At 44.9% G+C, this 144179-nt stretch overlaps 1 protein-coding gene and 2 pseudogenes across 1 annotated transcript; 2 read left to right on the plus strand and 1 right to left on the minus strand.

Moving 5' to 3' along the window:
* Positions 1-32979: 32979 nt before the first annotated feature.
* SELPLG (selectin P ligand) lies at positions 32980-52681 on the plus strand. The gene is made up of 2 exons (XM_063913530.1): positions 32980-33117; positions 50815-52681. The coding sequence occupies exon 2, from the start codon at positions 50820-50822 to the stop codon at positions 51885-51887; it is 1068 nt and encodes a 355-aa protein (XP_063769600.1). The 5' UTR covers positions 32980-33117; positions 50815-50819; the 3' UTR covers positions 51888-52681.
* Positions 52682-59780: 7099 nt separating this feature from the next.
* Positions 59781-59899, minus strand: LOC134937286 (5S ribosomal RNA; annotated as a pseudogene).
* An 8001-nt stretch (positions 59900-67900) lies between these two features.
* Positions 67901-68019, plus strand: LOC134945362 (5S ribosomal RNA; annotated as a pseudogene).
* Positions 68020-144179: the final 76160 nt, after the last annotated feature.

Below are 144179 nucleotides of genomic sequence, written 5' to 3' on the forward strand. Positions count from 1 at the left end.
ATTTGTCTAACAGATACAGCTGGAAGGGCCTCGCATGAAACCTTCCATACTGAAGTGCCTCATAAGAGGCCACCATTTTCCCCAGAAGGTGAATGCATAGATGTGTACCGATATCCGGGTTGGCCTCAGGACATCCCGAACCATCGACTGGATTACCAATGCCTTTTCCAACAGAAGAAAAACTTTCTGCAACACTGTGTCCAGTATCATTCCCAGAAATGGGAGCCTTCGAGTTGGCTCTAAATGAGATTTCAGGAGATTTAGAATCCACCCGTGATCCAGGAGTAGTTTGGTTGTGAGACCAATGCTGCTCAACAACCTTTCCCTGGACGGAGCCTTTATCAGAAGATTGTCTAGGTAGGGAATTATGTTCACTCCCTGCTTGCGAAGAAGAAACATCATCTCTGCCATCACCTTGGTGAACACCCTCGGTGCCGTGGAGAGGCTAAATGGCAGGGCCTGGAACTGGTAGTGACAGTCCTGTAGTGCAAAGCGTAGATAAGCCTGGTGAGGCAGCCAGATCGGAATGTGAAGGTACACATCCTTGATATCCAGAGACACTAGGAATTCCCCCTCCACCAGACCTGAGATCACCGATCTCAGAGACTCCATCTTGAAACTGAACACTCGTAAGTACGGGTTCAACGATTTAGATTCAAAATCGGTCTCACCGAACCGTCCGGGTTCGGTACTACAAAAAAGTTGGAATAGTGCCCTTGTTTTGCAGATGAGGTGGAACTGGAACAATGACCTGAGTCTGTACCAGTTTCTGAATGGCATCCTGTAAGGTTATACTTGCCTCTTGTGAAGCTGGTACGCCTGATTTGAAGAATCTGTGAGGTGGGACTGGACCTCCAGTCTGTAGCCTTGGGAAATAAGATCTATGACCAGGCCCGGCGCTACTCGTTCAGCAAAGGGATGCAAAGCAGTGTCATCTTCAGTCCAACGTCTGTGTGTGTGTCCAGCCCAAAAAAGGGGTGGGGCTACACGGGACCATGGCTATGCTGCAGAGGAAGACAGAGATGGTGAGTTGAGGGAGAATGAGTGAGTGAGTGAGTGAGAAAGTGTGAGTGTGTGTGTCTACAGAATGTGTGTATTTGTACTGTATGTGTAATGTGTGTACAGTATGTGTGTGTGTATGTATAGTGTATATGGTGTGTGTGTGACTGTGCATTACTTGTGCAAGCATCACTGGTACAGGGGGCATTACGTGTGTAAGCGGCACTGGTACAGGGGGCGTTACGTGTGTAAGCATCACTGCTACAGGGGGCGTTACGTGTGTAAGCGTCACTGTTGCAGGGGGTGTTACATGTGTAAGCGTCACTACTACGGGGGGCGTTACGTGTGTAAGCATCACCGGTACAGGGGGCGTTACGTGTGTAAGCGTCACTAGTACAGGGGGCGTTACGTGTGTAAGCAGCACTGGTACAGGGGGCGTTACGTGTAAGTGGCACTGGTACAGGGCGTTACATGTGTAAGCGGCACTGGTACAGGGGGCATTATGTGTGTAGGCGGCACTGGTACAGGGGGCGTTACGTGTGTAAGCGGCACTGGTACAGGGGGCGTTACGTGTGTAAACGGCACTGGTACAGGGGGCGTTACGTGTGTAAGTGGCAATGGTACAGGGGGTGTTACGTGTGTAAGTGTCACTACTACGGGGGGCGTTACGTGTGTAAGCGGCACTAGTACAGGGGGCGTTACGTGTGTAAGCGGCACTGGTACAGGGGGCGTTACATGTAAGCGTCACTGGTACAGAGGGCGTTACATGTGTAAGCATCACTACTACGGGGGGCATTACGTGTGTAAGCGGCACTAGTACAGGGGGCGTTACGTGTGTAAGCAGGAAACTGGTACAGGGGGCATTACATGCAAGCGGCACCGGTACAGGGGGTATTACGTGTGTAAGCGTCACTAGTACAGGGGGCGTTACGTGTGTAAGCGGCACTGGTACAGGGGGCGTTACATGTGTAAGCGGCACTGGTACAGGGGGCGTTACATGTAAGCGTCACTGGTACAGGGGGCGTTACATGTGTAAGCAGTGCCGTAAATAGGAATTTTAGCGCTGTGTGCAAGAAACGACAGTGGCGTCCCCCCATGTAAGACAGGGGCAGTGCGCGCCGTAGGCACGTGAAAAATTTAGAGGGGCGTGGCTTCATGGGGAAGGGGCGTGGCCACAAAATAATAGCAATTCATACTACGGTGCACAGTAGTCTACATTATTCAAATTACGCTGCACAGTAGCGCCACTACACCAGGTAGAGCCCCTTTTATACATTACAGCAGACAGCGTCCCCCTTTTGACACATTACAGCAGACAGTCCCCCTTTTTACACATTACAGCAGACAGCGTCCCCGTTTATACACATTACGGCAGACGGTGTCCCCCTTTATACACATTGCGGCAGCCAGGCCCCCTTTTTACACATTACGGGAGCCAGTCCCCCTTTTTACACATTGCGGCAGCCAGGCCCCCTTTTTACACATTGCGGCAGCCAGTCCCCCTTTTTACACATTGCAGCAGCCAGTCCCCCTTTTTACACATTGCGGCAGACAGTCCCCCTTTTTACACAATGCGGCAGCCAGTCCCCCTTTTTACACATTGCGGCAGACAGTCCCCCTTTTTACACAATGCGGCAGCCAGTCCCCCTTTTTACACATTGCGGCAGCCAGTCCCCCTTTTTACACAATGCGGCAGCCAGGACCCCTTTTTACACAATGCGGCAGCCAGGACCCCTTTTTACACATTGCGGCGGCCAGGACCCCTTTTTACACAATGCGGCAGCCAGGACTCCTTTTTACACATTATGGCAGACGGTGTCCCCCTAAAAGAGAGAGAGAGAGAGAGAGATACTTACCTGACAGGCTCCTCGTGCTGGCAGCTCCCTCGGTGCAGGCAGTGAGATGAGAAGGAAGAGGAGGGAGGGGGAGCAGGGAGCCGCAGCAGCGCTATTTGATTGGTAGTAAGCGCCGCTGCAGCCAGAGCCGGATTAAGACCATGGGGGGCCCGGGGCACTTAAGAGAGTGGGGCCCCTAATAGAGAAGGCAGAATATATATATATATATATATATATATATATATATATATACACACACATATACACACACACACACACCCAGGGCCTCGCAGGGACTAGTGGGGTACAACACAAGCCTAGAGCCGGCTGTATACCATGCCCCTTGTCAGCCTCACATACCCACTCCCCTGTGCCTCCTGTACCTGACACCCCTTTGGTCCCCGTCCCTCCACTGTATATCCCAGAGGAGGTCCCTTCCCAGGTGCGGGTGCGTGGGTTAGGAGGGAGTTTATGGGGTGTGAATGTGGGAGACAGTGGGAGTAGGATGTGTGGTGGGGTTAGAGAATTTGGGTGTATGTGGGGTGAACACGGGGACTAGGCTGTGGGGTGTAGAGGATTATGGGGTGTATGTGGGGGAATAGGGTGTGTGGCAGGGGTAGAGGGTTATGGGGTGTATTGTATGGGCAGTGGCAAACGCAGGATTTCCATGGGGGGGTTTCCGTACATGTATGTATTCATGTGTTTGTATACGTATATGTGTGGGTGGGTATACATGTACTGTGTATGAATATACTGTATATAATCCCAGTAAAAAAGGCAGGTGCACTCAGATTTTACCAAAAACTGTAATGATGCAAAGTCACAGCATATCAACATGTCAGGGCTACGGGCCCCCGAAACGTGGATATATGCTGTGACTTTGCATCATTACAGTTTTTTGGTAAAATCTGAGTGCACCTGACTTTTTTATCGGGATTTATAATTATTTACAGAGGGCACTCGAGTATTATTTTGAATGTCAGAGGAGTGCCGGACCACCGTACATACACACACACACACACACACACACACACACACACACACACAGTATACATGGACACAGCATACATGCATGCGCGCGCACACACAATACAGCACACATATATACACACATAGTATACATGCACACAGCATACATACATACAAACACACACACACGCACACACACACACACAGACTATACATGCACGCAGCATACATACACACTGTATACACACATACGCAGTATACATACGCATAGCATACATACACAGTATACATGCATTCATAGTATATACACACACACTATAGATGCATATAGCATGCTTTGCATACACACACACTACACATGCCATACTACACACACCATTATAAGTAACTACAGCCTTCCCTCACCATTCCTCCCCCCCGCCGCCCGCCCGCCAGCCCGCCCGCCAGCCAGCCAGCCTATTTCATTACACACCACCGGCCTCTCCTTCAATCCCTACATACAGTATCTAACACCCACCTGGATTCCATGAGTGTATTGGACACATCCACTGCCTACTCAGTACCCTCACCAGCCTTTTTCTCTTTCACCTCACAAGCAACTCACAAACACGTACAGTACCTCCTGAGAGCTGCGCTGTCACTGCAGCTCCCTCTACAGGCACCAAGCAGCAAGCGTCTCTGTGTAAGGATGGAGCTGCTGCAGCCTTTCAGTTCCTCACGCTATAAACACAAAAAAAACAAAAAACGATCAGCAGCGCAGATGGATCAGCGGCCAGGGGGGGTTTCTAGGTACTCGGAAACCCCCCCTGCGTGCGCGTATGATGGGGGGACTGGAGTAGGGTATGTTGGGAGGTAGAGCGCTATGGGATGTATGTGCCCTGCACTCCCGTCCCCCCTGCCACACCGCAGATCGGATCTCTCTTCCGATCCGATCTGCGGTGCTGTGCTCCCCGGCTCCCGTCCTCACTGCAGCAGCAGCTGCGCACAGACAGGACAGCTGAGCGGAGCGACGGCTCAGCTGTCCAATAACGTATGAATGAAGCAGCCTGCCGCTTAGTCATTGGCTGGGCACGCAGGCTGTTTCATTGCTACATTATTGGACAGCTGAGCCGTCGCTCTGCTCAGCTGTCCTGTCTGTGCGCAGCTGCTGCAGTGAGGACGGGAGCCGGGGAGCACAGCACCGCAGATCGGATCGGAAGAGAGATCCGATCTGCGGTGTGGCAGGGGGCCCCTTTGGAAAGGGGGGCCCGGGGTACGTATCCCCCGGGCCCCCCCCTTAATCCGGCTCTGGCTGCAGCATCCCCCTCTTCTTCTGTATTGGCTGCCTGGCGCTGCTGTGGATGCTGGGATGAAGGAACCGCATCCCAGCATCCATAGCAGCACCGGGCAGCCAATACAGAAGGAGAGGGGGATGCTGCAGCGGCGCTTACTACCAATCAAATAGCGCTGCTGCGGCTCCCTGCTCCCCCTCCCTCCTCCTCCTTCTCTCCGCTGCTCGGCGCTTCTGTCTTCCCCTCCACAGCGCGGCGGCGGCGCACACAGCAGAGGCGGCATGTAATGAGTCAATTTGACTCATTACATGCCGCTGGCCGTTGCGCCCTCAGGGCAACTGCGCTGTGTGCCAAGCCCCCTTGGCACACACGTAGTTACGGCCCTGTGTGTAAGCGACACTGGTACAGGGGTCGTTACGTGTGTAAGCGGCACTGGTACAGGGGGCGTTACGTGTGTAAGCGGCACTGGTACAGGGGGCGTTACATGTAAACGTCACTGGTACAAGGGGTGTTACGTGTGTAAGCGGCACTGGTACAGGGGTCGGTACGTGTGTAAGCAGCACTGGTACAGGGGGCATTACATGTGTAAGCGGCACTGGTACAAGGGGCGTTACATGTAAGCGTCACTGGTACAGGGGGCGTTATGTGTGTAAGCATCACCGGTACAGGGGGCGTTACGTGTGTAAGCGTCACTAGTACAGGGGGCGTTACGTGTGTAAGCGGCACTGGTACAGGGGGCGTTACGTGTGTAAGCGGCACTGGTACAGGGGGCATTACGTGTAAGTGGCACTGGTACAGGGCGTTACATGTGTAAGCGGCACTGGTACAGGGGGCGTTACGTGTGTAGGCGGCACTGATACAGGGGGCGTTACGTGTGTAAGCGGCACTGGTACAGGGGGCGTTACGTGTGTAAACGGCACTGGTACAGGGGGCGTTACGTGTGTAAGTGGCACTGGTACAGGGGGTGTTACGTGTGTAAGCGTCACTACTACGGGGGGCGTTACGTGTGTAAGCGGCACTAGTACAGGGGGCGTTACGTGTGTAAGCGGCACTGGTACAGGGGGCGTTACATGTAAGCGTCACTGGTACAGGGGGCGTTACATGTGTAAGCATCACTACTACGGGGGGGCATTACGTGTGTAAGCGGCACTAGTACAGGGGGCGTTACGTGTGTAAGCAGGAAACTGGTACAGGGGGCATTACATGTAAGCGTCACTGGTACAGGGGGCGTGACATGTGTAAGCATCACTACTACGGGGGGGCATTACGTGTGTAAGCGGCACTAGTACAGGGGGCGTTACGTGTGTAAGCAGGAAACTGGTACAGGGGGCATTACATGTAAGCGGCACCGGTACAGGGGGTATTACGTGTGTAAGCGTCACTAGTACAGGGGGCGTTACGTGTGTAAGCGGCACTGGTACAGGGGGCGTTACATGTGTAAGCGGCACTGGTACAGGGGGCGTTACATGTAAGCATCACCGGTACAGGGGGCGTTACGTGTGTAAGCGACACTGGTACAGGGGGCGTTACATGTAAACGTCACTGGTACAAGGGGTGTTACGTGTGTAAGCGGCACTGGTACAGGGGTCGGTACGTGTGTAAGCAGCACTGGTACAGGGGGCATTACATGTGTAAGCGGCACTGGTACAAGGGGCGTTACATGTAAGCGTCACTGGTACAGGGGGCGTTATGTGTGTAAGCATCACCGGTACAGGGGGCGTTACGTGTGTAAGCGTCACTAGTACAGGGGGCGTTACGTGTGTAAGCGGCACTGGTACAGGGGGCGTTACGTGTGTAAGCGGCACTGGTACAGGGCGTTACATGTGTAAGCGGCACTGGTACAGGGGGCGTTACGTGTGTAGGCGGCACTGGTACAGGGGCGTTACGTGTGTAAGCGGCACTGGTACAGGGGGCGTTACGTGTGTAAACGGCACTGGTACAGGGGGCGTTACGTGTGTAAGTGGCACTGGTACAGGGGGTGTTACGTGTGTAAGCGTCACTACTACGGGGGGCGTTACGTGTGTAAGCGGCACTAGTACAGGGGGCGTTACGTGTGTAAGCGGCACTGGTACAGGGGGCGTTACATGTAAGCGTCACTGGTACAGGGGGCGTTACATGTGTAAGCATCACTACTACGGGGGGGCATTACGTGTGTAAGCGGCACTAGTACAGGGGGCGTTACGTGTGTAAGCAGGAAACTGGTACAGGGGGCATTACATGTAAGCGGCACCGGTACAGGGGGTATTACGTGTGTAAGCGTCACTAGTACAGGGGGCGTTACGTGTGTAAGCGGCACTGGTACAGGGGGCGTTACATGTGTAAGCGGCACTGGTACAGGGGGCGTTACATGTAAGCATCACCGGTACAGGGGGCGTTATGTGTGTAAGCGACACTGGTACAGGGGTCGTTACGTGTGAAAGCGGCACTGGTACAGGGGGCGTTACGTGTGTAAGCGGCACTGGTACAGGGGGCGTTACGTGTGTAAGCAGCACTGGTACAGGGGGCGTTACATGTAAACGTCACTGGTACAAGGGGCGTTACGTGTGTAAGCAGCACTGGTACAGGGGGCATTACATGTGTAAGCGGCACTGGTACAAGGGGCGTTACATATAAGCGTCACTGGTACAGGGGGCGTTATGTGTGTAAGCGGCACTGGTACAGGGGTCGTTACGTGTGTAAGCTTCCCTGGTACAGGGGGCGTTGCGTGTGTAAGCAGCACTGCTGCAGGGGGCGTTACGTGTGTAAGCGTCACTGTTGCAGGGGGTGTTACGCGTGTAAGCCTCACTGCTGCAGGGGGAGTTACATGTGTAAGTGTCACCACTACAGGGTGCGTTGTGTATAAGTGGAACTACCACAGGGGGCGTTATGTGTGTAAGCGGCACTACTACAGGGAGCATTATGTGTAAAAGCATTATGTGCGCTGTCCCTTTGTAAAGTATGGGAGGGCGCAAATTTATAGTTTGCAGGGGGGTGCCGAACACCCTAGCACCAGCCCTGTCTATGACCCAGGGATCCTGGCATGATGCTGTCCAGATGTGACTGAAATTTCTTAGTCGGGCTCCCACTTGCCAGTCTTCCAAGCCACGAGGTCCACCGTCATGCAGAAGGCTTTGTGAAAGCAGAGCTGGAGCTCTGTTCCTGAGAACCAGCAGTTGCTGGTTTGCATGATTTACCTCTAGAATATCTGTTGGCAGTAGAAGATCCTCTGACTTTGCCCTTAAACTTGGCAGTCCGAAAGGTCAGTAGGGTAAGTTCTGAATAGGTCTTACTGGTTGGGGGAGCTGCATAAAGAAGATATGTGGACTTACCCGCAGTAGTTTTGGAGATCCATTTGTCCAGTTCATCTCCAAATAAGGGCCTCTCCTGTGAAGGGTAGGCCTTCCACGCCTTTCCTGGAGTCCGCGTCCGCAGTCCCCTGGCGTAACCATAAGCCCCTGCTTGCTGATACTGCCATAGCAGTAGTGCGTGCATTAAGCAAACCTACTTCTTTTATGGCTTCCACCATAAAGTTCGCAGAATCCTGTATATGTTGCAGGAGCAACACCATCTCCCCCCTAGATAATGAATCCAACCCTTCAATAAGGTTACCCGACCATTTAGCAATGGCTTTAGTAATCCACACACATGCTATAGTGGGTCTCTGAGCCACCCCAGCAGCTGTGTACAAGGATTTGAGTGTAGTCTCAATCTTACGATCAGCTGTGTCTTTCAGGCAGGCTGTACCAGGGACGGGTAACACAATCTTATGTGACAACCTGGATACGGATGTATCCACTATCGGTGGACTTTCCCATTTTTTCCTATCCTCAGGAGGAAAATGAAAAAGATGAGAGTAACCTTTTAGGGATTTGAAATTTCTTATCAGGATTAACCCATGGTTCTTCAAACAGGGTATTTAATTCCTTTGACACAGGAAAAGTGACTGAGGACTTCTTTTCTACATTGAAATAAGATTCCTCACACTCCTCTGTCACCTTATCAGGAATTTGTAGCACATCTCTGATAGCTTATATAAGAGCCTGTATTCCCTGTGACAGAGCAGCATCCCCCCCTTCTGAATCCACCTCCCCCTCCTCCATGTCTGACCCCTCAGAGTTAGACTGCGGGATATGGGCCAGAGTTCGTTTTTGTGGACAAATGACAAGGGACTAAGACGCTTGTTTGGGGTCTGAGTCTCTGTTCATGATCTCATCCACAGACTGTCTTAAGTATTGCATCTCTTTCTCATTGCGGGACAATTTATTAGAGATATTAGAAATCATTCCTTTGAGGGAATCCAGCCACACTGGTCCAGTCCCGCTAGCCTGAGAAGTTGCACTACACTGAGTACATAGTAGTGAGCTCCCTGGGGAAGAGGAACACTCTGCTGTACATGAAACACACTCTTTGCCTGACATATTGTAAATGTGACAGCACACACACACACACACACACACACACACACACACACACACACACACACACACACAGGAAAGGTTAAAAACACAACCCACAAAGAGCCCTTCCAGGGAGACACAGAGGTATTTGGAGCCAGCACACCACGCCCTTATCGCTAATGCTAAGTTTAGCCGGGTCGCAGACTAAGTACACAGATTGCGGACTTAGTAACCACTGAGATAATCTGGAGTCACACCGGAGGAGCTGCGCGTCCCTGTCAGTCAGCGTCTGTGTCCACTGCAGAGGGAAAATGGCACTGGTGAGCTGCTGGATACTCTCATAGTGAAGCCCGCCCCTTCCATGGCGTGCGGTCTTCCCGTTATTTTTAGACTGGCTGAGGTAATTTGTGTTTAAAATGGAGACAGAACCATTTTAAGGCTTTGTTTGCCACTGTGGGTACTGTGTACAGTGTACTGAGACGCAGTTGTGTACTGAGTCTGGAGACACAATCCGCCCCGGTTAGAAGCCGTGCGTCTCCGTACTCTCAGGCCGCCATAATGGCCGGTGACCCGCTAACCGGCACGCCAGCTTAGTACTCACCACTCTTCTTTCTTCTGGCTCTGTTAGGGGTGGCGGCGTGCTGCGGGAATGTACGCTGGCCGTGGTGGGGCTCGCGAATAGTTCCCTCAGGAGCTCAGTGTCCTGTCAGCGGGGAATGGGACCATTAGCCCTTCAAGAGGGTGGGCCATTCCCCCACCCCCTAAGTCCAACGAAGCAGGCAGGCTGGTGCTATCCAGTCCTGCATGAAAATAACAAACACAAAAATAAATGCAGAAAACTCTTCAGGAGCTTCCTTAAGCGTGACCGGCTCCTCCGGCACATTTTCTAAACTGAGTCTGGTAGGAGGGGCATAGAGGGAGGAGCCAGCCCACACTATCAAATTCTTAAAGTGCCCATGGCTCCTAGTGGACCCGTCTATACCCCATGGTACTAAATTAATCACCAGTATCCCCTAGGATGTAAGATAAATTATATATATTTTGTTATGTATATATATATATATATTTATATATATAGAAAATCTCCAAGTTCAGGCACTCACTGGCAATGACAATGTACTGTATCCGGTGCCTTTTTCACCATTAGCCCACGGGCTATGTGTTATATATCCTCCAATGGCAGCACTTGGGATAGAATAAAGAAAGACTCTGACAACATCTTGTAGGCAACGTTTCAGCATTTCCCAGCGCTTTTATCAAGCCAATTATATGCAATACAACAATACAGAGCTTTATATACCCTCCACCCCAATTAGCACAATAGATTACACCCCCATTTCCTGTTCCAACAAACGACCAGAAAGGAAGTGCTCATGGTAACCATAGTAACAACATACGCAAACATTAAAAACAAAGTAATGACAAACACTACATAACTTTAAAAACAATCTAAAATACAGCTTGTTATTGGACATTCTGTTATATATCGTAGCTCCCTTATAACTTTATACGGACCTACATTCTCAATCAAGAACTTATTATAATAATAAGTAAAGAGCCATTAGACTCCAACATTTTGTAAATTTCTACTTACAATTAACTATAAAAGTGAAGGTACGCTGACATCCTCCTCTCCTATATGCAAAAATCTTATCATAGGAATGCATGTATCCCAATCAGCACCTCTCCTAAAAGAGAGAGCTCTCATTGAAGGAATGCATGCATCCCAATATTCTCATTTAGCCCTCTAGGGGTCAGAGAGTCAAGGCGTAGAATAAATATATATATATATATATATATATATATATATATATATACACACATGTACACATACATGGTCAAGTAACATTATTCTGGTAAGTTAGTGTCAAAGTCAGAAAAATGTCTCAATGCACGTTGCCATATTTGCACCGCACACTGGTCCGCGCTGCGCGTGCATGCGCTCTCCCGTGGATTCGCATACCCGCAATAACGTGCACTCGCAGGCGCGGTATGCGTATTTACGGTAGAGTTTATGTAGTCGTAGCGTGCGACTCATTCGTTACAAATGTTCACAATTAATGTAGTTTATAGATCATGGTCCCTTTGATAGATTCTGAAAGTTTGGTTAAAATACAATGTCCCAGAGCTGAGGAATCCCTCTTTGTATCGTACAAAGGGTCTAACAGGAATCATACAGCAGTGTTTGGTACCCATCGGAAGAGTATTTAATTAGCAATATTCCGGTGTTGGTTTGGAGCGTATTAATCGCTCGTGCGAATAGTTATGGACATAAGAAGTTTATGTCCATTTCTATTATTTACACATACTCAGGTATGCGGCGGGAAACCCAGTTTCCCACCCACCTGAGCTGTTGGAAATCGTCACAGCCCACCTGTATGAATCACCCTATGACCTTTTGTTATGATGCAGGGCCGAATTCCTTCGGCCAATGGACAATGGGATTGTAGGACCAGGAGATTGCATTGTGTGTGGGGCATAAATAGGCAGGCCGACCACATCCAGCTCACTCTCTCATCAACGGTTATCTGCTGATAGCCGGGAGCTGGATATCGAGGCGCAGGCGATCATACCCTTTGTGCGTAAGTTTCTCTCCGTTATCATTGTCTTTCTGTGAGCCAATTTCTCTCATCTCATATCTCTCTCTCTCTCTCTCTCTCTATCTCTCTCTGTTCTGTTCTCTCATATCTCCCCTAGACTAGGCTAGTATTGTATTGTATTAGATAGTATTGTATTGTATTGCATTTAGGTCAGTGTAGTATTGTCTTTTTTGTATTTATTGTTTAGTTCTGTGGTTAGGAAGTCTCTGTTATATTGTAGTGTATCATTTGTACTGTTATCCCCTTTTTACAAGTATATTAGATATAATACAGTTAATAGGCTTTGGAACCTAAACCAGCATCTGTGTATTTCCTATAGTGTTAAGTGTTCACTTGAGCGTCGGTGACGCTCAAGCAGCTTTGTAGTTAGTCAGGTTACACATGGTTGCATTTACACCCTGTACTCACATTAAGGTATTCAGTGTATTTCATTGGTATAAGGTTTTAACATAAAGGTATAGTGTTATGAGCGTCTGCATCGCTGGTGACCTCCTCGTGGTCTCGAGCGTAAGCTACGCCATAGCGAATCATTACCCTAGACATAACCAATAACGTGTCCTGTGATCGCTGGGCCGTGAGTGAACGTGACGCTTGAGCGTCTCGCCTACGGCTGAGCGATCGTTACGCAACTAGCGTACCATTACGGTACTTCTTAAGTAAACAGCGTACAGTGTTCTTAGCTTCATAAAGGGTTGTTATAAGGCAAAGGAATTTAGCATTGTCAATTGCGGGCTCGTCCTATACTTCTCACATCTGCACTAGGTAGATCAGCAGACATTATCCCTCCAGCAAAGGGTGGGAGGTTGTCTCACAGTGCTGACGGGATAAGCGTCTGCTTCGCTTAGATAAAGAGTGCTGAAGGAACCCGGTAACCGGAAGTAAGAACAAAACGCTTGTGTCTTTTTAAAACTTTTATTTCTCTTCTGTCTTGCGTATACACGCACGCATACATATATCTGCATTTCTGTTTCATTTTTCGTATATCACTATTCCTGTTTGCCAATTTTATAGTTGATAGAAAGTGCTAAAAAGAGATTTGCTGTTATTTAATAGTAGAGGTGATAGTTAAAGTATAGAACAAACACACGGTTTGTCTGAGATACAAGGCAGTCAGTGTGGATTGCGGTAGATGATCAGGGATCATTTACATTGATAAAAATATATTGTGTTACGGTGGATCCTTTGCATTGCGTACACGTGTCGCTAACAAAGACTAGCGTACGCAATCCAAAGGCAGACGCACGCAGCGTTCATTACGCAACGTAGCGTCCGGTTACGCCCACGTAGCTCAAGTTGTGATAAAGTGAAGTAACGCAAAGGCGATAATTAACGCACAGCGGTAGATAACGCGAAGCGGTAAATAACGCAAATCTATTTTTGGAAAATCTGAAATTTAGTTTAACAGATCCTGCTCCTAATTGGTAACACTTTTGGCCTAAAGACAATTTCTGCGCAGAAATAGATATAGAAACAAAAGTGTACATGTGTTGAGTGAGTGTGTTTTGTATACAAAAGTTTATATAACTTTAAGGTGGAACCAAAAGGAAAGCCGGGTACTCGTCAAGGGACATACGTGTAAGTGACATATACGGTGGCTAGGGAGGCATCCCTGGTTAAATAATATTTGAGCATTAGAGTATAGCGGACCATAAGGTAACAAGACCAGGAGGTCATAAGGTAACAAGACCAGGAGGTCATAAGGTAACAAGACCAGGAGGTCATAAGGTAACAAGACCAGGAGGTCATAAGGTAACAAGACCAGGAGGTCGTAAGGTAAAAGGTCCGCTATAAAAGTCCAGTGGCACAACGCCTGGGGTGTTGGTGCAGAACCCATATAGGCCATACAAGCTCTGGCTGAAGGAATCGCAGCCGGAAACATAGATTCCATTGATCTTTCAGTACATGACAAGTAGTGCTCGTATACTGAACGATTGGACCGCACGTTATTGTGTGCAGTAGTTAGTAATCTGACCTAATACCATTAGAGTAAAGTGGTCACAAACGCTATCTGTACATTCTGACGTGATTTGTGTAATTTTTTATTTTTGGAAGGGAAGTTCGCTGGTCACTCAGGAACTATCTAACAACCCCAACTTTACTGGAAAGAGTAAGTGTCCTGCGGGTAACCCTCATATGTTCCAGTAAACTAAAGGTTCACAGGGGCCCTAGGTTGGGTACAGCAGCTCTGGCTACAGTGATTGCAGCACAGGCCAACGTGGGCGAGAAGTAAGTGGGGTACTTGATAAACCACCACCGCCGGCCTGCCCAAGGACATCTTGGTTTGTTTGTAAGGGTTCGCTGAAAGCCTTGATATTCAAGGAGGAATAAGCAACGCCTGCAGATTATGGGGGCCATTTGTTCAGGTAGGGGGCGATCAACCCTGGTTCAGGTTGATTCTGTGAACCGACCAGTTGGGTCGGCACGATATGTAATGTGTGAAAAATATGGAATTCACACCGAATCTTTATGTGATGAATGGGAGAGAATGACTGTACAAGACAGGGACAAATTCCCAAGAATAGGTAGCTTTAGTCCAGAAGTGTTACAAAATTTAAGGAGGAGGATATGTCTCGTAAAATCAACAAAGAGACGAATTCAACATCATGATTGTTTACAGTTATGGCACCAGGAAGGTGAGATACAGAGAGGTTTGGCTCTGGCGGCGGGATCTGGGGCAGTCAGGAAGTTGATTGCCACAGCTCCTCCTCCACCATACATTGCAGGAGAGAAGTTGATTGCGGAGAGAAACGCACTGGGTTGTAAAACACAAACTCTTAGTAACCCTGTAAATGTTAATGATGTTAACCAAATAACTCATGCAAGTATTAACCCGTGCAAGATGTACCCTGTTTTGAACCTTCCTCAGGAGTGTGATCAAGAAGACGATTCAGCAACAATTTCAGCTCTCTCTCTTGCAGCCACCATAGCAGAGACCACAGTAGGCACAGCGACACCCACGAGATTAGTGAAAGCCCCTAGCGGAGGGATAGGTGAGGTCGTGTCAACGGGTAAGTACGGCACCATGCACTACACTGAAACAATTGTACCACAACAAGCAGTAGAATCTACACAGGAAGAGGCTGTTAGAATTGCTCCTGTAAGGGTAATAGCAGTTCCCAATGGAAAAACAGATGTGTCTGGAGCCACTCCCATAAGGAACATTGCCATGTACACTCCATTTTCCAGAATGGAATTAAGAACAATAGTGTCCGAATTTCCTGACCCCAGGAAGGATTTAGTTGCTAGCCAAAAATACATCAGGGATCTAGGTAACACTGTAGAACCCAACAACAAGGATTGGCAGATACTGCTAAGAGCTTGTTTACCTTCCAATGTTGATGCAACTCAGTTTTTAGCTGATTGTGCATTGGATAAAGATGTACCGCTTACAGACGTATACAACAAGGATAATGTAAAAAGGATAAATTTACAGCTAAAGGAGTATTTCCCAGCCGTTGTTAAATGGAATAAAATATTTTCCATTAAGCAAAAGGAGTCCGAAACGGCAACAGAATATTTTCACCGGGCACTATTAGAAATGGCAAAGTACACTGGTATAGAAGACATTAAGACCAACCCAAACCATCGAGAAGTAGCAGTATCTGTACTGATGGATGGTTTAAAGGAAACATTAAAGACTAGGGTACAGACCACGCAACCATGCTGGCGAGGTCTGTCAGTGTCCGGCTTGAGAGAGGCTGCTATTGATCACGACAGAAACATCACTAGGCACAGAGAGTCGCAAGGTGATAAGTTGATGTCCGTAAGTATACAGGCGCTGACCACAAGGCAGCCTGCGTATGTACCACCGAATCCTGTGGGTAAGGCAAGTGTAATAACATGTTTTTCTTGTAACAGACCGGGACACTTTGCACGAGAATGTAGAACAAAGAATGTACAAAGATCTTTTCAACCCCCTAGACAACAACACAACACACGACATTGGGAGCAGGGTCCACAGAGGCGGAGTTTTGAGCCACATACAGGGGAAACAAAAAGATATCCCCCGAACAGAGATTGGCATGCCTCTGGTAGTTCCCAGCTAACTCCCTCACAAGTAGTTGCTGCCAGCGGGATTCAGGGAGGTCAGCATACCCAATAGGGGTGTGGCCATACCTGTAATCTGCACCCAGTTAAGTTGATTGCTAGTCTTGGAAACGAACCAGAAATTGCAATCAATGTAGCTGGTAAAACTTTAAACTTTCTTGTAGACACAGGGGCGGCCAAGTCAGTGATAAATTCGACAGTGGGCATGAGAACCACTGGTAGGACAATTCCAGCCATGGGAGTAACAGGAGTAGTCCAGCACTACCCTGTTAGCAAACCAGCCGAGATTACAATAGGGCCTTTGCATACCAAGCATTCCTTTTTGCTGGCTGCATCAGCACCAACTAATCTCCTGGGAAGAGACTTACTATGTAAAATGGGTTGCGTCATTTATTGTACTCCTGAAGGTGTATTCTTGGACATTCCTGAGAATCACGCTCAGGAAGTACGAGACATGTTAGACTCCCCATCAAAATTAATGTCACATTCCATCATGACAAATAGGAATCCATCCCAAGTAGAAGAGATGATATCTCAGATACCAGAGTCACTTTGGACAAAAGATGGACAGGACACTGGATTAATGGCAAACGTAGCTCCAGTAGTTGTGCAAGTAAAAGATGGTAGGATAGCTCCAAAAATCCCACAGTATCCTCTGAAGCCAGAGGTGGAGCTAGGAGTTTTTCCCGTAATAGAGCGCTTGCTACAACAGGGCATTCTAGTAAGAACGTCCAGCACCGCAAATAGTCCCATCTTCCCTGTTAAAAAGAGTGGGGGGAGGGGTTACAGGCTAGTGCAGGATCTAAGGGGGATTAACAAAATAGTTGAGAGTCAGTTCCCCGTAGTGCCTAATCCAGCTGTCATCCTAATGCAAATTCCTCCCACTGCCAAATTTTTCACTGTTATTGACCTCTGCTCCGCTTTCTTTTCGGTACCTCTGCACCCTGACAGCCAATATTTGTTTGCATTCACATACAGAGGAGTCCAATACACGTGGACTCGGTTACCCCAAGGTTTCATAGATAGTCCAAGTATATTTTCTCAGGCTTTGCATGATTGTTTACAGTCTTTCCAACCAGACAGTGGATCAGTATTGATACAGTATGTGGACGATTTATTACTGTGTTCAGATTCACTGGAAGCATCTCTGAAGGATACGAAACAGCTCCTGTTTCATCTTTCAGACACAGGTCACAAGGTTTCCAAAGACAAGTTACAATTATGCCAAACTAAGGTAAAATATTTGGGACACTGTCTAACACAAGGACTGAGACACCTGACCGCTGATAGAATCCAAGCCATTAGAGACATGACACTGCCACAAACCCAGCAACAGATCAGGACGTTTTTAGGAATGTGTGGGTATTGCCGTAATTGGATCCCAGGGTTTTCCATATTGGCGCTACCTTTGCAGGAAATGGTCTCTTCAAACAAACCTGATCGGATTTCGCATACAGACGAATCTGAAACAGCATTTGAGAGACTCAAACAGTGCTTAACGCAGGCACCAGCACTAGGTATGCCAGACTATGGGAAACCCTTTGAACTATACGGAACAGAAAGTGCTGGGTGCGCAGCAGGTGTACTAACACAAAAACACGGTGATGCCAGCAGGCCAATTGCATACTACAGCGCCCAGCTAGATACGGTAGCGCGATCCCTCCCCACATGCTTGCGTAGCGTTGCGGCGATAGCATTGCTAGTGACAAAAAGCGAAGATGTCGTGCTAGGCCACAACCTCACAATCCATACACCGCATGCGGTATCTGCCTTATTGAATTCTGCCCAAACCAGACACGTCTCATCTGCAAGGTTTACAAGATGGGAATTGGCATTAATGGCCCCCGTAAACATCACCATAAGGAGATGCAGCGCATTAAATCCTGCAACATTTCTCCCAGGTGTGCCTGGTCAGACACAAAGGGTGGAAGGTGAGAGTGATGGGGAAGGAGGATTTAATGCAAAGGAAGATACACATGATTGTATGGAATATTTGACCCAAAATTTTACCGCAAGGCCTGACATCAGTGACAATCCACTGGAAGATGCAGAACTCACGTTCTACACGGATGGTAGTTGTCACAGACAGTCAGACTCGGGAGACTTGTGTACTGGATACGCAGTCGTAGATGACCAAGACACCATAGAAGCGGAACCGCTAGGCCCACCTCACTCAGCCCAGGTTGCTGAACTGGTCGCCCTAACCAGAGCATGTGAATTGGCTAAGGGTAAGTCAGCCAATATCTACACCGATTCCAGATACGCCTTCGGGGTAGTACATGATTTCGGAGCCCTATGGCGGCTCAGAAATTTCATGACGGCGGCTGGTACACCGATAGCGCATGCAGCTCACATAAAAAGGCTTCTAACAGCAATACAGGAACCCGACAGAGTGGCTGTTATCAAATGTAAAGCACATACATATAGCCAAGACCCAGTATCCCTTGGTAACAGCCGAGCAGACGAAGCCGCAAAGCTTGCAGCTGCTACCCCCACACGGACAGACACCACACAGTTGATGGTATTTAATACCATCAACACACAGAAGTTGTGTGAGATGCAGAATCTGTGTTCCACACAGGAAAGAGCAGTCTGGAAGGCAAAGGGATATGGCCAGGAGTCCTCAGGGCTCTGGACGGATGGACATGGTAAACCAGTGGCCCCCAGGGCATACCTTCCATGTCTGGCTGAAGCAGCTCACGGGCTGACTCATCTAGGCAAGGAGGGGATGTGCAAATTGGTAAGAGCATACTGGTGCGCCCCAGGATTCTCCTCTCATGCGAGTAAAAGAGCAATGTCATGCCTTACCTGTCTGAGAAAGAATATTGGAAAAGCAATACCTACAGAACCATCCCATATCCCACCTGCCGGCGGCCCTTTCCAGGTAATACAAATTGACTTCATTCAATTACCCCCATGTCGAAATTTGAAATATGTACTTGTCTGTATAGATGTTTTCTCGAATTGGGTCGAAGCTTTTCCAGCAGCTACAAATACCGCTATGTTTACAGCTAAGAAAATTGTGCAGGAATTTGTATGTAGATATGGTATCCCTAGAATCATTGAAAGTGATAGGGGTACCCATTTTACAGGTGATGTCTTTCAAGGAATGTGTAAATTGATGGGTATTGATAGCAAGCTGCACACTCCGTACCGTCCACAGGCGAGTGCGAAGGTCGAAAGAGTGAACAGCACTATTAAAAATAAATTGAGTAAAGTAATGGCAGAGACAGGATTGACGTGGCCAGAAGCTTTACCCATTGTTTTGTATAGCATCAGAACCACTCCCAGGTCCCCTCTTAATCTGTCTCCTTTTGAAATCTTGTTTGGTCGACAACCGCATGTCATGATTAACCCTCAGGATGATTTGAAATGTAACAATGAAGTAACTGTAAAGTACTTGATTAACATGAGTAAACAGTTGAGGAATCAAAATGATAATCTGAAGTTGGTGATTCCTGATTTACCAGATAGTAATTGTCATGACATTGAACCTGGGGATTATGTAATGATACGAAATTTTCTACGCTCAGGTTGTCTTATTGATAGATGGGAAGGACCATACCAGGTCTTATTGACTAGCACCACAGCATTGAAGGTTGCTGAGAGAGAGACTTGGGTCCATTCATCCCACTGCAAAAAGGTTGCTGATCCAGAGAAGTCCCGCGATAAGGAACAGACGGTAGAGGTTGTATCACTGGAGTGTCTGTTCCAGGAGGATTGAGGCGGCACCTGAGCCTTGAAGACCGAAAGCAGTTGTCGACTCCCTTCTCCCTTTTATTGTTTTTCTCCACTTCCCATCCCCTCTTCCTTGAAATTTCTTTTTTCCCCTTCTCATTCTTCTCTATTTCCTCCTCAAAGATGGACTTGCCCCAAGAGACTGTGATCCAGATTTTGATGTTAACCATGATGTTGACCAGAGCAGTCTGTTCCGGCGAGAGTACCATAGAGGTCGAGAGAGGTTCTGGAATGGGTTCCGATTATGATGATGGAGGCGTAGTTTTCCAAGATCAACCAAACCAACAAGCAAAGGCGAGTATCAGAAAACGATCCGATAGAAGAAATTGTGATGGATTGTTAGCTGAAGAAAATTGTATCTGTAGGCTCTGTGATAATCTGGTTGAAGATGGATGCATAAAGAAATGCCAATCTAGTTTTAATATCCATATAGACCGGCATCCATTGAGTGACTATCACTCTTTAGTGGGTAATGTGTTAAACCAAACAGATTGTTGGGTATGCTCTCAAGTACCTCAGGGTCACAGCAAATCAGGGCTAGTACCATTTCCTTTAACGTTAGGGGAGGTACTTGAGCTAAATGGTGGGAGACCGGTGGACCGGAGGTTTAATATCTCCAGCCCTCCTAGTTTGAAGCTCCACCAATACCATGTGGATAGGTCCCTCTTATGTTTCAATATCTCCAATCCCAGAAAACCGGGAAATTGGGAAGTGTCATGGAGCAACCTTACCATGACCTTTTCACACAGAGCAGATAGAATGCCTACAGATACAGAGCTGGTACGCCACATAGCCAGTAGAGGAAAATCTTTTCGGTATCGATATACCTTAGGAAATAGGATTACTAGAGTTGGAGAGGTATCACCAGGATACTGTGCACATGTCATACAAACTGATACGTGCATTAAGCAGTTGGAAGAATTAGGGTCAGGAGATTTCACCTGGAAGGTTTGTAACATGGTCATGTCCTTCTCCGTCCCTTATGTTCTCCCCGATGATGCATATTTCATATGCGGGAGAAAGGCGTACAAGTGGCTAGCCCCAAACTCTGAAGGATTGTGTTATATTGGAAAAGTATTGCCTGAAGTGATGACTGTTACACATGACAAAATGAAGGACATACACCGTGGTGCCCAAGCTCCTTATACTCACACTCACTACGAGCACCGGGTTAAAAGACAACTGTCAGAAAGGTTAGAGCATCCGGCCTCTGATCTTATCCATGAATCCACCGGGATTCAGGTTCTGGTAGCGTTAGATTTCACTCGCACCGCTCGAGGTGTGATGAATTATAAATACATTTCCGCACTCGCCAATTTGTTAGATAATATCACTGAAATGTATGATGACACGTTTAGATACACTGGAAGAGAACTTCAAGCTTACAAAACAGAACTAGTTCAGCATAGGATGGTTCTTAATTATCTTACAGCAGTAACAGGCGGATATTGTGTTACATTGGCAACGCAGTACGGCATAAAGTGTTGCACGTATATCACAAATAGCACCGAGGATCCGGTAGAGGTCATAGACCAAAAGATGGACGATATTCTCCAATTGAAGTGGGAATTTCGTCGAAAACACAATCTCACCCTTGCTGCTGTAGGTAATGAGCTGACTGGTTGGGTGTCATGGTTGAACCCGCGAAATTGGTTCTCCGGTTTAGGAGACTGGGCTCAAGGAGTCATAATGGATGTTGGAAAGTTTCTACTATGTATCTTGGGTGTCGTTATATCGATTGGATTGATATTTAGATGCGGGCAGGCTTTAATGAGGTGCAAACAAAGTACAAAAGTGATGAGCTTGAGGAGTGAGGAAACTGTAATTAACCTGGATTTGATTTATGACCCAATGATAGAAACCAGAATGTGATGAAAATGCGATTATACGGTCCGTTTCTTTCACCTGTTTTTCTGCTTTTCTCCAAGATACAAAGACCCCCTTGGACGAGGAAGCTGACGAGACGAGATGTATACAGACAACGGATTGACCAAAGAAGAAGATTTGACAACTTTAAATATGGACACTTGATGAACTTTGCCATGGATCCCCAGTTTCCCTAGTATTTTTAAACTCACGCTAGCCCAACATTTTTGTAAATCTGATGGCACTGACAAAGCTTGTTGCTCATGCCTAAGGAGCAAAACAGCGCAAAGAAGACGACTCTCAACAGATACCGAACACAACTTCGACGACAGATGTACATTTCCCTGACATAGAATATCATTGCATTTTTCGTAAGTGTTCTTTATCTTCATCTCTACAACCCTCAGGTAACGACACACATAGACGATAGGGAATTCAGGCACAGATATCAGCAACCACATACCTCCCCCATTCATGTATCATCAACTAAAATGTGCATCCCCATTTTGTTACAACCACAGCCGAAATGAGCTCGGTAAAGTTTGACAGCCCATCCACAGACCTGTACCACAGGATAAGAAGGAATTCAAATGTATACTTCGCAATACCTCGAAGCTTGATTTACCACACGTACGGCACGATGATACATGACCCTCCAAACATGGACTCATACACACATGCTTCTGCTTTCTCACTAGGTCATACCCTCTTCACACCTTCTCCTCTCTCCTCCCCTACCCAACCATGGAAATCAATTAACCCCTGACTTACATTTTTCTCCTTAAATGTTTTGTGGCAGTTGTTATTGACTGCCAAAGGGTGGACTGTCAAAGTCAGAAAAATGTCTCAATGCACGTTGCCATATTTGCACCGCACACTGGTCCGCGCTGCGCGTGCATGCGCTCTCCCGTGGATTCGCATACCCGCAATAACGTGCACTCGCAGGCGCGGTATGCGTATTTACGGTAGAGTTTATGTAGTCGTAGCGTGCGACTCATTCGTTACAAATGTTCACAATTAATGTAGTTTATAGATCATGGTCCCTTTGATAGATTCTGAAAGTTTGGTTAAAATACAATGTCCCAGAGCTGAGGAATCCCTCTTTGTATCGTACAAAGGGTCTAACAGGAATCATACAGCAGTGTTTGGTACCCATCGGAAGAGTATTTAATTAGCAATATTCCGGTGTTGGTTTGGAGCGTATTAATCGCTCGTGCGAATAGTTATGGACATAAGAAGTTTATGTCCATTTCTATTATTTACACATACTCAGGTATGCGGCGGGAAACCCAGTTTCCCACCCACCTGAGCTGTTGGAAATCGTCACAGCCCACCTGTATGAATCACCCTATGACCTTTTGTTATGATGCAGGGCCGAATTCCTTCGGCCAATGGACAATGGGATTGTAGGACCAGGAGATTGCATTGTGTGTGGGGCATAAATAGGCAGGCCGACCACATCCAGCTCACTCTCTCATCAACGGTTATCTGCTGATAGCCGGGAGCTGGATATCGAGGCGCAGGCGATCATACCCTTTGTGCGTAAGTTTCTCTCCGTTATCATTGTCTTTCTGTGAGCCAATTTCTCTCATCTCATATCTCTCTCTCTCTCTCTCTCTATCTCTCTCTGTTCTGTTCTCTCATATCTCCCCTAGACTAGGCTAGTATTGTATTGTATTAGATAGTATTGTATTGTATTGCATTTAGGTCAGTGTAGTATTGTCTTTTTTGTATTTATTGTTTAGTTCTGTGGTTAGGAAGTCTCTGTTATATTGTAGTGTATCATTTGTACTGTTATCCCCTTTTTACAAGTATATTAGATATAATACAGTTAATAGGCTTTGGAACCTAAACCAGCATCTGTGTATTTCCTATAGTGTTAAGTGTTCACTTGAGCGTCGGTGACGCTCAAGCAGCTTTGTAGTTAGTCAGGTTACACATGGTTGCATTTACACCCTGTACTCACATTAAGGTATTCAGTGTATTTCATTGGTATAAGGTTTTAACATAAAGGTATAGTGTTATGAGCGTCTGCATCGCTGGTGACCTCCTCGTGGTCTCGAGCGTAAGCTACGCCATAGCGAATCATTACCCTAGACATAACCAATAACGTGTCCTGTGATCGCTGGGCCGTGAGTGAACGTGACGCTTGAGCGTCTCGCCTACGGCTGAGCGATCGTTACGCAACTAGCGTACCATTACGGTACTTCTTAAGTAAACAGCGTACAGTGTTCTTAGCTTCATAAAGGGTTGTTATAAGGCAAAGGAATTTAGCATTGTCATTAGCACAGGTACATTTTGATGGTGAGCTGCTCCATGGTCGGCCCTCACGCACCTTCGTAGCTGATGTTCACCTCTCACATTAATGGCACGTGGTGCTCCACATCAATTATTTGCAATGGTGCCATTTGTCCTGTCACGATACACCTTCACCACAGCAGCACGCGAACACTTCACAAACTGCGCTGTGTCGGAAATATGGCCACCCTTGGCCCAAAAGCCGATAATCATCCTTTTTTGCAATTCTGATATTGTTAGCGATATCGTTCAGTGTGTATGACGGTCAAAATCCAGATGGTTCCTGGTAACCCTAACCCACCCCTTTCAAAGCCTAACCCTAACCATCCCCTCCCGCAATCTAACACTAACTGCCACCTTCTCCCCCGCAGCCTAACCCTACCCCCCACCCCCACCCCCCATAGCCTAATACTAAGACTACCCCTAGTGCCCAACACTAATCCTCCTGTACTTACCTCCGGGATCCCGCTGTTGGTATATTAACTGTCAGGAGCCTGATCACATCTCGTATTGTATCTCTCATGTACAATTCTACACATTCCAGACTGAATGCCATGGCGTATACAGACTACACAAGTGGGTGGTACGGCAGCAGGAGAGTGACTTTATATTGTCCATAGTAAGTGACTTTATATTGGAGTTTTCAATATTTTCTTTAATACTTGAATATTCTAGTTGTGCATAACTAAATACTTTTATCAACTATGCTAAATTATTTCATTTATCAGTAATAAAGAAACAAAAGCATTTAACATATAGGGGTCTGTTTATAAACAAATAAAAAACATGTATTGTTACTTATCACTATACATCCCATCACTTATATGGGATGTATAGTTTTGCTAAGTAGCTATTCATGTATACTCACCAATCCGGTGATGTGGTAGCCAGGTCTACAGCGGTGCTGTCTTCTCCGGCGGCCCCCTTCTCCAGTGTTGGAGTCAGACGGCGGATCCCTCTGCTCAAGTGCCGAGTGTCTATTCACCTGGAGAGAGGGACAGGGGCTCACAAAGCGCTCGGCATGCACCACACAGCGGCAAACCCGTGAGGATATGCCTGTGTCCCTCCTCACAGCTTTAGAAAGATGGGAGGTATGCAATGTATTCAATTATCGCATTGCGGATTGCAGCAGGTTTATTACATCCCATTCGCATCTGAGATGTGGATTGTGATAAATCAGGGGTCAGGGAACTTTTTTACCTTTTACCCAAAAATATATTTAGATACACAACGTTACCCCAGTATGAGCCAAAACTCATGTGACGCCACACAGTATGAGCCAAAAATAAGATTTTACTTACCAGTAAATCTACTTCTCGTAGTCCGTAGTGGATGCTGGGGACTCCGTAAGGACCATGGGGAATAGACAGGCTCCGCAGGAGACAGGGCACTTTAAGAAAGAATTAGGAATACTGGTGTGCACTGGCTCCTCCATCTATGTCCCTCCTCCAGACCTCAGTTAAGGAAACTGTGCCCGGAAGAGCTGACAGTACAAGGAAAGGATTTTGGAATCCAGGGTAAGACTCATACCAGCCACACCAATCACACCGTATAACTCGTGATAAACTTACCCAGTTAACAGTATGAAAAACAACAGAGCATCAGATAACCCTGATGCAACCATAACATAACCCTTATTCAAGCAATAACTATGTACAAGTATTGCAGAAGAAGTCCGCACTTGGGACGGGCGCCCAGCATCCACTACGGACTACGAGAAATAGATTTACCGGTAAGAAAAATCTTATTTTCTCTAACGTCCTAGTGGATGCTGGGGACTCCTTAAGGCCCATGGGGATTATACCAAAGCTCCCAAACGGGCGGGAAAGTGCGGATGACTCTGCAGCACCGAATGAGCAAACACAAGGTCCTCCTCAGCCAGGGTATCAAACTTGTAGAACTTTGCAAAAGTGTTTGAACCTGACCAAGTAGCCGCTCGGCAAAGCTGTAATGCCGAGACCCTTCTGGCAGCCGCCCAAGAAGAGCCCACCTTCCTTGTGGAGTGGGCTTTTACTGATTTTGGAAGCGGCAATCCAGCCGCAGAATGAGCCTGCTGAATCGTGTTACAGATCCAGCGAGCAATAGTTTGCTTTGAAGCAGGAGCACCCAGCTTGTTGGATGCATACAGGATAAACAGCGACTCAGTTTTCCTGACTCTAGCCGTTCTGGCTACATAAACCTTCAAAGCCCTGACTACATCCAGTAACTCGGAATCCTCCAAGTCACGAGTAGCCACAGGCACCACAATAGGTTGGTTCATATGAAAAGATGACACCACATTTGGCAGAATCTGCCCTGTCCATATGGAAAACCAGATCGGGGCTTTTATGTGACAAAGCCGCTAATTCTGACACACGCCTAGCCGAAGCCAAGGCTAATATCATGACAACCGTCCACGTGAGATATTTTAACTCCACGGTTTTAAGTGGCTCAAACCAGTGTGATTTCAGGAAACTCAACACCACGTAAAGATCCCAAGGTGCCACTGGAGGCACAAACGGGGGCTGAATATGCAGCCCTCCCTTTACAGACGTCTGAACTTCAAGAAGAGAAGCTAGATCTTTTTGAAAGAAAATGGATAGGGCCGAAATCTGGACCTTAATGGACCCCAATTTTAGGCCCAAAGTCACTCCCGACTGTAGGAAGTGAAGGAAACGGCCCAGCTGGAATTCCTCTGTAGGGGCATTCCTGGCCTCAGACCAAGCAACATATTTTTGCCGTATACGGTGATAATGTTTAGCCGTCACATCCTTCCTAGCCTTTATTAGCGTAGGAATAACCTCATCCGGAATCCCTTTTTCTACTAGGATCTGGCGTTCAACCGCCATGCCGCCAAACGCAGCCACGGTAAGTCTTGGAACAGACAAGGTCCCTGCTGCAACAGATCCTGCCTTAGAGGCAGAGGCCATGGGTCCTCTGTGAGCATTTCTTGCAGCTCTGGATACCAAGTCCTTCTTGGCCAATCCGGAACAATGAGTATTGTTCTCACTCCTCTTTTTCTTATGATTCTCAGCACCTTGGGTATGAGAGGAAGAGGAGGAAACACATAAACCGACTGGAACATCCACGGTGTCACCAGTGCGTCTACAGCTATCGCCTGAGGGTCTCTTGACCTGGCGCAATACCTCTGTAGCTTTTTGTTGAGTCGGGATGCCATCATATCCACCTGTGGCAGTTCCCACCGACCTACAATCTGCGCGAACACTTCTTGATGAAGTCCCCACTCTCCCGGGTGGAGGTCGTGCCTGCTGAGGAAGTCTGCTTCCCAGTTGTCCACTCCCGGAATGAACACTGTTGACAGTGCTCGTACGTGATTCTCCGCCCATCGAAGAATTCTGGTGGCTTCCGCCATCGCCACCCTGCTCCTTGTGCCGCCTTGCGGTTTACATGAGCCACTGCGGTGATGTTGTCTGATTGAATCAGCACCGATTGGTTGCGAAGCAGGGTCTCCGCTTGACTTAGGGCGTTGTATATGGCCCTTAGTTCCAGGATATTGATGTGAAGGCAAGTCTCCTGACTTGACCACAGCCCTTGGAAACTTCTTCCCTGAGTAACTGCCCCCCACCCTCGGAGGCTTGCATCCGTGGTCACCAGGACCCAGTCTTGAATGCCGAACCTGCGGCCCTCGAGATGGTGAGTACTCTGCAGCCACCACAGAAGAGACACCCTGGCCCTGGGGGATAGGGTGATCAGCCGATGCATCTGTAGATGCGATCCGGACCACTTGTCCAACAGATCCCATTGAAAAGGTCCTCGCATGGAACCTGCCGAAGGGAATGGCCTCATATGACGCCACCATCTTCTCCAGGACTCTCGTGCAGTGATGCACCGACACCTGTTTTGGTTTTAAGAGGTCACTGACCAGTGTCATGAGTTCCTGAGCCTTCTCCGTTGGGAGAAAAACCTTCTTCTGGTCTGCGTCCAGAATCATGCCCAGGAAGGGCAGACGCGTCGTAGGAATCAGCTGCGACTTTGGAATATTCAGAATCCAGCCATGCTGTTGTAACACTTCCCGAGAGCGTGCTACACTAATCAGCAACTGCTCTCTGGACCTCGCCTTTATGAGGAGATCGTCCAAGTATGGGATAATTGTGACTCCTTGCTTTCGCAGGAGCACCATCATTACTGCCATTACCTTGGTAAATACTCTTGGTGCCGTGGACAGACCAAACGGCAACGTCTGGAATTGGTAATGACAATCCTGTACCACAAATCTGAGGTACTCCTGATGAGGTGGATAAACGGGTACATGAAGGTAAGCATCCTTTATGTCCAGAGACACCATAAAATCCCCCTCCCTTGCGATGACCGCTCTGAGCGATTCCATCTTGAACTTAAACTTTTCAAGTATATGTTCAGGGATTTTAAATTCAATATGGGTCTGACTGAACCATCTGGTTTCGGGACTACAACATGGTCGAATAATAACCCCCTCCTTGTTGAAGGAGGGGAACCTTGACCACCACCTGTTGAAGATACAATTTGTGAATTGCAGTTAACCCTGTTTCCCTCTCGGGGGGGGGGGGGGGGGGGGGAAGCCGGCAGGGCCGTCAGTGAGGAGCCATCTTCTCAAAGTCCAGCTTGTATCCCTGAGAAACAATATCTATTGCCCAGGGATCTAACAGGGAGTGAACCCACTTATGGCTGAACTTACGAAAGCGTGCCCCCACCGGGCCTAGCTCCGCCTGTGGAGACCCAGCGACATGCGGTGGATTTTCGTAGAGGCCGGGGAGGACTTCTGTTCCTGGAAACTAGCTGTGTTGTGCAACTGGTTTCCTCTGCCCCCGCCTCTGGCAAGAAAGGACGCACCTCGGACTTTCTTGTTTCTTTGTTCGAAAGGCTGCATTTGATAATGACGTGCTTTCCTAGGCTGTGCAGGAATACAAGGCAAAATATCAGAATTACCAGCTATAGCTGTGGAGACCAGGTCCGAGAACCTTTCTCCACACAATCCTCAGCCTTCCATATGCCACTTAAGTTGGCATCATCTGTCCATTTCATATTCTACAGGATACGTCAAGCAGAAATCGACATAGCTTTGCCTCTGGGACCCTGTATACTCATGTTTCTTTGGGCATGTTTTATGATATATATCTCTTAAGACAGCATCTTTAATATATATATATATATATCTCTATATATACATATATATATATATATTGTTCTAGTGGTAAATCAGTTGCGCCTTCAGTGTTCATAAATAATACGTTGCAAATCCTTAGGTGATAATTAAAATATGCGTACCAGACATACGTAGAACAGTCGCCTTGTTTAAGGTGTCTTTGCATCGGGATGTTCCTTACTCGTACTGACTCTCCATTCCCATCCGTCCGGGTGTTGGTGTGGAGTTTGTACGTATATGCAAGACAATGTATCAATACACTGCTCTTAAAAAGTGACTAGGTGCTGCTTTGTGCAAAATTTGCAATAAAGTGAATATGTGCAGAAGAAGTGCTGTAAGTGCTTGTTAAAAATATATATATATAATATGAATAAAAGTACGAATATATTACTGGCAGTGTGCTGACTCGGCACTCCGCTCCTATCTGAGGAAATAACAGATAAGCTTATATGCATTTTTAAATTGTACGAGTCCATCTATATGTTTTTTGTCGCTTCATGTATTATTAAAATGTTTTTTTAAATAATACTACACTATCAGAGGCTTTTCCTTCCCGCATGGGACTTTTCTAAGGTACTTAAGTCTGATGACGGAATGACGGCAGCATCATTTAACTTAGTGCAACTTTAGATGTAAGTGCCTCATATAAATATACCTCTTTTTTAGATCTCCTCTGAATTACTGAGCTATATGGTGTTGCACCCTTAATAAATGGTATCTAAGCACATTACCTGGAAAAAAAAGGGAGTCAGCACACTGCCAGTAATATATTCGTACTTTTATTCATATTATATATATATATTTTGCATATACATACAAACTCCACACCAACACCCGGACGGATGGGAATGGAGAGTCAGTACGAGTAAGGAACATCCCGATGCAAAGACACCTTAAACAAGGCGACTGTTCTACGTATGTCTGGTACGCATATTTTAATTATCACCTAAGGATTTGCAACGTATTATTTATGAACACTGAAGGCGCAACTGATTTACCACTAGAACAATTTTGAAAACTAAGTTCCCCTGGGAATTGGACTTTTTTGAAATCTGGTTGCGACACCATTTGTCTTGGGAGTGTTTTTTAATTAATTTATTAATTTGCTAATTTTTGCACCATTTCACGTGTAATTCAAGATCTCCCATCTCAGGGATATCTGGTTATAGAATATTCAGGTTGTAGCGCTATCTGCACCTTTTTGTACACATATATATATATATATATATACATACTAGGGTCTCAATTTCTGCTGATAAGGTACCTGTCCACACCGCCACAGCGCTATAAACCCATGCCGACACAATCGCCGGTCTGAATAGTGTACCAAAATGTGCACGCTATCTGCAGGATCCCTGAGAATAGCTAGGGCTACCTTTTGGGCAAACGTGACACCCTAGGGGAAGATTCCCATCACATCCTGGCCCTAGTGGGGAAAGGATACTGCCTGAGAATTCTTTGTGGGAAGCTGTAGTCTCTTGTCTGGAGATTCCCGCTCTTTTTCCTCATGAGAGGAGGGAAATTTACCTCAGCTTTCTTCCCCTTAAAATGTGTACCCTTGTGTCAGGGACAGATGAGTCATCAGTGATATGCAAATCATCTTTATTACAATAATCATATATTGAATACTTTTCTGCCATTTTGGCTGTAACTTTGCATTATCGTAGTCGACACTGGAGTCAAACTCCGTGTCGATATCAGTGTCTATTATTTTGGATAGTGAGCATTGTAAGACTCTGAAGGTCTCTGCGCCCTAGGGACAGACATGGGTAGATTTCCTGTCTGTTCTCTAATCTTTTGTGCAATAAATTCACCTTAGCACTTACACATATCCAAACAGGTGTCGGCGTTGTCGACGGAGACACCCTCTCACACACATATTAGCTCCATCTCCTCCTTAGGGGAGCCTTTTACCTCAGACATGTCGACACACACGTACCGACACACCACACACACACAGGGGATGCTCTATTTGAAGACAGTTCCCCCACAAGGCCCTTTGGAGAGACAGAGAGAGAGTATGCCAGCACACACCCCAGCGCTATATGACCCAGGAATCACACAGTAACGTAGTGTTAACCCAGTAGCTGCTGTATATATTGTTTTTACGCCAAATTTATGTGCCCCCCCCCCCTCTCTTTTCACCCTCTTCTATCGTGTTTCTGCAGGGGAGAGCCTGGGGAGCTTCCTCTCAGTGGAGCTGTGGAGAGAAAATGGCGCTGGTGAGTGCTGAGGAAGAAGCCCCGCCCCCTCAGCGGCGGGCTTCTGTCCCGCGATTTTGTGCAAAATAATGGCGGGGGCTCATGCATATATACAGTGCCCAACTGTATATATACCCACTTTGCCAAGAGGTCTCTAATTGCTGCCCAGGGCGCCCCCCCCCTTGCGCCCTGCACCCTACAGTGACCGGAGTGTGTGGGTGTAATGTGGGAGCAATGGCGCACAGCTGCAGTGCTGTGCGCTACCTCATATGAAGGCTGGAGTCTTCTGCCGACGCTTTTGAAGTCTTCTTGCTTCTCACGCCGGCTTCTGGCTTCTGGCTCTGCGAGGGGGATGGCGGCGCGGCTCTGGGATCGGACGACCAAGGGTGCGTTCCTGTGTTCGATCCCTCTGGAGCTAATGGTGGCCAGTAGCCTAAGAAGCACGACCTATCCGCAGTTAGTAGGGCTGCTTCTCTCCCCTCAGTCCCATATAGCAGAGAGTCTGTTGCCTGCAGATCTCTCTGAAAATAAAAAATCCTAACAAAATACTTTCTATCTAGCAAGCTCAGGAGAGGGTAGATGCTAGAATCAAGTGGGCTAAGGGACCTTTTCCGTCTGGGGGAGGAGTCACAACACAAGGGGGAGGAGCAAGGCCAGCGGGATAGTTCCTCTACTATCCACGCCACCAACTATTACCTTTAGTAACGAGCCCGCGAGGGTACTTTTCGGGTACCCTGTTCGCCCGTAGCTCCTCCCCCTGGTGACGTGTCTCCTTCCCTAGATACGTCAGAAGGTCCCTTCTCCCACTCCGAAATAGAATCAACCAGTGTGACATCATCACGTCATCAGGTGATGTCAGTCCCACCAGCAAGTAAAGTACAGTCACTCAGCAATGTCTCCGTATATTATCAGTGGGCGCTGGGCGCAGCGGTGAGCGGGGGAGGCACAGGAAGTATCTGCAGGCTCTGCACGCCTATGGTCGCGCTGCCGAGACACAGCGGGTCATGCATATAGATTCCCCGACCACTGTGATAAATATACCCCTAAGAGAGAAAGGAGATCAAATATTACTTTTGGACACAGGACACACTGCATTAAAGCTCTAAATAAATCTCAACTGGACTATTTTTGTATTCTAAAAATAATTGTGTGTACTTGAAAATAATCTGAATGTAGATTTAGTAGCAAATATAATTTGCAAACCTATCATTTTATGAAATAAGCTTTCCTTCTATTGGTTAGCTTCAGTTTACCCATTCTGAATAGTGTTGTAATGATTAGTTTAAGATTAGCGTTTCACTTAGAAACAAAAGGAGTCTTTAGGGTTAAGCAGACTTTGCCTGTAAGCAGTAACTTGTTGCATGTAATATCATGTCTGCATAGTTGTGTGCCCATAGTCAGTCATATTTCCAACTATCAACCCTGCTTGTACTAATTATGGGTCACATAGCAAGGGTGATAACACAATTTCATTTTGTACTTACCAAAAAGTTTGCTTCTGCCTTGTCTATCTATCTACTGTATCTATCTTTGCAACGCCTCTCTTTTTTGAAACTGCTATCTTTCTGTCTCTCTGACACAGTCTATCTTTCTCTCCCCCGCCTCTCTAGAAACCACAGCCTGCGGTACTGTCCTTCCTTATTTATTAAAGACTCCACACCCTCCTCTAGGTTTCCTGTCTTGCTCAGGTACATTGTTTAAAGACTGCAGCTTTGAAATGCATCTGGATGAGACAGGACCGGATCATACTCAAAATTAAATAGTCCACTTGGCAGCGAGCAAGATTAATTTTATGGTAAGGAGCGAGTGTGCCACTCAATTCACATTTAATGTTGCAGAGAAAAAGAATCTGTAATACAAAAAAAGGCTAAAACATCAATGCTAAGGAAGGTAGTTTCCACACATTATGGCAAAGCATTTTTTAGGTGTTTAGCTCCATGCTTTTTAATCTGGCTTCATTTGTAGAAAATACCTTCCGACATTCACTTCCAGGGATTTTTAAGAATCATTAAATGTTATTCTTTGTTTTTTTATGCATTGTATACTGAAAATGCAATATGGAATGTGATAATTGTAATTGCTATGCTGTATATGTATTGATCAGGGCTTAATTTGTGTTGGAAGTTGGAACGCAGTTCTAGCATTTACAGTATATTAGCATTGTAGTCACTAATGTTTAAAGATAACTTTAATCTTCCTGCTAATGTTTAAAGATAACTTTTAAATATCTCATCAGTTTTGAGTTCCACTTTTTAGCAGCGTTTCTGTTCTTTTTTTTATTAGCAAAAATTAAGCACTGCTTTTGTTATTATAAACTTTTTCCATGATATTTATATTCAAGTCTGATTTGGAACAATTGGTATGTTTTTTATTACTGTTGCTTCGGTAACCAAAGGTGCTGAGTAACTTCTCATTATGCATTTCAGCTGCAATGTTTTTTTTGTGTTAGACCAGTTTCATAAGCAACAGTAGCAACAATTTCAAAAGTAACAGGCATCATTTCCTGAAAGAGTGTAGGGCAAGAGGTGCAATGAGATTGCTCAATAATGGGGGTGTCAGTGCTCACTGACTGGCTTTTATTGCAATGAACTCCAATTTGACTGTGAACATTCAAGCTAATGCACTGAGGTGACTTTTAAATAAAAGCACATTCTGTAATAATTGATATAGCTCTGCTCCTGGGCTTCCCTCTCAGGTCACAGCATTCATAGTTTAAGAGGGAAGTCCAGGAGCAGAGCATTTTGGGTCATGTTGGAAGGTGTGTGTATATATATATATATATATATATATATATATATATATATATATATACACACAGTTGTGCTCATAAGTTTACATACCCTAGCAGAATTTGTGATTTTCTGGCCATTTGTCAGAGAATATGAATGGTAACTCACAAACTTTTCTTTCACTCATGGTTAGTGGTTGGGTGAAGCCATTTATTGTCAAACAACTGTGTTTACTCTTTTTAAATCATAATGACAACAGAACCTACCCAAATGACCCTGATCAAAAGTTTACATACCCTGGAGATTTTGGCCTGATAACATGCACACAAGTTGACACAAACGGGTTTGAATGGCTACTAAAGGTAACCATCCTCACCTGTGATCTGTATATATATATATATATATATATATATATACTAAATAGGTTCAATTAAGAAGCAACGATATGTAATGATAGTAATTATACAATAGGAAACGGATATCAGAAATCACTAAGAGCATATAAGAAGCAACGGGATGCAGGCAATTTACCTACAATCAAAATCCTAATGGACAAAATACCAACAATCATTGGCCGATGGTCAAAATACCGACAAGGTCAAAATACCGACATGGTCAAAATGCAGACATTAAAAATGTAGACACTGTCAAAATACAGACAGTTAAAATGTCGACAGATCAAAAAATCGACATACGTTTTTCATGATTTTTTCATTGAAACCGACTTGTTCATATTTTACCATCCCAGTGGACGTAGAGAGGGGAAATATAATAGTGTGCTGAGCGCAGCAAGGCACTGCGGGGGTTATTCCGACCCATTCGCACGCAGCGGTTCTTCACTGCGGTGCGAACGGGTCAGAAATGCGCATGCACGGCAGACGCATTGCGCGCACGCGTCATTGCCTGGTGACGATCGACTCGTCAAGGCATGGTGAGTCCAACGCAGGTGTGTCGAGGCGTTTGGAAGGCGAATGTCTGACGTCAGGACCGGGACCTTCATCGCTGGATCTGTCGCACTCGGAATGACCCCCTGTGCCCGAAGCAAGGAGACGCAGTACACTTATACCGTTCCATGTCGACATACACCCCCCAAAAAATGAAAACCGTGTGTCTATTTTTTGACCCGTCGACATTTTGAATGTTGGCATTTTTGACCGTGTCGACATTTTAAATGTCCGTATTTTGACCTTATCGGTATTTTGACCATCGGTCAATTGTTGTCAGTATTTTGACCATCGGGATTTTGATTGTAGGTAAATCATACCATTACCGCAGCAACATGAATCCAGGGCTTAAATAAGGTTATTTAAACCAAGAAACTCATTAAGACCTTTAGGCACAATTGTATTGAGACAATGTATCCAGGTAGTCTCACATTACTCTACGTCCACTAACACCTCCACAAATACTGACAGAAACATGATCTATTATTTTATAACTGAGAGATGATAATCACAGTGCACGGTTCTTTATGTAACGACTTTGTATCATACACTTTATCCTGATGGAAATGCCTTATTAAAATTGGCATTGAAACGTTGATCTTTAACACTGCCTGCTAGTGCCTTTTGTTATGCTTTGAGTGCCGCGCCAAATGGATTATGGATATGGGGTAAATGTAATAGGGTCCGAGTTGCCAGAAGTCTGGGAGTTTGTTTGAGAATGGACGTCTATCTATCTATCTATCTATCTATCTATCTATCTATCTATCTATCTATCTATCTATCTATCTATCTAGACACGCTACAGTGCAGCAGCTCACCGTCAAAATGAACCTGGAAGCTACCAGACTGGTGTCTAAAGCGGGTGTACTGTTTTACCGACGCTTGGTATCCCGGTGCCCAGCATACCGGCGCTGGGATCCCGAGCGCCGGCATGCCGGCAGCGGGGTGAGCGCAAAAGAGCCCCCTGCGGGCACAGTGGCGTACACTATTTATTCTCCCTCCAGGGGTGTGGTGGACACCCCAAGAGGGATAATAGTTGTCAGTATGCCGGCTGTCAGGATCCCGGCGTCGGTATGCTGAGCGCCGGGATCCGACAGCCGGCATATCGAATGCCTCCCGTCTAAAACGACAGTTCAGCAAACACTTCTGCGTATATATATATATGTCTGATTGGAACAGCACTGTTCACAAGTGTGTACAGCTTGCTTGAGTGCCCTCTGTGCAGACTGAAGGAAGTAAGCGGCACTCCAAGGCTTGTATAAGTAGTTTATAAGTAACATCAACAGCATGCTAAAAACACAGACGTGAAGTTAGGCTCTGAAATGCTAGTGTATTTAGCATGCTGTTGATTTATCTGTAATCCAAATACAAGACTCGGAGTGCCACTGACTTCCTCTCTCTCGCTCTCTCTCTCTATATACAGTATATATATATTAGCTGAATAACCGTGCTTCGCTACGGAATTTAAAGAATAATGCCAATCTTTGTCAGCCCGCTCCTATGGGCTTCCCCGGATTGATGCAGTCAAAATGCTGGTGCTGAGGAGAATAATCCGCCTCCTTCTCTGCCCCGTCCTGATTCTGATGCTGCCCTGCTCAGTGCTGTAAATGCTGGGATTACAGGCCAAGCTACACCTTCTGTATGGTAAATATGTTAGGTTTGCAGGTTGACTCTATGTCAAAGGGAAAAGAGAGGGGTGAAATCCTTAATGGCTTCTAGTGAAACGATTGCTGCCTTCTAGATCCAACGGTGGACTTATCCCAGATAGTCCAAAAAATGAAACAGAAGGAGTAGTGGTGGTGTGGACTAGATGGCGCTATCGCTCAAGCAGTGATGGTAAATGTGAGAGTGCCAAAACAAATACTTAGCTGTACTGTCTCCCGGCGAAGAGTCAGGTATAATCTATGTCCAATTTATGATGCCAATAGGAGCGGTAGTCCGCCGCAGAGAAGCCCCCTCAAATCCAACGCGTTTCGAGTCAAAGGACTAGTTTTCAAGGCAATTGAAACGCGTTGGCTTTGAGGGGGCTTCTCTGCGGCGGACCTGTCTTTTTGGACTCTGAGGGAAGATATGATCGAGTATTCCATCATTGGATATTCAACCACCATGGTAACCCCTTTGGAATGATGTCGTTGAAAGAAACCGTTATATGAGGATATCTACTGTCCCTCACGTGAGTGTTAGGTACGCCCTCTTCAACCACCAATTGATAAAGAGCACATCACATCTTTAAAAGATACCTTTATGGGCCTGTCACCACCTGTCTTTGTGTAAGTCAGCTGTGTTCATATGAGGATACTGTTTCTATATGTTTGGATTGAAAAGATCACCTATTCTCTGACCATTCACATTGCCTAGAGAAGCCTACCAGCTCCTATTGGCAAAAAAATCCTAGACGCTATATCTCTATATTTATTTAGTTTCAAGCAACATTACTACACATTTTATTTTTGTTTTGTTTTTTCAATATGGCTGAGCTCTCCATCATAAATTCGACATAGATTATACCTGACTCTTCGCCGGGAGACAGTACAGCTAAGTATTTGTTTTAGCACTCTCACATTTACCATCACTGCTTGAGCGATAGCGCCATCTAGTCCACACCACCACTACTCCCTCTATGTCAAAGGGCCCTAGGTCTCCTTGCTTAGCTTCGACACTAAAGTATGCTTCTGCCCCCACCCATGTGTGCCTCTGCCCCTACCCGTGTGTGCATTTGCCCTTACCCATAGGTTCCTCTGCTCCTACCCATAAGCCCAGGCTTGGACTGGCCCACAGGGGTACATGGGAAACCACCGGTGGGCCCCACTGCCTGGGGGCCCTCCTCCTGTTCTAAGGATCAGGATCCAGACTGTGTACTTTAATTATACATTATACATATATTACCTTATACTGGACTATAGTGTGTTTTCTAGAGTGCATTGCTAATAAGTAATCTGGTACATTACCATGCATGCGGCAGCTGAATTTACTGTATATATTTATGAAAGGGCCCAGGCGTTGCACTCTCTAATCGTTGGTCAAACCAATGAGGTAGCAGGCCACACCCCTCTGCAGAATGGCCACACCCCTAACATGGGCCCCTACCACTGCATTCCCCCAGTGGGCCCTGCATGCCCCAGTCCAACACTGCATAAGCCTATGCCCCTACCCGTGTGTGCCTCTGCCCCTACCTGTGTGTGCCACTATCCTTACCTGTGGGTACCTCTGCCCCTACCTGTGGGTGCCTCTGCCCCTACCTGTGGGTGCCTCTGCCCCTACCCGTATGTGCTTCTGCCCCTACCTGTGGGTGCCTCTGCCCCTACCCGTGTGTGCCTTTATCCTTGCCTGTGGGTGCCTCTGCCCCTACCCTCTGCCCCTACCCGTGTGTGCCTCTGCCCTTACACGTGGGTGCCTGTGCCCCTACCCATGTGCGCCTCTGTGTAAATTGCTCCAGCCATTCCAGAGTTATGCTGAAAACTATAGATTTTTACATGTCACCCCCTTCACACCCCCACCCCTAGGGGTGCTAGGTGTGTCTTACCCCCACAGTATTTTTTTCCAGATTGTAAGTCATACATATGTGTCCCGAGTTTGGTGTAAATTGCTCCAGGCATTCCAGAGTTGTGCCTGAAAACTATGCATTTTTACAAGTCACCCTCTTCCCACCCTCACCCCTAGGTGTGCTAGGGGTATCTTACCCCCACAGTATTTCTTTCCAGATTGTAAGGGATATGTGAACCAAGTTCAGTGTAAATTGCTCCAGGCATTCCAGAGTTATGCTGGAACATATATACATACATACATACATACATACATACATACGTTTTTATTTATATAGGTAGATGAAATGTAACATAGGTATTCTGCAGGTGGGAAATAGAAAAACTACATAATCAGAATTTTAATAAACCTCCCCTAAGGGGATGAAAAGATGGTAAACATAATGGCGTCATTATCGATGCGTGGCTTGTGTTGCATGAACGATAATGCCCAAATGGACAAACGGATCAAAATTTGGATTGCACCTCCAGTGTGTAGAATTTAATAAACTACAAAAATGGTCTTGTAACTTTTTACCGTGTCTTTTTACGGGTGCTCCACGGGTAACGGTAAGAACCATGGATTAATATTTACTTACATTAAGATGTTTAAAATTTACATCTCTATAGATTTACCAAATTTTTAACACTCATTTATATTTACAACCGTGAAAATCAGAAACTCCCATGTGAAGAACGGATAGAACAGCTAGAGGAGGAAACAGTATTGAATCAATAATCAATAGATTCTATGGGCCAAGGCATAGGGGAAACTATCTCCACTAGGTGCCAGAAATAATTATCCTGGCATGGTTAAGGCAAATGGTAATTTAATGAAATAAGCTAGGCCAGAGGTTCCCAAACAGAGTCCTCAAGTCACGGTACAGGTTTACACTTTAAACTTTAAACTATATCCATGGCTCAGCTCAGATGGTTAAATCAAACTGATTGAGGTAGTAATTAAGACACCTGTGGCCAAGCTTGGATATACTTAAAACTTGGACCATTAGGGTGCCTTGATGACCGCGTTGGGATCCACTGATTTAGGCAAGAAAAGGTCCTCTTTCTGGTGGAAGCACTGGTCATTGTTGGCTAAAGGACTTTTTGCCCTTTCCTGAACATACACCATAGGCGTTATCACAAAAGTTCTTGCGTAGCTTTAAAAAACCCAAAACTTTATGTAAATTTTGAAATATAGAAACATAAACAGTAGTAGACAATGAAAACATATATAAAAACAGCAATCAGCCTAAGTACAACATATCACGGAAAGAGTAACAGAGAATGTTAAACAGTGTAACATGTATAGAGAGTCTGAAATTCTAACAGATATAAAAAAAAATGCATCAGTTATAATAAATGAAGGAAGCAACATAATTATAGGGCAAGGGTGGGAGGAAGGAAGAAAAAGGTGGGCGTATGGAGGCTAATCCTGAGTACCCCATAAAAGCCACAAAGGAAAAATAAAAGCATAGACTCAGTCAAAGAGCAAAAGCCTGAAAGGACAACATTTCAGGCGTAGGGTAGAGAAACCATGGGTGACAAATGATGACATTTATATGGGAGATGGGTGCACTGATGTCAAAGGGGTTTATGATTGTTTCACCGGTGGTAGGGATACCGGAGGTCAGCATACCGACCCCGGGTTCCCGGCTGCCAGAATGCCGGTGGGGAGACTAGCGCAACGGAGCTCCTAGCGGGCTCACTGCGCTCGCCCATGCAGCGGGATCGGTTCTGTTACCACTCTATGGGTGTCGTGGACAGTCCCTGTCTGTCAGCATGCCGACTGTCAGCATTGCCAGCAATTGCATTGTCAGCGATCGGGATCCCGGCGTCGGAATCATGTGACCGCATCCCGTCAAAGGCATATACTTTTCTCATAAAATCTGGAGCCTTTGACTGTTTCAATCAAAATGTAAACCTCCTGCCCAGTAATAATCAAGAGCTACAGTTAAAAACATTTTCATGGCAATAATAACTCGCTGTTCATCACTGGTAGTTCTGCAGTTTGGAAGGTGTGTATCAATGTCACTTTTGAAGGAAATGTTTTTTATGAATGAATGAAAATGATGTGATCACCTGGCAAAACCAAATGCACTTCAGAAAAATCATGGAGTCAAATGATGGGTCCCCTTAGTACTTATTGATCACCTATAATTACTGGACAATAATGTGTGTATGGAGGGAGAGAACTATATGATGACACCGGCAACTTTGTGGGCACCTAGATTTAAAAGAGGGGAGTTCTCTTTCAAATTATGTGGGCCACTAGTACTTTTTATTGGGTGATCACCAAACAATATTACCCTGCACTCTGGTAAATAGACATTTTCAGTATATGTGTGGAAGCAGAGGCAGAACTCTGGGAGGCAACGGAGTCAGCTGCCGCCGGGCTCCTGCTTTGAGCCGGGTGTTCAGCAACATTAATCAATTAAGTTAATTGACAGCAGCCGGTACCTCTTCCGTAGCAGACTTCCCCACTAGTCACTGCACCTTACAAATCATACCCTCTTTATTATAGATATACTGGAAGCAGATACCTTACTGATGAAGCTATTTGCTCCTATAAAGGAAGCATGACAATTCTAACTATATGAAGTTATTTCTCTGACAATTACACGTAATTTTATATAGTTAGAATTCTCATACTTCCTATACAAGAGCAGATATCTCCATCAGTAAGATGCATGCTACCAGTGTAAAAGGTTGTGGGTTCTAATCCTGGATATGACACTTGCAAATTAATTGTCAGAGAAATAATCAGCATTGTGAGTGACTGAGCAGATCTATGTAGTGTGTGGTTGGACCACTACATAGATCTGCCTAGTTGGAATGGTTTTGTAGTAGCTTCATATAGTTAGAATTAGAGATGAGCGGGTTCGGTTTTACTCGGTTTTACTCGGATCTCAAAATGGCATCTTATTGGCTCACGGATTATATATAGGGGGGGGGCACCAATATTTTTCTTGCCTCCGGGCAACTGGGATAAACTTACGCCACTGTGTGGAAGGGCATTACATGTTACTCCCATAATTATTTTTGGAAATGTGGGGTCACTCCCACAAGAAAGAGGGGAGTCCCCTCTTTCAAATTATGTAGCACCAGCAGCAGCTCAACTACACCTGTGATAATATATCACATAATTCTACGGGGGAAAAAAGTTTTCCAGAGATGGGAAGAGCACATTGGGGGAGATTCAAATGTTTGAAAAGTCGGTTGGGTGTCTGTTTTTTCCTGTCTATTAGATAGGAAAAAAACAGACACCCAACTGACTTTTCAAACAATTGAATCTCCCCAGATTGTGTCCAATCTCTCCCATACTACTCCACACACAAATGGCGGCACCCTGTCTTGAAAGAGGGGAGTCTCCTCTTTCAAACAATGTATCCCCTTAGTATTTATTTTATGGTAATCATCAGACAGTAACCGAAACAATACACACAAAAATAAAATTCCACAGTTTGGGTGGATCTAATGCCCTTATCTACCCATCGTGTGCCAAATAAAAAAAGTAATCCCTCAATTAATGCATTAGGTAAGTTATAAAATGTTGGCCTAATATATTCTTCCTACACATAGCAAACATTTAAAATGCATTTTCATTTCAAGTGCAGTTTTTTATTTGTCACATAGAATCCTGTTTTTTACTATTTTGGAAAGGTGGATTATTGGTGAAACAAGAACCACAAAGCGTTTATTTCAAAAAAACTTTTTTTTTTGGGTAATTTAGGTTAAAAAAACTGACGTGTTTGAATAAGTAAAAACATGGCATATGCTAAAAATACAAAGACTTCTGAAACAATCAAGATATAATTTATGTGGATACTGCCTACAAAACTCAGGGCCTAATTCATACCTGATCGCAGCAGCAAATTTGTTAGCAGTTGGGCAAAACCACGTGCACTGCAGGGGGGGGGGGGGGGGGGGCAGATATAACATGTGCAGAGAGAGTAGATTTGGGTGGAATGTTTTCAAACTGAAATCTAAATTGCAGTGTAAAAATAAAGCAGCCAGTATTTACCCTGCACAGAAATAAAATAACCCACCCAAATCTAACTCTCTCTGCACATGTTATATCTGCCCCACCTGCAGTGCACATGGTTTTGCCCAAATTTGCTGCTGCTGAGATCTGAATTAGGCCCTCAGTGTTATTGCTATTGGAATGTGATGAGCAATGATGTCGGAAAATGGCCTCAGCACAAGGATAAAAAAAAAAACTCTCAGCAGTGAAGAGGTTAAAATACAAACAATATATCTAAGAAAGTTATTTATTAATTATATTAAACAGGCATTATTAATAAATTGTTAATTAGCATAAAAAATGTAAACTGTTCTATACTTGCCTACCCTCCCGAAACGTCCAGGAGGCTCCCAAAAATCGTGTGGTGCTCCCAGACCCCAAGAAAGATGATCAAGTCTCCCGCGTATCCCGCCAGCTCATTGCACCCCCCTACCCCCTCATCTGCACACAAAAAAGCACAAGTGGGCGGTCTGAGGGGGCCCGATGATGCAATTGTCCCTGACTTGCATCATCGTAGTCCCACCACCCACTATACATACCTGTTTTCTTTGCACTGTATAGCAAAGAGCATGGCCATGATGACACGATCATGCCACCACGCCCCCCTTAAACAGCCCACCTTCACACCGGCCATGCCTCCTATGCTCCAACCAGACAGCCCCCTCTCGGAGGAGGGGGCAGCACAGTAAGTAAAGGCCCATACACACTGGGCGATTATGAGCTGAAAGCAGATCACTTTTGGTATTTTGAGCTATTTCAGCTCAAAACCGCCCAGTATGTATGCCCCGGTGATGAGCGATGATCGCTGATGCGCGCCCCCGCTTCATCGCCGGCAGCTGCCGTTCATCTGCTGGTATTACCAGCAGATGAACAGCGGGGCGGACGGCTTTCCATTAGAGATGAGCGGGTTCGGTTCCTCGGAATCCGAACCCCCCCGAACTTCAGCCTTTTTACACGGGTCCGAGGCAGACTCGGATCTTCCCGCCTTGCTCGGTTAACCCGAGCACGCCCGAACGTCATCATCCCGCTGTCGGATTCTCGCGAGGCTCGTATTCTATCGCGAGACTCGGATTCTATATAAGGAGCCGCGCGTCGCCGCCATTTTCACACGTGCATTGAGATTGATAGGGAGAGGACGTGGCTGGCGTCCTCTCCGTTTAGATAGAGAGTGAGACACTTGATTTACTAGTAATTTAATTTTAGTAATTTTGGGGAGCATTAGGACTGGAGTACTCAGAGAGTGCAGAGTTTTGCTGATAGTTATACTAGTGACCACCAGTTTTATTTATTATTTAAAATCCGTTCTCTGCCTGAAAAAAAACGATACACAGTCACATACCATATCTGTGCTCAGCCTCAGTGTGCTGCATGATTGATAATATCATCTATGTATATCTGACTGTGCTGAGTGCTCACTGCTCACACAGCTAAATTGTGGGGGAGACTGGGGAGCAGTTATAGCAGGAGTACATAACAGTGCACACTTTTGCTGCCAGTGTGACTGACCAGTGACCACCAGTATATTGTCTGCCTGAAAAAGTTAAACACTCGTGTGGTGTTTTTTTTTTTTATTCTATAAACGCATTCTGCTGACAGACAGTGTCCAGCAGGTCCGTCATTCATTATATTTTAATATATACCTGCAGTAGTGATATATATATATTTTTTATATCATTATCATCCAGTCTATACTAGCAGACGCAGTACGGTAGTCCACGGCTGTAGCTACCTCTGTGTCGGCAGTGCTCGTCCATAATTGTATACCTACCTGTGGTGGTTTTTTTTTTTTCTATCTTCTTCATACTAGTAGTTTAGGAGTCTGCTGACAGTGTCCAGCAGGTCCGTCATTATATAATATATACCTGTCCTGCAGTAGTGATATAAATATATTTTTTATATCATTATCATCCAGTCTATACTAGCAGACGCAGTACGGTAGTCCACTGCTGTAGCTACCTCTGTGTCAGCAGTGCTCGTCCATAATTGTATACCTACCTGTGGTGGTTTTTTTTTTTCTATCTTCTTCATACTAGTAGTTTAGGAGTCTGCTGACAGTGTCCAGCAGGTCCGTCATTATATAATATATACCTGTCCTGCAGTAGTGATATATATATATTTTTTATATCATTATCATCCAGTCTATACTAGCAGACGCAGTACGGTAGTCCACGGCTGTAGCTACCTCTGTGTCGGCAGTCGCTCGTCCATAATTGTATACCTACCTGTGGTGGTTTTTTTTTTCTATCTTCTTCATACTAGTAGTTTAGGAGTCTGCTGACAGTGTCCAGCAGGTCCGTCATTATATAATATATATCTGTCCTGCAGTAGTGATATATATATATATATATATATTTTATATCATTATCATCCAGTCTATACTAGCAGACGCAGTACGGTAGTCCACGGCTGTAGCTACCTCTGTGTCGGCAGTGCTCGTCCATAATTGTATACCTACCTGTGGTGGTTTTTTTTTTCTATCTTCTTCATACTAGTAGTTTAGGAGTCTGCTGACAGTGTCCAGCAGGTCCGTCATTATATAATATATACCTGTCCTGCAGTAGTGATATATATATATATTTTATATCATTATCATCCAGTCTATACTAGCAGACGCAGTACGGTAGTCCACGGCTGTAGCTACCTCTGTGTCGGCAGTCGCTCGTCCATAATTGTATACCTACCTGTGGTGGGTTTTTTTTTCTATCTTCTTCATACTAGTAGTTTAGGAGTCTGCTGACAGTGTCCAGCAGGTCCGTCATTATATAATATATACCTGTCCTGCAGTAGTGATATATATATATTTTTTATATCATTATCATCCAGTCTATACTAGCAGACGCAGTACGGTAGTCCATGGCTGTAGCTACCTCTGTGTCAGCAGTGCTCGTCCATAATTGTATACCTACCTGTGGTGGTTTTTTTTTTTCTATCTTCTTCATACTAGTAGTTTAGGAGTCTGCTGACAGTGTCCAGCAGGTCCGTCATTATATAATATATACCTGTCCTGCAGTAGTGATATATATATATATATATATATTTTTTATATCATTATCATCCAGTCTATACTAGCAGACGCAGTATGGTAGTCCACGGCTGTAGCTACCTCTGTGTCGGCAGTCACTCGTCATCCATAAGTATACTAGTATCCATCCATCTCCATTGTTTACCTGAGGTGCATTTTAGTTGTGCCTATTAAAATATGGAGAACAAAAATGTTGAGGTTCCAAAAATAGGGAAAGATCAAGATCGACTTCCACCTCGTGCTGAAGCTGAATCTAAAATAAAATCATCGGAGGAGAAGCGTAAACTTGCCAATATGCCATTTACCACACGGAGTGGCAAGGAACGGCTGAGGCCCTGGCCTATGTTCATGGCTAGTGGTTGAGCTTCACATGAGGATGGAAGCACTCAGCCTCTCGCTAGAAAAATGAAAAGACTTAAGCTGGCAAAAGCACAGCAAAGAACTGTGCGTTCTTCGAAATCACAAATCCACAAGGAGAGTCCAATTGTGTCGGTTGCGATGCCTGACCTTCCCAACACTGGACGTGAAGAGCATGCGCCTTCCACCATTTACACGCCCCCTGCAAGTGCTGGAAGGAGCACCCGCAGTCCAGTTCCTGATAGTCAGATTGAAGATGTCAGTGTTGAAGTACACCAGGATGAGGAGGATATGGGTGTTGCTGGCGCTGGGGAGGAAATTGACCAGGAGGATTCTGATGGTGAGGTGGTTTGTTTAAGTCAGGCACCCGGGGAGACACCTGTTGTCCGTGGGAGGAATATGGCCATTGACATGCCTGGTGAAAATACCAAAAAAATCAGCTCTTCGGTGTGGAAGTATTTTACCAGAAATGCGGACAACATTTGTCAAGCCGTGTGTTGCCTTTGTCAAGCTGTAATAAGTAGGGGTAAGGACGTTAACCACCTCGGAACATCCTCCCTTATACGTCACCTGCAGCGCATTCATCATAAGTCAGTGACAAGTTCAAAAACTTTGGGCGACAGCGGAAGCAGTCCACTGACCAGTAAATCCCTTCCTCTTGTAACCAAGCTCACGCAAACCACCCCACCAACTCCCTCAGTGTCAATTTCCTCCTTCCCCAGGAATGCCAATAGTCCTGCAGGCCATGTCACTGGCAATTCTGACGAGTCCTCTCCTGCCTGGGATTCCTCCGATGCATCCTTGCGTGTAACGCCTACTGCTGCTGGCGCTGCTGTTGTTGCTGCTGGGAGTCGATGGTCATCCCAGAGGGGAAGTCGTAAGACCACTTTTACTACTTCCACCAAGCAATTGACTGTCCAACAGTCCTTTGCGAGGAAGATGAAATATCACAGCAGTCATCCTGCTGCAAAGCGGATAACTGAGGCCTTGGCATCCTGGGCGGTGAGAAACGTGGTTCTGGTATCCATTATTACTGCAGAGCCAACTATAGACTTGCTTGAGGTACTGTGTCCCCGGTACCAAATACCATCTAGGTTCCATTTCTCTAGGCAGGCGATACCGAAAATGTACACAGACCTCAGAAAAAGACTCACCAGTGTCCTAAAAAATGCAGTTGTACCCAATGTCCACTTAACCACGGACATGTGGACAAGTGGAGCAGGGCAGACTCAGGACTATATGACTGTGACAGCCCACTGGGTAGATGTATGGACTCCCGCCGCAAGAACAGCAGCGGCGGCACCAGTAGCAGCATCTCGCAAACGCCAACTCTTTCCTAGGCAGGCTACGCTTTGTATCACCGGTTTCCAGAATACGCACACAGCTAAAAACCTCTTACGGCAACTGAGGAAGATCATCGCAGAATGGCTTACCCCAATTGGACTCTCCTGTGGATTTGTGGCATCGGACAACGCCAGCAATATTGTGTGTGCATTAAATATTGGCAAATTCCAGCACGTCCCATGTTTTGCACATACCTTGAATTTGGTGGTGCAGAATTATTTAAAAAACGAGAGGGGCGTGCAAGAGATGCTGTCGGTGGCCAGAAGAATTGCGGCACACTTTCGGCGTACAGGCACCACGTACAGAAGACTGGAGCACCACCAAAAACGCCTGAACCTGCCCTGCCATCATCTGAAGCAAGAAGTGGTAACGAGGTGGAATTCAACCCTCTATATGCTTCAGAGGTTGGAGGAGCAGCAAAAGGCCATTCAAGCCTATACAACTGAGCACGATATAGTAGGTGGAATGCACCTGTCTCAAGCGCAGTGGAGAATGATTTCAACGTTGTGCAAGGTTCTGCAACCTTTTGAACTTGCCACACGTGAAGTCAGTTCAGACACTGCCAGCCTGAGTCAGGTCATTCCCCTCATCAGGCTTTTGCAGAAGAAGCTGGAGACATTGAAGGAGGAGCTAACACAGAGCGATCCCGCTAGGCATGTGGGACTTGTGGATGGAGCCCTTAATTCGCTTAACAAGGATTCACGGGTGGTCAATCTGTTGAAATCAGAGCACTACATTTTGGCCACCGTGCTCGATCCTAGATTTAAAACCTACCTTGGATCTCTCTTTCCGGCAGACACAAGTCTGCAGGGGTTCAAAGAACTGCTGGTGAGAAAATTGTCAAGTCAAGCGGAATGCGACCTGTCAACATCTCCTCCTTCACATTCTACCGCAACTGGGGGTGCGAGGAAAAGGCTCAGAATTCCGAGCCCACCCGCTGGCGGTGATGCAGGGCAGTCTGGAGCGACTGCTGATGCTGACATCTGGTCCGGACTGAAGGACCTGCCAACGATTACGGACATGTCGTCTACTGTCACTGCATATGATTCTCTCCCCATTGAAAGAATGGTGGAGGATTATATGAGTGACCGCATCCAAGTAGGCACGTCAGACAGTCCGTACTTATACTGGCAGGAAAAAGAGGCAATTTGGAGGCCCTTGCACAAACTGGCTTTATTCTACCTAAGTTGCCCTCCCACAAGTGTGTACTCCGAAAGAGTGTTTAGTGCCGCCGCTCACCTTGTCAGCAATCGGCGTACGAGGTTACATCCAGAAAATGTGGAGAAGATGATGTTCATTAAAATGAATTATAATCAATTCCTCCGTGGAGACATTCACCAGCAGCAATTGCCTCCACAAAGTACACAGGGAGCTGAGATGGTGGATTCCAGTGGGGACGAATTGATAATCTGTGAGGAGGGGGATGTACACGGTGATATATCGGAGGATGATGATGAGGTGGACATCTTGCCTCTGTAGAGCCAGTTTGTGCAAGGAGAGATTAATTGCTTCTTTTTTGGTGGGGGTCCAAACCAACCCGTCATTTCAGTCACAGTCGTGTGGCAGACCCTGTCACTGAAATGATGGGTTGGTTAAAGTGTGCACGTCCTGTTTATACAACATAAGGGTGGGTGGGAGGGCCCAAGGACAATTCCATCTTGCACCTCTTTTTTCTTTCATTTTTCTTTGCGTCATGTGCTTTTTGGGGAGTGTTTTTTGGAAGGGCCAGCCTGCGTGACACTGCAGTGCCACTCCTAGATGGGCCAGGTGTTTGTGTCGGCCACTAGGGTCGCTTAGCTTACTCACACAGCTACCTCATTGCGCCTCTTTTTTTCTTTGCGTCATGTGCTGTTTGGGGAGTATTTTTTGGAAGGGCCATCCTGCCTGACACTGCAGTGCCACTCCTAGATGGGCCAGGTGTTTGTGTCGGCCACTTGGGTCGCTGAGCTTAGTCACACAGCTACCTCATTGCGCCTCTTTTTTTCTTTGTGTCATGTGCTGTTTGGGGAGTGTTTTTTGGAAGGGCCATCCTGCGTGACACTGCAGTGCCACTCCTAGATGGGCCAGGTGTTTGTGTCGGCCACTAGGGTCGCTTAGCTTACTCACACAGCTACCTCATTGCGCCTCTTTTTTTTCTTCTTTGCGTCATGTGCTGTTTGGGGAGTATTTTTTGGAAGGGCCATCCTGCCTGACACTGCAGTGCCACTCCTAGATGGGCCAGGTGTTTGTGTCGGCCACTTGGGTCGCTGAGCTTAGTCACACAGCTACCTCATTGCGCCTCTTTTTTTCTTTGCGTCATGTGCTGTTTGGGGAGTGTTTTTTGGAAGGGCCATCCTGCGTGACACTGCAGTGCCACTCCTAGATGGGCCAGGTGTTTGTGTCGGCCACTTGGGTCGCTGAGCTTAGTCATCCAGCGACCTCGGTGCAAATTTTAGGACTAAAAATAATAGTGTGAGGTGTTCAGAATAAACTGAAAATGAGTGGAAATTATGGTTATTGAGGTTAATAATACTTTGGGATCAAAATGACCCCCAAATTCTATGATTTAAGCTGTTTTTTAGGGTTTTTTGAAAAAAACACCCGAATCCAAAACACACCCGAATCCGACAAAGAAAATTCGGTGAGGTTTTGCCAAAACGCGTTCGAACCCAAAACACGGCCGCGGAACCGAACCCAAAACCAAAACACAAAACCCGAAAAATTTCCGGTGCACATCTCTACTTTCCATAGCGTCCTGCTATGGAAAGCCGTTCACCCCCACTGACATTGCTGGGCAGGGGGGAAAAGTGCTCAGTGTGTATGCACCTTTAGTATGCACTGTTCCCCTTGGTTTCATACACAAATAGCACCTACAGTAACACACATTTGTTTTTGTTTTTTAACCACATTAGGTGAATCACCACATATTTTTTGGCTTTTGGCAGTCTCTAAGCTTCTATTTTCACTTCCGTTCCAATTCATGTTTTTTAGTTCACTTAAGTTAGATTTTGTATAGTACAGCATGTCACATTTCATTAAGAGTACTTACTATAATTGGTAATTTATCTTTAAATGTAAAACTAACATAAAAGTTAATCCAGGGTTTAAAAAGCACCTTGTTACATTCCAAATGATAAAATAAACAACAAATAGGCATTTAATTGTATTTGTACATTTTATAAATTCTTGCAAATAACATATTTATTTTTGTACTGCTAACTTTATTATTAGTTCTAGTAATTTCCTTTACCAGATTTTTTAGAACAGGAAGTAAGCGCACAGGAATGTTGTTTCTCAATACCAAATACATCACATTTTGTATATATTGAGTTAAAATAATTATTTCATATAGTATTACAGTTTTTTACGTATATCTTCTCTTTAACTTATATTACTATGTTACTATTACTACTATATTAGTTATATTAATAGTAGTAATAAAAATAATAATAGTAGTAGTATTAGTAGTAGAAGAAGAAGTAGTAGTAGTAGTAGTAATAATAATAATAATAATAATAAAAAAAAAATAAACTATACTATTTTGTACTAACTTATTTTTAAAATCTATGTTACAGGCAGGATGTCTCCTCCATCAACAAAACTTCTACTGATTTATACATCATTCTTAGCTGCAACTGCTTACAAGCTCCCACTTATGGATGAATCCCCTTTGGCTGATCATATGGATAAATTACTAAAGAGATCAAACAGTTCTCCCCTTGGCATAAACTACCAGCTGAACTGGGCAACATCGGACATATTGGATGATGCATCCCCCATTTTTTTCCGCATGAAAAGAGAAATGAATGATGCCACATCAACTATCAGCTCTGAAAGTACCTCAGAATCACCACTGCAAGAATTCTCTGATAGCACCGCACATATTCTGGAGGCAGTTAGTACACTTCTTGATGAAACTCAGACCATGGCTCTCCTTAGTAGAGATGACACCACCCCTTTTATGGATATTGAGCAGACAACGAAAGAAGCTGGAGAGAAGCTTGGGGAAGTAGAGACAACACGCCTAGATAAATTAGTAACAGAAGTAAGAAAACCATCAACCACTGACTCTACGCTAATTCCCACCACATCTGAAGAATTATCAATTTTCACAAGTAGTAAACCTAATAAAGGCACTACAGTTATCCAAATCCACTCAACAGATATGCAACACACAAGCAGCATACAGACTAGCACCAGTCAGAAACTGTCGGAGGATACGCCATTTACACCAGTTATGCACTTAAATGATATAACAACAGAACATAATAGTACCATTGGATGGATTCCAGTTTCCTCTGGCTCCTCACAGGCGATAGTAACACAACCACGCATGACTACATCTTCAGAAGACAAAATACATACCCAATCTCTAATGAAACAATGCATGATAACTATTCTCATTCTTGCTGTTGTGTGCACTGTCTTCATTGTCACTACGATCGCACTTGCTGCCAAAATTTCTTCTCTGAAGCAAAAACAGAAGCGTTACACAGCCAGCTACACAGAAATGAGGTGTATCTCTTCTCTGCTGCCAGACAGTGACCAGCAGGGAAAAGCAAAGCCTAAAAAACTGAAGACATTTGGTGCCAATATAGAGGAGAACGATGATGATAACACCACCCTTAATAGCTTTCTTCCCGAATAGTGGAGTAACAAGATGTTAGCTAAAAGACATGTTTCTTTACATCTTCTAGGATGAGTACTAGATCATAACTAGTGCACAACAGATATGCTTAATATGTATTAACATCTTGTCTGCCTGAGTGGGGGAGTTAAAACTCTCCCCTCCGGCAGTCCCTGCTAGAATACACAGGACATCAGCCTAGTGCTGATGTACTGTGTCTCACTCTCAACCCCGGCTGGCTCCACTGAGCATGTGCGAGATCTTGCTACTATCGCAAGATCTCCTGTGCAGTCAAGAGCCAGCAGCTGCCACAGACAGGGACAGAATTATTCCTGCTATAGAGATAGGGCAACATCACCTGCAGCTGTCGAAATCAACTGACCGTTCATACATTGCCCTGCATATACGTCTGCTATCTTTTAGTTCGATACGGTAATACATGGGGGAGAAGTGCGTTGATACCTCTTCCCCCCCATATCGACCCTTCTTACATCTACCCCAGGGTTCATTATACTAACCTAAATAAATTTATCATGGTCTGTTTAAATTCTGTTAGGGTGGAGGTGTCACAGGGGGTCATTCCGAGTTGATCGTAGCTGTGCTAAATTTAGCACAGCTACGATCTTCTTCCCTGACATGTGGGGGGACGCCCAGCACAGGGATAGCCCGCCCCGCATGTCAGTCCGGCCCCCCGTCGCATAAGTGCAAAGTCATCGCACAGCGGCGATGCCTTTGCACTTCGAGAGTAGCTCTCGGCCAGTGCAGCTTTAGCGTGCTGGCCGGGAGCTACTCATCGCTCTCCGGCCCGCAGCGGCTGCGGGTGACGTCACGCAGCCGCTGCGGGCCGCCCCCCGTTCAGTCCGGCCAAGCCTGCGTTGGCCAGACCAAACCCACGCCGTTCCGCCCCCTCCCACCCAGCGATCGCCTCTGCCTGTCAATCAGGCAGAGGCGTTTGTATCCCTGCTACGGCCTTCGGACTTCTAGCATGCGCCGGCACCCTACGGCGCAGTAGGGACCCGTTCGCTCTGCTGCGTTAAAATGCAGCGAGTGAACGGGTCAGAATGACACCCACTGTACGGTGACTGGATTGCATAAGTATGCACTACAGGTGCCGTATATGTAACATATGCAGAGAGAGTTAGATTTGGGTGGGTTATATTGTTTCTGTGCAGGGTAAATACTGGCTGCTTTATTTTTTATACTGTAATTTAGATTTCAGTTTGAACACACCCCACCCAAATCTACCTCTCTCTGCACATGTTACATCTGCCCCACCTGCAGTGCAACATGGTTTTGCCCATTAGTGTGCTTTTTTGGTTTGCTAACAACCATGAATAAGGCCCATAGTATAAAATGTAAGAAGGACCACACAACACAACTACATGATATGTTGGCCTCTGCAGTGTGTGCACGAGTAACAATTCATTGGATACAATCCCTGGACACAATATGTTGTGTCATCGTTCCAAAGATTTCATAGTGTGTATGCTAGATATCGTGTTATGAGATTGTATGATTGTAAGTGAACTTGGAACAACCATTGTATCATTTGTTAGACTGTTCAAGCTTATTACCAAACCAGATGATGGCACAGGAAAAGTTATAAGATTTATTTTGATAGCAAAGAAATTACTTGGTTTAATTTTAATAAGAAAACCCTATATAATACAATGAGTATGCACTTCTCATGTACTATTGAAGGTCGCAAATAAATATTTGTAAAATACACCCACAAAATGATGTAACATAAGCATGAGCAATGGAGCATACATAAAGCAGCTGAACAGAGGCGGTAATACCAAGAGGCCCATTTATCAACAAGTGATCAAACTCATTGTGAATAATAAAACTCATTGCGTGTGATAAATGGTGCACCAGCCAATCAGCTCCCAACTATCATTTTTCTAACACATGACAGGTAGGAGCTGATTGGCTGGAACACCAGTTATCATACACAAGTTTTATCATTCACAGCGAGTTTTATCACTTGTTGATAAATGAGCCCCCAGATCTGCATATGGTTGCAGGCCTATGAGTCCTGTTGGGGAAAGAGCGCTATATAAATAAAATTATTATTATTATTATTATTATTATTATTATTATACTTTGTTTTGTTGGCATAAATGTGTGTATTATACTAAGCAAACTGGCGTACACCCAATTTAGCATGACTCCCTTGGTATGCAGAAATGTTGTCTGGTTGGACCATCGATTTCACATAGATCAGACTGGAGAAGACACACTATAGTCTGTGCTTGCTCGCATTAGTATGTATGTACTAAGGGCCTAATTCAGACCTGATCAATCCTCTGCAAATTTGCAGAGGTCTGAGATCAGATAGCCGCCGCCCATAGAGAGTGAAAACCCACCCCATGTAAGTGTGCAATTGCATGCGTACACCGTGCAAAAACTTCGCCAGACAGTGGACATCTGCAAATCCGTTCGCAACTCACTCACCATCTAATTATTTTTCCAGGCTGTGCGTAGCCCAGGACTTACTCCTACAGTGCAATAGAATCAGGCTGTTGGGGGCCAGAGCTGACGTCACACACCCTCACAGAAAACATTTGGGAATACCTGCATTTTTCCTGACACTCCCAGAAAACGTCCAGTTACCACCGACAAACGTCCTCTTCATATCAATCACCTTGCTTACCCCTAGTGATCGAAATTTTCACACCATTTGTAGCTGTTTCGCGTCGCACCTGGGCATTGCAGTGCGTACGCATGCGCAGTCGTTCAATAAGGCCACTGTGCAATTTCGCACAACAGCGATCAGGTCTGAATCGGGCCATAAGTTTGTAATTAACTATTCTATATTGCAGAGGTTCTTAAACGTGGTCCTCAAGGCACCCCATTGGTCCAGCTTTTAGGAGTATCCATAGCTTAGCACAGATGGTTAGGTCAAATTGACTGAAGTGTTAATTAAGTCATCTGTGGTCAAGCATGAATAAACTTAAAGCCTGGGCCATTGGGGTGCCTGTGAGGTGTTGGGTATGCGTTACTGGCGGTCAGGAGACCGCCAGTCAGCATACCGTATCCACATAACTGTATCCCGCCTTGAGGACTGCTTTTGAGAATCTCTGCTATATAGTGCAAAATTAATCAGGGCCAGATTAACGATGGGGTGGGTGGGACCACAGCTCCAGGCCTCCATATACAAATAGGCCAATCATCATGATAGTATGTGATGACAAGCCACCCAAATGACCATCATGGTTAGCCAAAATAAAACATTATATTTGTATTTCTGTTTGAGTTCTGGTGCACATGGTAAATGCTGGTCTATTGTTCATTAGGTTTACCTGATTACTTACACCGAAATGGATTTCTGCTTACAATTTTATTTTGTTTGTATGTATGGTGTTTTTTACGTGTGCCAGGTACGTGCAGTCAGGGGAGGCAGTGCCTCCCCTGTCATTAATGATTGAAAGAATACAAAGAAGATACTTATGACACATATTTTGTGTCAGGAGTAACTTCTTCATATTATTCTAATCATTTAATACATTAAAATGAGTTTGGGAGGCGCTGATAGCAGTGCCTCCCATTGACAATGGTAACGGATAAATTAGGGGGGCGGGGCTAAGCTCTGGGCAGTAAAAGCCCATTAAATAAACTGGAAAAAGCGTGTGAATGCTGATTATTTAACAGGACAGAAAGCTATACCTTAATACACTTTAATTCGAGCTGCTGCGGCCGCTGTATGTAATCCTTATCCTACGTACTTTTTACACAGTTAGCGTACAAAGGCCCGTACCCTGTACGCACTTTGCGTACTCACGCCGTGATGGACGTACAAAGGGGGTAATTCTGAGTTGATCGCAGCAGGATCTTTGTTAGCAGTTGGGAAAAACCATGTGCACTGCAGGGGAGGCAGATATAACATGTGCAGAGAGAGTTAGATTTGGGTGTGGTGAGTTCAATCTGCAATCTAAATTGCAGTGTAAAAATAAAGCAGCCAGTATTTACCCTGCACAGAAACCAAATAACCCACCCAAATCTTACTCTCTCTACACGTGTTATATCTGCCCCCCCTGCAGTGCACATGGTTTTGTCCAACTGCTAAAAAAATTCCTGCTGCGATCAACTTGGAATTACCCCCAAAGTACACGCAGTGCATACACACACACACGGACACACTGAGAGCACAATGCATCTACACGTGTGATAGTAATATACCTTAAACCTTAGCAGGAAATGGGACATGACACCAAATTGTATTTCAAAACTATGTTGGGGTCCTACCCACCAACGGTTATTTTACTAGCAGGGGGTTACAAGAATAATACAATACAATAAGAGAAAAAGGCTACAGTGAATGGTACATATGTTTGTTCGCCAGTGCTTCCCGGTCCGGTCCTCAATCATCAAGGTAGATGATCTTCAGAGATTGTGTGTGACCGGGCCTGCAGCTGGCTTTTTATACATTTGTCCAAAACATAACACAATGGAAACTGTAATCTCTTTGTCTATTGGTCACTGGGATGGTCATTTACAGTACATGAGAAGTCATAGGTCGGTTTGAATAGGTGGATGATGTCTGGTCCAGGTGCACTTGCAGATTTTCTCCACTGGGTTCCCGCCGAATATCAGGAGTACAGTAAATACAGTTGATATTAATATTCTGCTCCTGCGCATAACTATTCGCAGGAGCGTGCGATCTTCTGCAAACTAACACCGGAATATTGCTCTTAAAATACTCTACAGCTGGATATGAAACACCACCTCCTAACCTAATTCTGTCCCCTCCTATCCTGTAAAGGTGAATCCCTTTGTTATCATACCCTTTAAGCAAGTATAACTCGCTGGTGTGGTGCATGTAGACTATGTGTACATTGAGGGTAATTCTGAGTTGATTGCAGCAGGAACTTTGTTAGCAGTTGGGCAAAACCATGTGCACTGCAGGGGAGGCAGATATAACATGTGCAGAGAGAGTTAGATTTGGGTGTGGTGTGTTCAATCTGCAATCTAAATTGCTGGGTAAAAGTAAAGCAGCCAGTATTTACCCTGCAGAGAAACAATATAACCCACCCAAATCTAACTCTCTTTGCAAATGTTATATGTGCCCCACCTGCAGTGCACATGGTTTTGCCCAATTGCTAATAAACTTGCTGCTGCGATCAACTCGTAATTACCCCCATTGTGCACTATATGGATTAAATATGTAATGTGTTTTTATGGCTTTTCCATGCGATTACAAATACTACTGTAATTACTCATACCACGCGCTAATACACAGGACCGCGGGAGCGATCATACGCAAATTGCGAATATGTGCATGCACGGCAGAACAAGTACGCGCATGGAGGCCATCTGTGTGTAGTTTGTACGTGATGTGTGTACTGAAATATTGTCAACTTCGACAGTCCACCCTTTGGCAGTCATCAATAACTGCCACACTTTAATACTAAACAGAAAATATTATCTACACAATATATACAAGTTTGGATGATCGGGGGAGAGTTGTAGGTGGGAAATGTATAACCTAGTGGGATAGTAAAAGCATGTATGTATGAATCAATGTCTGAGGGGCATGTATCATCATGCCATATATGTTCTAAATAAGCTACGAGGTATTGCGAAGTATACATTAAATCCTTCTCATCCCGTATTAAGGGTCTGTACTTGGGCAAACAAACACTACCGAGCTTCGTTCGGGCAAGGGCTTTTAGTCCCTCGCCTCTTCGGCTTCTAGTACCAACAAATGGGGAGCACATTTAGTTGATGATACATAGAGGGGGAACATATGTGAGTGCTAGTATATGTGGATAACACCTGTCGACTATGTGTGCCATTAACTGGAGGTGGCAGAGATGAAGATAAGACACATATATAAAAATGCATTCACATAAACATTGGGTAGGGCTGACGTCTTTTCCGGTTGGATGTTTCTGGGTAAAGGGCGAAACAGAGAAAAATGGTGAAAAAAACAGGTCATGAAATTCATTTGCAATCCTTATCATAACGCTGTCTCTATGGATGGATCATAAATCAAATCTGCTGCTGTAACAACGCCCTCGCTCCTTAGACTCATCAAATTTGTGCTGCGCTTGCACCGCGTCAGAATTCGAACACACCTAAATATCAACCCAATAATTATGACGACACCTAGGATACACAGGAGAAACTTTCCTACACTTGCAATTACATTTTGCACCCACTCTCCTAATCCAGAAAACCATTTGAGTGGGTTTAACCATGAGACCCAGCCGGTCAGTTCATTACTCACAGCCGTCAAGGTAAGATTGTGTCTCCTCCTGAACTCCCACTTCAACTGCAAGATCTCATCCATCCTTTCATCGATGATCTCCATGGGGTCATCAGTGCTGTTTGTAATGTACATACAGCACTTCACACCATATTGAGTTGCCAAAGTGACACAGTACCCACCCGTCACAGCCATGACATAATTCAGGACCATCCTGTGCTGGACCAACTCCATCTTGTATGCTTGTAACTCCCTGCCCGTATACCTAAAGGTGTCATCATACATCTCAGTGATATTATCTATCAAGTTCGCAAGCGCATGGATGTACTTAAAATGTATAATTCCTCTGGCAGTACGGGTGATATCTAATGCGAGAAGAATTTGAATCCCGGTGGACTCATGGATCAAATTAGAGGCTGCGTGCTCTGCCCTATCTATGATGTGTCTCTTGATGATGTGTTCATAGTGGGTATGAGTATAAGGAGTCTGAGCGTTGTGGTGAATGTCTTTCATTTTATCGTGCTCTAAGGTCAGGACCTCTGGTAGTACCCTTCCAATGTAACACAATCCCTCAGAGCTCGGAGTGAGCCACTTGTACGCTTTCCTCCCACATATGAAATAGGCCTCATCTGGGAGAACATAGGGGACAGATTGTAACAACACCATATTGCAAATTTTCCAGGTAAAGAAACCAATCCCCAGTTCTCTTATCTGCTCAGTACAAGTATCAGGCTGGATGATGTGGGCACAATACCCCGGCGATACTTTTCCAACCCACATGGTCTTGCTTCCACGGGTATACCTATACCGAAAATAGCTCCCACTGTTGGCTATCTTGCGTACAAGTTCAGAGTCAATAGGTATCCTATCAGCTCTGTGTGAGAAGGTCATTGTCTCATTATTCCAGGTTACTTCCCAATTTCCTGTTTTTCGGAAATTGGAAACATTAAAGCATTTTAGTAATCTGTCTACATGATACTGGTGGAGCTTCAAACTAGGGGGCCTAGATATATTGAATTTCTTGTCCACCAGTCTCCCACCCCGTAATTCGAGTACCTCATCTAACGTTAAAGGATATGGCACTAATCCCGACTTACTCTGTCCTTGAGGTACTTGGGAGCACACTCAACATTCTGTCTGGTTTAAGACCTTAGCAAAAGATAATAAATCAGCACAGGATATAACGATTTCAGTTCAGTAAATTTGATAATATATATATTTTTTAAACCAACATAAAGGCCTACTACTGATAATAAATTCGGCAAATGGTTGGTGGTGCTCCAGGAAGATAGTTATAACAACTATGAAACAACAAGTATGGGCCTTTGAAAAGAACAGAGGACCAAAAAAAAGGAAACTATAAGACTTTTCCTGGGCACACTTGAAAGGATTGAAATTATGAAATTATTAAAAATTAACTTTTATTGATATGTACTTAAGAAAAAGCGAGAGCTGGCATCAATGTTTGAAGAGCATGAATGTTTGCCAGTACCAATGTACCTGTTGTAGGCAAAATTATATTAAAGGTGAGCAAAAATATATGAACCCTCATCCATAAAGAAATTCAAACATATCCTCCATAGAAAGGAATTTGAATGAATGAGGTCACTACCTCGATTCCGATATAATATGACAAATACTATTGACCTGAGATCAGATTGATGTAATGAGTCCCAAATAGCTTAGGCTGTTGGAGAGTAAAATACCTACGGTACCTAGTATTCCCTGGTGGTTCCCCATCCAGGTACTGACCAGGCCCTGCAGTGCTTGGCTTCCAAGATCAGACGAGTTTGGGCATACTCAGTGCGGTCTGACCGTAGGTAAATTTTGTCTCCTAGGCGCACCGTTTTCCGATTGTATTGGAACCCAGGATCAATCACAAATTGAATGAGTATTGGATTGTATGTGGTCAAAAATAAATTGGGGTAATGGTATAATAAACTGAATAGATTTTTGTGCTGGGAAGTCTGATCAGTGGTGTTCTGACTTCAGACAGTAATTCTGACTATACAGTTCTGAGATAAGTAATACCAAACAAATACTGAGATCAATCACAAATTAAATGAAGATTAGATTATAAATGGTCAGAAAGACATAGTAATGATAATGAGATAAATTGATAGATTTTATGGCAGGAAGTCTGACCAATGGTGATCTAGATTCAAACACCAATACTGACTGTGCAATCTGTAAATTAATATTACAAAAATGCAAATGTGCTCCCAATCAGCCTAAGAAAAAGGAGGGCTTGATAATGTCCTATCTGAAATGCTCAAAACAATAAGGGAAATGTGTCTATAGTATAGTCATGGTCAGTGATATTCAATTAAGGCATATATAGTAATAGCCAAATGCATTGTCCATTGCAAGAGGGTTGCTCCTCCCCCACCCTTATCCAGTAATAATGTACAAAAAGGAGAAGGAGAAATTGAACATGATAATCATGACAATATAAATAAATAAATGTGTATCACAAAGCATGGATTTACCACCTTTCCCCTAATGAATGGGGAAGTACATGATGGACCCTGTGGAAAAGAGAAAAAAAGGGGGGGAGCCACGGTTTGGGCAGGGAGAGCCCGTTTTCAGCTGAAAGCCGAGGGCTGTCTTACCCTGACCTCTACGGGAGACCCTCAGATCAGTGGACATGCAGGAATCGAGTCTGGAGGCGCCGGCGGCCACAGTCCGTGCAACCGGAAGTTCGTGTGCCGGGACCGGAAGTGACGTACGTTTCGCTCCGAGAGCTTGATCACATGATCGCCTGCTCTCTGAGTTCCCCGCTGCCCGTATTTATGAGCGCAGCATGTCAGGAGAGTTTGAAATGCACCTGTTTATGATTATCTATAATGAAATTACCTGAAAATAGGAGAGTAGATTGCGGCAGACTGGAGCTGTGTATTGGAAGTATCATTAAAAATACAATGAAAATCAGGTTTATCTGATGCTGGTCTGATTGAAGTTTGGAGAGCAATTAAGGGGATCGTATAGCTTGTTTTAAAGATCAATCTGGATATTATGATAAATTTGGAGAGAGTGAGATCAAATGGGAGAATCCGGAAGAAGTGGGAGAATATAACATGATAATATATATATAGAACAGAATGTGAGAAAGAATGAAGAAGATATGTAGTATGATGAAAGAAAAAAAGAGAATGGGAGAGAATGAAATATATAGATGGAACATTGTATGGCTAAATATAAAAGAAAGGGTTGGGAATCATGTGACTATGAAGAATTGGTCTGGACACTGTAAATTGTAGATGATCAAAAATGATCAAAAATTGGCATAAGAAGTCCGTTAAGAAAATATAACTTATTGGGGGCAAGGACAGCTGTTTATATTAATAAGATAGTTGTTGGAGTGAGGTATGCGGGAGAAGAGTGAAGGTAGGAAGGGTGTGGCAATATAGGGGGGAAAAAGGCAATCTTTTGTGTATATAGGCGGATAAATACGGCGAGGTGGGGATGTAATGCGGTGGGTATGAGGTGTAGAATAAAGTGGCACAGTGAGGTAAAACTGGATGCTGATTAAAAGTTACTAAGTGAATGAATGATTGACAAAAGTGGGGGGGGGGGGGGAAGTGGGAAGGGGGGGTTTGAGAGGGTTTTTTTTGGAAAAAATAATAATGGGGGGGTTGAGAGCGGAAGCAGAAATGTAGGAAGGGACTGGTGGATTGTGGGGTTTGGTTTTAATAGTGAATGGACTTGGAGCTGGTAGGTATGAGGGCAGTGACTGGTGTGGGTGCCCTTATATATGTCAATGTGAGTGAAACGGAGTGCGAAATGTGAGTGAATTAGTGTGGCAAAGTGAAAAGACTGGAAGAGAAATGATGAGTGGAGATTTGGTGCTGGTGAATTTGAAAGAAGAGGGGGGGGGGTTGTTTAGGCTGGATTGTGCTAAAAGGGTATTGTGCAGGTTAGTTAAAAGTGAAAAAATGAATGAATGAAGGTCTAGGGTGTGTGAGCAAGATGAATTATGCTCAGTGAGAAAAAGTCTTTATAAAAAAACACTATAGTTTAAATATTCATTTAGGCCTTTGGGAGCCAAGGTGTCTAGTCTAAAAGTCCATTCAGTCTCCTTCCTGAGGAGCATTCGTGTGATGTCTCCACCTCGGATCCCTGGTTTGATCTGTTCAAGGCCGTGTACTTTGAGATCTTTGACTGAGCTTGAATGATGAGTTAGGAAATGTTTTGCGATAGTTGTCAGTTGTTGCATTCTTTGTTGGTGTTTGGCCGCATTCCTAATGTTGCTCATATGTTCAAGAGTTCTAATTTTGAGCGTGCGAGTAGTCATTCCTACATACCTCTGGTCGCATGGACAGGAAATGCAATAAACAACATTCTTACTTTTGCAGTTGAAAAAGTCATTAATTTTGATCTGATCACCATATTTGTCCACCAGTTCTTGTATGTTAACCATGTGTTGGCAGATTTTACAGTTACCACAAGAATAGCTTCCTTTGATTAGTGGCCCACGTGGTGATTGTTGTGAGAAATGACTACTGACTAAAAGGTCCTTTAGATTGGGTGATCGCCGCCAGCTTAGATCAATTTTGGTATTGAGTTTTTTGGCCAGATCTTCATCAGAGAGTACAATGTGCCAGTGTCTTTGCAGGATGGATTTGATCTCCCTCCATTCTTTGCAGAAATCCCCCACAAATCTTATGGTTTGGGATTCTTCTTTACGTTTCTTTGTTGTTGTGTTGAAGATTAAATTATCTCTTGTGGTTTGGGTTATGTTGTTTTCTGCTTTTTTGATGGATCGCATACTGTATCCTCTGTCTTTTAATCTGAGTATCAGTTCTTTACTTCTTATCTTGAAAACTTCATCATTTGAGCAATTTCTCCTAAGGCGTAGAAATTCTCCTTTCGGGATATTAGTTATTGTAGGGGGAAAATGTGAACTAGTTTGATACAGAAGAGTATTGGTAGCTGTGTTCTTCCTGTAGATTTCCGTGGAGATCATGTTATTGGTGTCCCTGTAAATTCGGAGGTCCAAGAAAGAGATGCTGTCCTTGTTGTAGTCACAAGTGAATGAGAGATTAAGGGTATTGTTATTGAGTTGCTGTATAAAGTCCAAAAGTTCAGTTTGTGTGCCATCCCATATGATGAGTATATCATCAATATAACGTGTCCACAATATGATATGTTTGGTATAAGATTCACAGAGGTCAGAGAATACACACTCCCTTTCCCACCAGCCCAGGAAGAGGTTAGCGTAAGTGGGGGCACATGCTGCCCCCATCGCTGTTCCCCTTACCTGGGTGTAGAAGAGGTTGTTAAAAGTAAAATAGTTTTTGTTCAAAACGAAATGGAGAAGTTGTAATAGAAATTGGTGAAAGTCATCCATTCCCCGCATCTTCAAAAAATATTCCACCACCTGGATGCCAAGGTCATGTTTTATACTTGTGTATAACGCCTCAACATCGAGGCTCACGAGGAGATGTGTTTCTTCCAGATGTATATCATTGATCTTTCGAAGGACGTCGGTCGTATCCCGGGTATATGACGGAAGTTCCAAAACGTAGTCCCTAAGATGTGTATCCAAAAATGTACAGGCTTTTTCTAGTAGGCCACCATTTCCTGAGACTATAGGCCGACCGGGAGGGTCTTGGAGATCTTTATGAACCTTGGGTAAAAGGTAAAATGTTGGTACCCGAGGATTATCTACAGTTAGGTAATCCTGTTCTGACTTGGTTATGGTGCCATCATGGTATGCCCTGTTGATAATATTCATATACAATTTGGTATACCTTTCTGTAGGGTCAAAAATACTCTTCTGATAACATGCTTGGTCATCTAGTTGTTTCTTTGCTAGATGACCAAGCATGTTATCAGAAGAGTATTTTTGACCCTACAGAAAGGTATACCAAATTGTATATGAATATTATCAACAGGGCATACCATGATGGCACCATAACCAAGTCAGAACAGGATTACCTAACTGTAGATAATCCTCGGGTACCAACATTTTACCTTTTACCCAAGGTTCATAAAGATCTCCAAGACCCTCCCGGTCGGCCTATAGTCTCAGGAAATGGTGGCCTACTAGAAAAAGCCTGTACATTTTTGGATACACATCTTAGGGACTACGTTTTGGAACTTCCGTCATATACCCGGGATACGACCAACGTCCTTCGAAAGATCAATGATATACATCTGGAAGAAACACATCTCCTTGTGAGCCTCGATGTTGAGGCGTTATACACAAGTATAAAACATGACCTTGCCATCCAGGCGGTGGAATATTTTTTGAAGATGCGGGGAATGGATGACTTTCACCAATTTCTATTACAACTTCTCCATTTCGTTTTGAACAAAAACTATTTTACTTTTAACAACCTCTTCTACACCCAGGTAAGGGGAACAGCGATGGGGGCAGCATGTGCCCCCACTTACGCTAACCTCTTCCTGGGATGGTGGGAAAGGGAATGTGTATTCTCTGACCTCTGTGAATCTTATACCAAACATATCATATTGTGGACACGTTATATTGATGATATACTCATCATATGGGATGGCACACAAACTGAACTTTTGGACTTTATACAGCAACTCAATAACAATACCCTTAATCTCTCATTCACTTGTGACTACAACAAGGACAGTATCTCTTTCTTGGACCTCCGAATTTACAGGGACACCAATAACATGATCTCCACGGAAATCTACAGGAAGAACACAGCTACCAATACTCTTCTGTATCAAACTAGTTCACATTTTCCCCCTACAATAACTAATATCCCGAAAGGAGAATTTCTACGCCTTAGGAGAAATTGCTCAAATGATGAAGTTTTCAAGATAAGAAGTAAAGAACTGATACTCAGATTAAAAGACAGAGGATACAGTATGCGATCCATCAAAAAAGCAAAAAACAACATAACCCAAACCACAAGAGATAATTTAATCTTCAACACAACAACAAAGAAACGTAAAGAAGAATCCCAAACCATAAGATTTGTGGGGGATTTCTGCAAAGAATGGAGGGAGATCAAATCCATCCTGCAAAGACACTGGCACATGCACTCTCTGATGAAGATCTGGCCAAAAAACTCAATACCAAAATTGATCTAAGCTGGCGGCGATCACCCAATCTAAAGGACCTTTTAGTCAGTAATCATTTCTCACAACAATCACCATGTGGGCCACTAATCAAAGGAAGCTATTCTTGTGGTAATTGTAAAATCTGCCAACACATGGTTAACATACAAGAACTGGTGGACAAATATGGTGATCAGATCAAAATTAATGACTTTTTCAACTGCAAAAGTAAGAATGTTGTTTATTGCATTTCCTGTCCATGCGACCAGAGGTATGTAGGAATGACTACTCGCATGCTCAAAATTAGAACTCTTGAACATATGAGCAACATTAGGAATGCGGCCAAACACCAACAAAGAATGCAACAACTGACAACTATCGCAAAACATTTCCTAACTCATCATTCAAGCTCAGTCAAAGATCTCAAAGTACACGGCCTTGAACAGATCAAACCAGGGATCCGAGGTGGAGACATCACACGAATGCTCCTCAGGAAGGAGACTGAATGGACTTTTAGACTAGACACCTTGGCTCCCAAAGGCCTAAATGAATATTTAAACTATAGTGTTTTTTTATAAAGACTTTTTCTCACTGAGCATAATTCATCTTGCTCACACACCCTAGACCTTCATTCATTCATTTTTTCACTTTTAACTAACCTGCACAATTCCCTTTTAGCACAATCCAGCCTAAACAACCCCCCCCCCCTTCTTTCAAATTCACCAGCACCAAATCTCCACTCATCATTTCTCTTCCAGTCTTTTCACTTTGCCACACTAATTCACTCACATTTCACACTCCGTTTCATTCACATTGACATATATAAGGGCACCCACACCAGTCACTGCCCTCATACCTACCAGCTCCAAGTCCGTTCACTATTAAAACCAAACCCCACAATCCACCAGTCCCTTCCTACATTTCTGCTTCCGCTCTCAACCCCCCGCATTATTATTTTTTCCAAAACCCCCCCTCTCAAACCCCCCCCTTCCCACTTCCCCTCCCTTCCCCCCCCCTCTTTCAACTCCTCTTCCCCCCCCACTTTTGTCAATCATTCATTCACTTAGTAACTTTTAATCAGCATCCAGTTTTAACTCACTGTGCCACTTTATTCTACACCTCATACCCACCGCATTACATCCCCACCTCGCCGTATTTATCCGCCTATATACACAAAAGATTGCCTTTTTTCCCCCTATATTGCCACACCCTTCCTACCTTCACTCTTCTCCCGCATACCTCACTCCAACAACTATCTTATTAATATAAACAGCTGTCCTTGCCCCCAATAAGTTATATTTTCTTAACGGACTTCTTATGCCAATTTTTGATCATTTTTGATCATCTACAATTTACAGTGTCCAGACCAATTCTTCATAGTCACATGATTCCCAACCCTTTCTTTTATATTTAGCCATACAATGTTCCATCTATATATTTCATTCTCTCCCATTCTCTTTTTTTCATTCATCATACTACATATCTTCTTCATTCTTTCTCACATTCTGTTCTATATATATATTATCATGTTATATTCTCCCACTTCTTCCGGATTCTCCCATTTGATCTCACTCTCTCCAAATTTATCATAATATCCAGATTGATCTTTAAAACAAGCTATACGATCCCCTTAATTGCTCTCCAAACTTCAATCAGACCAGCATCAGATAAACCTGATTTTCATTGTATTTTTAATGATACTTCCAATACACAGCTCCAGTCTGCCGCAATCTACTCTCCTATTTTCAGGTGATTCATTATAGATAATCATAAACAGGTGCATTTCAAACTCTCCTGTCAGGCTGCGCTCATAAATACGGGCAGCGGGGAACTCCGAGAGCAGGCGATCATGTGATCAAGCTCTCGGAGCGAAACGTACGTCACTTCCGGTCCCGGCGCCCGAACTTCCGGTTGCACGGACCGCGGTCGCCGGCGCCTCCAGACTCGATTCCTGCATGTCCACTGATCTGAGGGTCTCCCGTAGAGGTCAGGGTAAGACAGCCCTCGGCTTTCAGCCGAAAACGGGCTCGCCCTGCCCAAACCGTGGCTCCCCCCCTTTTTTTCTCTTTTCCACAGGGTCCATCATGTACTTCCCCATTCATTAGGGGAAAGGTGGTAAATCCATGCTTTGTGATACACATTTATTTATTTATATTGTCATGATTATCATGTTCAATTTCTCCTTCTCCTTTTTGTACATTATTACTGGATAAGGGTGGGGGAGGAGCAACCCTCTTGCAATGGACAATGCATTTGGCTATTACTATATATGCCTTAATTGAATATCACTGACCATGACTATACTATAGACACATTTCCCTTATTGTTTTGAGCATTTCAGATAGGACATTATCAAGCCCTCCTTTTTCTTAGGCTGATTGGGAGCACATTTGCATTTTTGTAATATTAATTTACAGATTGCACAGTCAGTATTGGTGTTTGAATCTAGATCACCATTGGTCAGACTTCCTGGCATAAAATCTATCAGTTTATCTCATTATCATTACTATGTCTTTCTGACCATTTATAATCTAATCTTCATTTAATTTGTGATTGATCTCAGTATTTGTTTGGTATTATGTATCTCAGAACTGTATAGTCAGAATTACTGTCTGAAGTCAGAACACCACTGATCAGACTTCCCAGCACAAAATTCTATTAAGTTTATTATACCATTACCCCAATTTATTTTTGACCACATACAATCCAATACTCATTCAATTTGTGATTGATCCTGGGTTCCAATACAATCGGAAAACGGTGCGCCTAGGAGACAAAATTTACCTACGGTCAGACCGCACTGAGTATGCCCAAACTCGTCTGATCTTGGAAGCCAAGCACTGCAGGGCCTGGTCAGTACCTGGATGGGGAACCACCAGGGAATACTAGGTACAGTAGGTATTTTACTCTCCAACAGCCTAAGCTATTTGGGACCCATTACATCAATCTGATCTCAGGTCAATAGTATTTGTCATATTATATCGGAATCGAGGTAGTGACCTCATTCATTCAAATTCCTTTCTATGGAGGATATGTTTGAATTTCTTTATGGATGAGGGTTCATATATTTTCGCTCACCTTTAATATAATTTTGCCTACAACAGGAACATTGGTACTGGCAAACATTCATGCTCTTCAAACATTGATGCCAGCTCTCGCTTTTTCTTAAGTACATATCAATAAAAGTTAATTTTTAATAATTTCATCATTTCAATCCTTTCAAGTGTGCCCAGGAAAAGGCTTATAGTTTCCTTTTTTTTGGTCCTCTGTTCTTTTCAAAGGCCCATACTTGTTGTTTCATACCACTAATGAGTGGTAATCACTCAACGGATGTCGGTCCATATCGATATTAATGTTGGACTGACATCTTTGGATGCACCCATCTTCGACTATGTTCTCGCAATATCTACAAATACAATATTCATCAGACAATAACCCCTCACATTGCCTCCGAGCTTCATGACTACCAGCGCGCTTACTGATACCAGCCTTTACTCGAGTGATGTGCTGCTCCTGAGATCCTACAAATTCGTACTCGCTATCAGAACCCATTCCAGATCTTTGCTCGACCTCTCTGGGACCCTCACCAAAACAAATTGTCCTGAGCAAAAACAGTGTTACTAGCAGAACCCTCAACGCAGTCTCTTGTGATAGATCAATTTTGTTAGGGGAAAGAAGGAAAATAAGGAGGAGAAAAGAAAGGAAAATGCAGGGGGGGTGAAAAAAGAAAATAGTGCGACAACCGTCCTTGATCTTGTTGCTCTCCGCGCTCAGGTGCCTTTCAACAGTCCTGCCTCTCAGCTGTCCCGGAATAGACTCTCTAGTGATATGAGGTTCTCTTCACCTTGCTCTTTGTCACGAGTTTTCTCCAGGTCAGCGACCTTCTTGCAGTGGGACGAGTGGACCCAAGTCTCTCTTTCGGTAACCTTTAATGCTGTTGTGCTGGTTAACAAGACTTGGTACGGTCCTTCCCACCTGTCTATGAGGCAACCTGAGCATAGAAAATTTTGTATCATCACATAATCCCCAGGCTCAATGTCATGACAATTACTGTTCGGTAGGTCAGGAATCACCAGCTTTAGATTTCTTTGTTGATTTCTCAGCTGCTGGCTCATCCTAACCAAATATTTCACAGTTATTTCATTATTGCATTTCAAATCATCCTGGGGGTCTATCATTACATGAGGTTGTCGACCAAAAAGAATTTCAAAGGGTGATAAGTTAAGCGGTGACCTGGGAGTGGTTCTGATGCTGTACAACACTAGTGGCAAAGCTTTTGGCCACAGCAATCCAGTTTCAGCCATCACCTTGCTCAGCTTGTTCTTAATAGTGCTGTTCATTCTCTCCACCTTTGCACTCACCTGTGGCTGGTACAGAGTATGCAGCATGCTATTAATTTCCATCAGTTTGCACATGACCTGAAAGACTTCACCTGTAAAATGGGTACCCCTATCACTTTCAATCATTCTAGGGATACCATATCTGCACACAAATTCCTGCACAATTTTCTTTGCAGTGAACGTTGCAGTGTTTGTGGCAGCAGGGAACGCTTCTACCCAGTTGGTAAACACATCAGTAAATACTAACACATATTTCAAATTCCTACAGGGTGGTAACTGTATGAAGTCGATTTGTATGACCTGAAAAGGTCTGTCTGTAGGAGGGATATGGGATGGCTCCGTTGGTATTGCCTTACCAATATTCTTCCTCAAGCAAGTAAGACATGTCATTGCTCTCTTACCTGCATGAGAAGAGAATCCTGGCGCACTCCAGTAGGCTCTTACCAGCTTGCACATACCCTCTTTGCCCAGATGAGTCAGACCGTGTGCCGCCTCAGCTAGACTTCGAAGATATGCTCTGGAGGCCACTGGCTTACCGTGTCCATCTGTCCAAAGTCCTGAGGACTCCTGACCATACCCCTTTGACTTCCAGACCTCATTTTCCTGTAGAGAACACAATTTTTTTCCATTCCAATTTACTGTCGTGTGTTATCAGTTGTGTGAAGTAAACCGTCTCTGGATGTGAGAAGAGAGGGGAATAATAATAAAAAAGAAAAATGTCAGGTTTGGTATTCACCAACAGGCTGTCACACCATCATGCATATCGGTGTCTGTACACAGTCTCCCCTCACCAGTATTCTCATTCTCCACCCTTTGTGCATGACCAGGCACACTGCAGTAATACTGGTGTCCTTTTGTTGGTGAGATATACTGGATTTAGGCAGAACTCTGAAGGACCGAGTAGGCATGTGGCGTTTGAACTGTAATCGGGTCGATGTATTGTACCCTCCTGTTGGTGAACGTAAGAGGAAGAGGAAACTTGTGAAGAAAGAAAAATCACATAGAAGTTAGTGACAGATAAGTTTGTAGAGATAAAGAGAATTTGACAACTGAATTGGGCACTATGGGGAATGACTTCTCTACTTGGTCTACTCCCCTTAAAACCTGTGCATGCTGTGTCACTACTGGGACTATCCCAGCCATCAATCCAGTGTCCTGTCCATCCTAAGTTCATAGGGATCCCGGTATCTGTGAGATAATTTCCTCTACCTGTGATGGACATGCATCTAGAACAGTGACTTGTACTTCCTGAGCGGGAGCACATCTTATGTATATCATCTTAACAAAGCTCCTGTTAAGTTTAATCAGGGGCCATTTCTACTAGAGAAAGAAGCAAAAGTTTAGAGGCCCCATTTTAACCCCAGCAAGTTTTGTCAAAGGGTAATGTTGCATATATTCCGTTCTTCCCATTAGCCGAATCTGTGTTTTCTATATGGCTCGTGATTCCTTACTATATGTCCCTTGGTCCCGTCTATGTGTTTAATAATGTGGCTTGTGTTTTCTGTCTAGGGGGTCTATATTGACTATGTGTCCTACTACTCCTACAATCCCTGGCAAAATGTCCTTCCTTCCTACAAGTATAACATATTATTGACCTTGATTTACCATTAGGGGTCTGAGGTTTAGGCAGATGGGTTTTTCCTGTATATGCCTGTATACTTACCGTCCTCACCCTCTCTTCCTGTTGTTCTCTACATATAGCGATATTCTTGTAATGTTCCATAACGCACTCTATGAGACTATCTACTGTGACCTCTCTCCAATTAGGCAAAGATGTTTGCACCCAGTCCCTTAATGCCTTATTGAGCCCGTCCATTAGCACAGAGACAGCCACCTCCCTGTAATTCTCATCGTTCCCTATATCCGATACCCCAGTGTATCTAGCCATTATTTGCAAAGCCCTATGGAAATATTCAGATGTCATTTCATTTTCTCTCTGTTTTATGGAGAAAATTTTGCTCCACTTATCAGCAGTGGGGAAATACAATCCTAGTTGTATGTTAATTCGTTCCACGTTCTCCTGATTGTGTTCATCAGTCATAGGACTATCCGACTCTAATTTACAATCCGTTATAAATTTGTGGGTGTCAATATTAGGGGGTAGGCACGCTTTCAAAAGTATCCGCCAATCTTTGTTTGCAGGTTCATGGCCATTACCCAGAGCCTTTCTATACTTCTGACATCTGGCTAAATGCTTCTGGGGATCGGGGAATTCTGAAATGATTGACCGCAGCTCTGATCTGGTCCACGGGCAATACATTGCATTATTCCTGGTGAGGGTTACTCCCTGACTATCGGTTCTCCTATTGGGAGTTACTATTTCCAAGACAGGATGTAGCCCAACCATTCCATTCTTGATCTGCTCACTGTGAGGTATTAATGTCTCCATGTAATGAACAGTCTCACACTTACCGATGTCTGTGATCTCACCAGTCCTTTCAGTGGGGGATACTGTTACTGCTCTTACTGGTTGGACAGGGCCCACCTGAATTTCCTGTAAGGCGACTGCCTGGATAAGGGCTGAGAGTGGGATGGATGCATCATTTTCCTCTGACCTATGACCTTGGAGAGAGTTCAAAACAGGATACAACTTTCAAGGGTTAAGGTTAACACATTGATTCTGCATTTTTCTATCATTTACAGACATACCATTGATTGTAGCCATTTTCTCCCCTTAGACCTGTGTCGGTAATGGTGTGTTCGTGCCCACACTCCTGCTATGTTTGTAATTTGCTGTGAGAGCCAATTCCCTCTGCACATTCCCCTCTTGCTGCCACAAGTTTAAACAATCGTTATGTCTGATCCTTTGTTTCCTAGATTTTATCAGACATATTCTAATCTTTACGTTCTGCAGTACCTCTGGCTCAAAGCTGCCCATCCTAGGGAATGATGCCCTATCTTCCGCACTCATACGTACCTATTCAGAACAAAAAGTCTCCGCATGTGGACCATATTTCCCACACATAATAAACCTCGCTGACCCCTTGGGCCGTGGCTCTTCAACCTGAACCCTGGCTACCATATGTCCACCGCTTGTGCAATTGGATCCCATTGCGGACTTTTTCCTTTAACGCAATCCCCAATGCACGACACGAATAGATGGTGAAAGTTCTTTGAGCGCTTTCACCCACTCCTTCTCCACTGATGTACCACAACTCACTCCAATAGTGACCACCGCATACCCAGTGAGGACCCTAACCTATTCCAGTGAATATCCACTGTTGGAGATTTTCCTGGGAGAGACCAGCGAAAACTCCCTATGCACTTATACACAAATCATGCTTGCGTATGCTCTACATGGCGCTAATGATGCCGCGGTTTTGTGCAGAAAGTTCGCACAAGGGTATCAATTTGCGTCACGTATCACACCCACAAACGCGCGGTCCAATCGCACAGCATATAGGTACTTGTTACCTATCCGCTCTACGACCACTGGAGTTGAATATACAAGCTGCGATCCTCAGCCGGAGCGTAACAAAAAACCTTTACTTCAATACTACACAATGCACAATTCCCTATTACGCTCCTCTGCAAATCTCCTCACGATTTGCGTACTTTACTATCTATACTAACGTGAGTCCGCCGCCTCATGCCGACAAGCCTCCACTTACTTGGTGTACCACAGATGGGATATCGAATTCACGGGGTTCAAATACACTCACTCTTACTTTCAGCTCACACAAATACACAGTTTTTCTGTACAGAAAATTTCCACTCTTTCTGATCGGCAGCTTTACCCCAGAGGCAGTACAGTTTAGACAAACGTCTTATACTAATCTGCTTTTGAAATCGGATAGTACTGTGCTATTTGTATTTAAGGTATACTACCCCTCCTTTAATTGAACAACTATCGTGTGATTTGTACTTAGCGTCCGCACTCCTATGCAACCTTGCATAAACACGCGACGGTGCATGCCTTTTACGCTGCGTGCGCGCTCATGTACTTTGTCCGGGCCACGTGTACAAAACTTGCGTCCGCAATAAAACACATCACACAACCTCTATAAATGTGAGCAATACAAACTATAATTGCTCACAAACACAACCCCCACTTGTTCTGTGTAACCCTTTTCGACCAGGCCAGAACTGCGTTTTGTGTTTTTATAATTACTCCCTTAACACACTAATTCAAATTTATCTATATAGCAACCACATGTATCCGATTTCACACAGATCTAAACTGATCTAAAAATCTATACCTTGTGGCAACAAAATGTGAGAGGGTATGCAAAGTATCAGTACCCTTTGTGTATGCTTTTGGCGCCAAAAAATTGCACAGATTTTAAATAGCTTTTTTCATGTTTACCTCCGGATTCTATCAGCACCTCTGCAGACTAGACAGAGCAGACGCAATCTAACAGCACACAAATAGGGTTTTAAAACATCCAGCAACCAGAAAAAGGTTTAACATAAAGATGTATTTCCACCCTTTGCTGATAGATTAAAGTCTGCTATGATCTGCTAGCCCTTGAGTGTGTGAAAAACCGTATCGAGCCCCAATTGTGAATGATGATTATTTAACAGGACAAAAAGCTATACCTTAATACACTTTAATTCGAGCCGCTGCGGCCACTGTATGTAATCCTTATCCTACTGTTATGCACACCAGTGCCTGCAGGAATGTACTGGTGTTTGAACTGTTATACACACCAGTGCCTGCAGGAATGTACTGGTGTCTGAACAGAGAGGGATGCAAAACAAATGAACTCACAGACAGACTGGGAAATATGACATAACGTACACAGAAGGTGATAGGGTAACAAAACCAACACAGAGTGAACAGAGAAGCCCAGAGGCTAAGAAACTGGGTGTCTCCCTAGTATTAGAAATGCTCAGATGGAAAAAGCAAGATGTTGTGTTTTAATACGTAGAGAACCCGAAATGCTGTTGCTAAGGGCAACAGCAAAACCCTAAAGGGTTACCAACGGGTGTGGCAGTAAACTCCTTGGTCAGAGATGGCATAATAGACACAAGGAGAGTCTCCACAATCCTAATTCTCACTTGCAGGGCCCAGGTTCAGCTTACTGCCACTAAACTGACACATGGACGCTCTGCACAGTGAGAAAGGATTATGCAGGCAGGTCTGAAAGTACAGCCACAAACCTGCTGGGTTCACAGAATAGCAAAAGAACCTCAGCAGGCTAAACGACTGACTCCAGTCTTACTGCTAGGTCTGGATTGGCAGAGTGTAGTACCAAATGCCCAGGCCTATTTGCAGTAAGCAACAACAAATACAAAGCTACACAGTACTGGCTAACTTTCAGGAACTGACTAACCAACAAAGATTCAGCAGCATCTGCTTAACCTGAGAAGAGGCCTTATAAAGCAGGTGCTGTCCACGCCCCCCTCAGACCTCACAGACTGTGAGCACAAAAACCAGCACCGGATCCCATGCCTGTAACCACTGCACAGCAAAAGACCCGAACCGGAGTATCAGCTGCGCTCAGGTTAACCCTAACAGTACCCCCCCTCTGACGAGGGGTCAAAGAACCCCTACCACCGGGTTTATCGGGGAACTGCGAGAAGAAAGAGCGTATCAGTCTGGGGGCATGAAGATCACAACTGCGCACCCACGACCGCTCCTCCGGGCCATACCCCTTCCAGTGCACCAAAAATGACAGCCGACCCCGAACCATCTTGGAGTCAAGAATCCTTTCAACAACAAACTCCCTCTGGCCACGTATCAGAAGAGGGGAAGGTCTTCCTCTGGAAGAAGGATTACTAATCGCCCGTTTTAAAAGGGAACAATGAAATGTTTTATTGATACCCAAAGAACGGGGCAGATCTAACTGAAATGCCACCTGATTGATAACCCTGGTGATCTTATAAGGGCAGATGAACCGGGGGCCTAACTTATGAGATGGCTGTTTCAACTTCAAATTCTTGGTAGACAACCAGACGCAGTCTCCTAATTTGAAGCTGCAGGGTCTTTTCCGCTTATCAAAAACCCTTTTGGTCACTAATGACACAGACAAGGGCTTTCTTCACTTTCCTCCAAATACCTCTAAGGACCGAAACGACAGAGGAACCACCAGGCGTGGAGTCCAGGGGGTCAAAAGAATTGGCCTTAGGATGATGCCCATACACACAAAGGAAGGGAGAGATCCCTGTAGCAGAGTGAGCCGCGTTGTTATAGGCAAACTCCGCCATTGACAGATGAGCAACCCAGTCAGTCTGACACTTGGAGACATAACACCTGAGGAACTGCTCCAAGGTCTGGTTCACCCTTTCAGTCTGCCCATTAGACTGCGGATGGTAGCCTGACGACAAGCTGACAGAAATCTGGAGATCGGAACAAAATGCCCTCCAGAATTTGGCCACAAACTGGGATCCGCGGTCAGAGACCACATCAAATGGCAACCCGTGGAGGCGCACAACATGCAGCATAAATAATTCAGACAGGCATCTGGCCGATGGCAGCCCAACCAGTGGAACGAAGTGCGCCATCTTCGAAAACCTGTCAACGACAACCCAGATGGCTGTCATCCCAGAGGATTTGGGCAAGTCCACAACAAAATCCATTGAAATGTGGGTCCATGGCTTAGATGGAATAGAGAGTGGATGTAATGGGCCAACAGGAACCCCTCTAGGAGTCTTATTTCGGGCACAGATGTCACATGCCCGAACCCACTGATCCACATCCTTAGCCACCGAGGGCCACCACACCGCCCTAGATAGCAACTCCCGAGTTCTGGCAATACCCAGGTGACCTGCCGACTTCTTGGCATGGAATTCCAGGAACACTCGCTGTCTTAACCTAGGAGGCACAAACAAAAGACCTACCGGAAGGTCTGGAAGAGCCTGCTCCTGTGCTCTAAGGACTAATGACAAGAGGTCCTGGGTAATGCCCACTTTAATACATGATGGGGACACAATGGGCAACGGCTCCTCGGTGGTCTCCTGGATTGGAGCAAAACTCCGCGAGAGCGCATCAGCCTTGATGTTTTTTGACCCAGGGCGATATGTTATCAAAAAATTAAAGCGAGCAAAAAACAAAGCCCATCGTGCCTGCCTGGCATTGAGACGCTTCGCTGACTCTAAATATGCCAAATTCTTATGGTCGGTGAGAATTGAGACCACAAACTTAGCCCCCTCAAGCCAGTGTCTCCACTCCTCGAGTGCATCCTTAATAGCCAACAATTCCCGGTTACCCACGTCATAATTCATCTCGGCAGGCGAAAATTTACGGGAAAAGTAAGCACAGGGATGAAGGCGATGATCAGACACTCCCATCTGAGAGAGCACTGCCCCAATACCCATCTCAGAGGCATCCACCTCCACCACAAAAGGACGCTCTGGATCTGGGTGTCGCAGCACCTTGGCCGAGACAAATGCCCTTTTGAGACGGGCAAAAGCCGCTTTGGCCTCACGAGACCAGTGAGCAACATCCGCCCCTTTCTTAGTGAGTGCCACCAAGGGCGCCACTATAGACGAAAATCCAGCGATAAATCGTCTATAAAAATTTGCAAAGCCCAGGAAACGCTGAAGCGCCTTCAAACTAGTGGGCTGCACCCAATCCAGGACTGCCTGTACCTTGGAACCCTCCATTTGGAAACCTTCTGGGGAGATAATATATCCTAGAAATGCGATTTGCTGAACTTCAAATTCGCACTTCTCCAGCTTCGCCCCAAGCCGGTGGTCTCTGAGTTTCTGGAGGACTAAGCGTACATGCTTCCGATGTTCCTCCAGGGAATGGGAGAAGATTAGGATGTCATCTAAGTATACAACTAAGAATCTATCCAAATATTCCCTGAGCACATCGTTCATGAAATCCTGGAAGACTGCCGGGGCATTACAGAGCCCAAAAGGCATCACCAAATATTCATAATGCCCTGAGTGGGTATTAAAGGCAGTCTTCCATTCATCCCCCTCTCTTATTCGGATTAGATTGTACGCACCGCGTAGGTCAATCTTAGAAAAAATGGTGGCAGTACGAAGCTGGTCAAACAAGACCGAAATGAGAGGCAGTGGGTATGAGTTTTTAATCGTGATACGGTTCAATTCCCTGAAGTCGATGCAGGGTCGCAATGAACCGTCCTTTTTACCCACGAAGAAGAACCCCGACCCAACTGGAGACTGTGAAGGTCTGATAAATCCTTTAGCCAAGTTCTCCTGAATGTACTCTGCCATAGCCTGAGTCTCAGGACGTGACAGGGAGTACAACCTGCTCTTGGGAAGCTTAGCATTCGGCAACAAATCAATGGCACAGTCATAGGGGCGATGGGGAGGTAGTACCTCTGCAACTTTTTTGGAGAACACGTCCGCAAAATCTGCATAACACCCTGGCAATCCTGGCAAACTTAGCTGCGAGAGCCTGACTGGAAGGCTCAAGCAACTCCTGAAACAATCAGTACCCCAACTAAGAATCTCCCCAGAGACCCAGTCAAATTGAGGATTGTGGGCCCTTAACCAGGGTAACCCCAACACCAATGGGGCAAAAGTACAGACAGTCATTGCCGGTCCATAAAAACCCCGTCGGCCCCCACTGTCCACAAAGGCCTCAGTCTTGACAGTTTGACCGAGGATCTTCAAGGTCACCGGAATGATAAAAGTCTTCTTGGGAAATTCTGACTTCTGGCCTGACAGGATATTTCCCATCACCCTCAGGCCCTGAAGTTTTCCGGCTTTTCTGGGCATGATACTACCACATGACCCTTATTCCCACAGTACAAACACAACCCCTGCTGTCTCCTCCGCGTCTTCTCACGCGAGGAGAGGCGGGTAGCCCCAATCTGCATAGGCTCCTCGGAAAATTCCTCAGAGTCTGAGGTTCCCTTGGGAAAGAAGGAAACCTCGGTCTCCCTTTCAAGCCTACGCTCTCTCAGCCGTCTATCCACCCGGATGGATAACTGCATGAGCTGATCCAAGCTATCAGGCAAGGGATATTGTACCAGTTGGTCTTTTATCTGGTTAGAAAGACCTCTTCGGTACTGGTGTCTCAGGGCTGGGTCATTCCACTGGGTATCATGGGCCAACCTCCGAAACTCCGTACAGTAAACCTCAACTGGCCTTCGCCCTTGCTTAAGGATCGAAATCTGAGCCTCGGCTGAGGCCGTCTTGTCAGGGTCATCATACAACATGCCCAGTGCCGTAAAAAAAGCATCAACACTTTTAAGCGACGGACAGTCAGGCTGCAACCCATATGCCCAGACCTGTGGGTCTCCTTGTAGCAAGGAAATCACTATGCCCACCCGCTGAATCTCTGACCCAGAAGACTGAGGCCTAAGCTGGAAATATAACTTGCAGCTCTCCTTGAAACAAAAGAACTGCGAGCGATCTCCAGAAAAACGATCCGGAAGATTTACTTTCGGCTCCTTAACCCCTGAAGGTGCTGCTGCTGCGGGAGCTCCGCCAGCGGCCTGGGAGGTGTGCATTTTAATGGACAAATCATTAAATTGACGAGTCAGGACCTGCACCTGATCGACAACCTGTTGCAACGTATTTTGAGGGGTATGCTCCATATTCCCACAAAATTTCAACAGGAGTATTTGGCTGCTGAATATGTTATGCACACCAGTGCCTGCAGGAATGTACTGGTGTTTGAACTGTTATACACACCAGTGCCTGCAGGAATGTACTGGTGTCTGAACAGAGAGGGATGCAAAACAAATTAACTCACAGACAGACTGGGAAATATGACATAACGTACACAGAAGGTGATAGGGTAACAAAACCAACACAGAGTGAACAGAGAAGCCCAGAGGCTAAGAAACTGGGTGTCTCCCTAGTATTAGAAATGCTCAGATGGAAAAAGCAAGATGTTGTGTTTTAATACGTAGAGAACCCGAAATGCTGTTGCTAAGGGCAACAGCAAAACCCTAAAGGGTTACCAACGGGTGTGGCAGTAAACTCCTTGGTCAGAGATGGCATAATAGACACAAGGAGAGTCTCCACAATCCTAATTCTCACTTGCAGGGCCCAGGTTCAGCTTACTGCCACTAAACTGACACATGGACGCCCTGCACAGTGAGAGAGGATTATGCAAGCAGGTCTGAAAGTACAGCCACAAACCGGCTGGGTTCACAGAATAGCAAAAGAACCTCAGCAGGCTAAACGACTGACTCCAGTCTTACTGCTAGGTCTGGATTGGCAGAGTGTAGTACCAAATGCCCAGGCCTATTTGCAGTAAGCAACAACAAATACAAAGCTACACAGTACTGGCTAACTTTCAGGAACTGACTAACCAACAAAGATTCAGCAGCATCTGCTTAACCTGAGAAGAGGCCTTATAAAGCAGGTGCTGTCCACGCCCCCCTCAGACCTCACAGACTGTGAGCACAAAAACCAGCACCGGATCCCATGCCTGTAACCACTGCACAGCAAAAGACCCGAACCGGAGTATCAGCTGCGCTCAGGTTACTCCGCTAGCACTTGTCTCCCAGTTGCCATGACGACGTGGCAGCACAGGGCAGGAGACCCTAACACCTACTTACTTACACAGTTAGCGTACAAAGGCCCGTACCCTGTACGCACTTTGCGTACTCACGCCGCAAAGGACGTACAAAGTACATGCAGTGCATACACACACGGACACGCTGAGAGCACAATGCAGCTACACGTGTGATAGTAATATACCTTAAACCTTAGCAGGAAATGGGGCACGACACCAAATTGTATTTCAAAACTATGTTGGGGTCCAACCCACCAACGGTTATTTTACTAGCAGGGGGTTAAAAGAATAATACAATACAATAAGAGAAAAAGGCTACAGTCAATGGTACATATGTTTGTTCGCCTGCGCTTCCCGGTCCGGTCCTCAATCATCAAGGTAGATGATCTTCAGAGATTGTGTGTGACCGGGCCTGCAGCTGGCTTTTTATACATTTGTCCAAAACCTAACACAATGGAAACTGTAAGCTCTTTGTCTATTGGTCACTGGGATGGTCATTTACAGTACATGAGAGGTCATAGGTCGGTTTGAATAGGTGGATGATGTCTGGTCCAGGTGCACTTGCAGATGTTCTCCACCGGGTTCCTGCTGAATATCAGGAGTACAGTAAATACAGTTGATATTAATATTCCGATCCTGCACATAACTATTCGCAGGAGCGTGCAATCTTCTGCTAACTAACACCGGAATATTGCTCTTAAAACACCCTACAGCTGGATACCAAACACCACCTCCTAACCTAATTCTGTCCCCTCCTATCCTGTAAAGGTGAATCCCTTTGTTATCATACCCTTTAAGCAAGTATAACTCGCTGGTGTGGTGCATGTAGACTATGTGTACCTTGTGCACTATGTGGATTAAATATGTAATGTGTTTGTATGGCTTTTCCATGCGATTACAAATACTACCGTGATTACTCATACCACGCGCTAATACGCAGGACCACGGGAGCGATCATACGCAAATTGCGAATATGTGCATGCACGGCAGAACAAGTATGCGCACGGAGGCCATCTGTGTGTAGTTTGTACGTGATGTGTGTACTGAAATATTTTCGACTTCGACAAGCGGCACTAGTGTGAGTGTCTTGTTGACAGGGAGGTGCTTTCAGCACACATCAAAGCACTCCCCCTTTTCAGCGAGACTGATGTGATTGGACAACGGATCCAGTGCTGGATCCGCTGTCCAATCACACATACGGCGGAGCGAAGCGGCGGCGGAATCCAGCGGATAGCGTAACTCGCCTGGTGGTGCAGTGGTTGTGGAAGCCTGACAGCAGCAGCGGTGTCCCCGGAGGCGGCAGGAAGACTAGGTCCTGGAGTGCATGCGGTTGCCGGCCCTCTTCCTCCTCTTCCACTCTCCCAGCCAGCTGCAGCATTACCGGAGCCTGCACTCTCCCGGACTGGGGGTCCTGCACAGGGTACGTGACACCTCTGCCCAGACCACCCAGGTGAGATAGGGGGGCAGCTGGGCTGCCTTGGAAAAAGCTATAGAGGGCAGGGCGCATGATATGTTTTGCTGCACAAGCAGCTGCTTATGGAAACGAGATAGTCATCCAGTACTGTAAACTATTATCAGAAATCTAACTGCATATAACAATAGATAGCAAAAGAATTAGCAGCGCTTACAGTAGTATATTTTACCTTTATTCAGTGGCTGGATTGACTATGCCTACATATAAAAGGATTATGACTATTACGTATATAAAAGCATTCACAACATGTGCCAAATCTAAAAACATAGGCCCTCATTCCGAGTTGATCGCACGTAGCAACTTTTTGCTGCTCGTGCAATCAACTTGACGATGCCTATTAGGGAGTGTATTTTAGCATAGCAGAGCTGATCTCTTGTGCAGCCCAACTGTGCTAAAAAAGTTTCCTGCAAAACAAGACCAGGGTCAGACTTACTTAGCCTTTGCGACGTATCCAGCGATGCAGGGCCCGGAATTGACATCAGACATCCGCTCTCCAAACACCTGGATCCGCCTGCGTTCACCTCACCACGCCTTGAAAACGGTCAGTTGCTGTCCCGAAACGCCTCCCGCCTGTCAGTCTTCATGCAATCGCCGCTTTGATCACTTTCTGCGCCGACACGCATGCGCATTGCGGGTGCCATCACAGTCCCGACCCATTCGCAACGCAGCGAAGGACCGCTGCGTGCGAATGGGTCGGAATGACCCCCATTGTAACCAAGTTTGCTTCAAGAAATGGCTTATTTAGGACAATTAGTTAGGTGGTGTCCATTCCTTTGTATACACCTATAGCTTTAAGTCCAAACTCCTATGGTATTATTCCTCAGATATTGTATCTGATCCAACAAAGTGGCGTATTTAGCAATCACTCATAGAGGATAGATTTTCCACGGAGTAATGGGCCCTACAGAGTGGCCGACTGGCCGCCGAGCTGCCCGACGTGCGCGGGGGGGTGACGGGGAGAGTGACGTTTCTTCACTCCCCCTGTCATGTGTGCCCTGTACTTTTTCATTAAATGGATTTTATGAAAAAGAATCATTTTTGTGAATGCGATCAGTCTAACAGATCAGGAGGTACTATATAATCAACTTACCACAAAAGGACTTTTTTTTTAAAAAGATGTCTCTACAGCTAATCCGGCATAAAATTACCACTGATGATATTTCTTCGTATTTCTTCTGGTTCATTCTTTATAATAAATGGGTGACTTTGTATATTTTTCAAGTTTTGAAACAGATATCCATTAGCGGCATTGTATTATACTATTAAGTAATGCCCAACTACAGTACTATAACTGTCTTGTGTGTCAAGCAATGGCCACAGGACTACAGTGTAGAGAGATCTAGTAATACAACCCATATTAGGATGACAGCCTCTAGGGACATATTAGAGAAAAATCACTTGAAAGCATTTGTGTGTGTTGATGTAATGTCTTTGACTAAATGAACACCAGCTGGTTCGCAGTTTCTAGAACTGCACATGAATCTTATGTTTGGTAGATGGCAGGTTATTTTGAATTAGTAGTAGGTGACATCAGCATGACTTCTATATTATTGGCATGTGATAGAATATCAGTGTGGCGGATCACTGCACATGTCGGCCCCTGTGTACACTGATAAAAGCAGGGCAAGGCTTCTGCAGACCTCAAGGCCCTGTGCCCACAGCACACACATCCTTAAACCAGGGTGTCTGGTGGTTCAAATGTGGGAACCACTATGTTAATAAATAGCTGTGAGTTGGGATGTTGCCTACTAAACCAATGTTTCCCAACCATGGTCCTCAAGGTACAATAGCAGTCCAGGTTTTAAGGACAGCCATATTTGAGTACATATGACTTAATTAGTTCCTAAATTATTTTCATTTAACCATCTGTGCTCAAACATGGATATCACTAAAACCTGGACTGTTAAACTGGATACACAGTTTTAAATTATCTGTCCAATCTAGCTGGTTGGAACGAAGGTGGTCATTCCGAGTTGTTCGCTCGCAAGCTGCTTTTAGCAGCTTTGCACACGCTAAGCCGCCGCCTACTGGGAGTGAATCTTAGCTTATCAAAATTGCGAACGAAAGATTCGCAATATTGCGATAAGACATCTCTGTGCAGTTTCTGAGTAACTCGAGACTTACTCGGCATCTGCGATCAGTTCAGTGCTTGTCGTTCCTGGTTTGACGTCACAAACACACCCAGCGTTCGCCCAGACACTCCTCCGTTTCTCCAGCCACTCCCGCGTTTTTCCCAGAAACGGTAGCGTTTTTTCACACACTCCCATAAAACGGCCTGTTTCCGCCCAGAAACACCCACTTCCTGTCAATCACATTACGATCACCAGAACGAAGAAAAATCCGTGAGTAAAATTCCTAACTGCATAGCAAATTTACGTGGCGCGGTCGCAGTGCGAACATTGCACATGCGCACTAAGCGGAAAATCGCTGCGATGCGAAGAAATTTACCGAGCGAACAACTCGGAAGTCTGGTAGTGTCTGGGACTTATGACAATAATTAATTTGCTCCCAAAATCGAGGAAACTGACAAAAACTGGTTGAATCAAACAGACTTAACCAATTTGTCTGAATAACCATATGTGTCCATTTTCCAGTGTTTGGAAGCAAATGGTTAATTGTCATTTTCTCCCAAACATTACCAGATTTTCGTTCCAACAGGAAAGATTGGACAGATAATCTAAAGCTGGGTACACACTTAAGCGATGTCATTCCAAAATGCCGTTTTGGAACGAAATATTGCTTACATCGCTCAGCGTGTACCCAGGACTGGGCACTCCCGTGGTCGCTAGCAACAGATGCTTGGTTTGATGTGCTGCACAGAACATGGGGGGTCATTCCGTCCCGATCGCTCGCTGCAGTTTGTCGCAGCGCCGCGATTGGGTCGGAACTGCGCATGCACCGGCGCCGCAGTGCGTCGGCGCATGGCTGTCGTCGGTGGTCAGTGATTGCTTCTGAGACAGAGGCGGTCGCTGGGCGGGAGGGGGCTGAATGGCGGCGTTAAGCCGCCGTTTAGGGAGAGAGGTCCAGCCAACGCAGGCGTGGCCGGACCGTTGGGGGGGCGGGCCGCGCCGGCTGCGTGACATGTCACGCAGCCGCTGTGGCCAGTGGTAGCGACGAGTAACTTCCGGCCAGCCGCAGGAGCTGCGCTGGCCGGGAGTTACTCCTCAAATACAAAGGGATCGCCGCTGTGCGATGCTTTTGTATTTGTACCGGGGGGCCGGCACAGACATGCGGGATGGGCTAGCCCTGTGCTGGGCGTGGGTGTCCCCCCGCATGTCTGAGTTTACGATGTGCCAAATTAGCCCCCATGGTCGTTCCGTTCTTCATTATCATCGTGCCAGTGTGTACTGACAATCCTCGTCGACACTGGAACGAATGCCCGTCACTTCAGTGTGTACCCAGCTTTATAGTGTGTACCCAGATATATGTGTGCTTCTAAGACCATGGTGCTAAACTGCTATGACAGAGACAGCTTTGGGCAGTGGTTGCCAAAAGCAGTCCTCAAGGTACCCTAAAAGTACAGGTTTTAAGGCTATCCATGCTTACGTCAGTGGCGCATCTAGAGAAAAGGAGACCCGTGTGCAGGCACCATCTGGGCCCCCTCCTCCAGTGCCTGATCAACCAATAGGCTGACCAGACTGCAGCCTGGAGCGCTGGGTCCTGGGGGGGCGCAGTGCTGGCACAATAGATTAACTAGGTTTCTTTTTTTCTTTTCTTTTTTTTACTGTGCAATCCTTTGGCAGTGCTGCCACTTCTGTATTAGCCCAGGGTGGCTGGAACCCTTAATCAGGCTCTGCCCTCCTCTCTAGCCGGCAGCACTGTAACTCTGGGCACTAGGGTCACTAGGGGACCCTAGCACTGTCCCAGAGTCTAGAGCGCATGCGCAGATCTTCGGGAAAATGGCACGGTGGCTGATTTTCCCTTTCGATGTTGTGTTTCAGTGTCTAAATCACACATTTACTAACATAATTTTTGACATAATTATTTAAAAACAATGTCAATAATTGTTTGTTAGTAAATGTGAGACTTAGACCCTGAAACACAACATCAATGTTGAATGATTTAAATTAATGTAAAAATCGATCTTTACTAAATTTCTCCCTGAACTCAGGTCTGGCTAATCACCTGTACTGACTCCTGTCTCTGAAGTCCTAAACTAATTTAGCTGTTCTCTACAGTTTCCGGTCACATGGACAACAGTCATAGGCATGTGCAGGAACAGACAGAGGTGTGCCCCGCTGGGACTTCCCCCCTCTACTGCATTATGGACTACTCCCCCTACCCCTCCAGGACATAAACTGCTTACCTGGGCGGCCCAGGTGAGCAGTCTATGTCCCAGAGCAATTGATGGAGGAGGTAGTCTGTGACCCGTTGTAGGGTAGAAGTCCCAGAGCGCACACCCATGCCGGCTCCTGCGCACATCTATGACAACAGTTACTGCAGATGTATGCGGTATGTGGACAGTGGAAATTGCATAATTTCCAAAGACTTGTTGTTATACTGGAAGGGCCTCAGTCTGCAGCTATTGGTCAGCATGACTGTTGGTAGTAAAGATATAGTTCTGCCGCTCTCCAGAATCCTGTAGTCACATAGTTCCATAGTTGTTGAGGTTGAAAAAAGACAAATGTCCATCGAGTTCAACCTGTATTATAAAATGTTATATCATTTAAATGTTGGCTCCTTGGATATTTCTTTCAATTAGGAATATATCTAGTCCATTTTTAAACTTATTGATTGAGTCCTCACTTGCTACCTTCTCTGGCAGACAATTCCAAAACCTTACTGCTCTTACTATGAAGAACCCTTTTCTCCGTTGTGTATGAATTATTTTATTTTCTAACCTCAGGGGGTGTCCTCGTGTTCTGTGTAGCGTTTTTTTTTAATAAACGGATCGTATGATAAATCCTTGTATTGTCCCTTTATGTATTTATAAATATTAATGTCCCCTCTCAGTCGCCTCTTTTCCAGTGTAAACAAATATATCCTTTTAAGTCTTTCCTCATAATTCAGTGCCTCTAATCCCTTAACCAGTATTGTGGCTCGCCTATGAACCCTTTCTAGTTCCAAGATATATTTTTTATAGTGCAGTGCTCAGAACTGTACACAATATTCCAGGTGTGGACGCACCAATGATTTATACAGTGGCAGGATTACACTCTCATCCCTTGTCTCCATTCCCTGTTTTATGCATGCTAACACCATCCTTGCTTTTGTTGCTGCATTTTGACATTGCGTCCTGCTACTAAGTCTATTATCGATGAGCACCCCCAAATCTTTTTCAACTACAGTTATCCCTACATTTTCCCCATTTCGTTTATAGGCTGCCTGATTGTTCTTAGTCCCAAAGTGCATAACTTTACATTTGTCTATATTGAACCTCATTCTCCATTTGTCTGCCCAGACCTCCAGTCTAGATAAATCATTCTGTAGAGACTCAACATCTTTGTCTGAATTAATTAGTGATTTGCATACAGACCACTTTACAGTTACCATGTTGATAATGCCACCATGTAGACACTGGAACATGTTGATAGGCACCACGTCAACATCTCTGGAATGTTGATATGTTCACAAGGCTTAGATGATAGAGGGATGTTAGGGTTAGGCTGTGAGAGGTTAGGGTTAGGAACTATGAGGATGGTTAGGGATAGGGGTAGGGATTATGATAAGAGATAGGGGGAAAATACTTACCATCAGTCACACATCTATGCAAGAACTGCTGGTCACATGACTACTGGGACCTGGAAGACGCCACTGGAGATGCCACTGCAGACAGGTGTAGGAAGGTTGAGCCATCTTCCTTTGCCTGCTGGTCACATAAGGTCGACATTCTATCATGTTGACATGCTATCCATGTAGACATGATCAATGTCGACATAGTCACTGACGACACCTTAAGCTTATCAACATTTCAACCATGTCAACTTTATGCATGTAACCCTTCCCTACAACAGTCCCAGCCTGAAAGATTAATTTGGGAATTATATTTCCCAGCTACAATAACAGTATAACAGCAATATGGGCAGGCTGCATCTCTGTCAGCTTGGTGAAGCAGAGCACAAAAAAGATCTGTTGTCATTAATGAGGTTCCACAAAAAAATGCTAGCAGGCTTCCAGACAAGATAAATGATCAGTGGGTAATTGTGATAAAATGTTATGACTGAAATATTGCCTGGTAACACTTTGTTGAAGGCTATACATACTTGCCAACTCTCCCTAAAGGTCAGAGCGTATTTGTGGGTGTTTCCTGGCCTCCTGACAGTGTCGGCAGGACTCCTTGTTCTGTCCACTTCCTGACTGAAGTGGGTGGCTGGGAGGTTGTGTTAGGCTCCGGGGTCCGCTTGTCCACGCGACCCGGCGCCTAGCAACTAGGGACGCCGTGCACGTACAGCTGCCGGCTCCCTAGCAACGCTAGACGCCGGGCGCGCTGAAGCCGCACGGACCCTAGCAACGGGGACGCCACTGGCGGACCGCGTTCCCCGTTGCTGGGTTTTAGGATTTAATGCGTTCACCTGTTCTCTGGCCGTGCAGCAAGGCAGCTGCACGGCATTTAGTCCAATCAGCCTCTAAACAGCTGATTGGAGGACTCCCTGTTAAGTACACTCCCAGGGCTTCTCACAGACGCCGGTAATAGCTTCCTGCATGCTGCCTTTGTTTGCTGAGAGTCTGTTTCCAGTCCTGCTGTATCCGGTCATTCCAGTCCTCAGAAGTCCTGTACTCGGGAGTTACCATCTCGTCCCTGGAGTCCTGACTGATCACCGTTTTATATCCAGTGGTGTTCGTGAGTTGCGGCTCTGCCGTGTGTTGCGGCTCAGCCGCTTTACCTTTTATATTTTGTGTTTGGAGCATTTGCGGAGGGTTCCGCTTCCACAAGTCCTCTCTGGTACTCGGCGGTGCCGGGTAGGAGAATTGGACAAGTGGATATTTTGGTTGTCCTTTTCCTTGGCGGTTTCTCCGCACATATTATAGTTTTGAGTTTGCTTAGCCCCTGGCCTGGTTGTTTAGTTAGAGGGCCTCTTGTTATCACCCTGTCTCGGATTTCCCTTTGTCTCTCATTAAGACCGGGGGGCATCGAAGTTGGGCAGACATAATCCGCCCTTCAAACGTGGCTGCCAAGGGCTCAAGAAACCATAGTCTCGCAGGGGATTTCTGACAACACGGGTGAGACAACAGAGTTAGGGCGCCAGGGGCTATTTTCCTGTCCTGCTTCCTTCCCCAGCATTCCGTTCCAGTGCTCCGGTCCTTGCCATAAGATCTCCTCTGACCAGAGTGCTGGAATCATAACATTATTACCGGCCAAACCAAAACTTAAAATTAAACGGGGTTTAATTTTTTCTCATTCAGTTTTGTGAGAGTTTATCGGCCTCATGAATCCAACAGGTTTAGGGCCAAATCCTGGTCAGCTCTTAGTCAGCCAGATTCAAGAACTTACTCAGATGGTTCAGGATCTTTCTCTTCGGGTGAAGTCGCAGGAAGATCTTTTGCGAGCTTCCCCAAGGGTAGTCCCTGAACCAAAGATGCATTTGCCTGACAGTTTTTCTGGTGATAGAAAAGAGTTTTTTAATTTTAAAGAATCCTGTAAACTTTATTTTCGTTTAAGACCGACTTCCTCGGGTACTGAATCTCAGCGGGTCGGGATTATTATTTCTTTGCTCCAGGGGGATCCTCAGACCTGGGCATTTGGTTTAAGAGCAGAGGATCCGGCATTGTTGTCAGTTGACGCTTTTTTTGAGTCTTTAGGGCTCTTGTATGATGACCCTGATAGAGAAGCGTCCGCTGAAAGTCAGTTGCGCGCTCTCAGACAGGGTAGAAATCCTGCGGAGGTTTATTGTACGGAGTTTCGCCGTTGGTCGAACGACTGTGGCTGGAATGACCCAGCCCTGCGCAGTCAGTTCCGCCTCGGCTTATCAGAGTCTATAAAAGACAGTCTCCTTCAGTACCCCGCTCCTGAGACTCTCGATAAACTCATGGAGCTTTCTTTTAAGATTGATCGTCATCTCAGAGAGCGGAGGGCTGAAAAAGGAGCACCTGTAAGGTCAACTCCGTGTGTATATTCCATTCCTGAAGACGTAGAGGAGCCCATGCAGATGGGTCTCTCCCGGCTGTCTCCTGAAGAAAGAGCCAGAAGGCAAAATTCTGGTCTTTGTCTGTACTGTGGGGGTAAGGGACATTTTGCTCGTAATTGTCCGAACAAGTCGGGAAACGCTTTGACCAGGTGAATTGTGAGGGGGTTCACCTAGGTCTGCAGCTTATCTCCTCGAATAACTCCCTTTTAGTCCCAGTTAAAGTTTCCTTTGGCAGCCTCAGTTCTTCGGTGTCGGCTTTTGTTGACAGTGGAGCTGCAGGAAACTTTATGGATTTAACTTGGGCTAAGGCCTTAGGCATTCCTCAGTTACCTTTGGGTAGGTGTGTCACCATGCATGGCTTAGATGGGAGTCCGCTGTCTAATGGGATTATTTCTCTCCGTACACCCCCTGTACTACTTACAGTAGGAGCTCTACATTCCGAGAAAATCGAGTTCTTTCTTACACATTGCCCAGCAGTTCCAGTTGTTCTGGGTCACCCTTGGCTGGCCTTTCATAATCCCACCATTGATTGGCGGTCGGGGGAGATTTCACAATGGGGTACTTTTTGTGATAAGGAATGTATCACGTTTCCAGTCAGAGTAGCAGCTATCATTCCAGAACCCATTCCGGTGGAATACCAGGAGTTTGCTGATGTTTTCTCCAAAGGCAATGCGGACATTCTGCCTCCCCATCGGCCTTATGATTGTGCTATTGAGTTAATTCCTGGTGCCGCATTGCCAAAGGGAAGATTATATGCATTATCCGGGCCAGAAACTGCGGCTATGAATAATTATGTAAAGGAGAGCCTTGAGAAAGGATTTATTAGACCATCAAAATCTCCTTTAAGTGCAGGCTTCTTCTTTGTGGAGAAAAAGGATGGCTCGCTTAGACCTTGCATTGATTTTAGAGCCCTGAATAAGATCTCAGTTAAAAACACCTATCCTTTGCCGTTGATTTCTGTACTCTTTGATCAGTTACGTTCTGCTGTGATTTTTTCTAAAATTGACCTTAGAGGAGCGTACAACCTCATCCGAATTAAATCTGGAGATGAGTGGAAAACGGCCTACAGTACTCAGTCGGGTCACTACGAGTACCTGGTGATGCCGTTCGGCTTGTCTAATGCTCCAGCAGTTTTTCAAGACCTCATTAACGATGTGCTCCGTGACTTCCTAGGGAAATTCGTGGTCGTTTACTTAGACGACATCCTGATTTATTCTGAATCAATGGAACAACATGTTACCCAGGTGCGTCTGGTTCTTCAAAAGTTACGTGAGAATCATTTATATGCCAAGCTGGAGAAGTGTGAGTTTCATGTCACGGAAGTATCTTTTTTAGGGTACATTATTTCCCCTCGGGGATTTTCCATGGAACCAAAGAAGCTCCAGGCCATCCTTAGTTGGGCGCAACCCACCAATTTAAAAGCAATTCAGCGCTTTTTAGGGTTTGCGAATTATTATAGGAGGTTCATTCATTCTTTTTCTGACCTGGTTGCTCCCATTGTAGCTCTGACAAAGAAAGGAGCGGATCCTACCAACTGGTCGCGTGAAGCTGAGTTGTCCTTCCGGGCCTTGAAACAAGCCTTTGTCTCGGCTCCAGTCCTCAGACATCCCAATCCGGAATTGCCCTTTGTTGTGGAGGTTGATGCCTCGGAGGTTGGAGTGGGAGCTATCCTTTCTCAAAAGGATCCGGAGTCTCTGGAGTTACATCCTTGTGCCTTTATGTCCAGGAAATTCTCCTCCGCTGAATCCAACTATGACGTTGGTAATCGGGAGCTACTGGCGGTAAAGTGGGCTTTCGAGGAGTGGAGGCATTGGCTGGAGGGAGCAAAACATACTATTTCAGTATTGACTGACCATAAAAACCTGCAATACATCGATTCGGCTAAACGGCTTAATGCCCGGCAGGCACGTTGGGCTTTATTTTTTACTCGTTTCAAATTTATAATCACTTTCAGGCCTGGTTCCAAGAATACTAAGGCTGATGCCCTGTCACGCAGCTTTCTTCCGGTTCACAATAACAGTCCTGTTACTCCCATACTTCCATCTTCGGTCATCTGGGCAGGCCTCACACAAGATTTATTTACCCAGTTAAAACAGCTTCAACACCAAGCTCCTGAAAATACTCCTGCTGGTCGTCTTTACGTCCCTGAGTTTTTGAGAGCTATTGTTTTAACGGAATTCCATGATAACAAAGTTTCCGGGCATCCGGGAATCTCTAAGACTTTGGAGTTAGTCTCTCGCTCAGTATGGTGGCCTGGTCTTTCTAAAGACGTTAAGGAGTTTGTTTATTCATGTCAGGTTTGTGCACAGCATAAGGTTCCCCGTTCCTTGCCTATCGGGCAACTTATGCCCTTAAATGTTCCTCTCAGGCCATGGTCCCATATTTCCATGGATTTTGTGGTTGACCTTCCCCTTTCAGCCGGATTCCGAGTCATATGGGTGGTAGTGGACCGTTTTAGCAAGATGGCTCATTTTATTGCTCTCCCCCGATTGCCTTCTGCCCAAGGGTTGGCAGTTTTGTTTCTCCGCCATGTTTTCAGACTTCATGGGTTGCCTACTGATATTGTTTCTGATCGGGGTCCACAATTCATCGCACAATTCTGGAAATGTTTTTGTGCCTCATTAAAGATGAAATTGTCGTTAACATCCGGTTACCACCCACAATCCAACGGGCAAACCGAGCGAGTTAACCAATCATTGAAACAGTATTTGCGCTTGTATTCTGCCAAACTCCAGAATGATTGGTCCGAGTTTCTTCCGTTGGCGGAGTTTGCTTACAATAATTCTTGTCATTCCTCCACTAAAGAGTCTCCATTCTTTTCAGTTTTTGGTTTTCATCCCAGAGCTAATTATTTTTTTCATCATTCCTCAGTCTCCTCGCTAACCTTAACCTCCCATCTCAGAGCCATTTGGAAAAAAGTGCACCTTGCTCTCAGAAAAGCGGCCTTTCGAGAGAAGAAATTTTCTGACAGGCTCCGACGTCCTTGCACTTTTAAGGTGGGAGATAGGGTATGGTTGTCGACTCGTAACATCAGGCTTCGACAATCCTCGGCTAGATTGGGACCCAAATTTATTGGGCCATTTCTTATTATTAAAAGAGTTAACCCAGTTGCCTTTCGGTTACGTTTACCAAGATCTCTCAGGATTGGAAATACGTTTCATTGTTCCCTGTTGAAACAATACGTTTCTTCCAGTAGATTTCCTCGGAGGATCTCTCAGGGTAGATCTCCGGTGGATGTACAGGGACAACAGGAGTTCTTGGTGGAGAAGGTTCTCGATTCCAAATTGTCCCGGGGCCGGCTTTATTTTCTGGTTCACTGGAGAGGCTATGGTCCGGAGGAAAGGTCTTGGGTCCTGGATAAGGATCTTCATGCCCCGAGGCTCAAGAGGGCATTTTTTCGGGAATTTCCTCGGAAACCTGGCTTTAGGGGTTCCTTGACCTCTCCTCAAGGGGGGGTATTGTTAGGTGCCGGGGTCCGCTTGTCCACGCGACCCGGCGCCTAGCAACTAGGGACGCCGTGCACGTACAGCCGCCGGCTCCCTAGCAGCGCTAGACGCCGGGCGCGCTGAAGCCGCACGGACCCTAGCAACGGGGACGCCACTGGCGGACCGCGTTCCCCGTTGCTGGGTTTTAGGATTTAATGCGTTCACCTGTTCTCTGGCCGTGCAGCAAGGCAGCTGCACGGCATTTAGTCCAATCAGCCTCTAAACAGCTGATTGGAGGACTCCCTGTTAAGTACACTCCCAGGGCTTCTCACAGACGCCGGTAATAGCTTCCTGCATGCTGCCTTTGTTTGCTGAGAGTCTGTTTCCAGTCCTGCTGTATCCGGTCATTCCAGTCCTCAGAAGTCCTGTACTCGGGAGTTACCATCTCGTCCCTGGAGTCCTGACTGATCACCGTTTTATATCCAGTGGTGTTCGTGAGTTGTGGCTCTGCCGTGTGTTGCGGCTCAGCCGCTTTACCTTTTATATTTTGTGTTTGGAGCATTTGCGGAGGGTTCCGCTTCCACAAGTCCTCTCTGGTACTCGGCGGTGCCGGGTAGGAGAATTGGACAAGTGGATATTTTGGTTGTCCTTTTCCTTGGCGGTTTCTCCGCACATATTATAGTTTTGAGTTTGCTTAGCCCCTGGCCTGGTTGTTTAGTTAGAGGGCCTCTTGTTATCACCCTGTCTCGGATTTCCCTTTGTCTCTCATTAAGACCGGGGGGCATCGAAGTTGGGCAGACATAATCCGCCCTTCAAACGTGGCTGCCAAGGGCTCAAGAAACCAAAGTCTCGCAGGGGATTTCTGACAACACGGGTGAGACAACAGAGTTAGGGCGCCAGGGGCTATTTTCCTGTCCTGCTCCCTTCCCCAGCATTTCGTTCCAGTGCTCCGGTCCTTGCCATAAGATCTCCTCTGACCAGAGTGCTGGAATCATAACAGGTTGGATGACGCTATTCACATTGAATGGCGTCATCCTAGCCCCCCCTGCCCCTGCTGTAAAATACTGCAAATTGCAGTTTTGTACAGCAAGGACGGTGCCAAAATTACATGTACAGTAATAGCGCCTGGGGCCTCCGGTAAAATGCCATGCATTGCAGCTTTAAACATTGGTCACATTCAATATCAGTTTTAATAAGCAGTCCTATATAGGCTCAACTAGGACTCTAAATCTTAGCAAAGCCAACTTTGACATGATGAGGGAAGCTTTAAGGGACATTGAATGGGAAATTTTGTTTCAAGGAAAAAATAACACTGCTCGATAATTATACTCGTAAATGTATTCCCATGGGCAGCAAACAAAGGGTAATAATTCCAAACCAATGTGGCTCAACAAAAAGATTAAGGATCTAATGGGCAAAAAGAGGCGAGCATTCAAAAAATGTACATGAGACGGGAAAGCGGAATCATTCCAGTACTATAAGGATTGTAACAAAATAAGCAAAAAAAAAATTAGAGCAGCTAAAATAGAAATTGAAAAGCTAGTAGCAAAAGAAAGTAAATCAAACCCCAAAAAGTTTTTTTAAATACATCAACAGCAAAAGATTAAAGAAGAAGAGTATAGGCCCTTTAAAAGACAAGTTGGGCATCTTAATAATGACATAGCGGAAAAATGAAATGAGTTTTTCTTATCTGTATTCAGAGGACCAGATGGCGGGATTAACACATAACCTAAGCAACAATAATGTCCCACTACTAAGTGCTTATTTAAGTGAGGAAGCAGTCTGTGACCGATTCAAAAATTAAGATTAATAATCACCTGGTCTCGACGGAATTCCTTCAAGGGTTATCATGGAACTACAGTCTGAACTAGCAAGACTGCTATTTTTGATCTTCAATGACTCACTTACATCAGGCATGGTTCCCAGAGACTGGCGTATAGTGGAAGTAGTGCCGATATTCAAAAAGGGAAGCAAATCTGAACCGGGTAACTATAGACTAGTTAGTCTTACATCTAAAGTGGGGAAAGTACTAGAAGGTATTTTAAGAGATAGTATACAGAAATTCCTTGAAGCCAATAAGGTTATTATTAGGAACCAACTTGGATTTGTGATGGATAGATCATGTCAAACAAACTTAATAGGCTTTTATGAAACAGCGCGAACCTAGATCAGGGTAAGGAGGTGGATGTAATCTTTTTAGACTTTGCTAAAGCTTAGTTTTGACACAGTTCCACACATGAGACTTATCTATAAGTTTCAAGAACTGGGGCTAGGGAGCATAATATGCACTTGGGTTAGAAATTGGTTAGATAATAGGGAGCAGCGAGTTGTGGTAAATGGAACTTTTTCAAATTGGACTGAAGTACTAAGTTGTGTGCCACAAGGGTCTCTACTTGGACCACTATTTTTCAACATTTTCATAAAAGATCTAGCAGTAGATCTAGAGAGCATGGTGTCAATGTTTGCAGACTATACCAAACTGTGTAAGGTTATAAATTTGGAGGGGGATACTGAGTCTCTTCTCTCTTATTTAAACTGGAATCATGGGCAGCAAAATGGAGAATGAGGTTCAATACAGACAACTGTAAGGTTATGCACTTTGGTAGCAAGGAAAATAAACACCACCTACATACTAAATGGGGTAAAACTAGGGGATTTTGTACTGGAAAAAGACTTAGGTGTTCACACAGATAACAAACTTAGCAGCAGTACCCAAAGTAGGATTGCAGCAAAGAAGGCAAACAAGGTATTAGCATGCATAAAGTGGGGAATTGATGCAAGGGATGATAGTGTTATACTCCCATTGTATAAATACCTAGTAAGGCCACATCTTGAATACTGTGCACAATTTTGAGAACCATACTACAAAAAGCATCTCCTGGAACTAGAAAAGGTTCAGAGGCGGGCGACCAAACTGATTAAGGGGATGGAGATGCTGGAATACGAGGAAAGGCTTTCTAGGCTAGGCATGTTTACACTGGAAAAGAGGGGACATGATTAACATTTATAAATATATTAGGGAACAATACACAGAGCTTGCGGAGGATCTGTTTTTGATAAGATCGACACAGAGGACACGTGGACATCCGCTTAGGTTAGAGGAGAATAGACTTCACACACAGAGGTGAAAAGGTTTCTTCACAGTAAGGACAATATGTGTTTGGAATTCTCTGCCTGAGAGAGCAGTAAAGGCGGACTCGGTCAATACTTTTAAGAATGGGATAGATAAATTCCTAATGGATGAGGATATACACGGTTATGGTGGGTAGATCAAGCACTATAGTTAACAAAAGAGGATTAAACACAACGGCCGACATTAACAACAGATAAAATTGGTCCTAAAAATAATACAGCGTAGGAGACCACAAATAGGTTGAACTCAATGAATAACCTCAGAAACTATGTTACTATGGGCCTATTTCAGACCTGATCGCTGCTGTGCGTTTTCGCACAGCAGCCGATCAGGTCTGAACTGCGCATGCACCAGCGCATGCTAGACAGCCGACGGCCATCTCAACCCTGCGATCGCCTATGCCTGATTGACAGGCAGAGGCCGTCGCTGGGTGGGAGGGGGCAGGCCGGCGGCATTTGGTCGCCGTTTTAGGGGGGGCAGTCCAGGCAATGCAGGCGTGCCCGGACCATGCGGAGGTGGGCCGTGGCGGCTGTATGGTTCCACACGCAGCTGCTGCAACCTATACAGCGATGAGTAGCTCCCTGCCAGCGCGCAGGAGCTGCGCTGGTAGGGAGCTACTCTTCAAGTACAAAAGCATCGCCGCTGTGCCATGCTTTTGTACTTGTATGGCGGGGTAGGGCCTGACATGCGGGGTGGACTAACCCTGTGCTGGGCGTCCCCCCGCATGTCAGGGAAGCTGATCGTAGATATGCTAAATTTAGCACATCTACGATCAGGTCTGAATTAGGCCCCATGTTACTATGTTAAACAGAAGGGGATGGGCCTCGATGATGAAAATGCAATATATTGCGCCCACATTGGAGAGGACTGCCCCTCCTGTGACTCTCCCAGAGGGGACTTAAATAATTCTGCAAGTATGAGTATATAGCTTGTTCAAGTTGAAAAAGAATGGAAGAGTTCTCTGCAAATAAAATCCCATTCACACCTCAATAAGTGAACTTTGAGTACTGATCTAGTGTTTTCAATGCTCGCATAACTCAAGGAAGCAGGTCTGTAATAGGAAACAATTGTTTCCAATGAATCTATAACCAATGAAACCGAATTCTGTCTGTTCAATTTAATGCATTAATTTCAACTTAACTTATTGCATGACAATGGCTGGTGTAAGTCCTGGTGAAACCCTAGGCATTGCCCCTCACCCCTTTGGAAGTGGCACCACCCTCATGCATTGAGCATGTACCTCTGCTGCTTTTTTCCTTAACAGATATCAGATAGCGGTGTATCCTCTTCAAGCTTAATAGTGAAAGTTACCACAGTGAAAGTGATTACCCCTATTCCTGTGGGTGTTTTTTTTAATACATTTGGGATAATATTTTATTGCCGAGAATAGCTGTGATAAGAAATTATAAATATCGGGTCTGGGACCTGTTAATTAATCCTTTTGTCCCTATGCCTCCTTCATGTCTGGAGTGCCCGTTACTTCTGTTTTATATTATCATAAATATAAATACAGTTCTAAAAACAGTGAGTAGAGTGTTCAGAAGCCCTCTCAGAGAGTAGGGGGATGGTGTTTCCCATAGGTTGGCATGTGCCTCTGCTTTGTTTGTTGTGTCTAAGGGCCTAGTTTAGACCTGGTCCCTGCAGCGGTAGCATACGCAGGCTGAAGCCCAGTGAAGTGTGCGCACTTGCAGCAGCTGCACTGCTCGTGCGCACACAGTGAGATGCGACGGCATCTCACTTATGCGATCGTCTCTGCTTGATTGACAGGGGCGTGTCAGCGGCAACATTTGAGGGGTGCGGTCCAAACCGTTCGCAGGGCGGGCTAAGGCGAGTGACATCACACGCAGCCACTGCGATCCTAAACATGGTGGGCAGCCGCCTACCTTCACAGGGCTGCGTAGGCAGCGAGCTTCTCATCAAGTGCGAAAGCATCGCCGCCATGCGATGCTTTCGCAGGTCTGTGGGTGTAGTGGAGGGGGCAGGTCCCGGCATGCGGGGCGGACTTGCCCTGTGCTGGGACTCTCCCCCACAGACCAAAGCTTTTGATCGTAAATGTGCATTTTTTTTGCACATCTACGATCAGGTCTGAATTAGGCCCCAAAATGGCATTTTCACACTAGCCATAGGACCTGCTGTCTCTGTCAGGGACGTGCAGTCAGGGGAGGCAGGGGAGGCAGTGCCTCCCCTGTCATAATGATTAAAATAATAAAAAGAAGATATTTATAACACAGTCTGTTATAAATATCTTTTTTTATTATTTTAATAATCCCGCCCCCCCCCCCCCCCCCCTGTGGCTGCGTGTAAGGCAGCGGGAGAGGTGCCTCCCGCTGCTAACACTAAAAGTCCGGGCAGCGGGGGGCGGGCAGGGGGCGCGGCGCAGCAATGGGCTGTGAAAGCCCATTGAAAATGAATGGGGAAGCGGCACCTATACTTGTGCCGCAATGACAGGGGCGTGCAATGAATGCACACCCCTATCAGTGCCCCAGATGTGATTGGCCCAGCGGATCCAGTGCTGGATCCGCTGTCGAATCACCCCCTTCCCGGCTGCAGCAGGCGCCGTGGGCTGTGTGGGCGCCCGCTGCAGCCAGCACCGCTACTATGGGAGAGACGTCATGAGTCATGACGTCTCTCCCATAGTACAGCAGAGACGAGCCGGCGGACGGAGACGGAGTTCAGCGCTGCAGGAGCGGTAAGTATGTGTGTGTGTGTTTTTTTATTTTTTTTATGTGTTTGTGTTGGGGGCAGCAACAGGGGCACAACAACAAGGGGCACAGCAACAGGGGCACCGCAACTGGGGGGCACAACAACAAGGGGCACAGCAACTGGGGGGCACAACAACAAGGGGCACAGCAACTGGGGGGCACAACAAGGGGCACAGCAACAGGGGCACAGCAACTGGGGGGCACAGCAACAGGGGCACAGCAACTGGGGGGCACAGCAACAAGGGGCACAACAACAAGGGGCACAACAACAGGGGCACAACAACAAGGGGCACAGCAACAGGGGCACAACTATAAGGGGCACAGCAAAAGGGGCACAACTATAAGGGGCACAACTTTAAGGGGCACAGCAACTGGGGGGCACAACTGCAAGGGGCACAGCAACTGGGGGCACAGCAACTGGGGGCACAGCAACTGGGGGCACAACTACAAGGGGCACAGCAACTGGGGGGCACAACTACAAGGGCACAACAACTGGGGGGCTCAACTACAAGGGGCACAGCAACAGGGGCACAGCAACTGGGGGGCACAGCAACAAAGGGCACAACAACAAGGGGCACAACAACAGGGGCACAGCAACAGGGGAACAGCAACTGGGGGGCACAACAACAAGGGGCACAGCAACAGGGGCAGAGCAAAAGGGGCACAACTATAAGGGGCACAACTATAAGGGGCACAGCAACTGGGGGGCACAACTACAAGGGGCACAGCAACTGGGGGCACAACTATAAGGGGCACAGCAACTGGGGGCACAACTACAAGGGGCACAGTAACTGGGGGGCACAACTACAAGGGGCACAGCAACTGGGGGGCTCAACTACAAGGGGCACAGCAACTGGGGGGCTCAACTACAAGGGGCACAGCAACTGGGGGGCACAACTACAAGGGGCACAGCAACTGGGGGCACAATTACAGGGGTCACAGCTACTGGGGGCAAAGCTACAGGGGGCACAGTGACTGGGGGCACAGCGACTGGGGGCACAGCTAGGGAGCACAGCTATTGGGGCAAAGCTACAAGGGGCATAGCGACTGGGGTCACAACTATTGGGGGCACAGCGACTGGGGGCACAGCTACAGGGGCCACAGCAACTGGGGGCAAAGCTACAAGGGGCACTGCTACAAGGGGCACAGCTACAACGGGCACAGCTACAGGGGTCACAACTACTGGGGGCACAGCCACAAGGGGCAAAGCTACAGGGGGCACAGCTACAAGGGGCACAGCGACTGGGGGCACAACTACAGGGGTCACAACTACTCGGGGCACTGCTACTGGGGGCACTGCTACAGGGGGCAAAGCTACTAGGGGTACAGCTACTAGACTCACAACTATTGGGGGAGCCTGCTCCATCATCCGAGTTAGCAGCAGCACTCTCCCCTGTCTGTGCTAACGTCCTCCCGCGTCAGCGAGTGTATAATATTCATTCATTTCTCTCTCTCCTCCTGTGGATTACTTTGTTTGTAAGTATAATTTTCATTTTTACAGGTACCGGCCCTATTGGATTCTACTGGACAAGTGGACGTGACCGGCGTGGGATGTAGGTAAGTAATCTCTCTCTCATTTTTACAGGAACCACCTATTGGATTCTACATGGACAAGTGGACGTGACCGGCGTGGGATGTAGGTAAGTATGTGTGAGTGTGTAAGTGTGTTTTAATACATTTTTACTTTCACGGTGTGTGTGTTGTGTTTTTATTTGGGTATTTTTTGTTGTTGTAGAACTACAGGTACCAGCGGGCCCATTATTTCCCCGCATGCTGGCACTTGAGGTTCTCCAAGTACCAGCAAACGGGGGGAGGCTTGCTGGGCCTTGTAGTTCCACAACAAAAAACAATATTCTTTTTTATACACACTCATGGCTATCAGCCCGGCATCCACCGCCCAGGGGTGCTGGGGACAGCCTCGGGCTTCACCCCTGGCCCTTGGGTGCCTGGAGGGGGGGGACCTCTTGATTTAAGGGTCCTCAGTCCTCCAGGGAACCCCGGCCAGGGGTGACTAGTTGGGGGGGTAAGGCCACGGCCGCAGGGACCTACATAAATGTGTCCCCCGGCTGTGGCATTATGTCCCTGGCTAGTGGAGCCCGGTGCTGGTTTTAAAAATACGGGGGACCCCTACATCTTTTGTCCCCCGTATTTTTGGAACCAAGACCGGTCTAAGAGCCCGATGCTGGTTGTCTAAATACGGGTAACCCCTGTTCAATTTTTTCCCAGTATTTAAACAACCAGGACCGGCTCAAAGAGCCCGAGGCTGGTTATACTTAGGAAGGGGGACCTCACACATTTTTTTTTTTACATTTTTTAACCCATTCAGACCCTTCTCCATTAAGTTAATGGAAGCCCTGGACAACAAAATTGCATTCATGTCCTCCTCCCACTCCCTTCCCAAACACTAATTTTTATTTTTTTTCTATAAAAATGTACAATATATCACAAGTATGATGAGCAGGCAGGCAGCGGGCATTGGCGGCATCGGACTGAGGTGCAAATTAGTGGCGGAGGGCTGGGTCAGTTGATGGTGGGCGAGTTTGTAAGCCATTGGCGGTGGCAGCAGGCATCGGCTCAGTGGCAGTAGCGGGCATTGGCTTGGCGGCAGTAGGGGTCATCGGCAGGATTCGGCGGACATTATGGCTGTAGTGCCTCACCAGCCTCTGACCTCACCGCACGCCACTGGTCTCTGTACCAGTGCTTAGAACCAGACTGTCATCAGGGCCAAAACATTGTCGTTCATCATAGGCTTACAAATACATGTATGTTGTTATATTAGCCCTGAAGTCTCCTGAAAATATACATAAAATGTACTGATATAAGAATTATTTACTACAGTCTGTGATTTATAATGGACCAGAAGTATTCTTTGTTTAAGCTCCAGCATTATGTGTTATGTAAGCAGCACCCAGCAGCTGTTTGGTATAATCATATGCCCACTTCCTTAATTATAAGTCCAGCTCTGTTGTGTTAGCCATGCAGCTGTACCAATCACGGGTTCTAGCCTTGTTATTAAACTTCCACTTGATGTTGTGCTATTTCCAGTGACTAAAGCAACAACAATACCATTGCTGACCAATAGGCATACTTTATTTTATAGTGTGTAGGTTTCACTGTTTCCACCAATCTATATGGAGAGTTCCAGCTGCTGGCATGCTTACTTAATATGAATGCAAATGTGACACCTACTCAATCAAAAGTCTATTTATCCTGTCAAGCAGACAGTTCAAGATCAGCAATCTCTGTAGGGAATTTTCTTTATTGTGCCGCAAGGAATTCTGGATAGTAGGTGATTATTGCATACACGGCAGAAATTAGACAATCACAATATAACAATTGAAAAAGACAATCACAATTAAGAATAAAATCACTTTGGATGATATTATGTGAATAATCGTACTATGGGTAGGGCTCTAGAGCTAATGTGGCGCCAGATAAGCTCTGGTTCAGCAGCACCCCTTTTGAACCAATGGTATTCCCCTATACCTGGGTGTATCAGTGAACATGCAAAAGTAGGTACAATAGGGTGCGCTAATGAGCAATAAATTGATTGTGAAGATATTAATCCTCTAAGTGATTCCAATAGTGAAAAACAAATAGAATTCCCTTTATCAGTGGGAATATGTAATACTTCCCTTAACACTTCACCAATGCGCACAATTTTCCAGCAGGTTCCATATGTAAAGGAAACAAAAAATGGCATATAGTGTAGTATGTTTGTATAGGGATGTTTAATATTTAAAAGGTTCTTATAATGTCTGATGTAACATCAATTAAATGTCTTTAAAATTTTACAAGAAACATACATGTAATCAATGCAGTTATTCTTAAAAAAATCACCAAATCCCGGGTTTGGTATGGGTGGAAGATTACCAGAAAGTAGTGTATAACGGGCACATCAGATGTAAATGCGGGATACCGGGCTCCGGAACCTTGTTCCCTCTTCCACGTCACACTCCTGTCTGATTCACCTTCTCCCCAAAGCTAGCGGCAATGACACTCCACTCTCCTGCTGCAACACGTTTCGGGGCAATCCCTTCCTCAGGCAGTGAGGGTGGAGTGTGATGAACTTCCTTATATACTCCCTCTGGTTATTAGTTCCGGGTCAAGGGTCACAGTCAAACACCAAACAAAAAAATTCACATAAAATCAATTCAAAAATAAAATGTACACTTTGGAATATATTAAACATTATGATAAAATGAATAAAGTACTGTAATGACTAAAATATGCAGCTGACCATAAGATCTCAATATTCATCGTCCTGAAATGTTCAACCGGAAGTCATCGTTCCGCAATTTCCGGTCGCGGCTTTCCTGATTCTCTCTTCTAATTGTGTGCACCAGACAGTCTATGTGGGTACTCGAATCCTGCTTGTATATATAATTTACCGGCATAACTTCCGTGTGGAACACATCCTGGAACGCACTTGCGGACTTCCGGTCACTTCCGGTGACGTATTTCCGCTCTCGGCTGCGGCTGCAATCGAAGTGTAATGTCCATATTGTTTTTCCTATTGTGTAGTCCATACTTCATGTACAGTCCCACCAGTCTACTTAGTAAAATAAATGGTTATAATTATATCCTGGAACGCATCCTGGAACACATTCCCGAATTATTTTATACTTCCGGTGATGCACTTCCGGTTGAAATTCTGTTGTTACTTTCCAATAAACTCTTATCATGATTGTATTTTTTGTAATTATATTAATCCTAAAAAATAATGAAAATACAATAGCAATTCAGTAATGAAAATGCACTCTATGGAATAGAGCATTATACTATAAAATACAGAGGGTGAAAATGGTATAGATAAATGGAGTGCAAAATTGAGAGGCAAAGTGCAAGTGATATGTGGCTATGTTCGGAAACATCTTATAAAAACCATTTTAATTCGAAATCCGCATTTAACCCATGTGGGATGAGACTCTTGACCTTATGTATCCACCTCATTTCGCTCCTCGCCAGTCTTGTACTTTCATCTCTTTGCTTCCAGTTATTCTTCACGTTTTCAATTGCCAGAAAGCGGATTATGTTTTTGGTGGAGCAGTTATGTTTCTCTTTGAAATGGGTGGAAAGTGAATGAGTTGTAAGACCTTTTTTGATATTTCGGAGATGTTCACTGAGTCTGGTTTTTAAGGCTCTACTGGTTCGACCTATATATACAAGATGACAACTACATTCTATAAGATAGACCACATTTGTGGTATGACATGTCATGAATTGATGTATTTTATATTTATTGCTTTTAACTGTGAAATCTTCATATTTGGTTCTGTCAGTCTTGATTTCTCTACATGCTTGGCATGTTCCACATCTGTAGAACCCTTTGTTCCTTATTGGATGTTGATCCTGATACGGTAGAGCACTTCTAGTTAGCTTTTGTTTCAGATTCGGAGCCTTCCTGTAGATAAAATTGGGCTTTTTTGGTATTGCTTCTTTTAGTGTGGGGACTTTTAACAAAAGGTGCCAATGTTTCTGCACGATGGATTCCATTTTTTTATATTTGTGGTTATACTGTGTGATGAATGAAAACTATGTCTTTACATTGTTACTTTTTTTGTTCTTGGATCCCTCCAATAGCCCAACACGATCTTGATTAAGTGCTTCTTCTTTGTATTTTTCTAATTTCTTTGTGTTATAACCTTTACATTCGAATCCCTTCTTCATACTTTCTATCTGTTCTTCGCAAGTTCTTATATTGCTGCAGTTGCGTCTTAGTCTCAAAAACTGACTTTTGGGTACACTTGACAGCCAATTGGCATGGTGTTCGCTTGTCATGGCTATATAATTGTTGGCGTCAGTTGGTTTTTTAAAGCACTTAGTTTCAAGTTTCCCATTCTCAATGTATATGGTCAGGTCCAGGAAATCAATTTCCGTTTGGCTAATCTTGACACTCAGTTTGATGTTCAGGTTATTAGAGTTCAGATTTTCCGAGAAGATGTCCAAATCAACTTTATTGCCTTTCCAAAAAAAGATTATATCGTCAATATAACGATGCCAAAATGGGAGATCTTTACCGAAGGTTTCACTGGATTTTATGTTTTTCTCCTCCCAATATGACATAAATAAGTTGGCAAAGCTTGGTGCGAATTTTGTCCCCATTGCGGTGCCAACAACTTGATTGTAATAAGTACCGTCAAAATAAAAATAATTGTTCTTGAGTATAAACTCTATGCCTTCCAACAAGAGTGCCTTTTTATTCTCCGAATGGTCAGTTTTTTCCAGATAGTGTCTTACGGCCTCTAGTCTTTTTTCATGCGGTATGTTGGTGTACAATGCTTCTACGTCTGCAGTTGCCATCCACATATCTTGTGACCAATCAAAAGTATTGATCTTTCGTAGTATGTCCGTAGTGTCTTTAAGATGGAATTCTGTTTTGGTTACCAACGGTTTTAGATGGGCATCTATAAATTCTGACAGGTTCGCTGTCAGACTTCCTATTCTGGCTACAATTGGTCTACCTGGAGGCTGAAGAGGGTTTTTATGTACTTTAGGTAGTACATATATGGTAGGGATAGCAGGATCTGTTACATTCAGATAATCGAATTCTTTCTCCGTAATTGTTTTTTTATCTAAAGGTGTTTTAAGAAATTGGTTAAGACTGTTCTTTATTCTGTTTGTTGGGTCACTTCTTAATTTGGAATATGTTGCTCCATCGTTTAACTGTCGATAAATTTCCTTAATATAGTCTTCCTTATTTAAAATTGCCACCCCTCCTCCTTTATCACACGGTTTGATAATAATGTTTTCATCTTTTTGTAGGGCCTTTAGGGCCATACGTACTTTCCTCGTGAGATTCCATTTTTTTTATCTTCACTTTGTCCAATTCTTCCATGTCCCCCAACACAGACTTGTGGAAACTGTCAATTAAACTACCCTTTATATGTTTGGGGTAGAATGTGGATCTCTTTTTGAATGTCCCTCCCAATGGCTCTTCACCTCCTTGTTCACTTTGCTTTTTGGTTAGGAATTTTTTTTTTGACTGTAAGTTTCCTTATAAATTTTTCAACATCGATGAATACATCAAAGGAGGAGGTTTTATTGGTGGGTGCATATTTAAGGCCTTTAAGGAGCAGCTTTTCTTCTGTGTTTGTCAAAACTTTATTGCTCAAATTAAAAAAATTTCCTTGTGTTAGTTCTTTGTTGCTGTCCTTCTTAGTACTAGTGATGGCTTTTTTAACTTTTTTTTGTTTTCTTCATTTTTTTCTTATTTTCTAATCCCCCTCTTTTTCCTCTCTTTCTTTTGGTTAGTACCTTCGATATTGGTGTCTCTCCTGAAAAGGGGAATAATCACCTTTTCTTTGGTAGTTGGTTCTTCTATTGGCTGTTGCCCCATTCTCAAGGTGGTTTCTAGGATGTTTATCCCAGTTGTTTTCATATTTTTGCTGTCCATAGTAATTCTCGGTCCTATTGACTGGACTTCTATTTCGTATATGTTGGAACCTCCGATTGGAAAAGTATCTACCTCCTCTCCTTTCGGTTCTTCTTGGGGAAACAATGTGTGGTATATATCTTCTTCTCATCTCCTGCGGTTGATGTGTGGATTCTTCCCTCTCCGGTGAGATTTCTGTGAGATCCTGTTCCAAACTTTTATAGTCTCCCCTTCTAGGTCTTCTCTCTCGTTTGTATGGTTTTTTCACACTATAGGATTTCAACTGGTGTTCCGGGCTCAGTGATTTACTATTTTTCCTGAAATGAGGGCAGTCTTCCTTATGTGATATTTTTCTGTTGGAACTCTGAATGACCGGTTCTTCCTCTTCTATTAGAGAACATATGGATACTGAGGAGTTGTCTTCTTTCATGTGTCTAAATGGGTCTTTCCCCTCTTTCTTGTAGTAGTCATGATCCCGTTTTAGTTTTTTTTGCTTCTTAATGATGATTTCCTTTGTGTTGCTGTTAATCTTCTGTTGGATTTCTTTCTCCTTCTTTTTGTACTCTGGTAGTTCTTGACATGGTTCAATGTGTGTCTGAATCCCATTTATTTGTTCTTTGATGGATTTGAGTTTTTCTCTCCGTTCCTTCAAAATTAGTTCTACAAGAGTGAAGGAGCATATTTCCAGTGTGCGCATCCACTCATCCTTAAATTTCTCACTGCTCTCTTCAAATGAGGGTAATTTTTTAATTCTTAGCCCTTTGGGAATTATCTGATATGTCACATATTTTTCCAAAGTGGCACATTCCCACCAGATGCGATTTTCTTTTAAAATCAGTTATTCCAAACGGTCCATCATCTCCTGAAGGTCTCCATCTCCGATTACTGGCACTGTTGTTAGAAATATCTCTTTGTACTTTTCTTCTCTATTTTTCAAGTGAGAAAACATTCTGTCGCCCTGAAGCTCTAAAGTGTTTGGAGAAAATGCAATATCGTACTATGGGTAGGGCTCTAGAGCTAATGTGGCACCAGATAAGCTCTGGTTCAGCAGCACCCCTTTTGAACCAATGGTATTCCCCTATACCTGGGTGTATCAGTGAACATGCAAAAGCAGGTACAATAGGGTGCGCTAATGAGCAATAAATTGATTGTGAAGATATTAATCCTCTAAGTGATTCCAATAGTGAAAAACAAATAGAATTCCCTTTATCAGTGGGAATGTGTAATACTTCCCTTAACACTTCACCAATGCGCACAATTTTCCAGCAGGTTCCATATGTAAAGGAAACAAAAAATGGCGTGTAGTATGTTTGTATAGGGATGTTTAATATTTAAAAGGTTCTAATAATGTCTGATGTAACATCAATTAAATTTCTTTAAAATTTGACAAGAAACATACATGTAATCAATGCAGTTATTCTTAAAAAATCACCCAATCCCGGGTTTGGTATGGGTGGAAGATTACCAGAAAGTAGTGTATAACGGACACATCAGATGTAAATGCGGGATACCGGGCTCCGGAACCTTGTTCCCTCGTCCACGTCACACTCCCGTCTGATTCACCTTCTCCCCAAAGTTAGCGGCAATGACACTCCACTCTCCTGCTGCAACGCGTTTCGGGGCAATCCCTTCCTCAGGCAGTGAGGGTGGAGTGTGATGAACTTCCTTATATACTCCCTCTGGTTATTAGTTCCTGGTCAAGGGTCACAGTCAAACACCAAACAAAAAAATTCACATAAAATCAATTAAAAAATAAAATGTACACTTTGGGAGGGACATTCAAAAAGAGATCCACATTCTACCCCAAACATATAAAGGGTAGTTTAATTGACAGTTTCCACAAGTCTGTGTTGGAGGACATGGAAGAATTGGACAAAGTGAAGATAAAAAAATGGAATCTCACGAGGAAAGAACGTATGGCCCTAAAGGCCCTACAAAAAGATGAAAACATTATTATCAAACCATGTGATAAAGAAGGAGGGGTGGCAATTTTAAATAAGGAAGACTATATTAAGGAAATTTATCGACAGTTAAACGATGGAGCAACATATTCCAAATTAAGAAGTGACCCAACAAACAGAATAAAGAACAGTCTTAACCAATTTCTTAAAACACATTTAGATTAAAAAAAACAATTACGGAGAAAGAATTTGATTATCTGAATGTAACAGATCCTGTTATCCCTACCATATATGTACTACCTAAAGTACATAAAAACCCTCTTCAGCCTCCAGGTAGACCAATTGTAGCCGGAATAGGAAGTCTGACAGCGAACCTGTCAGAATTTATAGATGCCCATCTACAACCGTTGGTAACCAAAACAGAATTCCATCTTAAAGACACTACGGACATACTACGAAAGATCAATACTTTTGATTGGTCACAAGATATGTGGATGGCAACTACGGACGTAGAAGCATTGTGCACCAACATACCACATGAAAAAGGACTAGAGGCCGTAAGACACTATCTGGAAAAAACTGACCATTCGGAGAATAAAAAGGCACTCTTGTTGGAAGGCATAGAGTTTATACTCAAGAACAATTATTTTTATTTTGACGGTACTTATTACAATCAAGTTGTTGGCACCGCAATGGGGACAAAATTCGCACCAAGCTTTGCTAACTTATTTATGTCATATTGGGAGGAGAAAAACATAAAATCCAGTGAAACCTTCGGTAAAGATCTCCCATTTTGGCATTGTTATATTGACGATATAATCTTTTTTTGGATAGGCAACAAAGTTGATTTGGACATCTTCTCGGAAAATCTGAACTCTAATAACCTGAACATCAAACTGAGTGTCAAGATTAGCCAAACGGAAATTGATTTCCTGGACCTGACCATATACATTGAGAAAGGGAAACTTGAAACTAAGTGCTTTAAAAAACCAACTGACGCCAACAATTATATAGCCATGACAAGCGAACACTATGCCAATTGGCTTTCAAGTGTACCCAAAAGTCAGTTTTTGAGACTAAGACGCAACTGCAGCAATATAAGAACTTGCGAAGAACAGATAGAAAGTATGAAGAAGGGATTCGAATGTAGAAGTTATAACACAAAGAAATTAGAAAAATACAAAGAAGAAGCACTTAATCAAGATCGTGTTGGGCTATTGGAGGGATCCAAGAACAAAAAAAGTAACAATGTAAAGACACAGTTTTCATTCATCACACAGTATAACCACAAATATAAAAAAATGGAATCCATCGTGCAGAAACATTGGCACCTTTTGTTAAAAGTCCCCACACTAAAAGAAGCAATACCAAAAAAGCCCAATTTTATCTACAGGAAGGCTCCGAATCTGAAACAAAAGCTAACTAGAAGTGCTCTACCGTATCAGGATCAACATCCAATAAGGAACAAAGGGTTCTACAGATGTGGAACATGCCAAGCATGTAGAGAAATCAAGACTGACAGAACCAAATATGAAGATTTCACAGTTAAAAGCAATAAATATAAAATACATCAATTCATGACATGTCATACCACAAATGTGGTCTATCTTATAGAATGTAGTTGTCATCTTGTATATATAGGTCGAACCAGTAGAGCCTTAAAAACCAGACTCAGTGAACATCTCCGAAATATCAAAAAAGGTCTTACAACTCATTCACTTTCCACCCATTTCAAAGAGAAACATAACTGCTCCACCAAAAACATAATCCGCTTTCTGGCAATTGAAAAAGTGAAGAATAACTGGAAGCAAAGAGATGAAAGTACAAGACTGGCGAGGAGCGAAATGAGGTGGATACATAAGGTCAAGAGTCTCATCCCACATGGGTTAAATGCGGATTTCGAATTAAAATGGTTTTTATAAGATGTTTCCGAACATAGCCACATATCACTTGCACTTTGCCTCTCAATTTTGCACTCCATTTATCTATACCATTTTCACCCTCTGTATTTTATAGTATAATGCTCTATTTCATAGAGTGCATTTTCATTACTGAATTGTTATTGTATTTTCATTATTTTTTAGGATTAATATAATTACAAAAAATACAATCATGATAAGAGTTTATTGGAAAGTAACAACAGAATTTCAACCGGAAGTGCATCACCGGAAGTATAAAATAATTCGGGAATGCGTTCCAGGATGCGTTCCAGGATATAATTATAACCATTTATTTTACTAAGTAGACTGGTGGGACTGTACATGAAGTATGGACTACACAATAGGAAAAACAATATGGACATTACACTTCGATTGCAGCCGCAGCCGAGAGCGGAAATACGTCACCGGAAGTGACCGGAAGTCCGCAAGTGCGTTCCAGGATGCGTTCCACACGGAAGTTATGCCGGTAAATTATATATACAAGCAGGATTCGAGTACCCACATAGACTGTCTGGTGCACACAATTAGAAGAGAGAATCAGGAAAGCCGCGACCGGAAATTGCGGAACGATGACTTCCGGTTGAACATTTCAGGACGATGAATATTGAGATCTTATGGTCAGCTGCATATTTTAGACATTACAGTACTTAATTCATTTTATCATAATGTTTAATATATTCCAAAGTGTACATTTTATTTTTGAATTGATTTTATGTGAATTTTTTTGTTTGGTGTTTGACTGTGACCCTTCACCCGGAACTAATAACCAGAGGGAGTATATAAGGAAGTTCATCACACTCCACCCTCTTTGCCTGAGGAAGGGATTGCCCCGAAACGCGTTGCAGCAGGAGAGTGGAGTGTCATTGCCGCTAGCTTTGGGGAGAAGGTGAATCAGACGGGAGTGTGACGTGGACGAGGGAACAAGGTTCCGGAGCCCGGTATCCCGCATTTACATCTGATGTGCCCGTTATACACTACTTTCTGGTAATCCTCTACCCATACCAAACCCGGGATTGGGTGATTTTTTAAGAATAACTGCATTGATTACATGTATGTTTCTTGTAAAATTTTAAAGAAATTTAATTGATGTTACATCAGACATTATTAGAACCTTTTAAATATTAAACATCCCTATACAAACATACTACACTATATGCCATTTTTTGTTTCCTTTACATATGGAACCTGCTGGAAAATTGTGCGCATTGGTGAAGTGTTAAGGGAAGTATTACATATTCCCACTGATAAAGGGAATTCTATTTGTTTTTCACTATTGGAATCACTTAGAGGATTAATATCTTCACAATCAATTTATTGCTCATTAGCGCACCCTATTGTACCTACTTTTGCATGTTCACTGATTATGTGAATAATGTTTACCTACAGCTCACGATACATCAGACAACTCAATAATTAGAAAAATAAATCAATCTAATCCCAGATACATGCATATCCCTAAAGATTCTGTTGCAAACACAATGAAGAAGATTATTAAGAATATAATTTGCATGAAAAACAATGACTATTTCTCTAAATGTTCCTTAATGAATAGTCACAATCTTCACTTTCAATATATGGTGGAGCTCAAGGATCCTACGATACCACATTATTGCAATGGGAATGTGGTTTGAACTGTACTTGTTGCACAAAGGGTTAAGCACTATTTTCAGAAGAAATACTGATCCCGGGTTCATACACCTGACTCTCTGGGTCAGAACAGTCATTGTACTCCGAGTTTGCACAGGGATGTGGGTGGCAAATGTGTCTTTAAATGCCTGACATCAACTGTCTGTGTAATAATTATCCCAAGGGACAAATATCTCTGTCTTTACTATCCAAAACAAATTGATGTCTCCATATTGATCATCCAAATGAATAATTGTCTTTGTACTAATTGGTCAAACAATAAGTGACTTTATGCTGCTCAGCACTGTGTTCAAACAGGAGTTACTCTGCGTGGTTCTCAGAAATAGGCTTGTCAGCACCCCTCTCCATGCGGTCATGGGTTATGTATATGTGTCAAATAATAAAAGGGCTCAGCACTCACCCTCCTGCAGTCTTCAACATCAACAAACTCTGCTATTCACTCCAAACCTCTCAGGATACTCCGCACCCACGCTTGTCCTTTTAAGTGGGTTTTAGCACTTCAAAGATGGGCGCAGCATCTGTACCTCTGCTTGGTGGTGTCCAGTCCCCGGTTGTGGCATCTCACACCCGCTTTCCACGTTCTCTCCAGCTCACGGATGTACCCGACTAGACTATGCAGCGTTGCTCTCCACCACGCTGCGTGACCACTTGGCTCTCACATAGTGAGAGCACACAGTGACCAGGTTTGCCAGATCATCCGTTTAATAAGTGACACATTTGATTTACACCTGGTGAATTGGAGACTCGAAGTCAGCCAGCCACAGAACATGTGTAATACAAATGTTTAGCTTATTAATAGGATGATCTGGCAACCCGACAGTAACCCTACTCATAGAACCAAATATTCCCCATTAACTGCCCATGTAGTGAAAATACTATCTGTCTGGATCCCGGGATCAGGAGACCGATGCCGGAATCCCTACAGCAGGTGAAATGCCCGCGGCCGGAATCCCGACCACCGCAGGTTATTCCTACTCGATTGGTGGGTCCATGCCACCAACTGAGTGGGAATATAACCTGTGGCGAGCAAAGCAAGCCCCCGGACTAAAGCGTGGCGAGTGCAGGGAGCCCGCGAGGGGACTCTCTTCCTTGCTGATGGGATTATGACAGACAGGATGCCGCTGTTGGCATACTGACAGCCGGCTGTCAGTGTCCGGAGTCTTACCGGTACACTGGGTTCAGGGGGCTGGCTTCCTTGGCGATGTGCGGGCAGCGGCGGAGGTGGGCTGCTGTGCCGGATCCATGGGCAGCAGTAGCGGCGGTGAGGGGGTCCGCTCGTGGCGGGACGCCGCTACTGCGGGTCGCTCTTGCTGAGCCGTTGCTAGGAGATCAGGGGCAGTGAGCAATGTGGCTTTGCAAAAAGGTCTGCATTAATGGGCGCCGCCATGTTGGAGACCAAGTTTTAAGCATAGTTCCTGTTTCCTGTTTCTTCCAGCCATTCCAGGGGAAGCTCTCCCTATAAAAGGGGTCTGGTTTAGGACAGGGACGCCAGTGCATCAAGTTACAACCCTGTTGTAGGTACTTTAGCCTGTGCTCCCAGGATTCCTGCTGTATTCTGGTTCTTCCTGATCCTGCTTGGTCGGTTCTCTGTTGCTGTTGCAGCCCTGCCGTTTCTAGGCTGCTACTGCCTGTGGAAGCGCTACTGGAAAACCCGGTCCAGTAAGACTCTTTGGGCACAGTCGGCCCCGGGTCTTCTGCCTCGTCTTTCAAGCCACACTCCACAGGTCTCCTTCACCAGCCACGCCTTTGTACCACCGACCACAGCCTGCAGATTATTATCTTCAGCCTCGTTTTCCAAGCCACAGTTCACAGTCCTTGTCTCCAGCCACGTCTTCAACCACCATCCACAGTTCCACAGTTCATCATCTACAGTCTCGTCTTTCAAATCACAGTCCACAGTCCTTCGCCTCCAGCCACGTCTTTAACCACTATCCACAGTTCCGCAGTTCATTAATCACAACCTCGTCTTTCAAGCCACAACCCGCAGTTCTTTATCCGCAATTACGTACCTTAACCATCGTGCTCCAGTCTCGGTTCTCTACCTCAGCCCTGTACATAATAAATACTTTCCATTGACTCTCAAACCCCGCCTATGTTCTTCATTGCTCTGTGTCCCATGCAAAGGAACTATATCCAGCCCCCTCATCTTGTTCATTCACAGCCTGCTACCTCCTCGGGCAAATCTCAGCTGCCGCATCCTCAAACTTTGCTAGACGTGACAGTAAGCACTGGCCCAATGGATTTGATGGGTGATCTGGCCTCAGGAGGGGATTCAACTGCAGATATCTGGTCTTGCTTAAGTAAGCAGGAGGCCACACAATCTCAAATTGTGCAGTTCATGCAGAGTATGTCCGAATGTCTCGATTCTCTCTGTGTTGCCATGACGGCCCCTCAAGTATCTACAGCTGCTCCCACATTAGCACCTCCGGTCCCGCTTCCTCCTGTACCAGTACCACTTCCACGGTTGCATTTGCCATCTCCCAGTAAATTCGATGGGAATCCAAAACAATGCCGAGGGTTTCTTAACCAGTGCGAAATCCAGTTTGAACTACAGTCGGCCAACTTCCCATCAACACGAACCAAAGTAGCCTATATAAGTTATTTGCTTACTGGGCAAGCGTTGGAATGGGCTCCACCTTTGTGGGAGAGGATGGATCCCATCTTATCTAACTATCCAGAATTCGTGGCCACCTTTCGAAGAATCTTCGACGAACCGGGCAGGACTTCTGCCGCCTCATTGGAGATCCTGTGCTTGAATCAGGGCATGCGTACAGTCAGTCAGTACGTGATCCAGTTTCGCACCCTTTCCTCAGAACTGAACTGGAACGAGGAGGCTCTGATTGCAGCTTTCTGGAGCGGTCTCTCCGAAAAGATCAAAGATGACCTCGCAACTCAGGATGTACCTGATAAGTTGGATAAACTAATTTCTTTATGCAATAAGTTAGACCTGAGGTACAGAGAACGCTGTATGGAGAGGTTGCAGTCAGATCGCCCTAAGCCTAGAGTTGTTCTTCCACCAACACCATCATCACCAACTGCGGAAGAACCCATGCAGATTAATCGCTCCCGCCTCTCCAATGAAGAACGTCAGACGACAACAAGGGAACCTCTGCCTGTATTGTGGTGCATCTGATCACTTTGTTAAAACTTGCAATCTACGTCCAGGAAACGCCCGCTCCTAGTTTGTGCTGGAGAGGTCAAGTTAGGAGAATTCTCAGAATTACATACCAAGAAAGAGTCTGTCTTGTTAACCCAATTGGAGCTCCCTTCTTCTCTTCTCATCCCTGCACTACTCGACTCCGGAGCCGCTGAAAGCTTCATTATGTCAGCTCTGGTCAAACGATCTGGAATACAAACGATTCCTTTGGATCGTACCATTTCTGTTACCACGGTGGATGGAAGTTATATCCCTGAGGGTATTATATCCATTCGTACTATTCCTCTCAAGATGAAGGTCGGAGTTCTCCATTCAGAAAAAATCTCTTTCCTTGTAATTCCTAAAGCCTCTCATGAACTAATCCTAGGGTTTCCATGGTTAATCAGACACAATCCCCACATAGATTGGCAAACTATGGATGTTCTCTCTTGGGGACAAGACTGCTTTCAGAACTTTTTACCTTCAGTTAGACCTTTCTGTTCTTCCAGCCCTTCCAGCCTTCCTGTGGAGTACCAAGCTTTTCAAGATGTTTTCAGTAAGCATGGGGCGGACACCTTGCCTCCACATCATACTTGGGATTGTCCTATTGAGCTAATACCCGGTAACACAGGCCATGTCGGAGTATATCCGGGAGAACTTGGAAAAAGGGTTCATCAGGTCTCTACATCTCCGGCCGGAGCGGGGTTTTTCTTTGTCAAAAAGAAGGATGGGGGGTTACGGCCCTGTATTGACTATATAGGTCTCAATGACATAACAGTTAAGAACAGATATCCGTTACCTCTGATTCCAGAACTGTTCGACCGTGTTAAAGGAGCTACTGTATTTACTAAACTGGACTTACGGGGGGCCTACAATCTTATACGTTTTCGCCCAGGAGACGAATGGAAGACGGCATTTAATACCCGCGATGGCCATTACGAATACCTGGTAATGCCTTTTGGCCTATGTAACGCCCCAGCCGTCTTTCAAGAGTTCGTTAACGAAATTTTCAGAGATCTCCTCTATGACTGCTTGGTAGTGTATCTGGATGACATCCTCATTTTTTCTAGGGATCTGAAGACCCATCGGGAACAAGTCAAAGAAGTGCTAACTCGTTTACGAAGGAATCAGTTATTCTGTAAGTTAGAGAAGTGCACCTTTGAAGTACCCACGATTCCATTCCTCGGTTACATTCTTTCAGGGCAGAGGTTACAGATGGACCCTGCTAAAGTCCAGGCGATTCAGGATTGGGCGCTTCCAGCTACTCTTAAATTAATTCAACGTTTCCTGGGGTTTGCTAACTTCTACCGAAGGTTCATTCAAAATTATTCTTCTGTCATAGCTCCTATAACCGCATTAACTAAGAAGGGAGCCGATCCTGCCAAGTGGCCTCCGGAGGCTTTGGAAGCTTTTTCATCTTTAAAGGAGGCCTTCATGACTGCTCCAGTTCTTCAACAACCCGATCTCAGTCGTCTGTTCTTGGTGGAGGTTGATGCCTCTACTGTAGGAGTAGGAGCAATATTATCCCAGCTTTTCGAGGACAAGAAGGTCCATCCTTGTGCGTTCTTCTCACGAAGATTCTCCCCCGCTGAACAGAATTACGCTATTGGGGAACAGGAATTACTGGCAATTAAGTTGGCCTTTGAGGAGTGGAGGTATTTGTTGGAGGGAGCTCAGCATCCAATTTCGGTAACCACGGATCACAAGAACCTCCTGTATCTACAGTCAGCCCGATGTCTGAACTCCCCGCCAAGCAAGATGGGCACTCTTCTTTACCCGTTTTAATTTTAAACTCAGTTACCAACCAGGTTCCCTCAACAAAAAGGCAGATGCATTATCTCGCTCCCTAAGTTCAGAAGAACCCTCTGACCGTTCAAAAGAGCAACTTATCCTGGAATCCACCTCTTTTTCTGCTACTAATACCTCTCCACTTCCTCCTCCAGGGAAGATCTTCGTTGCACCAAATCTTCGCAAAAAACTTCTTACATGGGCTCACTCCTCCTCCTTCATGGGCCATGCGGGTGGTCATAAGACACTTAAATTCATTCAGCATTTGTACTGGTGGCCTCATCTCAGGACTGACATTCAGGAATTCGTACCTGCCTGTCCAAAATGTGCCCAGCATAAAAGTCCCAAAGGTCCACCAGCCGGGTTACTCCATCCTTTGCCGGTAACACTAAGACCATGGACGCATATTTCTATGGACTTTATTACAGATTTACCTACATCTGGTGGGCGGAACACCGTATGGGTCATAGTTGACCGATTCTCTAAAATGGCACACTTTGTTCCTCTGGCTAATCTTCCATCTGCATCCCAGTTGGCAAAATTGTTTATAGCAGAGATCTTTGGACTCCATGGTCTACCACAGGAAATCGTGTCTGATAGAGGTCCTCAATTTGTGGCCAAGTTTTGGAGATCTTTATGTACTGCTCTTGGCGTGAAATTAAACTTCTCCTCAGGATGTCATCCCCAAACGGATGGTCAAACAGAGAGAGTGAACCAGGATCTGGAGACTTTTCTGCGTTTATTCATGTCCTCCTCACAGGACGACTGGCTGGACTTCCTTCCGTTCGCAGAATTTGCCCATAACAATCTTTATCACTCTGCCACAAAATCTTCTCCATTCTTCATTAATTATGGTTACCATCCAAGAGTTCCTGACTTCCAACTTCTGCCTACGCTCGAGGTTCCTGCCGCAGAGTCAACACTTCGACAATTTACTGAAGCCTGGATACAAATTCACAAGACTTTGCTCAAGACATCCAAGAGATATAAGACCTATGCAGATCTGAAACGAAAAGCTGTACCAAGCCTTAAGATAGGAGATCGGGTTTGGGTTTCCACACGTAACCTAAGATTAAAGGTTCCAACAAAAAAGTTTTATTGGTCCTTACCCAATCGAAAAAGTGTTGAATCCTGTGGCTTACATCACCCAAGATCCAATCAGCACATGGAGACGAATTTGAGATTCACAAGATCCTCGATTCTCGCAGACGTTATGGTCGCATCCAGTACCTTGTTGATTGGAAGGGGTATGGGCCAGAGGAGAGATCTTGGGTAGATGCAGAGGATGTCCATGCTCCAAGACTTCTTTGGACATTTCATGCCAAGTTTCCAACTAAACCACATAGGTGTCCGGAGTCCACCCGCAAAGGGGGGGGGGTTCTGTCAGCGTCCGGAGTCTTACTGATACGCTGGGGCCGCGGGGCTGGCAGCCTTGGCGATGTGCGGGCAGAGGCGGAGGTGGGCTGCTGCACCGGATCCGTGGGCAGCAGTAGCGGCGGTGAGGGGGTCCGCTCATGGCGGCGGGACGCCGCTACAGAGGGTCGCTCTTGCTGAGCCGTTGCTAGGAGACCAGGGGCAGTGAGCAATGTGTCTTTGCAAAAAGGTCTGCATTACTGGGCGCCGCCATGTTGGAGACCAAGTTTTAAGCGTAGTTCCTGTTTCCTGTTTCTTCCAGCCAATCCAGGGGAAGCTCTCCCTATAAAAGGGGGCTGGTTTAGGACAGGGACGCCAGTGCTTCAAGTTACAACCCTGTTGTAGGTGCTTTAGCCTGTGCTCCCAGGATTCCTGCTGTATTCTGGGTCTTCCTGATCCTGCTTGGTCGGTTCTCTGTTGCTGCTGCAGCCCTGCAGACGGTGACTGAGCCGCAGGCTGTTACATTACACACTATTGGACAGTTGAGCCGTCGCTCAGCTGTCCTGTACTGATAGGCGGCGCTGGCGCCACGGCTCAAGTGTTAGGTTGCCAGGGAAACCAAACGGGAGCCGGGAATGCAGCGCAGCGCCGCAGATCGGTAAGAGCTCCGATCTGTGGCGGGGGGCCCGATCTGTGGCGGGGGGCCCTCTCTCCACAGCTCCAACTGTCACTCCTCCAACTCAAAGCCGGCCCTAGGCATAGGCAAACTAGGCAAATGCCTAGGGCATTTGGTATGCTTAGGGGCACCAGCAGCTTCTGCTGATTAAAATGATATGTGGCATGCCTATATACGGTGTGTAGCATTTCGTATGCAGATGTAGCCACATTCGCACACAGTATACAGTATAAGCATGCTGCATATAATTTTATGCTGCTTGAGCATCCTAGCCACCTAGCAATGCAAATAAGATGCATTTTCATCAAAAAGGTGCCCAATGTTAGCAAAGCTGAACGGGAGCTTCCATCTGACTCATGCCAGGCATCTCCTGCTGCATGTCGCATTGAGGCAAGATTTATGAGGACAGATCTGTATCCAGGCAGAGGCAGAAGTCACAGTGTTAGCGGCCATGTGAGTGCTGTGTGTGAGTGAGTTGATTGTGCAATAGTGTTTAGCATATGTGTAAGGGGCACTATGTGTGTCATTATGTGTATAAGGGCCTTAATAATGTACAGCATAGGCCTCACGATCCTCCTGACTTTTTTTGGTTTTAAGCAGGAGGTGTCAGAAAAGTTATACACAAAAGTTATTATGTGTTTAAGGGCATCAATAATGAGTGGCATATGTGTAAGGGACATTGTGTGTATAAGGGCATGAATAAAGTTGGAATAATGTGTAAGGTGCATTTTGCTTATAAGGACATTAATAATGTGTGTCATTTGTGTAAGGGGCATTACTATGTGTTATTATGTGTATAAATACATTACTAATGTGTGACATTATGTTTATAAGGTGCTCTACTGTGTGACGTTATGTATAGATAGGACACTACATGTGGTTTAATGTGAATAAAGAGCAATATGGAGTGATACACAACACACCACACCATATTGTGGTGTACTTCAACTTTATTCACTTTTTATCATGCAATAGTGTCCCTAATTCACGTTATATCACAGAGTAGTACCACTTTACCTTATAAACGTTACTCCTCACAGTAGTGCTCCTTATTCACAATACATGACACTGAATTGCTCCTTATTCACAGGGATTAGGTGCCATAAAAGGGAGTATGGAGTATAAGAGTAAGTAAGAGAAGAAAAGGCACATGAGGGGAGAAGGCCCTGCTCTTGTGAGCTTACAATCTAAAAGGTGAAGCGCTGACAGACCGGGGTGACACAGAATGAGTAGACCATGAGGGTGGACAAGAGGGTTTGGAGGAGAATTGGCTGGGTTTGGTGAAGATGTGGGTCTTAAGAGCCCATTTGAAGTTTTGTAGAGAAGTGGAGAGTCTGAGGCGGAGAGGTAGAGAATTCCAGAGATAGTGTGCAGCACTTCCCTATACTCAATCTTCTAATGTTGCCAGTCAGCACACCTGTAATGAAATGCCTGCTCCAGGTAGCAGAGCAGGTCAGACAACTGGATTGTGGCTACCAGAGTGTACTCACTATGCAAACAGCCCCTTTATTTATTTTAACAATGTATGTAATTCCGCCTCCTTGCCCTGGTAACTTACAATATAGTAATATAGTATAGGGAGGATGTGATGCATACTTGTCTACTCTAATGGAATGTCTGGGAGACTTTACAATTTCGGAGAGCTCTTCTGGATTCCCAAGAGAGTAGCCCACCCTCTCAGATCCCATTAACTTACCCTTTGAAGTGGAGGACTGGGGCATTATGCTGCCCTTTGTGGCAAATTGTGTCTTTTTTTCTTTGCCAAGCTATTTTGAGCAAGAAATCCTGGCATTCTTTAATGGGGAGTGAGGCCATGATGACTTGAATTCAGGGGTGGATTGGCCATAGGACTCACCAGGAAGATTCCTGGTAGGCCGACATGTCGGTGGGGCCTGTTTTGTATGTTGTAATGTGTCCCCACCCCCCACATGACAGGCAGCCCATCGCACTCAGTACACTGCATTGTCCCCATTCATTCTTTTATTCTGTCTCTGAAGTAAAGCTGATCTGGTGTTATGGGAGTCCTAAAATTTATGAGAAGCGATGGTACAAAACTTGGAAGTCTGTGTGAATTTCAAATTATTTCTAAATAAACATTTCAATGCCAGCGTTAATATATACTGCGGACGCAAGGCGCATCTTATAACCATATACGATGAAAGTGCGCTGAACGTCGCAACACTATATCCCTTAAGGGAAAGCAAGCAGTCGCACACATTGTAAGCTGAGGTCCAATGCTCAGAGATATATATATTTGATATTAAAAGGGTATGCATACAAAATAACATATGTACAGTATATCATTCAGTTATAATATATATATGGTTACAGAGTTACAGTTATAAAAAAAGCAGTTGTAGTTACATATGAATCAGTTACAGCCAGCATACTTCACCCTGTTGCTCAGTGCACAGTTGTCTCCATCTCTCTCCCCCTCAGCAAGCAACTAACTAACTAACTATATCTTAGAAAAATTGCCTATATCAAAACAGTGGGAGTTAACAGTCTGTTGGTTTCGGTCTCCTTCCATTGGTCCAGAAGCCAGCCCTCTCAAGAACTCAATGGCTCATAGGTCAGTGTGAGGGCTTTTGTCCTATGTTGCTGGCACATGTGTCTGCCCCCAGGGCCATGCTGTGAAGCTTGTTTCAAGTCTTCAGGAAGTCTTTTGTTCACATAGAATGTGGCTTCATATTCATACATTTGGTCATAACTAATCATTGCAATGTGCTACAATCTACCCATAGCTATTAAATTAATACACACCTTCTCCTGATCATTTTGACACTAAGAATGATATATTTAACTTGTTCCGTTCCAATAATACATATATATCTGATGTTACACTCTATTATATAAATACATTATAATGTCTGGTGCTTGACATGTTTTGTCTATGTGTAATTTATGTGTTATATGAAATATGTTTTGAATATATCTTTGTGGCTTGTCTGTGTGAATGCGTATGCTACCGTATATGCTGTGCAAGCTGTGTGTATGCACACGAACAGAGACCTCTCAGTTTGGAGTTTGTATGTTCTGTGTATGTATATTTTTGACTTCGACATTCCACCCTTTGACAGTAAACAATAACTGTCATACCTGTCACACTAAACATAAATACAAAAAAAATATTTCAAACAATAATCGGTGACCTAGACACACGTATGTATTCGTTTTGCAAATCAGACATTGACTATAGTTGGGGAAGACAGGGAAGAGGACGGGATATCCTCTATGGGGGTGATTCCAAGTTGTTCGCTTTTTTTTTTTTCGCACAACATATTCGCAATATTGCGAACATGTTGCACAATAGCGAATAATCGCCCCCAACGTATTTTTGCTATTTCGTACGCAGTAGTACACAAAGTAGGCGTATGCCAAATTACATTGCACTAATGCGAACCCATTGCATTACCACAAACCTCATCGTAAAAAACCTAACTTCTCGTAGATTTACACTTTCCTCTTAAAATTGCACACGCTTTTGCTAAAATCCGCACAGCAATGGGTTTTTTTAAGTTAAATTACAGCTTTCAGCTCAAACTACCCAAGCCATCCTCAATTATGATTACAATTAGTGTAATGAATGATAATGGTCATGACCAATTAAGTCTTCAAAGAATACCTGAAGAACACTTTGTAGGCATAATTGGCCATCAACATTTAAATGAAAATAAAATGAAAATATAGATGTGGTAAATGTGCCTTGTCTAATGTTTTTTTTTGTTTTTTGTTTGTGTAGAGGTGTAGTTTGTGAATAAAGGTGTTTACATGTTTTTTTATACAATAACCTCCTAACTCTCATTTTTGTTTTTGTTTTAATTTAGTAATTAAAAAAAAAAATCTTACGTTAGATGTGTGAAATGTTTAAGGTAACCAATTTCTGCTAGCCAATCTGCTGTTCCTTTATTGCATTAATAAACACAACACCCGCTTAACTTGAAATATATTTTTTTTATTGTTTTTAAAAAAAAAATTTTTGGGGGGTGCAGGAAACTTTTTAAACTTAAATAAAAATGTATTTAAATAAAAATTAACAAAATTTTTGGAACTGCTCCACATTCTCCATTAAGCCTTGAAGGTGTTGCCGCATGGTGGCAAGAATGCCTGCAAAAGTAGTGGGATCTCCAACTGCAACATCTGAAATTAAGAGGCAACATAAACATTACTAACTTACTCACATTACCTATTATACAAGCAAGGCACAAAGCACACTTTAATGCAGGCATGTCCAAACTGCGGCCCTCCAGCTGTTGTGAAACTACATATACCAGCATGCCTTGACACAGTTTTGGTGTCATAGAGTGCAAAATCTGTGTCAGGGCATGCTGGGATGTGTATTTTCTCAACAGCTGGAGGTCCGCAGTTTGGACAGGCCTGCATTAATGGCAAAGTGACTACATCATGGATGTTTTAAGTATAAAACAGTAGCAGAACAACACACAAGCCTGCTCAGCATTTTTTTTTTAGAAAGTGTACCTCACCATGGTGTACATTTACTAATATGGGAGTTCTATTTAAGATGGGACGTTGCCCATAGCAACCAATCAAATTCAACATATCTTGTAGAAAGGGCCAAAAAAATTACAAGTATAATCTGATTGTTTGCTATGGTCAACCTCCCATATTAAATAGAACTACCATCTTAGTAAATGTAACACCATGTTGGGATTAATTCACATCTGGAGTGAAGCAAACTTATATTTTTGGGGGTTGGCCCTGCATCATCACACTGCATATCAACATCTTCAGAAGGACAACATATCCTAGCATTGCCACACTCCCTGAAAGCCTGACCTTACTACATAAGGTCAAACAGGTTTTAAATTGTTAAAAACAAAATTGTAGGAGTGTAACTTTCACAACACAAATCACTGTGTCCTTAGCCTGCCTAACAAAGTGAAGCATGTGACTTCAATGTGCAAATATTGCAATACCCAGGCACAAGTGTAAAAGTTTAACAACATACTAAACTCCACTCAGGTCTAACTGTTTTGCAGATAATGTATCACATACAAACCCTGTTGTCCAGGCAACCCTGTCGACATAATGAGTGTCGACCTAGAGTGGGCATCCTCAACATTGCAGACGTAGACACTGTACATCTAATGTTCCTCACACAAATGTAAATGCATCATCCATACCATGATGAAGAAGACAAACATTTAACCTTGGCAAAAGATTGTCCCCAGTACAACACTCCATTTATTAGAATGTGACGTTAAAAACGTTTCAAAATGAAATGTCAATGTGTGTGAACTTACTCTCCTCTGCCACTTGCCCACCTCCCTCAAGTGGCTTCGGGGCCTCTGCTGCCCATTCTGTAGGCGGGGATGGCAAATGGATGGGGGATGTCGGCTGGATGGGGGATGTCGGCTGGATGGGGGATGGCGGCTGGATGGGGGATGGTGGCTGGATGGGGGAAGGAGGCTGGATGGGGGAAGGAGGGTGGATTTGGGAAGGAGGATGGCAGGGGGAGGAGCTTACAGAGGGTGGGTCAGATTGAGAGGGGGAGGGTGGTGGAGAGGTGGGTTGGGCCACATGGGGGAGGGGGCAGAGATATGACTTGGGAAAGAGAGGGGGAGGGTGGTGGAGAGGTGGTTTGGGCCACAGAGGGGGAGGGGGGCAGAGAGATGACTTGGTAAAGAGAGGGGGAGGGTGGTGGAGAGGTGGTTTGGGCCACAGAGGGGGAGGGGGCAGAGAGGTGGATTGGGAAAGAGAGGGGGAGGGTGGCTGAGAGGTGGGTTGTGCCACAGAGGGGTGGGGGCAGAGAGGGGGATTGGAAAAGAGAGGGGGATTGGGCCACAGAGGGGGAGGGGGGCAGAGAGGGGGAGTGGGGTGGAGAGGGGGAGGGGGCAGAGAGGGGGATTGGGAAAGAGAGGGGGAGTGGGCCGGAGAGGGGGATTAAGACAGAGAGGGGGAGTGGGGTGGAGAGGAGGATTGGGCCACAGAGGGGGATTGGGAAAGAGAGGGGGAGTGGGCCGGAGAGGGGGATTGGGCCACAGAGGGGGATTGGGAAAGAGAGGGGGAGTGGGGCGGAGAGGGGGAGTGGGCCGGAGAGGGGGATTGGGAAAGAGAGGGGGAGGAGGGCGGAGAGGGTGTTTGGGCCACAGAAGGGGAGGGGGGTGGAGAAGGGGCTTGGGCTGGCCTTCGAATTCGCCGCCTTGCAGCCGCTGCTCGCCATTGTGCTTGCCCTGGAATGACATATGTAATAATTAGATTGTGGCTTTTACAAAAAAACATCAGCATTTCATAAATACATTGTTATGTACCATGTTAAATACACAGATCAAGTTATTTTGTTCAGCCGACAGCCTGTGTACCAACTCAGTACAACAACATTAACTTTTTCACAAGCACTTTACTACACACTCAGAACTGCAAGCCTTAACCACACACAATGTTGAAACTTGTGTAAGGTTTGTGCTACAATAGTGTCATTACACAGTCTGCTAATTCTCTAACTATAGCACTTCTTAGTGAAAATGTGCATTTTTAACAATAAAAAAATCCTGCAAATAATCTCAGTGTAATATTCATATTTTATGTAATGTGTTTAACTTACTGCGTCTACGGCGGATGCTAATTTGTTGGCGCAGCTCCGCCAACAGCTCTGGCGGAGGTCACTCCACCGCCTTTCTAGTTGAATAATGCTGCGCCGTGTCCGGGTGTGTGTCCGCAGTATGCTGCGGACCTCCGCGTAGGCCTCGCACTTAACCCTATTGGGGATAAAGGGCCCTGCGCGGCCTACGCGGCGGTCCATAACCGATATTAGCACGCGCAGCTCCCGGCGTGAAAAGGCAGCTGCGCGCATGGAGCCAATGGCGTTTTCCATACATGGGCATATATTTATAGTGTGTGGTGGCATTTGATTGGTTGAAATTGTATGGTGTCATCTGTATTAAACTTTATTGATATGTGTACATTAATGTGCAGGACAGTGTGTACATTTAGTATCAGCGGAGATTCGCACCCGCGGAAACACACACACACTCACACACACTCACTCACTCACTCACTCACTCACTCACTCACTCACAATCACACGCACACACACACACAAACACACACACACACACACACACACACACACACTCACACTCACACACACACACACACACTTATTGTTGAAAATTTGTATTCCAAAGACATGCTTAGAAATTACTAGCAATGTAGGTTTGTAGGATAAAAGGAGAAAAAAAAACACATGACAATGTTTTGATATATGTCTCTAGATAGTTATATAGATACATACACACACACATATACCAGTAATATTTTTCCGGAAGTCATAAACATATACGTCTATATATATATATATATATATATATATATATAGAGAGAGAGAGAGAGAGAGAGAGAGAGAGAGAGAGAGAGAACAAAAAGCTTTAACAAATAAACAAAAAACTCAAGTAGGTGTTGCAATCTGTGTACTCACCACATTTTGCTGGAACAATCAGCTACACAAAGTCACAAAGTTTTAGAATTTTGGGATCAGATGTTGTGTCATTTTTATTGTAAACAGATGCACAAGCCAAACATAAAAATAAAAAAATAAAAAAATGTTGGTTAATAACACAATTAACCCAAATTTAACAATTTTTTAACATTAAAAAAGAAAACCATTGTCTACAACAATCTTACACAACAAACATGATAAGGAGAACCTTACAGATTAATTATGTAGTGAAACAATAATAAAGACTCACAAAATCAAAGCAACACACTTTGAACTTTACCAAGCTACCTAAATGCCATCGTTCCAAAAAACAAAAACAAATACAGACAGTTTTGGGAGACAAAACTAAATAAATAAAAAACACAATACCTGAAATAATCCCGCACAATTCTAGCCCTTACAGCATTCCCCCGGCGGTACACACTCCCCCCACGGAATGTCCGGCCAACCCCTGGCTCCTCATCCGGCAATTCCACCATGTGGGGAAGCTCTACGCGACTCCTTACAGCGATGTTATGTAGGATAGCGCACAGGACCATAATTTTACTTACCATCTCCAGCGAATACATGATGTCGCCACCAGTGCGGTGGAGCACACGAAAACGCCCTTTAAGAACACCAATCGTGCGCTCCACCAGCTGTCTAGTGGCAGTAAGCGCGGAGTTAAATGCCGTCTGTGGTCCTGGCCTGGGTTTACTGTACGGAGTCATGAGCCAGGGGGTGCAAGGATATCCACGGTCTCCTGTTTGATAAGATGAGAATAGAAAAAGGTGATAAAAAACATTAAAGAATGTAATTCAAAAAATATGACTGCTCAAATAATGAAAAATACAAAACTCACCCAATAGCCACATGTCTTGGCCTTCCATCGTTCTTAATCTTTGCCATATACCTGATTGTCTAATGACATGGGCATCATGGGAGTTCCCAGGGAACTTAGCATTCAGAAACAGGATCTGGAGGGATGGGCCACAAACAACCATTACATTCAGAGAATGAAACAGTTTCCTGTTTCTAAAGATTTCTTCATTATGTCTTGGCGCAACAATAGCAACATGTGTCCCACCCACAACCCCAATAACGTGTGGGAAGCGACTACCACCTTCCTGAAATTTCCGCTTCACCACAGCCAGGGCACCAACATCCAAAGTCATTAATATAAATTGCTTCACTCGGGTTAGGAAAGCTTGGCTGACACGCCGCAGGACCTTACTTAACTGGCCCTGCAACATGCCAACCAGATCTCCTACGACATGCTGGTATGAACCAGTGGCCAAAAAATGTAACACAGCAAGGAATTGTGTCAATGCTGGTATTGCTGTAGGATACCTAATGGATTGTTCTATATCACTCTCTATTACGGAGAGAGTGTCTAGGATTAGATGAGGTGGCAGTCTGTATCTGCGCAACACTACATCATCAGGCATCCCGAAAAGGAGGACACGGGTATGGAAAATTGGTGGCCTTGCACGCCTCCGTTGCCTTGGAGGATGAGGAGCTTGTTGGGGTTGGAGGGCTTGTGCCGGTTGGGGTGGGAGTGGTTCCGTGGGTTGTGGTGGGAGGGCTTCCGCTGCCACATGAATGGACATCACCACCTTCAAATGAAGGTAAGAATCATTAAAACACACAATCAATTAACACCACACATTTGAAAAAATAATATAAGTAAAAGTGTATGGGTGTTCACTTACTGCAGGAGCATACTCCATATCTTCATGATGAAAATACGGAACAAAAAAACAAAAGCAAAAAACATTAAGCCACAGTTAGCTAAGTACCTACAACATATGTTCCCATCACAAATAACAAAGTTTTTGTGATAAAAAACATACCCATATAATTACTGCAACAATATATGAAAAAACTACTAAGTATGTTTTGTTTTTAACACAAAAACAAATCCAAAAATAAAAAAAAAGGCAACTTACCTGCTCAAAAAATAAAGGAACCACATCGCAGACTGCTAAATAAACTTGAAAGTTTGGGATTGGTTATTAGGATTATTGAATGGATAAGATCTTGGTTGAAGGATAGAAAACAGAGAGTTGTGGTAAATGGAGTGCATTCACAGGAGGGAAATGTTACCAGTGGAGTACCCCAGGGATCTGTACTTGGACCAGTGCTTTTTAATATCTTTATTGGTGACATTGCAAATGGCATTAAAGGGAAAGTATGCCTTTTTGCAGATGACACAAAGGTATGCAACAGGGTAGACACACCAGGTGGGGTAAAACAAATGATTGAGGATCTAGGTAGACTAGAGGAATGGTCAAGAGTCTGGCAATTACAGTTTAATGCCAAAAAATGCAAAATCATGCACTTGGGTCTCAAAAATCCTAAAGCTAAATACAGTATTAATGGCACTATACTGGAAACTACTGAGGAGGAAAGGGATCTAGGAGTCACTATTTCAGATGACTTAAAGGCAGGTAAGCAATGTAACAAGGCAATGAGGAAAGCTAGTCAGATGCTTGGCTGCATTGGGAGTGGAATCAGCAGCAGAAAGAAAGAAGTAATAATGCCACTGTATAGGTCATTGGTACGGCCTCATCTAGAATACTGTATTCAGTTCTGGAGGCCATATCTTCAAAAGGATATTAATACATTAGAAACTGTACAAAGGAGGGCAACTAAAATGGTGCATGGCCTACATCACAAAACATACCCAGAAAGACTAAGAAATCTCAATATGTATAGTTTGGAGCAGAGAAGGGAAAGGGGGGACATGATAGAAACTTTCAAATATATCAAGGGTTTTAACAAAGTCCAGGAGGGAAACATTCTCCAAATGAAGAGAAGCAATAGGACACGAGGACATGCACTGAGACTGGAGGGGGGGAGGTTCAGGGGAAATTTGCGGAAAAATTATTTCACAGAAAGGGTAGTGGACAAGTGGAAAAGCCTCCCATCAGAGGTGGTAGAGGCTAAGACAGTAGAGCAATTTAAACATGCATGGGATAGACATAAAGATATCCTTACAAAGAAATAAGGATCAAATAAGGTTAGAGATAAAAATAATATAAAAAAATAAAAAAAGGGCAGACTAGATGGGCCAAGTGGTTCTTATCTGCCGACAAATTCTATGTTTCTATGTTTCTATGACAAATGAACTGAAAAATGGCCTACTTTGGCGCTCCAAATATAATGTTCAAAATAAACAATAGAGACACCTACAAGAGAGAGAAATGGCCAATAAGAAATAAGATACACACTCTCACCAAACCCACGCCATGCCACCTAGGGACAGGCAACTTACCTGCTCAGAAAATAAAGGAACACTTGTTTGGACAAATGAACTGAAAAATGGCCTACTTTGGCACTCCAAATATAATGTTCAAAATAAACAATAGAGACACCTACAAGAGAGAGAAATGGCCAATAAGAAATAAGATACACACTCTCACCAAACCCACACCATGCCACCCAGGGACAGGCAATTTACCTGCTCAGAAAATAAAGGAACACTTGTTTGCACAAATGAACTGAAAAATGGCCTACTTTGGCACTTCAAATATAATGTTCAAAATAAACAATAGAGACACCTACAAGAGAGAGAAATGGGCAATAAGAAATTAAAAAAACACTCTCAGCACTAGAACGGCCACACTGCAAATTACAGGTAACATAACTATTAGATACTACATGTAAAGAAAAAAAAAACAAAACATTAAACACCAAACAACAAAAACCCATTTTAAACCAATACAAAGGACCATTGCACACCAATACATACTTGGTTTGGTAATATACTAATTTATTTGAAAATACAAAATAAAATATGTTTTAAATACGCCATCCGAAACACAACAGCAACAAATTTGCAAGCTAACAAACGCACATTTTTATGCTATATACTGCAATAAAAACTCACTCTGAAATGTGATAGGCACCACGTCCACCTTGCTTGTGTCTTGCTTCATGATTTCTCATCATACACCCACTCACACAGGCTGCAGTCAAGGGTTTTAAATAGCCAGTACAACAATTACTGGAAGTATTAGCATAATTGACACCTGTGCGAATTACCGCACTGGAAATCACACGCAGCTATAAATCGCTAGACACCTGTGCAAACACACATGCCACCAGCAACATGGCTACTCTTGAGCAGATGGCAGCAGAGATGGACCAGGTGCAGCAGCAGATGTCCGCTTTGACACATAGGCGCCTAGCACTGCGGAGGCAGATGCTGGAAGCTGCCAGTGCGGATGTTGAAAGTGCAGGACCCAGTACTGTTCAAACTCCATCTTCTGATACACAGGAGTTAGGAGTGAATCCCCTGCTAGACATAGATACTGGGAAAACTGAGGGAGATTCAGACCTACCATCTCAAACCCAAAGTACACAAGCAGCTAGTGAAGAGGAAGATGGTGAGGAGGGACAGGACGATAGCTCACAGGCTACATCCAAAAAAAAAAAGACAGCCCGCCTTCACTAAGAGGGAGTTACGTGTTTTGGTCACACAGGCCATGGAAAAAATTAATTGAGGCAGCAAAAACATGGGTGCTGCATCCAAAGATCGAATCTGGAGGGACATCACTGATTCTGTTAATGAAGTCGGCACAATTGTCCGCACCTCACAGGAAGTTAGAAGACGGTAAGTGGATATTGACACACCATTTTCTGACCCAAGTATTATTAAAAACTTAGCTAGATGTGATGTTGCCTATAGCAACCAAATACATAACATGTGTACTATCAATGAAAGCAGGTATTCATAACTTTTATGTCCCTTGCCCCTAATTCTAATCACATATGTAGTTGGGCCGACTTCAAATCCCGCCTGAAGGGCAAGAGGTCTGCGGAATGGAATGCATCGACGGCAACAGGGGGAGGTCCAGCTGCCACTGTGGAATACACAGATCTTGAGGAGCTGGCAATGGACTGTGTGAGCTACGAGGAGGCGGGTGGGGTGTCTCATATGGACACGGACCTGCCTGAAATAGTGAATCCACATGACTTGCCAGGTAAGTTTACACACATATTCTGAAAAATGACATTTAGTGGTTCCACAAGTCTAATGTTGTTTTTTACTTCCCTTTTTCCCAACATTCTTCTATTTGCTTTTAACATAACACAGCACAGGTGGGTGAACAGGTAGAGTCAGAGGAGGGTTATGTGGCTGAGGCTGAGGTGGGGGGACCTAGTGTCTCTGGCACTGTGGGACCACAGATTCCATCCGTCCAGATTCCAACTGGCCCCCCCACCCAACCCTCTGCTATCCCGGACATCCTTTCTCAAATTGCGAGGTATGGTGAGAGCCTGAATGCTTTTCAGGACAGTATGATCCGGGAGGTAAGCCAGATACCTCTCCGGCTCACTGAGCACAGAACCAGTGTGGAGCAAGGTGTAGCTCAACTTTGCCAAGGTCTGGCAGAGATCAGGCAGGGCCAAGAGCAACCCGCCTCCTCGTTCCAACAAATTGCCAATTCCATTCTGCAAGGGCTCCAGGACATCACTGGCTGCTTTGCCCACAGTGGCAGAGAGCCAGCTACATCTGCTCCCTCCCCTCCCTCTCCCAGGAAGAACATCCCACTGGGCAGGGCCCTCGAAGGTCGCTTCGCAGACCGAGCCGGGAAAAACATCAGGCGGGGAAAAAGAAGAGAAAGTGATGTCTCTCCAGATGACCAGCACCCATGTTTGACATGTTGCCTCAATGGGTTTTTTTTTAGCTTGTGTGGCCAGAATGTACAACTCCCTCAAAGTGAAAGGGTATTTTTTTCAGTTAAAAATTTGTAGCCTGTGAGTTATTTTCGTCTACACCTGAGCCATCTTCCTCTTCCTAGCGTGCTGTGTATGTTTGGGTTTGTGTATTGGTTCCAGAATCGACCTCAGTTCCCCTAAAAGTATCGTCTGGCTGGGGGTTCACAACATATACTTAGTAAATATTAAACATCATATTTTGTCAGAAGATGGGGTTACCATAGTACTGGGTTCTGCTATGTCAAATTTGGCACTGGCATCTGCTTGTTGCTATGTCCATCTTTGTATGTGATGCTCATTTGTAGCCATGTTGTGTTGCTGCTTTACTTTGTTTATTGAAGTAAAAAAAAATTGTTTGTGTGTTTTATTTTTAGGTTATGCACTCTTGGAAACTGTGCCCTGTAAACTTTAACATGGCATATTGACATTTGTGGAACAAGGGAACAATCAGAATATTCATACAAACATTGAATATTAAAATGTAAAACATGTATGCCTTGCACAACACTTAACTGGCCATATAAAGCAAAAAAAAACAACTTTTGAACTTGGGTTACTAGGAGCAACATGGCAAAGTATTAGATATGGACTCATATTCCCACAAACAAAAACAAAATTGTTATTAAGTAACATTAAGTGTAGGCTGCATTATGTTGCTCATGTTATTTTGTATGTACAAAGTAAGATGTCTATGTCAAGAACACTTAGCTGATGTAGTTTATAAGTTGGTTTATTCACACTTGATTAAATTGCAAAGTATTCAGCAAATAATTTAAACATGCAGTTAACATCAAAGTATTTGACCAAATAAATAAAATACAGTGCATTATTTGTGATTGTGTCAGATATATACCTGGTAACACTAAAAATGTTATGTGGGCATACAATTGCTGTTTGGAGTATTTTGTAACTAGTGTTTGGCAAGTAATTGGTGAATAGGTGAATTCACTGGCCAATTAATTGCTAATTAGGGCAGACACACTTGTAACAGTACTTCGCAAGTGCTGAGTAGCTGCAGACTTACTCCTCGGCTGCGTCAAGATAGCGAACATTTGTTGTGTACTTTTTACCATCGGCCACGCATTTCTGCACAAAATACGCCTACTGCCGGTTGCATACTCCCACACTAGCCGTCCACTTTCACGCCCATTTCGTTAGATAGCGAAGCCGAGCCTCTGTCACGCCTCCGTCACTCCCTGTTTTCGGTGATGTAGTACGAGCAGAATTTCAGTTAGTAAATTTGCACAAGCATCGTATCGCTCCCATTGCGCACGCGCATTTCTGCTTTCGCGCATGCGCAGTGTGCAAATTTTTGCCGTTTGCGATGCGATGAACTGCTGCAAACAACTCGGAATGAGGGCCTATATGCGCTCAGCGGTCACGGGACCACTGGTTGGGTGTGGGACAACATTCAACCTATAGAGTATGCTGGGACAGTGCTATGGCCTATGATGTCTGACTTGACTGAACGTTACATACATACATGTACCTACATCTTTGCACACTGATGTTCGGATTCTATAGAGGTTTTACTGGGTAGAGGGAGAAAACACAAACAAATCGTGCAAGAGACATATAAAATTTTCATGGTATACATTCCTATCAATCCCTGAAAATTGTTTCCATTTCTGGAACGTATGCTAGGTCTGTTTCATCATTGAACAAGGATTATTATTTCAGGTAGTGGGGGTAATTCCAAGTTGATCGCAGCAGGATATTTTTTAGCAGTTGGGCAAAACCATGTGCACTGCAGGAGGGGCAGATATAACATGTGCAGAGAGAGTTAGATTTGGGTGGGTTATTTTGCTTCTGTGCAGGATAAATACTGGCTGCTTTATTTTTACACTGCAATTTAGATTGCAGATTGAACTCACCACACCCAAATCTAACTCTCTCTGCACATGTTATATCTGCCTCCCCTGCAGTGCACATGGTTTTGCCCAACTGCTAAAAAATTTCCTGCTGCGATCAACTTGGAATTACCCCCAGTGTCCTTCCTAGATAACATAAACCTTCGGAGTTCGGAGAGAGCCACTCATAAACCTTTCTTCCACATATATTAATGAGCTCTTTATCTGCTATGTGTGAATAGGCCATTGTCTGATTGTTCCTGATTGCCTCCCAATTTCCTGATTTCCTGAAATTGGTGAGATTTAAACATACCAGGGATTTATCTACGGTACTGGTGGATCTTAAGACTAGGGGGTCTAGTTGTATTATATTCCTTGTCCACCGGTTTCCCCCCCCCCCCCCTCCGTGTAATTCAAGTACCTCAGCTAACTCTAAAGAATGTGGCACTAATCCTGCATTATTTTGTCTTAGAGGTACCTGTGAGCACATCCAACATTCCGTTTAATTTAAAACCTTACCCACTACTGAGTGGTAATCACTCATAGGATGTCTGTTAAATTCAACATTATTGCTTACCTGACATCTCTGGATGCACTCGTCTTCAATTATAGGGTCACAATAACTTAAAAATACAGTATTCCTCAGACAATAGCCTATCCCGTTACCTCCGAATTCTGTAACTACTAGACCTTTGATTTCCTCTGGCTTTAAACAAAGTGACAGGCTGATCCTGAGATCCTATAACTAAATCACTCATTCCTCCAGAACCAGTTCCAGTCCCACACTTGACTCCTTATGAAACCTCACAAAAATAGAATGTCCTGAAAATTTTTTTGTCAACGGGATAAAAGAAAGATAGAACAAAACAAATCTTGCTTATAGCAAATCCATTACTACGACTGGTCTTTTTGCAATCCTTTAGTACGCTCAGGTAGTGTTCAACAGTGCCGCCTCTCAGTCTTCATGGAACAGATTCTCGGGTGATATTTCTGCGTTTTCACTCCCTTTACGAGTTCCTTCCGGACTAACAACTTTCTTGCGATGGGAATCGTGGACCCAAGTCTCTCTCTCGGCTACTTTGGCTGAAATCGTGCTGTCAACAAAACTTGGTATGGTCCTTCCCACCTGTCTGTTAGGCAACCTGAGCGTAAGAACAATCACACCGTCTCTTGGTTCACAATCAAGACAGTTAGACCTCCTTTTCCTGTAGGGAACACAAATTTGCATCTTAATTTAGTTGTTGTGTGTTTTCAATGTAGAGTAAAAACATCTCTAGAGAAGAGAGAAAAAATAAATAAATATCAGGAATATCAGGTCTGCTTTCACCAACGGGCTGTCACTTATGTCTGGTCTCGTAGTAAAGGTCTGATTCAGATATTCCATACCATCATGCATATCAGTGTCTATACTAAATTTCCCTTCACCAGTATTCTCATCCTCCACCCTTTGTGCATTACAAGGCACATGCAGTAATATACTGGTGCCACTGTGCTGATGAGACATACCGGGTCCGGGCAGAACTTTGAAGGACGAATACGGCATGTATGAACTGTCAAATCATGAACTGTCACGGTGTATGAACTGTCAAATCATGTACCAGTACTACGTCCTAGGTATTTGACCCTTGTCCTACACAATTGCAGTTTATCCCTTGATGTTATGCACACCAGTGCCAGCAGGAATGTACTGGTGTCTGAACGGTGAGGGATGCAAAACAAATGAACTCACAGACAGACTGGGGAATATGACATTACATACACAGAAGGTGATAGGGTAACAAAATAAACACAAAGTGAACAGAGAAGCCCAAAGGCTAAGAAACTGGGTGTCTCCCTAATATTAGGAATGCTCAGATGGAAAGAAGCAAGATGTAGTGATTTAATACGTAGAGAACCCGAAATGCTGTTGCTAAGGGCAACAGCAAAAACCCTAAAGGGTTACCAACGGGTGTGGCAGTAAACTCCTTGGTCAGAGATGGAATAATAGACACAAGGAGAGTCTCCACAATCCTAGTCCTCACTTGCAGTGCACTGGTTCAGCTTACTGCCACTAAACTGACACCTGAACACCTTGCACAGTGAGAAAGGATTTTGGCAGGCAAGTCTGAGAATACAGCCGCAAACTTGCTAGGTTCACAGAGTAGCAAAAGAACCCCAGCAGGTTAAACGACTGACTCCAGTCTTACTGCTAGGTCTGGATTGGCAGAGTGTAATACCAAATCCCAAGGCCTATTTGCAGTAAGCAACAACCAAATACAAAGTTTACACAGTACTAGCTAGCTTTCAGGAACTGACTAACCAACAAAGATTCAGCAGCATCTGCCTAACCTGAGAAGTGGGTTTATATAGCAGGTGCTGTCCACGCCCCACTCAGACCTCACAGACTGTGAGCACAAAAACCAGCACCGGATCCCCTGCCGTGCACAGAGCCTGTAACCACTGCACAGCAAAAGACCCGAACCGGAGTATCAGCTACGCTCAGGTTACTCCGCTAGCACTTGTCTCCCGGTTGCCATGACGACGTGGCAGCACAGAGCAGGAGACCCTAACAGTACCCCCCCCCCCCCTCTGACGAGGGGTCAAAGAACCCCTACCACCGGGTTTATCGGGGAACTGCGAGAAGAAAGAGCGTAACAGTCTGGGGGCATGAAGATCACAACTGCGCACCCACGACCGCTCCTCCGGGCCATACCCCTTCCAGTGCACCAAAAATGACAGCCGACCCCGAACCATCTTGGAGTCAAGAATCCTTTCAACAACAAACTCCCTCTGGCCACGTATCAGAAGAGGGGAAGGTCTTCCACTGGAAGAAGGATTACTAATCGCCCGTTTTAAAAGGGAACAATGAAATGTTTTATTGATACCCAAAGAACGGGGTAGATCTAACTGAAATGCCACCGGATTGATAACCCTAGTGATCTTATAAGGACCGATGAACCGGGGGCCTAACTTATGAGATGGCTGTCTCAACTTCAAGTTCTTGGTAGACAACCAGACGAAGTCCCCTAATTTGAAGTTGCAGGGTCTTTTCCGCTTATCAAAAACCCTTTTGGTCACTAATAACACAGACACAAGGGCTTTCTTCACTTTCCTCCAAATACCTCTAAGGACCGAAACCACAGAGGAACCACCAGGCGTGGAGTCCAGGGGGTCAAAATAATTGGCCTTAGAATGATGCCCATACACACAAAGGAAGGGAGAGATCCCTGTAGCAGAGTGAGCCGCGTTGTTATAGGCAAACTCCGCCATGGACAGATGAGCAACCCAGTCAGTCTGACACTTGGAGACATAACACCTGAGGAACTGCTCCAAGGACTGGTTCACCCTTTCAGTCTGCCCATTAGACTGCGGATGGTAGCCTGACGACAAGCTGACAGAAATCTGGAGATCGGAACAAAATGCCCTCCAGAATTTGGCCACAAACTGGGATCCGCGGTCAGAGACCACATCAAGTGGCAACCCGTGGAGGCGCACAACATGCAGCATAAATAATTCCGACAGGCGTCTGGCCGATGGCAGCCCAACCAATGGAACGAAGTGCGCCATCTTTGAAAACCTGTCAACGACAACCCAGATGGCTGTCATCCCCGAGGATTTGGGCAAGACCACCACAAAATCCATTGAAATGTGGGTCCATGGCTTAGATGGAATAGAGAGTGGATGTAATGGGCCAACAGGAACCCCTCTAGGAGTCTTATTTCGGGCACAGATGTCACATGCCCGAACCCACTGATCCATATCCCTAGCCACCGAGGGCCACCACACCGCCCTAGATAGCAACTCCCGAGTTCTGGCAATACCCGGGTGACCTGCCGACTTCTTGGCATGGAATTCCAGGAACACTCGCTGTCTTAACCTAGGAGGCACAAACAAAAGACCTACCGGAAGGTCTGGAGGAGCCTGCTCCTGTGCCCTAAGGACTAATGACAAGAGGTCCTGGGTAATGCCCACTTTAATACATGATGGGGACACAATGGGCAATGGCTCCTCTGTGGTCTCCTGGATTGGAGTAAAACTCTGCGAGAGCGCATCAGCCTTGATGTTTTTTGACCCAGGGCGATATGTTATCAAAAAATTAAAGCGAGCAAAAAACAAAGCCCATCGTGCCTGCCTGGCATTGAGGCGCTTCGCTGACTCTAAATATGCCAAATTCTTATGGTCGGTGAGAATTGAGACCACAAACTTAGCCCCCTCAAGCCAGTGTCTCCACTCCTCGAGTGCATCCTTAATAGCCAACAATTCCCGGTTACCCACGTCATAATTCATCTCGGCAGGTGAAAATTTACGGGAAAAGTAAGCACAGGGATGAAGGCGATTATCAGACACCCTCATCTGAGAGAGCACTGCCCCAATACCCATCTCAGAGGCATCCACCTCCACCACAAAAGGACGCTCTGGATCTGGGTGTCGCAGCACCTTGGCCGAGACAAATGCCCTTTTGAGACGGGCAAAAGCCGCTTTGGCCTCACAAGACCAGTGAGCAACATCCGCCCCTTTCTTAGTGAGTGCCACCAAGGGCGCCACTATAGACGAAAATCCAGCGATAAATCGTCTATAAAAATTCGCAAAGCCCAGAAAACGCTGAAGCGCCTTCAAACTAGTGGGCTGCACCCAATCCAGGACTGCCTGTACCTTGGAACCCTCCATTTGGAAACCTTCTGGGGAGATACTATATCCTAGAAATGCGATTTGCTGAACTTCAAATTCGCACTTCTCCAGCTTCGCCCCAAGCAGGTGGTCTCTGAGTTTCTGAAGGACTAAGCGTACATGCTTCCGATGTTCCTCCAGGGAATGGGAGAAGATTAGGATGTCATCTAAGTATACAACTAAGAATCTATCCAAATATTCCCTGAGCACATCGTTCATGAAGTCCTGGAAGACTGCCGGGGCATTACAGAGCCCAAAAGGCATCACCAAATATTCATAATGCCCTGAGTGGGTATTAAAGGCAGTCTTCCATTCATCCCCCTCTCTTATTCGGATTAGATTGTACGCACCGCGTAGGTCAATCTTAGAAAAAATGGTGGCAGTACGAAGCTGGTCAAACAAAACCGAAATGAGAGGCAGTGGGTATGAGTTTTTAATCGTGATACGGTTCAATTCCCTGAAGTCGATGCAGGGTCGCAACGAACCATCCTTTTTACCCACAAAGAAGAACCCCGACCCAACTGGAGACTGTGAAGGTCTGATAAATCCCTTAGCCAAGTTCTCCTGAATGTACTCTGCCATAGCCTGAGTCTCAGGACGTGACAGGGAGTACAACCTGCTCTTGGGAAGCTTAGCATTCGGCAACAAATCAATGGCACAGTCATAGGGGCGATGGGGAGGTAGTACCTCTGCAACTCTTTTGGAGAACACGTCCGCAAAATCTGCATAACATCCTGGCAATCCTGGCAAACTTAGCTGCGAAAGCCTGACTGGAAGGCTCAAGCAACTCCTGAAACAATCAGTACCCCAACTAAGAATCTCCCCAGAGACCCAGTCAAATTGAGGATTGTGGGCCCTTAACCAGGGTAACCCCAACACCAATGGGGCAAAAGTACAGACAGTCACATAAAAGGACAAATTTTCAGAGTGTGTGGCTCCAATAGACAAAGAAATCTGGCTAGTGCAAGAGGTAATTTTACCCTGGGCTAATGGTTCCCCGTTTAACCCACAAATCTCAATTTCCGATGCCAAGGGTACTAAGGGAACAGAGTGTTTCAGGGCGAATTAGCGGTCCATAAAAACCCCGTCGGCCCCACTGTCCACAAAGGCCTCAGTCTTGACAGTTTGACCAAGGATCTTCAAGGTCACCGGAATGATAAAAGTCTTCTTGGGAAATTCTGACTTCTGGCCTGACAGGATATTTCCCATCACCCTCAGGCCCTGAAGTTTTCCGGCTTTTCTGGGCATGATACTACCACATGACCTTTATTCCCACAGTACAAACATAACCCCTGCTGTCTCCTCCGCGTCTTCTCACGCGAGGAGAGGCGGGTAGCCCCAATCTGCATAGGCTCCTCGGAAAATTCCTCAGAGTCTGAGGTTCCCTTGGGAAAGAAGGAAACCTCGGTCTCCCTTTCGAGCCTGCGCTCTCTCAGCCGTCTATCCACCCGAATGGATAACTGCATGAGCTGATCCAAGCTATCAGGCAAGGGATATTGTACCAGTTGGTCTTTTAACTGGTTAGAAAGACCTCTTCGGTACTGGTGTCTCAGGGCTGGGTCATTCCACTGGGTATCATGGGCCAACCTCCGAAACTCCGTGCAATAGACCTCAACTGGCCTTCGCCCTTGCTTAAGGATCGAAATCTGAGCCTCGGCTGAGGCCGTCTTGTCAGGGTCATCATACAACATGCCCAGTGCCGTAAAAAAAGCATCAACACTTTTAAGCGACTGACAGTCAGGCTGCAACCCATATGCCCAGACCTGTGGGTCTCCTTGTAGCAAGGAAATCACTATGCCCACCCGCTGAATCTCCGACCCAGAAGACTGAGGCCTAAGCTGGAAATATAGCTTGCAGCTCTCCTTGAAACAAAAGAACTGCGAGCGATCTCCAGAAAAACGATCCGGGAGATTTACTTTCGGCTCCTTAACCCCTGAAGGTACTGCTGCTGCGGGAGCTCCGCCAGCGGCCTGCGAGGTGTGCATTTTAATGGACAAATCATTAAATTGTCGAGTCAGGACCTGCACCTGATCGACCACCTGTTGCAAAGTATTTTGAGGGGTATGCTCCATATTCCCACAAAATTTCAACAGGAGTATTAGGCTGCTGAATATGTTATGCACACCAGTGCCAGTAGGAATGTACTGGTGTCTGAACGGTGAGGGATGCAAAACAAATGAACTCACAGACAGACTGGGGAATATGACATTACATACACAGAAGGTGATAGGGTAACAAAATAAACACAAAGTGAACAGAGAAGCCCAAAGGCTAAGAAACTGGGTGTCTCCCTAATATTAGGAATGCTCAGATGGAAAGAAGCAAGATGTAGTGATTTAATACGTAGAGAACCCGAAATGCTGTTGCTAAGGGCAACAGCAAAACCCTAAAGGGTTACAACGGGTGTGGCAGTAAACTCCTTGGTCAGAGATGGAATAATAGACACAAGGAGAGTCTCCACAATCCTAGTCCTCACTTGCAGTGCACTGGTTCAACTTACTGCCACTAAACTGACACCTGAACACCTTGCACAGTGAGAAAGGATTTTGGCAGGCAAGTCTGAGAATACAGCCGCAAACTTGCTAGGTTCACAGAGTAGCAAAAGAACCCCAGCAGGTTAAACGACTGACTCCAGTCTTACTGCTAGGTCTGGATTGGCAGAGTGTAATACCAAATCCCAAGGCCTATTTGCAGTAAGCAACAAACAAATACAAAGTTTACACAGTACTAGCTAGCTTTCAGGAACTGACTAACCAACAAAGATTCAGCAGCATCTGCCTAACCTGAGAAGAGGGTTTATATAGCAGGTGCTGTCCACGCCCCACTCAGACCTCACAGACTGTGAGCACAAAAACCAGCACCGGATCCCCTGCCGTGCACAGAGCCTGTAACCACTGCACAGCAAAAGACCCGAACCGGAGTATCAGCTACGCTCAGGTTACTCCGCTAGCACTTGTCTCCCGGTTGCCATGACGACGTGGCAGCACAGAGCAGGAGACCCTAACACTTGAGACCTTGTGTCCTGTCTGGAAGAGACAAAACAGAAACTGTTTCGTATCTGCCAGGGACGACTCAAATGAATGAATCAGCACACAACAACAAGTCATCAACATATTGTATCAGCACCGACCCATTCTCAGTAAACAGTCATGTAGGGCTTGGGAGAAAATACTCAGGCTGTCACTTGAAACCTTGGGAGAATGGGGTCCATGTATTGTACCCCCTTTGTGAATGCAGAGATGAAGAGGAAACTGTGAAGAAAAACAGAAGAGAGGTTGGTGACAGTAAAGTTTGTAGAGGTGGAGAGGATTTGATTAAAATGACAACTGGATTGTGCACTACGGGGAATTGATTAACTACTTGGTCTACCCCCCTTAAATCTTGTGCTTGCTGTGTCACTACTGGGACTACCTAAACCATCAATCCAGTGTCCTGTCCATCCTAAGTTCACAGGGAACCCGGTATCTGTGAGATAATTTCCTCTACCTGTGATGGACATGAAACTAGAACAGTGGAATGCAACATTAGTCTTTGAGGAGTATCTAACATACCTTGTACTTCCTGAGCGGGAGTACAATATATGTATTTCACATTTCAATTTACACAACAAAATCTCTGTCGATTAAGTTAGTCAGGGGCCACTGCTGCTAGGAGAAAAGAGAAGGGTTTAGCATCATGGAGGCCCAATCGTAACTTCAGCAGGTTTTGTCAAAGGTTAATGTTGCACTTCTCTCATTACTCCCTTTTGCCGAATTAGTGTTTACCTGTGATCTTTCTTTCTATATATGTACTTGAATGGCTCCATACTTACTAGTTCCACTGGTCTCAGCCACTTCCCCTGCAGGCTATAGCTCCTCTTTTACCGGTTGGATATTACTCCTCTGAGTGCATGAGCAATGGCTGAAACCAGTCAGGTCACCATCTCCTCCTAAATAAAACTTTGACATTCAGTAGTACATATATAGGTTACTTTCATATTTTTCATATTTTTATTATTTTCTATAGTTTGTATACTAGCTGTAACTGCTTCCACATCTACATATGGCGGTGTACTTGCTTTCTCTTTTTACTTACTTATTGTTGCTATGAGTTCAAACAGTTATTATGTTTTCGTACTTGTTTTATATGACTTTGGTTAAACATATTTATTTTCATATTACCTGCAATACCTCAGGAACAAAACCACCAATCACTGGAAATTATATTTCACCATTCATACGTACTCAATCATTACAAAAAGCCTCCGTGTGTAAGGACCATACTTCTTACACCTAATATACCGAGCGGACCCTTTCGGCCTCTGCTCCTCAGCCTTAACCTTGGCCCCTGAACGTCCCTCGTGTGCCCACTTGGCTCCTATTGTGGACTTTTTAAACACAAACACCAAATGGCCCACGTGAGACGATGGTGAAAAGTTCCTCCAAACGCTTTTCACCCACTCCTGCTCCGCTGGACAGTACCACGGCCCACTCCTGTAGTGATTTCCCGCATACCCAGTGAGGACCCTACCAGACCCCTCAGCACTGGAAGTATGAAGTATTAACAGCAATAAATCAATACCCCATCTTTTTCAGTGGAGGTTACAGGCCTGCTCTTTTTTGGTTTCTATCCACTGGAATTTTCTTGGGTGAGAAACAACTTATCGATCACCCTATCCAATGAATGTCCACCTAGGAATATTTCCTGAGAGAGTCAGCGAAAATTCCGTCTCTTTACACAAATCACATCTGCGTATGCTAACACAGTGCGTTTGATGACGCAATTGTGTGAAATTACGCAAATGGTATCACGTTGCATCGCATATCACACACACACACGTGCGGTCCAATCGCACAGCTTATAGATACTTGTTATCTATACGCCCTACGATCACGGGAGTCAAATTCACAAGCTGCGCTCCACAGCCGGAGCGTCACACCAAAAATCAGGCTCCTCCGCACGTTTTACCTTTAAAAACACACACACTACGTGCCTCAATACCAATAAATAATATGTGAGGTCGCTAGCCTCTACGCCACTAAGCCTCTGCTTACTCAGTGCCTCATCCTATGGGATCCCAAATTGTCCTGGGGTTCAATGCACTCACACTTACTTTTCAACAACCCACACTTTTAGATTTTCTGTACAGAAAAAATAAGAATTTACTCACCGGTAATTCTATTTCTCGTAGTCCGTAGTGGATGCTGAGAACTCCGTAAGGACCATGGGGAATAGCGGGCTCCGAAGGAGGCTGGGCACTCTAGAAAGATTTAGGACTACCTGGTGTGCACTGGCTCCTCCCACTATGACCCTCCTCCAAGCCTCAGTTAGGACACCGTGCCCGGACGAGCAGACATAATAAGGAAGGATTTAGAATCCCGGGTAAGACTCTTACCAGCCACACCAATCACACCGTACAACTCGTGATACTATATCCAGTTTGACAGTATGAAAACAACTGAGCCTCTCAACAGATGGCTCAACAATAACCCTTTAGTTAACAATAACTATTTACAAGTATTGCAGACAATCCGCACTTGGGATGGGCGCCCAGCATCCACTACGGACTACGAGAAATAGAATTACCGGTGAGTAAATTCTTATTTTCTCTAACGTCCTAGTGGATGCTGGGAACTCCGTAAGGACCATGGGGATTATACCAAAGCTCCCAAACGGGCGGGAGAGTGCGGATGACTCTGTAGCACCGAATGAGAGAACTCCAGGTCCTCCTCAGCCAGGGTATCAAATTTGTAGAATTTTGCAAACGTGTTTGCCCCTGACCAAGTAGCTGCTCGGCAAAGTGGTAAAGCCGAGACCCCTCGGGCAGCCGCCCAAGATGAGCCCACCTTCCTTATGGAATGGGCATTTACAGATTTTGGCTGTGGCATGCCTGCCACAGAATGTGCAAGCTGAATTGTACTACAAATCCAGCGAGCAATAGACTGCTTAGAAGCAGGAGCACCCAGCTTGCTGGGTGCATACAGGATAAACAGCGAGTCAGATTTTCTGACTCCAGCCGTCCTGGAAACACATATTTTCAGGGCCCTGACAACGTCTAGCAACTTGGAGTCCTCCAA

The sequence above is a fragment of the Pseudophryne corroboree genome, chromosome 1, assembly GCF_028390025.1.
Source record: "Pseudophryne corroboree isolate aPseCor3 chromosome 1, aPseCor3.hap2, whole genome shotgun sequence".
NCBI classification, from domain to species: domain Eukaryota; kingdom Metazoa; phylum Chordata; class Amphibia; order Anura; family Myobatrachidae; genus Pseudophryne; species Pseudophryne corroboree.

Excerpts from the sequence above, each read along its gene's own strand:
- SELPLG (XM_063913530.1), top strand. The coding sequence starts at position 50,820 with ATGTCTCCTCCATCAACAAAACTTCTACTGATTTATACATCATTCTTA.